Genomic DNA, 108,085 nt, shown 5'->3' with positions numbered 1-108,085 from the left:
GCCTCTGCACTCAGGAATAACCCCTAGCAGTGCTTGGAGGACCATATGGGATGCTGGGGACGAACTCAGGTCAGCTGTGTGCAAGGCAAACGCCCTCCCCACTGGACTAGCGCTCTGGCCCCCAATCTGGGTTTTAATCGCTGCTAGTCATGCTCTTTTCTCTCTATAATACACAGGAAAAGAATAATACCTTTTGAATAATCCCTACTCAAAACAGTTAAAATGAGAACATTTGGTACTTTATTGGGCACTCTTCAGTCATCTAGCAAAATATTCCCAGTGGAACTATGTGAATTTGTCACATCACAACAATAAAAATAAAATAGTGAACAGAATTGGAATTATGTTCTCCCACTACAGACTATGGTCTGTGAATCTGTGGAGCACAGTTTTTTCTTTTTGTTTGTTTTTGGGCTATACTCGATGGTACTCAGAATTCACTCCTGCCTCTGTGCTCAGGAATCACTCCTGGTGGTGCTCTTGGGGATCCTGAGGATGCTGGGAATCAAACCAGGGTCTGCGATGTGCAAGGCAAGAACCTTATCCTTTGGGCTGTTGCTCTAGCCTGGGAGAGAGTTTTCCAGTTTTCCATGTTCTCAGTTCAAAAGAGAAAGTTCAGGATAATTTGTTTGAACTAGTGCAGCAAGACTACAGCCTGGCAAATAAAGGAGTTTACAACTCTGGGCTGGAGCGATAGCACAGCGGTAGGGCGTTTGCCTTGCACGTGGCTGACACGGCCAACCTGAGTTCAATTCCTCTGCCCCTCTCGGAGAGCCCGGCAAGCTACCAAGAGTATCTCACCCTCACAGCAAAGCCTGGCAAGCTACCCATGACGTATTCGATATGCCAAACACAGTAACAAGTCTCACAACATTACTGAGCCTGCTCTAGCAAATCGATGAACAACGGGAGGACAGTGACAGTGACATCTCTGGTATATTTCTCTCTTCCCCAGCTCACTACTTGCCATGCCCTAGGACCAAGGAGGACTGGGAATGCAGAGCTAAAAGACAAAGTTCTTCTCTTTAGACCTAATGGCAAATGCCAATGGTAAAAATCCCTGTGAAAATTCCAAATGGAGATTAGTCACTAAGCAATTGTTTAAAAGCATTTAGCTCTCAGATGAAACTCCTGATTGAATACCCAGGTTTGGGGCAGCAGCACAGCTCTTGGAATAGATTATTTTGACCAAAGAAAATGTATACAGTAAAAAGACAAGAGTGAGAGCATGACCCTGCATGACACCAACATTTAAGGAGACCTCAGGGACGGAGAGACGGGACAGCTGAGGGGGCTTCTGTCGGGGTTCAACCCATGACTCCCCAAAGGGTCCCTCAAGCCCTTTCAGAAGTGATCCCTGAGCTCAGAGCCAGAAATAATCCCTGAGCATTTCTGGGTGTAGCCCCACAACAAACTAAAGAAAACCATTCGTTATAAACCACATTAAGGGACTGGAGAGATAGCACAGCGGGTAGGGCGTTTGCCTTGCACACGGCCGACCCGGGTTCGATTCTCAGCATCCCATATGGTCCCCTGAGCACCGCCAGGAGAAACTCCTGAGTGCAGAGCCAGGAGTAACCCCCTGTGCATCGCCAGGTGTGACCCAAAAAGCAAAAAATAAATAAATAAATAAAAATAAAAATAAAAAAACACATTAAGCCCCAAGTCTTTGTCTAAAGAAAGAAGGAGCCCGAGAGCATTTCAAGGGCCCATGTGGTCCAGTGCCCTAAAGGGCAAAAGGGTGAACACTGGGAACCTGCCCACTAAATAGGACAGGAGGACAAAGGACTTGGGCAAGACTCAAGGGACACAGGGGGAAAAAAAACTGAAATGGGTAAGAAATGAATGTGAATGAAAAATAGCTGGTTCGGGGCTGGAGCGATAGCACAGCGGGTAGGGCGTCTGCCAGGTTCGATTCCCAGCATCCCATATGGTCACCTGAGCACCACCAGGGGTAATTCCTGAGTGCAGAGCCAGGAGTAACCCCTGTGCATTGCTGGGTGTGACCCACGGTCACGGTCATGGTCACGGTCCTCCCGTTATTCATCGATTTGCTCGAGCAGGCCCAGTAACGTCTCCATTGTGACACTTGTTACTGTGTTCGGCATATTGAATATGTCATGGGTAGCTTGCCAGGCTCTGCTGTGCGGGCGAGATACTCTCGGTAGCTTGCCGGGCTCTCTGAGAGGGGCAGAGGAATTGAACTTGGCTCAGCCGGGCTGGCTGTGTGCAAGGCAAATGCCCTACCGCTGTGCTATCGCTCCAGCCTAGGGTGTGACCCAAAGAGGAAAAAAAAAATAGCTGGATGGGTCCAGAAACAACGGGTTGCCTAGAAGCTTAACCAATGGTAGGAGAAATTTTGAGACCGTTAATTCTGACAGGGAGCAGCAACAGTTTTATCTTTTTCTTTTTAATCACGGGAGATACTTGAGAGCATGCGTGTGTATGTGCTAAAATGAGATTATGAATAGAAAAGGAATGCCTTAAGGCTGGAGAGACAGCACAGCAGGGAGGCCTTAGACGTGGCCAAGCTGGGCTGCATCCCTAGACCACGTCCAGTCTCCAGAGCATCCCAGGTAGGATCTCTGAGCACAGTCAGGAGTAAGCACTGAGCACCGCTAGGTGTGGCCCCCACACCAAAAGGCCTCTAAACCCCGATTTCTTCTCTTTTCTAAAATGCATGTGGAGTTTCCAACATGAACAAGGAAGTCGTGCAGGGAAAGTACTTGAGGAAAGAGGCAACGTTTGAAATAGCTGCTGTCTATACCGATGAGTCGGATCTGCTCATCGAATTGGGGCCGGAAAGATGTAATAGTGCGTAGGGCATTTGCCTTGCACACAATGGAACAGGGTTCGATCCCCAGAACCCCATATGTTCCCTAAGCCTCGCCAGGAGTAATCACCGAGTGCAGACCCAGGAATAACCCCTGAGCACTGCTGGGTATAGTCCCCAAACAAAAACCGACAAAAAAAGAACGAAAAATGACATCTTTTTCAATTTATTTCAATTTATCTTGGCTTTCTAGATCTTCCATAATTTAACTTCCTCTTTAACTTTCCTCCGGTTTTGTTGTTGGGGCCACACCCGTGGTGCTGGGGGGCTCCTCCCAGCTCTGAGACGGGCTTGAACCCGGCCCTCCTTGCGAAACATGCAGCTTTTCACTCCATCTCTCCAGCCTTCCTCTGTTCTGCCTGTTTCGTTTTGGGGTCACACCTGGCAGTGCTCAGGGATGACTCCTGGCTCAGTGCTCAGGGATCATTCCTGGTGGGCCACACGTACCCATCTTGTGGGTCACATGTGCACATCTTACCCACCGTAGTAGTATTGCTCCAGCCCCTCCTCTGCCCTCATTCTTACTATTTTGGTTTGGTTTTGTTTTTTGGTGTCACACCTGAGGTGCTCAGAGGCTATTCCTGGCTCTGTGCTCAGGAGTGACCTCTGACTGTTTGTATATGTGGTACAGGGGACTCAGACCTGGGTCAGCCGCATGCAAAACAAACGCCCTGTCTCATGTTCTATCTGTCCAGAAGCTCTCCTCTGTTTTTTTTTTTCTCTCTCTCTCTTTTTTAATTTAGATTACACCCGATGAAGCTCAGGGTCGAGTCTGCACTCAGGAATCACTCCTGGACGGGCGGGCGTGGGGGGAACAGACCATATGGGATGCTGAGGTTGGAACCCAGTCATATACAGGTGAGTTTACCTGTTGGATGTCTGTACGCTCTCTCCCATCTATCTTTCTCACATTTTGACCCCCTCACAACAGTTGCTGCCCATTCCCGAATCCATGCTCAGGGTAGCTTTCACTTAAGCCGGACTGCTCTTTGCAACATTGTGTCTTTTCTTTTGTACCAACTCCCACTCAAATTCTTCTGACTTCCAAGATAAAATGTATCCAATGTATTTTGTTCCTTTTTGGGTCAGACCCTGCAACACTCACAGGCTACTCCTGGCTCTGCACTCAGAAATTACTCCTGACTGTGTGTTTGTGGGGGGGAGGGGGGCACACACCACAACAACATGGGATGCTGGGGATCGAACCCGGGTTGGCCGCATGCAAGGCAAACATCCTCGCCACTGTACTATCGCTCCTGCCCCCCCCCCATGTATTTTCTTAGTCATCATGAATATTTATTGTATTTTCTTTCATTTAGGAATGATCATTCAATGTAACTTTTGTACTTTATTTTTGCAGGGAAGACTCTAGAGGTGGTGTCCAGGGCTTACTCCTAGCTCTGCATTCCGAGATCACTTCTGGGGGGCTTGGGGGACCAAATGATGTTCTGGAGATCAAAGCCAGGTTGACTGATTGCAAGGAAAGCCCTACCTGCTGTACTAGCTCTGGCTCTCGGTTGTTGTTTTTGAGACTTGGTATTCCTTTGAATTTATAATAGTCCTTTGAAATTATTTGGTACTTGTCTTTGTTTTGGTTTTGGGGTGCATTGGGGGACCGTACCCAGTGGTTCGCTGGGTCTACTCCTGGCTCTGTGCTATTAGTGGGCCTGAGGGACCATATAGAGTGCAGGGGATCAAACCCAGGTCAGCCACGTGCAAAGCAAGGGGCTGACCTCCCCACTGTCTTATCACTCCAGCTAACCAGATGGTTCATATTTATAACAATCAGAACTATATGCCACTGTGGATTGTATCTGAGCGCTTAATCTATCCTGGACCAAATTGAAATTCCAGATTGAATTGGATTCTAAAACATAAAAGAATTATAATCAGAATTCATGTTCATTAATCTATTCAATGGGTAATTATTGGAGCATTGAAACTCTGTGCTAAACGGGAGTTTTTTGTCTTTATTTTTAAAATCACTATCACCTCTGTATTTGGAGGTATCTTTTTCACAAAACTTCTTTGTAACATCGAAAAGCAAACGAGCCTGGCCAGAGACATAGCACAGTGGGCCGGCTGCTTGTCTTAGGATGCTGTCAACCCTTCCTGGCACAGCAGATGGTCCCTCTGAACTGGCCAGGAATGATCCCTGAGTAACAGGGAGTAAGCCCTGAGCACTTCATGTGTGACCCCCAAACCAAAAAACAAATACATATGAAAAAATTAAGCAACACCAATTGACCATTGTGTTGCCTTGGTTGTTTGTTTGGGGGGCCACACCCTGTGATGCTTGGGGCTTATTCCTGGTTCTGGTCAGGGTACCTATAGCAGGGATCAGTGAAGGATTGTTTCACTATCCACCTCTGAGGCTGTGTGTGTGTGTGTGTGTGTGTGTGTGTGTGTGTGCATGTGTGTGCGCACATACACGGTTCTGTCTCACAGCTTTTTGCTGTGAGGCTTAGCTCAGCGGGTGAGATTCCCCATCCTGACCTCAGTCCAGTAAGTCTGGCCAGAAGGAGCAAACCCTGCCCCACTTCCCTCTAGCCCAGGAGCGGGGAGGCGCCCACTCAGATTAAACTATCAGAGAATGCCAGTGTCTCCGGGCCACCCACCACGGCAGGAATTCTGAGAACTTTCGTGCCCGCCCCCACGCGGGGAAGACTCAAAGCAAACAGCAGCAAGGTGTGGGTCCATCCAGCCTGAGGCCTCATTCTTCCTCCCCCATACTCCGGGTCACAGGGTCTTTCCGGAGGTGGGGATGGAAAAGGGGCATTTTTGTTGTCTGCCTGCCGCCCCCCCACCCCGTTGAGCTATACCCCTCCCTCACCACCACCACCACCACCACCGTGCTCAGGGCTTACTTCTAGTTCTGAGCTCAGGGATCACTCCTGGAGAGGTGGACGGCACTTGCCCTGCCCGCACGGGTCCCATAGCAGCTTTGCTATCTGGAGGGAATGCCCAGGACCTGGTGAAAGAACTGGGGTGTCTGGGGCTGGAGCGATAGCACGCGGGTAGGGCGTTTGCCTTGCACGCGGCCGACCCGGGATAGATTCCCAGCATCCCTTAGGGTCCCCTGAGCACCGCCAGGAGTGGTTCCCCAGTGCAGAGCCAGGAGTAATCCCTGAGCATCACCAGGTGTGACCCAAAAAGCAAAAAAGAAAAAAAAAGAAAAAAGAAATGGGGTGTCTGCGGGTCCCAGGCGTGGGATGGGGCCAGGGAGCACTTCTGAGCCAGTCTGCCTCTCTACCTCTCCCTTGGCTTCCCCCCACCCCCCACCTGTCCTTTTCCCTCGACCCACAGCCCGACCAGCCTCCCAGGCTCCCGGCTCCTCCGTGCAGCCCCAGCCCAAGCCCGGACAGCAGGGCAGGACGGGGAGGAGCCGGCTCTGCATCTGCCTCCCCTCCCCAGGCCCCAGGCCCCAGGCCCGGCTGCGTGCTAGGCCCTCCCGAGCCGGGGTCAGAACACACCAACCGACACACCTGGGGAGAGAGGGAGGGCAGAGATTAGGCGAGGAGGAAGGAGGACCGAGGGTGGCGGCCGAGCGGGGGAGAGGCCGGGACTCCCCCGGGAGCGGCGCGGCCGGGGCTGGAGGGGAGAGCGGGCGGGTCGCGCCGGCTGACTGCCAGCCCAGCGCGGGCTCCCGGGCTCCCCGTCCGTCTCCCCCGCGGCTTCTCCCCCATCCTTTCTTCGGCGGGCTCTCCGGGGGGCTCCCGTGCTGGAACGTGCACGCTCCGCTCCGTCCGGGTCTCGGCGACCGCGCGCGGCTCTCGGCGTCCCGTGCCCGCGTCGCTCTCCGGCTCGCCCGCCCCGCCGGGCCCCCGGTCGGAGATGCTCTCGGGGCCCCGCCCCCGCGGCACCCTATTGGCGAAGAGGCGTCCGGGGGCGTGGCCTGGCCGGCTCCCGCGCGTCGGATTGGGCGCGGCGGGCCGGGGGCGGGCCGGGGGCGGGCCGGCGGGCGGCGGGCGGGGTGGCCGAGGCCCGGCCCCGAGCTCCGGGCGGTCGCATTGTTTTCCTCCGAGGAGGCGCGGCGCGAGTGGGGGATGCGACCCGGACTCCCGCCTCGCCCACCGCCGCCGCGACCTGGCGCCCCGACCCCCGCGCCGGCCGGTCCCGACGCCCCTCGCGTCTGCTCGGAACCTCCGCCACGGAGCGCGAGTCCGGCGCGGTGCGGGGCCGCTGCCCGCGCGCTGCGCGCTCCGGCCCGCTGACCCGGATCTCGGAGCAAGTAGCGGGAGCCGGGACGGGGCTGCGGGCGGCGCGGGGCGGGGGGCGCGCGGGGGGCGCCGGAGTTGGGGCGCGCCGGGAGGAGGGGCCGGCGGCCGTGCCCGTCACTGCGCCAGGGGCGCCGCCTCCCCGCGGGCTCCGGGGCGCGAGGACGGGGATCCGGGGTGCCGCGTGCCGAGAGCGCACAGCGGGCGGGGAAACTGAGGCTGCGCTCGCCGCGGGGCCGCGGGCTCGCGGCGCCCCTGCAGGGCTGCGGGGGGCCGCGGCGTCCTGGATGTGGGCGTCTCGGCGGCGCCCCTGTCCTTGAGCCCGCGGCGTCCGAGCACCTCGCGGGGCGGCCCGGGACCCGGGGGTCCCCCCGCGGGCAGCCCCGCGCCCGCTCTCCGGGGCGGTGCGGGACGCGGTCTCGACGGCGGGGACCACGCAGGGCCGGGCTGGAGCCGCCCGTGCCGCCGCCGGCCCGCGCGCGTCCTCCCCGGGGCCGGAGACCCGCCTCCGCGCCCAGCCCCCCGCGCTCGCCGCCCGCGCCCGCAGGCCCCTCCGGCCCCTCCTCCCGCTAACGTGGCTGTGGGACCCGGGCCCGGCCCGGACTCCGCCGCCCGCCCCTGGCCGGATCCAGTGAGGGGGAGACACGTCGAGCCCCTGGCCCCGCGCCACGGCGCGCGGGACTCGCGACACCCGGACGCCCGCCCGCCCGCCCGCCCGGGGTCGGCGTGGGGGAGGGGGTCGCGCCTGCTCCGCGGGGCTCGCGCCCGCCCCCCCGGAGCCGGGGACCGGCCTTCCTGCTATTGTCCCCCGGCCGGGCTCCCCCGCTCCCTCCGTGCCCAGGCCCCGCGGGCTCCGCCGGGGACAGAGCCGCGCCCGGGCGCGCTGATGCAGGCGCGGGAGAGCGGGGGTCGCCTCTCTCCAGCCGGGGCACCCCGAGGGCACCGGAGCGGAGCGGGCCGGAGGGCTGGGGCTGCTGGGTCCCTCCGGGGCGCGGCACCCTTGGCCCGGGCTCGGGTGCGAGGGGGCCGCCCCTCCGCCGCTCCCCCGAGCTGCCCGGGCCGGAGTTGGGTCCAGGGTGTTTCCGAGGCGGAGCCCCGAGCGGGGCGGGGCGGGGCCGGGCCGGGCCTGCGGGGACCGGGCCGGTACCCGGTGCTGCCACCCCGCTCGCGCGCGAAACGGAGAGCATGTAAATGAGATGCAAATGAGCCTCTATTGTCCCCGGAGCTGCGGGATTCGGGGGTGCCACCCCGGGGTGCTCTGCGCCCCCCAACTGCCCTGGCCGCGCGCGGGCTCGAGCATCCGAGCAGGGCCCGGCCCAGCCTGCAGGCTCACGGCGTTGGGCGCCCCAAGGTACCACGCTGGTACCTTGGTAACCAGCTCGGGGTCACCCCGGCTGCCTCCCGTGACCCCCCCGCCCGCTGCTCCCCTGGACCCGGCCCCACTTTCCCGACTTGGCGCCTGTACTTGTGAGGGCAGTGGCAGGGCGGTGTCACCCCGCTGCTTTCCTCTCCAGCACCTTCCTCCATCAGGTCCCCGGGTCGGTCGTGGGTCCCTCCAGGGTCGTCACCCCGGGAACCGCCCGGTGGGTGCAGCAGACAGGGCTCCGGAGCACCCAGAGGGTCTCAGTGCTCTTCCCCTTGCCAAAGACCGGAGCGGTTTCCTGGGTGAAGAAAGAAGTTGCCCTGGGCAACTTGGTGGGGGCAGGTGGAGGGGGCGCCGGCGTGTCCCTTCTGCCTCTCCAGGGACTCCCAGCATCCTGGAGGGGGCAGGGAGGAAGCCTCTGCCCCTGGGGACGGGTCATCATTAGGTGTTCCTACCCTTTTCCCTTCTCCACCTGCTTCTCTGGGGACCCTGTCTGACGTCAGCCTCCCCACCACTGACGCTGGATGGGGGTGGGGTGCACTTGGGCCCAGGTTCTCTGTGTGTGACACATTGGGGAGATAAGCCTGCATGCGTGGGGTCTCTCCTGGGGACAGCGTGTGGGGGCTGCGGGCGGGATTCTCACGGTCCCTGACCTGGTTTCCCTCTCTCGCAGGAGTGGGGCCCCACTGCTGTGCCAGCGGCAAGCTGGAGGCTGGTGGCCACTGTGCCCCGCTCTGTCCCCGCCACCGGCTCCATCTTTTCCGGGACTTTGGGCTACGGTGGCTTGCCTGGCTTTGGGTTATTAATCTCTGCTGTTTCGAGGCAGCCCCGAGAGCGCTGGGTTGGGCCATTGCTCCCCGACGCGCAGCCCCTGCCTGTCTGCGGCCCTCCGAGGCGGGATGGAGTCCCAGTCACCTCCCGGCCTGCGCTGGGCTGAGGCCTGGGGGGGAACAGAGGCTCCAGAGGCTGGGAGGGGGCACAGTGGTCGGGCAGACAGCTGCAACCAGAGCTAAATTTAGTCTCTGCTCTGGCTTTGATGCCGTTTTGTTTTTGGCTAAGATAGTCCGCTCCCCCAAACCCCACAAACACCTCACTACTCCCTGGCAAGTAAAAGGTGGGGACCCCTGGGCTGTCCCCACACACCCCGTTCCTTCCCCGCCCTGAGAGTCCACGGTGGCCTTGCAGCTGCCTGGGGCTGGGCATGGTGCCTGCAGGCTGCCGGGGGTCTGTGCGGGAGGGTGGCACCGTGGTGCCCTCTTCCTCCTCCGGTGCCAAGGAGTCACTATTTATAATTTTAAGGCTTCAGCATCTAATTATAGCTGAGAAGGGGTTCACAAGAGGGGGGCCGAGAGGTGTCACCTAGCCAGTGGCAGGAGAGGAGACTGGGGAGAGGCGGGGAGAGGGCCGGGTGGGGTCCTGTCCTCACCTGGGGTCAGGCGGTGGCCACGGGAGCCAGCGCAGGCCAGTTGGAGCAGGAAGGGCCTGAGTGATGTGACAGCTGGCCGGGACCCGCTGTGCCAGAAAGAGATTCTGGTCGCCAGCCCCCGGTGTCTTCCGGGGATAGGACGGGAGGAGCCTGGCCGCACTGGGGTGGACGGGCCCCCTCACCCTCTTTTCTGTCTCCTCTTTCAGGGCCAGCATATGGGTGAGGGGGCACCCCCGGGGGCCTGAGCCGCCCCTACAGGATGCCCCGTGCCTCCTGCTTCCTGCCCTTGCTACTGCTGCTGTTCTCACTGCCGCATCCCCAGGCTGCATTTCCCCAGGACCCCCTTCCGCTGCTGACCTCTGACCTGCAAGGTGAGTGGCCACCTGCACCCCTGGGTACTGTACCCCCTGCCCAAGGCCTGAGCTCGGCAACTGGACCGCGAGGTCCTGTGGGGAAGTGAGGTGCAGAGCACTTGATCTGAAGAGAACTGGAAGTGCGGGTCAGAGCCAGAGCACAGCTGGGAGTGTGTTTGCCTTGCACTCAGCCGATCTGGGTTTGATCCCCGCCACCACCCCGTAGAGTCCCCTGAGCCTGCTAGGAATGATCCCTGGTTGCAGAACCATGACTGAGTCCTGAGCATCATGGCAGGTGTGACCAAAAACATTTTTTTAGAAAGGCTGAATGTCGGGGCTGGAGAGATAGCACAGCGGGGAGGGCGTTTGTCTTGCACGCGGCCGACCCGGGTTCGATTCCCAGCATCCCATATGGTCCCCTGAGCACCGCCAGGAGTCATTCCTGAGTGCATGAGCCAGGAGTAACTCCTGTGCATCGCCAGGTGTGACCTGAAAAGCAAAAATAAATAAATAAATAAATAAATAAAAAGGCTGAATGTGACCCAAGCACCTCTGGGTGAATCCCCTGGAGGCCCCTTCTGGCCTGAGTCTGACCAGCGACTGACAGAACTCCCTGTCCTTGGTAAGTGGGTATCACCAAGAATGAGCCCTGGGACCCCTGAACTGGGTTTGGTAGACGGTCTCCCCAAGAAACCCCTGAGAGGGGCCGGAGATGGCATTTGCCTTGCATGTAGCTGACCCGGGTTCGATCCTTGGCACTGCATATGGTTCCCCGGCCCCGCCAGGAGTGATCCCTGAGTGCAGAACCCAGGAGTAAGCCTTGAGCACCACTGGGTATGGCCCCAAAGCCAAAATAAATTAAAAAAAAAAACCACCTGAAATCACAAGCACAAAGGGGCACAGGAGGGGGGGGCTGAGCAGGTGAGCAGCAGGCGAGGGGTTGTGCTCAGGGCGGCCTTTCACACCCAGGCAGCCAAGAACATGAACTTGGAGCCTACACGGCCATGCCTCAGTCTTTCTGCTGTCCTGAAAAATGAAGATGAGAGGGCTGGAGCGATAGTACAGCGGGAAGGCCACATGCCTTGCCTGCGGCCGAGCCAGGTTCGATTCCCAATACCCATATGGTCCCCTGAGCACCACCAGGAGTAATTCCTGAGTGCAGAGCCAGGAGTGACCCCTGGCAATCACTGGGTGTGATCCAAAAAGCAAAAATAAAATAAAATGGAATTGTCTTCTACCATACAGCCTGGGATGGATGAAGCAGAAACAGGTCCCCCTGCACGGCCGAGTCTGCTGGCCGCCTCGTGTGTGTCTGCTCTCATCATCAGCACTGAGAAGCTCCGACTGAGCTCAGTGGCGCCTGGAGACCGGGAGCCACACCTCACAGTGCTCAGTGCTTACTCCTGGCTCTGCGGAGTTGCTCTTGGCAGTGTCAGGGGACCTGACATATGGGGTACGGGAGATTGAGCGAGGGTACGCCAAGCCAAAGGCAGGCACCCTCCCCGCTGTACCACCGCTCTGACTCCTCGATTTAGTTTAGAGTTACTTTATTTGTGGACTGCAGAGAAGGGTTCAGGTGCTTATTTGGCCAACCCTGGTTCAATCCGGTATGGTCCCCTGAGCACAGAGTCAGGAGTAGGTGGCCACCAAAGTATGTCTGACTGTGGCTCCGACTGCCCCCAGAATAGAGAGAATTTTTAGTTCCTTTTTGTTGAGTTGTAGAGCAATTCCTTTAGGTGCTTGGCTTGGCCCAAAGGTTCCCAAACTGTCAGAAAAAAAAAATCACTAATGTCTCCCCCACCCGAAATCCATCCCTCCTTCCTTTGGCCTGTCTTCCTTCCCTCCCTCCCTCCCTCCGTCACACCCAGCGGTCCCGGTGGAACATGGAGGAACATACAATGCTGGGGATCAAACCTGGACTTCCTCCTGCTTGGTCCTTGGCCAGCTCCCTTCTTTCTTTAAGTGTGCAGAAATCACCCCTCAGTTGCACCCAAGGCTACCGGCGCCCTCCCCCATCGCCCCCTCCCCCACAGCGGGGACACAGTGTTGAACACTTTGGGAAACATTGTCTAGCTCTTATTTTTTCCTTCCAGATTTTGGTTCACACCCAGCAGTGCTCAGGCTTACTCCTGGCTCTGTGCTCGGGGATTACTCCTGGCAGGGCTCAGGGGATCATACCGGGCATCAGGGATTAAACCTGGGTCTGTTTGCTGTGTGTCAGGCCAGCGCCCTCCCTGCCCCTGGCCTAGCTCCTTGAGTGGCCCCAGCCCTAGGGTTATTTTGAGGAAGGAACTGCAGGTGGGGCCTAGAGGTGACTGTTGGGGGTAGTGAGAGAGCAAACACTTCCGGTCCTGAGGGGGCAACCCCCACCCCCGCCCCCGTCCCTCCTGATACCCTTATGGGCCCAGTCCTGGGAGCTGTGGCTGGAACCTGGGCAGGCCCAAGTATCCTGGGAAGAGCCTTTGGGGGGAATAGGTGACGAGAGGGCTGGACAAAGGGGGGTGACTGAGACAGCGTAGAATGCGGGAGCCCAAGGGCGTGTCTTGGCAGAAGGGATGGGCCTCAGCTCAGGGCCCTCACAGACCTGGGCCTGAATCTGGGTGCATGTGACTCTTCGTGGTGCTCAGTGGGCCAGGGTCTCAAGTCTCAGTCCTGGGGTCTATAGCATGGGGTCAGTTTTCGTACTTAGCCTGCTCAAAAAAGATGCATTATCTCAGGGTTCAGAGTGAAAATTTCTTTTCTTTTTGTTTCTTTTCTTTTTTCTTTTCTTTCCCTTTGGTCTTTTTGGGTCACACCCAATGATGCTCACCCAATCCCTGGCTGTACACTCTGGGATTACTCCTGGCAGTGCCCGGGGAACCGTCTGGGGTGCCGGGGATAGACAGAACCTGGGCCGGCTGCGTGCAAGCCCTTCCTGCTGTACTATCGCTCGCTCCGGCCTCTGGTTCCTTCCTCCTGAGTCTCTTCACGCCTTCCAGTTCAGCTCCAGCCGCAGTGGCCAGGCCACATTTCAGGTGCTCGGAGCTGGCCTGGAGGGAGCAGGTGGTCTCCCGGCGGCCCCCAGCACCCACCACCCCCTGTCCCCTCCAGGAACCTCGCCCTTAGCCTGGTTCCGGGGCTTGGAGGAGGATGATGTGGTCGCAGATCTTGGGCTGGACTTCCAGAGATTCCTGACCTTGAACCGGACCCTGCTGGTGGCTGCCCGGTAACTGGCCGTGGCACAGCTGTAGGGCTTTCATGCATGTTCCCGCATGGCCGCTGCCGTCCCTAGCAGGCGCCCCGTGAGGGTGGAGACGCCGAGGGCCGTGGATGTGCTCGGAGCCTGAGCACAAGTGAAAGGCGTGGGGGAGGGGAGGGGGGCCCCCAGGGGGCCACCGTTTGTCCCAAGCAGTTGCACAGGGGCCAGCCTGCCCGGGCTCTCTCTCATCCTCCCTCACCCCTCCCCAGGGACCATGTTTTCTCCTTCGATCTTCAGGCCCAAGAAGGGGAGGGGCTGGTGCCCAGCAAGGTGAGGCGCTGCAGGAGGAGGAGGGGGTGCGGGCGCAGGGGGAGGCGGGGGAGGGCCAGGCGAGGGGAGGTGAGGCGGGGCTGGGGGCGTTGATTTTCCCTCTTCTGCTTGCTTCTCCCCCAGTATCTGACGTGGCGGAGCCAGGATGTGGAGAACTGTGCCGTCCGGGGGAAGCTGACGGTGAGAGCCAGAGACTCACCCCCTCCAGATGTGGCCCCCCCAGGACCCCCACTTTCCCCAGTTTCCAGCCACAGAGGAAAAGGAACTAAAGATCTTCAGCTTCCTCAGCGCTGGAGTGATAGCACAGTGGGGAGGGTGTTTGCCTTGCATGCGGCTGACCTGGGTTCAATCCCCCGCATCCCATTTGGTTCTTGAAGAGGCCCAAGAACTTGCCTGAGGCTCTGGGCTGCCTGAGGAGAGTTTAGTCAGGACTCTGCAGCCTAGCCCTGATTGACTTGGTGGGAGGGTAGACCGCCCACCTTAGGCCAGACCCCCCCAACCCTCTCCCGCCCCCCACCTGGGATCTTGCATCCTCTAGGATGAGTGCTACAACTACATCCGGGTCCTTGTTCCCTGGAACTCTCGCACACTCCTGGCCTGCGGCACCAACTCCTTCAGCCCTGTGTGCCGCAGCTACGGGGTACGGCTTGGGGTGAGGGTGGCAGGGAGGAGGGGCTGATGCAGTGGGCGGGAACAGTCTCCAGGGCGCCGGCGGCATGGGTGGGAGGCAGAGGGACACGAGGACCACGAAGTTCCCTCTGCCCCCAGATCACGTCTCTGCAGCAGGAGGGCGAGGAGCTGAGTGGCCAGGCCCGGTGCCCCTTCGATGCCACCCAGTCCAATGTGGCTGTCTTTGCCGGTGAGCACGTGGGCATGTGGGAGGACGCCCTCACACCTCCCTCCCGGCCTTTCCCCACATCGCCTGTCCTGGGGAGGCCCTGGGGGTGCCGGCAGCGCTCGGGGCCAGGTTCCGGGGTCCTCCCTGATTGTGCCTCCCCCCCTGCAGAGGGCAGCCTCTACTCAGCCACGGCGGCCGATTTCCAGGCCAGCGACGCGGTGGTGTACAGAAGCCTTGGGCCTCAGCCGCCTCTCCGCTCCGCCAAGTACGACTCCAAGTGGCTCCGAGGTCAGGGCGGCCCAGGGTCTCAGGCAGTTGTGGGGGGGGCGTGACTGGTGGGCGCTGGGGGTGGTGAAGGCAGGGCAGGGCCAGACGCTCGCCTGTGCTCTCCCCTGCCAGAGCCTCACTTTGTCCACGCCTTGGAGCACGGAGACCATGTGTACTTCTTCTTCCGAGAGGTGTCTGTGGAGGACGCCCGGCTGGGGCGGGTAAGGCGTGGGCACAGGGGCGCTGGGTGCTGTGTGTGTGAGCCTGCGTGTGCGTGAATGTGTGTGTGTGTGCGTTGCGCATGTGACTGTGTGCTGGAGCCTTTAGTGTGTGCGCGCTGGATTTTTTCGTGTCTTTGTGTAAGCATGAGTGTGTGCTGGATCCGTGTGTGCACACTTCTGTGTGTGTGCGTGATCCTGTGTGTATGTACATGTCTGTGCACGTGAGTGTGAGTCTGTGTGCACGCGTGCATGAGTGTGTGCTGGATCATGTGGAACCAGAGTCAAGATCTCTGTCCACAGCCCCCACCTTGGGGTCCCCCCAGCCCTGCTCTCGCGGACCCCCGGCCCGCCCTTCCCTGCGTGGGCCGTCGTCTGCCTGCCGCTGCTCCAGGGCCCGGCCCTCACTACCCCCCCGCAGGTGCAGTTCTCCCGGGTGGCTCGTGTCTGCAAGCGCGACATGGGCGGCTCCCCTCGGGCCCTGGACCGCCACTGGACATCCTTCCTGAAGCTTCGGCTCAACTGCTCGGTCCCTGGGGACTCCACCTTCTATTTCGACGTTCTACAGGCCTTGACGGGGCCTGGGAACTTGCATGGCCACCCTGCCTTCTTTGGGGTCTTCACCACGCAGACCAATAGGTAGGTGCCGGGCTGACCAGTGCCACCTGTCCAACGTCCCTGCCCGGTCTGGCCCTGTGGCAAGGCAGGGTGGGAAGCGCCTCTGTGGCCCGTGTGCTGTCCTGCTGGCCTTGTCCCCCCCAGCATGGCACCCCAGCCCAGTGCACCCTGGTCTCCCGGGTTGCCCTGCTCCCGGACTCCCCCTCCCACACACGTCGCCCGTCAGCTCCCACACCCGGCCCTCCACACCTTGCCCACCTTCTTTTCTGGCTCCCTCAGCATCCCCGGCTCCGCTGTCTGCGCCTTTTACCTGGCTGATGTTGAACGTGGGTTTGAGGGCCGGTTCAAGGAGCAAAGGAGCGTGGATGGGGCCTGGACTACCGTGTCTGAAGACAGGGTCCCCTCCCCCAGGTACCCTGGCACGGTGGCGTTTGTGGGGGCAGAAGCAAGCGTCATCTGCTCCCCGAGGGGATTCTGTTGTGAGGTCAGGGGGATGGTGTGTCTGCTGGGGGCTGCGGCCCCATCAAGGCCCTGACGCTCTTCTGGTGTGCCCTAGGCCTGGCTCCTGTGCAGGGCTTGGCCGGGCGGCCTCGTTCTCTTCTTCCCGAGACCTCCCTGATGACGTCCTGACTTTCATCAAGGCCCACCCGCTGCTAGACCCTGCCGTGCCCCCTGCCACCCAACAGCCTCTGCTGACTCTTACCAGCAGGTATGGCCGGAGCGCCAGGATCTGTCCGTGGCCCGGCATGGTCCCTGGAGTACCACTGGAGTGACTCCTGAGCACAGAGCCAGGAGTAGCCCAAATACCACAGGGTATGGCCCAGGAACCGAACCCGCAAACAGAAGGTTCATGGGCCAGAGGCTGGAAGAATAGGACAGTGGGGAGGGCACTTGGCTTGTATGTGGCCGACTTGGGTTTGATCCCTGGCGCCCCACGGTCCCCCGAGCAATGCCAGGAATAATTCCCGAGTGCAGAGCCAGGAGTGAGCCCTGATCATTGCTGGCTGTGGCCCCCAGACCACAAAAAACAACCAACAAACGCAGCATAGGCCAGAGCTGGTACAGGAGTTAATGTGCTTGCCTTGCATGTGGCCAACCTCAGTTTCCTCATAGGCAGGCCACAGAGTTCCCTGAGCATTGCCAGGGCGACCACTGAACACAGAGCCAGGAGTAAGCCAGGAGCACAGCCCGGGGGCGCAGCCTCCCCGCCCCACAGAAGCTTAACCCCTACCCCCCATAGCTGCGCTCCGCCACCCTGCTGGGCGTGGAAGGGAGGGCTCGGAGGCACCGGGACACGGGCGCGCCATAAACTCTCGTGCTCTCCCCAGGGCTGTGGCCCTGACCTCAGGCCTGTTCCTCGCAGGGCCCTGCTGACCCAGGTGGCTGTGGATGGCACTGCAGGGCCCTATGGGAACACCACGGTCCTGTTCCTTGGCTCCAACGACGGGACGGTGCTGAAGGTGCTGCCTCCTGGGGGCCCCCAGGGGAGACACCAGCCAGTCCTGCTGGAAGAGATCAACGCCTACAGCCCCTCCCGGTGAGACTTTGCGGGGGGCCTTCCCGAGGTGCCTGGAGGGCTGCACCTGGGGCTTGGTGAGATGCTGCCCCGTTTGGACTCAGTGTCCCCGGCCCAAGAAAACAGGAGCCCTGTCGGGGCCTGATTCCTCTTGGCCTGCCCCTAGGTGCGGTGGCAAGAGAGCTGCCCAGCTAGCACGGCGGGTCATAGGGCTGGAGCTGGACACGGAGGGTCACAGGCTCTTCGTGGCCTTCTCGGGCTGCATCATCTACCTACCACTCAGCCGCTGTTCCCAGCACGGGGCCTGCAGGAGGTAAGCGGGGCGGGAACTGGCAGCCGCGGGAATGGCAGGGTGGCCCGGCTGGCTCACCCCTTCTGCAGGTGGGAGGAGGAGGCAGGGCCTGGGACTGAGATGCCGGGGAGCCGCCTGGGAATGTTGGGCGAGGCGGCCCCCAGGGAGGATCCCAGCCTGGCGACTCTCCCCCAGGAGCTGCCTGGCTTCTCAGGACCCCTACTGCGCGTGGCAGAGCGCCCACGGCTGCGTGGACATCAGGGGGCCTGCTGGGTAAGTGAGCCCCCCTGCTGGACCTCACGGGGAGAGGGGGTGTAGAACTCTTCTGAGCCCCCCTTTCCTCGCAGAACCCAGGCGGCTCTAGCCGGGAGCCAGGAACCCGTGGAGCTTGGGGACTGTCAAGGTAAACAGAAGGGGGGCTGAGGCGACCCCGGCAGCTGCTGGCTCATACTTCCTGGCCTTCAATCTCCCCTTCTGCACAGATGGAGCGACCGGGAGTCAGTCGGGTGCCGGGGACTCTGCATACGGTGAGTCCGCCGTCGCACCGTCCGAGAGGGCTGAGCAGGGGGCCTAGTCCACCCTTTCGAGTGGATCACCAGAGAATGTCCCACCCGCAGGGCCCTCCCCCACACCCAACCAAAGTACAGGCTGCAGTTCTGAACTTCTGGCTTCCGAAGTGGGGGTGTGTGTGTGGGGGGGGACCCTTGAATGGGTGTCAGCGGGGTGGAGGCGACGTGGAGCCTCACTGGCTCTGACCTGGTCTCTGTCACCAGTGCTTCTGGGTCCTGGCCCTCCCCCCGAGACCCCCAGCCCCCCCAGTGATGCCCATCCCTGGCCCCAGTCTTCCACTCTCGGCGCTCACACTCAGGGTAAGGGGGCCGCTGGGGAGGGCACGAGTGAGGCGCGGGGCTGCGATTCCCGAGGAACGCCAGGCGGCTCACTGACCCGTGTGGGGTGCGCACTAACACGCGTGTGTCCGCCGCCGGGACCGCGGCCTTCTGCATGAATGACCACAGCTGGGCAGCGGCTGGTCCAGGCACGGGCGCCCCGTCGGGGCCAGAGCCAGTCGGAGCCGGGTCCGCTGCGCCGCGCCGCGCCGCGCCGGGAGGCTGCGAGGCCCCTCGCCGGGACGGGACGTGGCACCGAGTGGCCGCGCCCCCCGCCCCCCGCTAAGCCCCCTTCTCCTGCAGGCGTGCGCCGGGACGTCCCCGCAGCCCCCGCCGCCAGTGCTGTTCCCGTCCCGCTGCTCCTGGCCTCCGTGGCCGCCGCCTTCGCCCTGGGCGCCTCGGTCTCCGGCCTGCTGGTGTCCTGCGTGTGCCGCCGCACCCACCGACGCCGGAGCAAGGACGTCGAGACCCCCGGCCTGCCGCGCGCCCTGTCCCTCCGCAGCCTGGCGCGCCTGCACGGCCCGGAGCCGCCGCCGCCGCCCAAGGACGCGGACGGCGCGCAGACGCCGCAGCTCTACACCACCTTCCTGCCGCCCCCCGACGCCGCGCCCCCTCCCGAGCTGGCCTGCCTGCCCACGCCCGAGTCCACGCCCGAGCTGCCCGCCAGGCACCTGCAGCCCGCGGGCGGCGCCTGGGAGTGGAACCAGAACGGGAACAACGCCAAGGAGGGCCCGGGCCGCGCGCGGGGCGCGCACGCGGCGGGCGGGCCCGCGCCACGCGTGCTCGTGCGGCCGCCGCCCCCCGGCTGCCCCGGGCAGGCGGTGGAGGTGACCACGCTGGAGGAGCTGCTGCGCTACCTGCACGGCCCGCAGTCCCCGGGCCCCTGCGCGCCCGCGCCCGCGCCCGCCGCGCCCGGCCCCGGCCTCCTCCCGCGCGACCGCGCCCCGCCCGTGCGGCTGGACGTGCCCCCCGACGGCCAGTGCGCGGCCCCCAGCGGCCGCCCGGCGCCCGCGCCCCGGCTGGGGGTCGCGGGGGGCCGCCGGCCGCCCTTCCCCGCGCACCGCACCCCCCCGGCCCTGCTCACGCGTGTCCCCTCGGGGGCGCCCTCCAGGTGCTCGGGGGCCACGGACCGGCCCCTGCTGTACCTGGGCCGGCCCGAGAGCTACCGGGGCCGCGCCCTAAAGCGCGTGGACCTGGAGAAGCCCCCGCTGCCCCCCAAGTCCTCCTTGGGCGGGTCCCCGCCCCAGGCGGCCGTGGCCGGCGGCGGCCACTTGGACTTCTGAAGGACGTGGCCCCGCCGACGCGCGGCCCCCGGCCTCGCCCTCCGCGGGTTAATTTATTGACTGTGCCCCCCAGTCCTCGGGAGAGGAGTGGGGGGCGAGCAGCGCGCCCTCCGCGAGCCAGCTTTCGGGGGTCGGGCACCCTCCTGCCCCCTTCCCCAGCCGAGCTGCCTTATTCGCGCCTCGGGGCCCCGCGGCGAGGGTCCGGCGGGCCGGGGGGCGCACCGCGGGCGGGGTCCCGGCGCCGCCTCCTACCGTGTAGGAGCCCCGCGCCCCGCTCCCGGCGCGGCCGCGTCCCGCAGGGGCTAATCAGAAGCGGCTTCCAGGAGGCGGCGGCGCGGACCGCGGGCGCGGGGCCCCGGGGACAGCGGCGGGGCGGGCCGGGCCGGGCCTCGGGGCGCGAGGGACCCTCCGCGGCGCTTCTCCGGAGCGGGGCGCGAGCGCGTTTGGGGAGGAATAAATTGAAGCCGCGGTGGAAGCCACTGAATGTTCGGGAAAATTCGTCGGAGGAGCACCTGGCGGGGAGTCAGGGTCGCGCCCGCTCGGCTGCGATGAGCCCACCGGGGGCTGGCGAGCACCTGGGAGCATCCGCGCTCCGAGGACCGTCCGGCGCCGCGCCCGGCGCGCGCTGCGAGTCTCCAACCTCGGGGGAGCCCCGGGCCGCGCTCCGGCCCCGCGTGCAGGGGCTCGGCCGGCCGGACGCCGTCGGGACTCTCCCTTTGCCCCGGTTGGTGCAGACGTCCGTCCGTCACGCCGGGACCCAGTGGGAGGGACGCTAGGCCCCTGCGCCCAGCCCCCTGCCCTTGAGCGAAGGACACTTAAGACCTCCGCGCGGCGGCGATTGCTTTTGCAGATTCAGGAGTCAAGTTTAGTGACGGCACGTGGCCCGCAGTGTCCACCCCGCTAGGGCCCGAGGCTGCGTGGCCTCTGTTGCCGCCTGGAGGCCAAGCCTCGCCTTGCCTCTGGGCATTCGCCTCCCAGACCCTGGCGTTGCAGAACCCCGGCCTTTCTTCGTGCCTGTGATCTGGACTTTTCGGAGCGCTGCCCTAAGCGTTTGTTTCCTCCTCTAAAGATTTTTTTAGAATGGCTTGTTTGAGGGCCCTAAGTGCAATAATTATCCAATAATAACGTTCCATGGGCCAGGGGGGTAGCAGCAAAGGCTGAGAACCTGCTTCGGTGCTACAGGCCCCGTCTCACCCTGGCACCGCGTGATGCCCGGACAGCGCAGACACTGATCCCAAGCTGAGAGCAGCTCTTAAGCACTACTTCACCATGCCCCGTGTGCTTCAAAAGGGAAAGAAAGCAGCATGGAGCCCCGAGATGGGTCCCCCCAAACTCAGAATCCTTACTTTGCAGTATGTGCTTTGAAATCGAGGCCACTTCTGCCAGGGCACCCGGGCCACACATGGTGGTGCTAAGAGGCTGGCAGGCATGCAGTGCCAGGGAAGGAATCAGGCATGCGAGGCATGGACACGGGCACCTCGGCCCATACCTTTGTCGTCACCTGCTTGAAGCAGTCGCTTACCCTTTCCCTTCCTGCGGTTTTTCACAGGCGGGGGATTCTCCTGCTCTCTTGTCGAGGTTGCTCCTGGCAGTGCCAGGATCCAGCCAGGGTCAGAAAACATGACTCCTGCACTAGCTCACTGGCTGCTCAGCTTGGAGGTTTTTATTATTACTTTTGTTGTTGTTGTCGTTTGGGGGGGGGGGCACACCCAGAAGTGTTCAGGGCTTTCTCCTGGCTCTGCACTCAGGGATCACTCCTGGAAGGGACCGGGGGAGGGACCATATGGGATGCTGGGATCAAGTCTGGGCTGGTTGTGAGCAAGACAAATCCCTGACCCTCTTACTACTGCTCCAGCCCTTCAACTTGAAGACTTTTCAGTGCCCTCTGAACTTTCCTCACACTGGCTCTCCTCCCGTCATGCTCTTCCCCCTGCAGACGGGGTTTCATCAGGCTGGAGCGGCCCTTCCAGGTCTCTTGATTTTTTCCCTTTGTTGCGAAAGTATTATAAATCAGATGGAGCTGGAGTAATATTGCAATGGGCAGGGTGCTTGTGTTGCACATGGCCGATCTGGGGTTGATCCCCAACACTGCCTGTGGTCCCCAGAACCCTGCTAGGACTGACCCCAAAGCACAGAGCTGGGGGTAACCCCTGATCACCACTGGGTGTGGTCCAAAAACAAAAAGCCCCCCAAAAAAGTAGTTAAGGAGATTTCTCTTGCCTCTTAACAGGTCTCAGCTATACTCGGAGCCTTCCCAGGGCAGTCAAAGCAGCTGTATTGGCCTGCAAACTATAGGTCCAAGGTTCTGGGGTTCAGTAATCCCAGCAACCTTGCTAACCTCTCCGAGCCTTAGTTTTTCATACAGGATAAAAAGGACATTTGCCAAGAGGGTTTATAAAGCATCATATAAATAGCATAAACAGGCTACAACTGGTTTGTACTATTTATACACAGGGCTAGAGCAACAGTACCGTGGATAGGGCTCTTGCCTTGTATACAGCCAACCTGGGTTCAATCCCTGGCATCCCGTATGGTCTCCAGAGCCAGCCAGGAATGGTGCCTGAGTGCAGAGCCGGGAACAACACCCGTGGCCCCCAAACAAACAAAAGCATAGTATAAACAATTATTTGTCCAGATAGAGTACTACCAAGTAAGTAATTCATGAAAACTCATAAAATTCATTCTGATAGGGTAAAAAAATAATACACCAAGAGGGTGAATTAAAGTTATCACTGGCTGTTAAGAGATGGATAAATATGATCTCAGTTAAGGAGCCTGCTAATAGTCTTTTTTTTAAAAAAAAAAATGTTATATTTATTTCACTTTTTGGATCACACCCAGTGATGCTCAGGGGTTACTCCTGGCTCTGCACTCAGGAATTACTCCTGGCAGTGCTCAGGGGACCATATGGGATGCTGGGGATTGAACCCGGGTCGGCCGTGTGCAAGGCAAACGCCCTGCTTGCTGTGCTATCACTGCAGCCCCTCTTTTTCTTTTTTTAAACGAGGATGTTAACTCAAACTTTGTCTTCAGAAAAAAGCAGAAGGTGCCAACAGGAGATATAGTTGGCATCCTGAGGGATTTCTAAGCTGATTTCTCTGAGGCACCCTGGGAGGTTCTGCCGGAGCCAGAGCCCAGTGGGCATAGTGCATCAGCTCGTGCAAGGCTTTGGGGACCTGAGAAACAGAAGGTGCCACAGTCACAAACTGGAAAAGCTGTTCAGCATCTTGGATTTTCTGGGAGCAAAGTCACAAGGGCCTGAGCTATTCTTAGCTTTCAGATTTGTCTCCTTGATGCCACTTCCCTACTCGTGGAACCCCAAAGTGCTGACACTCTGCTATGCAACTCTTCTTGCTTAGAGTATCGTTGGTCAGCAACTTTTGAAGATGTCTCTTCAATTAATTTTGGAGCAAAATTTACTTTGAAATTTGTGGAAAACATTGCTTGGAGGAGTAATTTTCCCATCTGTCGTCTTCCCTTTTTTTTTTTTTTTTACTTTGATGCTTTATTTGGTCCTATTAAAGCCAGGTACCAGCATTATCACCCCTCAAAGTGCTAGAGGGTTGTAGCCCATAAAGCAACTGGCTCAAGACGTATCTCGTCGTCTTCCCCTTTCACACCTAATCCAGTGGGAGTGGCGGAGATAGCACAGCAGGGAGGGTGTTTGCCTTGCACGTGGCCGACCCGGGTTCAACCCCTGGCATCCCATATGGTTCCCCAAGCAACTGCACTCAGGAGTAATTCCTGAGTGCAGAGCCAGGAAAATAACACTTGAGCATTGCTGGGTGTGACCCAAAAAGCAAGGGAAAAAAAATCCAATGGCAGCTTTACTGACACAAGACCTTAAAAGGTGGGGCTGGAGCAACAGTACATCGGGGAGGGCATTTGCCCTGCAAGCAGCCAACCTGGGTTCGATCCCCAGCATCCCTGATAATGCTGGTACCTGGCTTTAATAGAACCAAATAAAGCATCAAAGTAAAAAAAAAAAAAAAAAAAAGGAAGACGACATATAGGAAAATTACTCCTCCAAGCAATTGTTTTCCACAAATTTCAAAGTAAATTTTGCTCCTAATTGAAGAGACATCTTCAAAAGTTGCTGACCAACAATACTCTAAGCAAGAAGAGTTGGTTCCCAGCACCACCAGGAGTAATTCCCGAGTGCAGAGCCAGGAGTAACTCTTGAGCATTGCTGTTGGAAAAAAAAATTTAAGGGCCTTAAAAGGAACAGCTCCAGTGACAAATTTCCATATTCAGATTTAGTATCAGATACTGCCAGAAAACCTGGGAGCAACCTGTAGGAAAAATGTGAAAAGCTGATGAACAGTAGGTCCAGTGCTCAGTCTACGTGGACCATGATGCTAACACCCAACTCAAGGGCCAAGGCTTCTGGCCCAGGACTTGAAGCTTTTTTTTTTTTTTTTGCCACACCTAGCAGTATTCAGGGCTTCTTCCTGCCTCTGCACTCAGGAATCATTCTTGGAAGGGCTTGGGGGACCCTGTGGAGTGCCAGGGAAGGAATCTCGGTTGGCCGTGTACAGGCCAAGCACCCTCTTCGCTGTACTACTGCTCCGGCTTCCAAGGCCCTGAGGTTGGCCAGTGACCTGCACCTGTTCCCGCATGCAGCTGGAGATTCCACGGCCACCGTCAGCCACAGTCCTTGGAAACACCTCACCCAAGATCCTTAACTGCAATTTAAAATGAACTAAGCCATTAAAAAATATCTGGGGATTGGGAAGAGGGATGGACACCCAGAGGTGCCCAGAGGTATTCTTGGCTCTGTGCTTAGGAGTGACCCCCTCAGATGTGAATGCTGGCGGAGCTTGGGGAACCATTTGTGGTGCTGAGGGTCACACCTCAAACCAGGGTCAGCTGCAAGTAAGGCAAGTGACCTTCCTTTTATACCTTTTATACGGTGGCCCCCAAGCCAAACTGAACAGGTAGTATTTTGCTAAGGAACGAACTATGAGACACAAGAGCACGACTGGGGATCCTGGCCTCAATTCCCAGCAGTGTGTGTGTGGTCCCCGAGCATCAGGAGGGGTGACCTCGCGTCCTCCGCCTCCGCCCCCAAAACTGTTGGGAATAGCACCTCAGAACTGTGTCGCCCCCCGAAACCCCAAAACTAAGAATGCCAGCTGATGGAACACATTTAAAGGAACCTGATTTGTTTTTCATGGATTTTTGGGCCACATTCGGCAGTGCTCAGGGGACCATACAAGATGCTGAGTGATGCTGAGTATGGAACCTGGGTCAAGCCACATGCAAAGCCTTCTCCACTGCACTACCTTCCTGGCCCAAGAGGACTCCAGTTGAAAGTTTTTTTCATTTCATTTCATCATCCTGTTATTCGTCGATTGCCTCGAGCAGGCCCCAGTAACGTCTCTTTCATCCTAGCCCTGAGATTCTATTCAAGGCTCTTTAGGAGAATGAGACCCGTCGTTGTTACTGGTATTTGGCATACTGGGTACGCCACGGGGAGTTTGCCAGACTCTGCCCTGTGGGCAGGCTACATTCGATAGCCTGCAAGTTTGTCCAAAGTAGGAATGAGACAATAAGATGTCATAAAAAGATGTCCCCAGTTGAAAGTGGTGTGACAAAAAAGTCTCTTAGTTGTGTTTCTTGAACTACAAATAGAACAAATGTTAGGCTTTTGTTTCTGGGCCACACCGGGCAATATTCAGGGAGTTACTCCTGGCTCTGCATCAGGAACACTCCTGCTGGTGCCAGGGATCAAACTCGGGTTAGCCATGTGCAAGGCAAATGCCCGATCTGCTGTACTATTGTTCCAGCCCATGTTAACAGTCTCGATGTATAAAATATCCAACTTTAATTAAAACAATCACTTCTGGGGGCCAGGATGATAGTACAGTGGTGGGGTACTTGCCTTATACACATCCAGATGTGCTCCCAGCACCCCACATGGTCTCCTGAGCACTGTCAGGTATGGCCCCAAAACCAAAACTAAACCAACAACAAAAAAATCATTTTGGGCCTGAGACATGGACTAGGGTCTGCATGTAGGCTCTGCACACAGGGGGGCCAGGCTCAGTCACGGACCCTAAGCAGAGCGAGGAGCAGCCCCCAAGCACTTCTGGGTCCAGCTCCCAAACCACAGACACCAAGAATGGGAAAAAGGACCCCAAATTCCATCGCCAGCATCTCATGCCTGGCCTCGGCCAGTACCACTGCTCGTCTGAGCACTTGGCTGGGCTATGGCACTGGGCCTCAGGCCCACACTGCTAGGACAGTTCCTGGGCCCCAAGCACCAATGGGGAGCCCCCCGGGAGAGCACACACACGCGGAGGAGCAGCCTGAGGAAAGACAGGAGTATGTTGCTTCAGGAGAGCCCTGGGAGGGGAAAGAAGAACCCAGGCCAGCCCCAGCCTTGCCTGCCCCGTCAGAGTCTGGGGGTGGGACACTCACTGCTGAGGGGTCTCTGTGATGAAGCAGGAAATACAATTTTGGCTAAGGAGACCGAAACAAAAGAAAAAAACCAAACCACGCGGAAATGGCTAAAACTCTGACAATTTATTAAGAAACCTCTTTAAGTGAAATAGTACAAAAATTGCATATATAATACAGATCTGTATAGGTACATACACACACACAGCGCCCACTCACACGTAACAGTTTTGCTCTTCGGAACCAAAGTTATTTAAATAAAATTCTAGACAAAAAGTGGAGCTTATTTAAGTTTTCCAAATACATACTATACATACAGCTGTCGGACAGTCTGACAAATGGGAGGACGTTTGAAGACCGATCACTGCGCCCGCCCTCATTCTCTCCCTGCTGAAACATCATGGCCTTGGCAGAAGGACGAGCACAGGACAGGCACAGGACAAAGCCCAAGCGGGCAGCTGATGTCTTCATTGTTAATAGAGCAAATTTTCCTGAGATGAGCAGGCAGTACAGGAGCGGGTGCCGCCAAAATGAATTCTCGGAAGAAAGAGAACATACGCAACAGGGCGGACAGGGGAGAGGAGAGAGGACAGGCAGGCCCGCAGGTGAAAATGACCTACGACTTAGGTCTGGCGCTGGTAGAGACTCACAGATAAGAAGAGTGGGTAAGAGAAGCAGAGAACCCAAGCGGGGAGAGGAGAGAACAGGATTTCCTGCCATTCACCAGCCAATCCGTTTCCGTGGAGTCTAGGAATGGCATCGGACCCCGAACCCTGAAGAGGCGCAAGTAGGGGTGGGGTGGGGAGAGGAACTAACAGGTGTAGATACTTCATCTGAATCACATCCTCTGGCTCCTGGTCTCCTTAGCCCAGCATAAAAACAAACCTGACCGACATTCCCATCGAAAGTTCTTCCTCCAGTCAGAGAAGTCTGCGAAAGAAGCAGCAAGTTGGGGGCAGAGACAGAGCAGGGGCCAAGCATGGAGCAGTCCCGGGTTTTACTCCCAGCACCCCAGAGGGTCCCCTACGTCCTGTCCAGAGTGATCCCTGAGCAGAGCCAAGGGTAAGCTCTGAAGCACTACTGGGTGCGTCCTCCTCCCAAAACTAGAAAATAGGAGGCCATTCTCCAATAGGCTCTTTGGTAAACTCATTTCTTTTTCTGTTTTGAGACCATACCGGATGCTGGGGATCAAACCGGGGTCAGGCGTGTGCAAGGCAAGTGACCACCTCCTTAGTTTCTCTTAAGCAATAAAAAAAGAAATTAAATAATTTTATTATAGATTGCTAACACTTTTAGTAGATATGAAAGCTTTAACAATATAAAGGCTGAAAATGGAGAAAATCAAAGGTACCTAAGAGCATCTTTTTTTTTTTCCTTTTTTGTTTTTTGGGTCACACTTTGGCAATGTCAGGGGTTACTCCTGGCTCTGTACTCTAGAATTACTCCTGACCATATAGGATGCTGGGGATCAAACAGGGGTAGGCCTCATGCAAGGCAAATGCTCTACTCGCTGTACTATTGCTCTGCCCCCTTAGAGAGCATCTTTAAGGCACTAACTCCAAAACATAAAAAACCTAAAGTCAAGATATCCCACATTTCAAGAAACCTCAACGCTGGCATTAAAGACCCCACAGAGGTAGTGACAGGAAGGCAATGTGCATTTCTGACATCCCTGAAGTCAGAAACAAGAATAGAAATATTAAGGTTTTTCCTCTGGGAGGGGGTGAGATTTGGAACAACAACAACAAAAAAAAGTGAAGTCTAAAATCCCTGTATTAATACTGATACCGTAAAAGCAGCGCTATCCATGGTTCTGGTTCTGGGGCCAGGCCCAGTGTTGTGCTGTGCTCAGAGTTGCCAGGAGACCCTCAGTGGCGCTGAGATCAGACCCGGGCTCAGCCTACTGTGCTCTCAGTCTCCACAGCAGCTTCAACTCTCTTTATTTTTGGTTTGGGGGCCACAGCTGGCTGTGCTCAGAGCTGACTCCTGGCTCGGTACTCAGGGGTCACTCTGAACGGGATCTGGGGGACCATACGGGATGTTGGGGACCGAACGAGGGTCGACCAGAGCACTCCACACTGTCCTATGGCCCTGGCCCCAACAGCTTTAAGAGGAGGCGATCATTCTAGGCTCTAGTTCCCCAGCTCAAGTGCGAACTTTAATTCAGGCCAACCCTGCTAGGAAGCCATTTGGAATGCCCTATCCCAGACCCAGAAGCATGTCCCCAGCTTCCCGAGCTGATCCAGAAGGCATGGAAACCATAAATAACATTGCCATGCATGTATTCCATATTCAGCTTCAATTACAAGTTATCTCTAGCTAGTGTTCTCTCCAAGGCAGTGCAACTGGAGATCGCGTTCCTTCTCTTTGGGACGCTAAAGGATCTAACCCAAGTTAATAAAAACGAATACCTTTTCGCCACCATTCCTTTTAATACATTCCCCTTTTCTTCTTTGTCTCCACCTGTCTTGATTTCCAATCTCGCAGAGGTTACTAAAAACGAATCGGGTTGCATTAGAGAGGGTCCATCTGTTGGGGGGCCACATCTGGCAGTGCTCAGGGCTTGCTCCTGGCTATGCGAGGCTCAGAGAACCCGAGAGTGCTGGGGACTGGACCCAGCTGCCTGTGTGAAGCCCCTTCCCTGCGGTTCTATGGTTCCAGCCTCTGGATACATTTTTTTTCTCCTGTCGTGGGGGCTCCTCCTCAGAGTGCCTAGGAGGCATTGGTGGCCCTGACTGACCTCCTGCTCCATCTCGCCCTCTCTCAGACAGACTGTTCAGGGTCCGAACGAGTCCTCTCCAGAAAGAACAGTTTCCCCAAACCACAGGAATTCTGGAAGCGCAGGAGGGAGCATGGGACAGGAACCCACCATCCTCAACCATTTCCCTACCCCAGAAAGGGAGTTGACCAGGCCTAGATCTCTTCTGCAGTTAACACCTCCAGGCCCTTAACGAGGAGAAAAGCTGAGGCTGGTGTGTGCACTAAGAACACACAAAGCACAGTCGAGAGCAAAGACAAAACCCATCCGCAATAACAGCTGGTCCCTCTGCAGCGCTGGCTCTGAGGTACACAAAGCAGTGGGTGTCGGCATCCGGGCCAGGAAGGGGCTCGGAATGGAAGAGCAGCATCACCTGGAGAAGCAAATGCCCTGATTTCCTCTGCACCATGACAGGGTCCTCCACTGCCTTTCCCCTTGTCCTCGACAGCCCAGAGTAATCGATCAATCAATCTCTGATGGTCTTGGGCACTCACTACTCAAGCCCATGGACAAAACCTAGCAAAGGTCGCAAGGAACACTGTAGCACTATCCCCTCCTTCATCAATTTGCTCGGGCACCAGTAACGTCTCCATTGTGACACTTGTTACTGTTTTTGGCATATTGCCACGGGGAGCTTGCCAGGCTCTGCCGTGGGGGCGGGATAGCCTTGGTAGCTTGCCAGGCTCTCCAAGAGGGATGGGGGAATCGAACCCAGGTCGGCCGCATGCAAGGCCAACGCCCTACCCGCTGTGCTACTGCTCCAGTCCAGGTGGCAAGTAACCAGGTTAATTTCAAAACTGGTATTTTGGCCATTAAGCCTCTAAGAGCTAATTCGGTTTGTGAAATCTGATTTCGAGAGCTGTCGCGCAGTCCATTTTGCACTCCAAAGGAGTCTGTGCTCTGGAAAACTGCCTCGCTAATCAAGGTAAACAGAATTATGTTAACTGTCAGGTTTTACTCCAAATTAAAAATGTATGTCTTCTTCGTAATTGCTAATTAAGAAAACTGTATTCCGGTCAGTCAAGTGTTTACTTGGCATGACTCCCCTAAGTTTCTTCTAGTTTATAACAAAGCAAGCAGCGAGCAGAGCTGGAATGATAAGGGACCAACTTCAAAGGCAGCATCCTCTGGGACTATGACCTTCTCACAACCTCCTGCCAGCCAGTCTTCTTTTGAAAAAAGAAAAAAAAAAGACAAGTTCACACACACACACACACACACACACACACACAGGTCCCTGATTTTAAGACTCTGATACTATGACCTTCTCACAACCTCTTGCCAGCCAGTCTTCTTTCGAAAAAAGAAAAAAAAAGACAAGTTAACACACACACGACAACACACACACACACACACACACACACACACACACAGGTCCCTGATTTTAAGACTCTGATACTATGACTTTCTCACAACCTCTTGCCAGCCAGTCTTCTTTTGAAAAAAGAAAAAAAAAGACAAGTTAACACACACACACACACACACACACACACACACACACACACACACACAGGTCCCTGATTTTAAGACTCTGATACTTCTCACTTCTTTGCCAAGACACAGTGAATACCTATAAGCTCTGTTTAAGGCTGACCCTGAGGGAAAGAGTAATTTACTCATCCCAAATGAATATAAAACGACACATCATGCTTAGCATTCAATTCCCACCCCTCCTTTCCTTTCCTTATAAAAATTCCACGTGCCGGGGGCAGAGATAGGACAGAGGGCAGGGCACCTGCCTTTCATGGGACAGACCTACGTTCGACCCCTGGCACCCTCTATGATCCCCAGAGTCTCCCCAGGAGTCATTTCTGAGTGCAGAGCCAGGAGTAAGTCCTGAGCAGGGCTGGATATGGCCCCAAAATAAAAAAATAATAACAATAAAACAAAACAACAAAAGAATGGTTAGAAAACCTCATTAAAAGGCTTAAAGAGGGGCTGGAGAGATATTTCAGTGGGTAGGGCTCATGTCTTGCATGCAGCCAACCTGGGTTTGATCCCTGGCGCCCCATATGGTCTCCTGAGCCCAGCCAGGAGTAGTTTCTGAGTGCAGAGCTAGGAGAAAGCCTTGAGGAGGCTGGAGCGATAGCACAGTGGGTAGGGCGTTTACCTTGCACGCGGCCAACCCGGGTTCGATTCCCAGCATCCCATATGGTCCCACGAGCACCGCCAGGAGTAAATCCTGAGTGCATGGCACTGCTCTGTCAGGCTCCCAAATCAAAACAAACAAGCCAGTGGGTCACAGAGCTTGTACGGTAGGGCACTTGTCTCGCATATGGTAGATCTGGCACTCCACATGGTCTCCAAGCCCTGCCAGAAACGATCCCTGAGCAGAGCCAGGAGTAAGCCCTTAGCAATGCTGGGCATGGCCCCAAAACCGAAAAAAGTGGAAAAACCAAAAAAAAACCCTGTAAGCTTACAGAAAGGCACAATCAGAAAAAGCCACAGAACCTTATGAAATTAAGAGCTGCTATTAAAGTATGACATTATCTAAATAAATGTTCGGAAGCAAGTTGCTCTACCAGCTGACTTACACTCCTTCCTCTCAGTTCTATAAAATCAAGCCAGAGCAAAGTGTGTCTCCAGAGACCAGACCGTTTGCTAAGCCCAGAGGCCCCCTCTTGGCCACTTGGAGCAAGAGGAAGCACAGCCCGGAGGAATTTTGAACTTATAGACGTTTCTCCCACATAAACAAGTTTTCCTTCTTTTCCAGTTTTCGAAATCTCTGTTTTGGTTTCTTAAAACGGCATCTGAGCTTAGGACACCATAGATGCAGACACAGTGAGGCGAGCAGAAAATCTGTTTTCAGTGGAATCAAGGCCGGTGGGAAGACCCGCTTATCTGGAAGCAGCCGCGAGTCCTTCTCTGCCCAGAGCTGGCGTCTAGCCGCCCAATTAGTTTTGTTTTGTTTAACAGGTGCACACGAAAAATATAAGGCACGTCTTCAGGTAACTTGCTGGTCTGCTGGTAAAAAGCTCTGGCTACGTTCGTCATCATCAAGCCTGGTGCTAGGAAGTCGGCTACTTAAAAAACAACCGATGCACACATGCAGCATTATTTGACCTCTAGTTTCAAAGCACTGACAGCTCGAGCAATTTGGTCCTTACTCGTCGGGCCCGTCAGAAGAGGCCCCTAACCTGGCCTTCTGGTTCACAGTGGAGCGGCACCAAGCCCCGACCAGCCGTCTCCTCGAGGCACTCTGGGTTCCCCTGCAGGAAGCGGGAGGGAGGCTGAGACGGCCGCGGCGGCCTGTTACGAGGAAACGGCTTCCACGGGCCCCGCCGCTGTCCCGGGCATCCCCGGCTTGCTCTCTTCCTCTTCCTTCTCCGTCACCACCACGGTGCTGACCTCAGTCCCCTCCTCGACCACAGCGAAGTCCGCGCCGTTGGGCTGCCGGCAGGCCATGGCCTCGAGCCGGAGCCGGTACTGCTCGGCTTCCTGCTCCTTCCTGAGCAGCTGGTGTCGGTACTCCTGGGCTCTCCGGTTGGCCTCCTGGAGCTGCCGCTGGAGCAGCTCCTTCTCGGCGCCCACCTGGAAAAGCGGGCCGGGTTACCGTCCGGGGCGGGGGGAGACGGACAAGGGTGAGGCTCATGCCTGGAAGGACGGCTTGGGGACCGGGAGCAGAGGCAGTAGCAGGGCACGTGCCTGCGCGCGCGAGACGCTCCCGCAGTGCGAGGGTTATTACCTTGCTCTCCACGCTGCTCGTGGGCACCTCCGTGAGCCGGGCTTTCTTGGTGGACGGCCACTTCTCCATCGCCGCCTCCTCTCCAGCGACAGTCGCCTCTGCAGCCTGACTGGCAGGCACCGTGAGAACTACAAGCCAAGGGATGCCCATCGGAAGAGGCGGATTAGGTAGGAAAACAGAGAGCTTTTGGGTTTGAATCGGGAAATGGACTGAAAAACGCTCTTTCTTTCTTTCTTTTTTGCCCCAGTTTCACACCTGGCAGGGTTCGGGGGACCCTTTGTGGTGCTGGGGATTCAACCCCAGTTAGACAAGTAAACAAGAGTCTGGCCTGCTGAAATCTCCAGCCCCTTCCTCCTTCTTTTTGGGGGCTACACCTATCAGTGCTTGGCGTTGCTTTTGGCTTGGTGCTGGGGGCTGACTGGACCCTCAGCATAAAAAGCATAGAACTAGGCCTTACTTCTTATTTTTCACATTCCTTTGTATTCTGAAATCAATAAGTCATGGCCTTGTAGAAAGAGACAGAGAAACACTAAAAACGGTCTCAAAAAGGAAGAACAAGGGCTGCTGAACAGTGAGCACTGCGGGTAGAGCATTTGCCTTGCACAGCTGACCTGGGTGTGATCCCTAGAACCTCTTATGGCCCCACAAGCCTCACCAGGAGAGATTCCTGAATGCAGAGCCAGGGGTGAGCCCTGAGCACTGCCAACCAAATGTGGCCCAAACACAAAAAAGGAGAGTGAACTTTTTTTTTTTGTCATCTTTTTGGGTCACACGTAGTGATGCTCAGGGATTACCCCTGGTTCTGCACTCAGGAATCATTCCTGGTGGTGCTCAGGGATCACATGGGATGCCGGGGATGGAACTTCCCAGGTTGGTCACGTTCAAGGCAAATGCCCTACTCACTGTACTATTTCTCTGGCCCCAAGAGTAAACATTTCTGTCTTAAAGCCACGCAGGTAGGCCCCAAGTTAAAGCTCCTGTGTAGAGATGTCTGACTGAGCATAGCTTATAAGACTCTGACCAATTTATGCCATGAATAACATATTTCTGCAGGAAGAACTCGACTAAAGATATCTAAAACATTTACATGAACTTCTTGGCAAGGACGAGAGATGGTCCAGAGGTTAACTGTACTATCTCTTGATTACGTACAGTCAATCCTAGTTTGATCTCCTGCCCTGCACACGGCCCACAAGCATCAGCATGAGTGACCTAACACAGAGCCACAAGCAGACAGATGTGAGCCACTCTCCAAAAAAAAAATTAAGGTTTTTTTTTTCTTGTTTTTTGCTTTTTTGGGCTGTGCTATCGCTCCAGCCCATGCCCTTTTAAAATAATAAACAGGGGCTGGAGTGATAGTACAGCGGGTAGGGCGTTTGCCTTGCACGCGGCTGACCTGGGTTCGATTCCCAGCATCCCATATGGTCCCCCGAGCATTGCCAGGAGTAATTCCTGAGCGCATGAGCCAGGAATAACCCCTGTGCATGGCAGGGTGTGACCCAAAATGCAAAAATAAATAAAATAAAAAACAGAGGCCAAACACCCATGAGCGCTCAGGCTCTGAAGGGTCTCACACTAGTGCTCCATGGACAGTGCTCCACCACTGAGCTAACTCCCCACATACACAACCTGCTCGGCTCTGAATCTGGAAGGGCTAGGTCTGATTTCCAGCTCTGTAGAAAAAGGAAAAGTAAAGGGACAGGCTGGCCACTTGCCTTGCACTCGGCTGACCCAGGTTTGATCCCCCCCAGCATCCCTCTGGTCCCCAGAGCTGCATTGGGAATGATCCCAGAGCGCAGAGCCAGCAAGCGACAAAGACCTCTGGGTGTGACCCAAAACCAACCAACCGAAAAAACAAAACAACCTCCACACACACACCAAAAAAAAAAAAAAAAATCCTGTTTCTTGATATAACAGCCATGATAAACATCTTGAGCTACATGCCGCTCCGCTGTACAACTGCCCTGGCCCCCCAAAATACGCTTTTGGTGTCTTGGTGGTATTGGGGAATGAACCCTGAGCCTCACATGCAAGACACCATCTACTACTGAGTTACACGCAGCCACGTGTCTCCTCAGACCTTCAACCTCCCAGAGATCGGGGGTGGGGGCAGGGTCTCCCCCAGCAGAGCTTGAGATCCTGGGGCCTTTCGCAGCGATACTAGGTCCGTTCTGTCATCCTCCAATGCCCTCAGACCTGCCGCCCCTGGTATCCTGAGGGGCTTGGAGCCCTCCCAGGCAGTGCTAGGGACCCAGGAGCCATCCTCAGCGACGCAAGGGCTGGGAGTTTGGGTCTCACGATGCCGCGCTGCTCAGACCCCGGGGTGCTGGGCGACTGTGATGGCAGGAATCAAACTCAGGGTCTGGAGACCTGAAGGCATGTGTTCCAGCCCTCGGAGTCACTTCCTGATCTGACCTCCAGCATTCACTGATTTTTGTGGGGGTCGGGGGAGGAGACCCCCAAAGGGTGCTGGGGCTGTCTCTCCCAGTTACCCTCAGCCAGCCAGGCGGTCTGCTCCAGGCTCACGCCACGGAGAGTGCTACTGGGGCTCCATGGCACTGGGGCTGCCAGGGTCATTCCCGGTGGTAACTGGGGGCTGCCAGGGACATGCCTAGTGATGCCTGGGAGACCGTACGCTGCTGGAAATAAGGGCCTTAGCCCCTATACTATTGCTGCAAGCCACAGTCGCAACGTTCTTGCTGTCCCGAGGACTCAGTAGACGGGCCTCACACACGCAAGGTAAGCACTCATCCAGAGTCGCGTGCTCAGAGCGCCAACTTCCGATACTCAGGAGTTAAACTGGAATAATTGGTTTCCTTCCTTTTTAGGGGGCGGGGGTGGTGGGTGGGGGGAATACATCTGGCAGTGCTCAGGGCAGCTCCTGGCTCTGTGCTCGGTAATCACTCCTGGAGGTGTCTGGGGGAGGATATAAGATCTGGGTTGGCTGCATGCAGGTGCCTTTCCTGCTATTTTATCTCTTCAGCGGCTCCTTCTCTTTTCTTAGAAAAACAACTTCTTATTTAGTTTCTGGCCAACCCCAGTGTAATTCAGGGCTTGTTCCTGGCTCCGTACTCAAGAGTGACCCTGGCAGTGCTCAGGGAACCAAATGTGGCACCAGGGATCTAACCAGAGTCGGCCAAAGTGGCTGCATGAGATGCCAGTGCCCTACCTCCTCGACTACTTCACTGACCCCCACTTACATATTTTTGAAGAAGTAATATATTCATGAGGCAAAAATTAAAAGCCGAGCCAGAGAAAGTACAGGGGTCACAGCGCTTGCTGTGCCCGTCGATCCTCGGCACGGCATCTGGTTCCCTGAGCACCACCAGGAGCGACCACGGGGCCAGGAGTAATGCCAGGACACCGCTGGGGGTGCACCTCCAAATTAAAAGTACATAAAGACACACACAGTGAAAAATCTCTCATCCATCTCCAACCACGAAGTCGCCCTTCCAGGAAGTAACTAATGTCATCAAAGTTATTCCTGTGCGTTCTTTCAGAGACAGTCCCCGATACAGCAGCTGTGTATCCTGTATTGCTGAGGACAGCGATATTCATGTGCCCACCTGTTTTTCAGCTTTGGGGCCGCCCTGAGGTGCTCACAGGGGGCGAGTCGACCCTGGGCTGCCTCCGTGCTAAGCTACATGTAAGGCAAGAGCCCCCCCCGCTCTGGCCCCCCAAAATACATTTTTGGTGTCTTGGTGGTACTGAATCCTGAACTTCACACATACAAGATACGCATCTACTACTGAGTTACACGCAGCCACGTGTCTCCTCAGACCTTCAACCTCCCACAGATCGGGGGGTGGGGGCAGGGTCTCCCCCAGCAGAGCTTGAGATCCTGGGGCCACTGGCTCGCGCCTGAGTTCTCTGCATCCTCTGGTCGCCTTTTGTTGTCTCTGTGTCACACCCAGCGGCGCCCACGTCCTACCCTTGGCTCTGTGCTCAGAGATCATTCCTAATGGTGCTCGGGGGATGCTACGGGGTCCCAGGGATGAAACCCGGGTCTGGCCATGTGCAAGGCAGACACCCTGCCTGCTGAGCCATCTCTCCAAGCTCCGTGCTGCCTGTCTGATGGGCAGGGCCTGTGCTGACCCCCTCGCCTCGCTGCTTCCATGTACTCGCTGTGCTGTGAACAAGACTCCTGGGCACAGGCCTTTTCAGGGGTGGACTGGCACACGCCCTGCTGTGCCCTGGGGATGGCCTGCCCTGCTGTCTGTCACGGTGCTGACGCCAGGCTGACCACCTGCGGCTGGCACCAGGGACTGAAGTGGTCTTGGGCTTGCAGGGCAGGTCGTTTTCACTAAGCAGTTCCTGGAGCCCCTGAAATAGCTTCTGATAGATGGTTTGCGGGCCCAGGATAGAAACTAAAGGGCTAGAGCACATGGTCTGCCAGGCTGGAGGGCCAGAGCTGGTTCCCAACACCACACAGTCCCCTGAATACCGCTGGCAGGGATCCCAACTGAACCAGAAGATGCCCTGGAGCACAGCTGGGTGCACCCCTCCCCCATAAATAAGTAAGCAGGCAGCTCACCTTGCTGTCCATCTTGCATGGTCACAATGAACGGTTGGCCGATGCCTCCCGTCGGGACTGCTGTCTGAATGTTACCCAGGGGAACTCCATCGGTCACTATAGTGATGACTCTCTGGCCGACACCTCCTACCACATGCTGGACTGATGAATTGACAGAATAGCCATCTGTGACTTCCTCCGAATTGACTAGAAAGAACAAAAGAAAAATTTAAATTTCCATTTTAAAACATAAATCCAATTTTGAACTGGAGAGAGAAGGCAGCAGGTAAGACACCTGTCCGGCACGCAGCAGGGGAGGCTTGATCCCAGCACTGCACAGGGTTGCCCCACCAGGAGTGCCCCCAAGAAAACAGCCTGAGCACAGCTGAGTGTGGCCGCAAATGAACAAGTGAACAGATGAACAAGGGAAGGAGCAGAAAGGTGTCCGAGCAGGGGCAGACAGACGGCTCAAGGGTTTGGGGTTCCTGCTCTCCACACAGGTGACCCGGACCCCACCTGCGAGGCACTGCTGGGCGCTGAACACTGCCGTGGAGTGACCCCCAAGAACAGGCTGTGGAGAGCATGCAAGCAAGACCAGATGTGACACCCAGATCAAAAATAAAAATTTAACATGTAGAGGCCAGAAAGATCGTACAGCAGGGAGGATGCTTGCTTTGTAGGCAGCCAACCATGCAGGTTTGATTCCCAGCTACCCCTAGGTCCCCCGAAACTCCACCAGGAGTGATCCAGGTGTGGCCCAAAAACAAAATGTTTGATTCCAGACAGAGGAAAAATATAGAAAGCAAACTGATTGTTTCAAGGGTAAAGAGACTTGAAAAAAATTTAGGTTAAGCTCTTTGCAAAAACAAGCTTTTAGAAGCAATCATGAATTAGAGTAAAAAAGAAAATAGAGTCCACTGGAACAATATTTTATTTTGGGCAGTGCTCAGGGGTCTCTCCCAGTGGGGTTCAGGGAGCCGTGCTTCCAGGAATATGCTCTGCCCTCCAAGTATCCCTCTGCCCAAGAACAGTACTTTCTAAAACGTCTTCACTGAGATACTAATACTTTTCACTACAGATTAGTTATGGGTTGGAGCAATAGCACAGCGGGTAGGGTGTTTGCCTTGCATGGGGCCATCCCAGGTTCGATTCCTCCGCCCCTCCCGGAGAGCCTGGCAAACTACCGAGAGGATCTCGCCCGCACGGCAAAGCCTGGCAAGCTCCCCGGGACGTATTCGATAAGCCAAACACAGTAACAACAAGTCTCACAGTTTGTTGTGAGACGTTACTGGTGCCCGCTCAAGCAAACCAATGAACAATGGGAGGACAGTGCTACAGTGCTACAGGTTAGTTTTAAGTATAAAAGTATGGGAAAAAAAAGGCTGATTTCAATATGAATGAACTTTTTTTTTTTTTTGGCCATGCCAGGTAGTACTCAGGACTTACTCCTGGCTCTGCACTCAGGGAACACTACTGGCAGGGTTTGCGGGGCCACATGGGATGCCAAGAATCAAACCTCAGGCCCAGGGGACCAACAGTAATGCTGGGGACGAAACCTGGTTCAGCTTTGCGCAAGACCAGCGCCCGAGCACTGTGCCTTCACTCCGGCCCTCCCCACCGCCATGAGGATTCAGCCAATGACTGGGGTCTGTTCAATGAGAACACTGAGGTCTTCTTTGCTTCTAAGAAACGGGAGCACTCCACTACCACTGAGCAATTTCAGTACGTCTCATATATACAGTCTCACTTTTTGCAAGACTCTCCTTGTGCCTCTTCAGAGAAACCCACCGTGGTAGTAGGCACTGCTTCCCTTAATGGGACCGAGTGACAGTACACATCAAATCAACACAGCCGAGATGAGGACGCTTGCGTTTGGAGAAGTGATTTACCTAAGAGCAAAAAGCAACGGAGCAGAGCGACGGTACAGCAGGGCGGATGCTTGCTTTCTGCGCAGCTGACCTGGGTTCCATCCCTGGCACTACAATCGGTTCCCTGAGCCTACCAGGAACGATCCCTGAGCGCAGAGTCAGGAGGAAGCACTGAGCACTGACAGGCGTGGCCAAAAACTAAAAATCAATAAATATTTTAAGAGGCAATCAGGGGGTCGATGCGATGGCGTGGAAATGAAGGCACTTGCCCTGCATCTGCTCACCCCAGGGCGATCCACAGCACCACAAACGGTCCACTGAGAACGGCCGGAAGCATCTCCGGAACAGAGTCAGGAGCAGTCCCTGAGCACGACTGGGGGTGGGTGCGGCCCAGCACTCCCCCACAGCGCAAACAGAAAAACCAGCACAAATACAGGTTTCCTAGGGTGCTTTCCTTCTGCCACGCTGCCCACTCATACGCGGCCAAGGATGGATCTTTATTGCTTCTGGCAGTGGGGCCTCATCTGGCGGTGCTCAGGGATCACTCCTGACGGGGCTCAGGGGACCATGCTGGGGACCGAACCTGGGTCAGCCGCATGCAAGGCAAGTGCCTTACCTGCTGTACCACTGCTCCAGCTTCTGAGTAGAGAATTTCGTGATTACTGTCAGTTGGAAAAACATCACTGAGGCTGGAGAGAGAGTAAAAAAAGAAAGAAAAATAGGATTGAATAGGACTGAAGGAATGTTTTCACCCACCGCCCAAATGTTGATGACAGAAAAAAAATCAAAATGATCTCTTTTCATTTGTGGCAGAGCAGATTGCCGGAGGATTCTAGGAGATTCCCTAATGAATGAATACTGAGCCCACTTGTGACCCTCCCCCATTTATATGACGTCCTAACCTTTTAATTATCTGAATAAAAGATCTGAAGCTTGTTTGGGTTTCTTTTTTTTTTCTTTTTGGGTCACACCCGGCGATGCACAGGGGTTACTCCTGGCTTTGTACTCCTGGCAGTGCTCGGGGGACCATATGGGATGCTGAGAATCAAATCTGGGTTGGCTGCGTGCAAGGCAAACGCCCTACCCGCTGTACTGTTGCTCCAGCCCTGATTTGAAACTTGTTTAAATACCAGAAGGTCACTCTTATGTAGAATGTTCTCTGCCACACTCCACTGGAAATGCCAGAACCGTTATCTCCAGAGACGATGAAAGCACACTGACCGCAGTGCCCCGGCCGGGTAGAGGCATGCGTGTCCCTTACTGGGATGCCCAATTCTAGTGGTGCAGGCTGCCATTCTGACTCATTCTACCTCAGCATCAGTCAAAGACACCTGCAGTCCCCCAAATCTGCCAACCTAAGACTAAACATTTCAATCTGAAGTATCTGGAGTCAGGCAAACAAACTAGAAACTACGAGAGACACAAAGGGGCAACTTCATCACTCTCTGGTCTTATCCAGCTAATGAACCAATTATTCTAGTGCTGACTAAATCTATGTTCCTCTTCCTAATGGTTCAAACGAAGCAAATCTGCCAGAGATTTAAAAACCGAAGAAGAGAGGGGAGTTCATCCAGCAAGCATCCTTCCCCGAGCTCTGGATGAACGCGGGGTGGGACTGCGAGCAGCCAAGGCATCACTGCGGCGATGTGGACCAGCTATTTCGTAAGAGGCAGAGGCGGCTCCGTGCAGAACCCAAGCTAACGAAAAATGGCTTAGTAAAGCAAAACCTTAGATCTCCGCTGTCCTCCACTTAATCTTGCTCTTTTTTTTTTTTGCTTTTTGGGTCACATCCAGCGATGCTCAGAGGTTACTCCTGGCTCTGCACTCAGGAATTAATCCTGGCGGTGCTCGGGATGCTGGGAATCGAACCCGGGTTGGCCGAGTGCAAGGCAAACGCCCTACCCGCTGTGCTATTGCTCCAGCCCCTAATCTGGCTCTTTAATTCAAACTGGCATAAACCAATTGCCAGGGGGTTAAATCTGCTTTAAGACTGAACAGTTTGGGGGCTGGAGTGATAGCACAGTGGGAAGAGCGCTTGCCTTGTTTGCCTTTGATTGCCCAGCATCTCATATGGCCAACCGGGGTTCGATTCCCAGCATCCCATATGGTCCCCCGAGCACCGCCAGGAGTAATTCCTGAGGGCATGAGCCAGGAGTAACCCCTATGCAACGCCGGGTGTGAGCCAAAAAGAAAGAAAGAAAGAAAAAAAAAGACTGAACGGTTTTCCCTTTAAGGTGGATTAAAGGGGGCCAGAGGAAAGTACAGCGAGTAGGGTACGTGCCTTGCATGTGGTCAACATGCCCGGGTTTGATCCCAGGCATCCCATTCGGTTGCCGAGCACTGCCAGGAGTGATCCCTGAGTGCAGAGAAAGCTGCTGGGTGTGGCCCCCAAACAAAATAAAACAATTGAAGTAGATTAAAAAAAAAATTCTATGCTCTGTACAGGCTACACGGCGCCCTCACTGATCACTCTGGAGACATACGCATGCTGAGCATTCCGGCCTCCACTCTCTAGGCTGGCCCTGCAGAGCATGAAACATATGAAGCTTATCTCATACCAAGCTAAGCGGTGGTAAGGGAGTATGACCCTTGAGGCTTTATTTAACCCCAGGACCTCGATTTCTCAGAAAGGTAAAGGTAAAAGGTACAAATCTGAAGTTTCATGCCAGGAATATTGCTAGCAGGAGCTACCCTGGGGTCCTCCCTGGCAACACACCACCCTCAGAGCACTGCCAGGTGTGGTCCTGATGGCTACTGAGTGCCACTGCATGTGCTCCCTGCCCACGGGAAAAACAAAAACCACAACAAGGGGCTGGGGTGACGAAACTGAGGGGAGAGTCCTTGCCCTGCATGCAGCTGACTTGGGTTCGATCCTTGCTGAACGTCGTATGATTTTCTGAGCCACGCCAGGAGTTACTCCTGAGAGCAGAGCCAGGAGTAAGCTCTAAACGCCACTGGGTGTAGCCCAAGAAAACAAATCAGCAGTGAAAGCTGAATTCTTGAAAATTCACTTATTGCCTATCAAAGGGCGATACTGAATGACCCATCAGCACTAAATGCCAACAATCACTGGGGCAAGAGATAGTACAGTGGGTAGGGTGCCTGTCTTGCATGTGGAAGATCTGGGTTCAATTCCTGGCACCCGCAGATGGCCCCCCAAGCCCTGCAAGGAGTTATCTCTGTGCACAGTATTAGGAGTAAGCCGTGGCACTGCCAAGTGGCCCAGAAACCAGAAAAAGAAAAAAGAAAGACACTGGGGTCCCAAAAGATAGTAGAGCAGGCAGGGAACGTGCCTTACACTCAGTCAACCTGGGTTCAATCTGGGTAGGTCTGGGTTCATCCCTGGCATCCTATAGGGTCCCAAGTCCCACCAGGACTGATCCCTGAGAACAGCCTGGTGTGGCCGAACCCCCCCGCCACAATCCTCCAATCCCCCAAAAACCTGGAAATCTATTTTCTACATGATAAGGTTCTGGTTCTAAGCTCAGTGCTTCCACACTGAGGCCTGCGCCCCATCACTGCCACAGACACAGCACAGTGTAGGTCTCCAGCCTTCTTACAGCTCTTCTCATTTCTGAGTGCAGAGCCAGAAACCCCTGAACATCACTGGGTGTGGCCCCAAAACCAAACAAAAATTTTTTAAAAGGGGGTGTCAGAGCAATAGCACAGCGGGTAGGGAGCCTACTTTGCTTGCAGACGGCCTAGGTTCGATCGTTGACTTCCATGTGGTCCCCAAGCACCACCAGGAATCATTCCTGAGTGCAGAGGCAGGCGGGAGCTCTGAGCACTGATGTGGTGTCACCAATACCAAACAAAACTGTCCTGGGCTGGGGACAAAGCTGAAGATGTGACGGGCATGCCTGGCATACGTGAGCGGCTCTGGGCGGGGCCCTGGACCAGATGTCCCCTCCCCAGCACTGTTCAGTTTAAATCCTGTATTAATGGATGCCCTTGCCCAGCACTGCTCGGTAGGGACCCCGCACTGACGGATGTCTCCTTCCTGGTACTGCTCGGTGTGGAACCTTTCCTGTAGTGGCATGAGCTGAACTGCTCTCTTCCGGCAGATGTGGGATGCTGGGAATCGAACCCAGGTCGGCTGCGGGCAAGGCAGACGCCCTACCCACTGTGCTATCGCTCCGGCCCCCACACATACATTTAACTTTCATTAGAAATTGTACATAATGACAGGAACAGTACAAGGGTCAGGAATTTATCTTCCAAGTAGCCAATCCCAGTTTGATCCTTGGCACTTCCTAGGGTACCCTGAGCACCCCTAGGAGTAAGCCTGGGCACCATAATTATGAAGTGCCAAATACTGCACCAAAATTATATAAACCACATTAGACTGGTCTCCCAACAAACCCTGATACATTTATCTTCTTTCTCCCATTTTTCAATGCAAGCCTGGTCTCTGCACCAGGCTGTGGGGCGGGTGAGAGCCTTTCCCACCCCAAGGGACCCAGCCCCGTCAGCCGACCTCCACTGCCCAACCACTGCCACACTCCAGGCCGCTTTCCGGATGCTCAGGCCGAACTTCACGCATGAATGAAGCCCCACAGAACCCAGATAATGTGGAACTTTGTGACCTTGGACCCTGGACTCAACAGGACCAGAACAAAGATCCTCTGCCTGCTTCCCCCAGTCTCTGGTGATTCAGGGATCACACCCATAAGCCACACACTGCCGGCACCAGATAATCTCATCGGCCGACCTCCAGAACTCAAGGATGCTTCTCCCAGACAGTATAAAAGGAGGCTCCCAGAACCATGCCACTGGACTCTGCACCAGGCTGTGGGGTGGGTGAGAGCCCTCCCCACCCCAAGGATCCAGCCCCGGCAGCCGACCTCCACTGCCACACTCCAGGCCACTTTCTGGACCTCGCGGACGCGACACACTATAAGACACTTCCTACCCATTTATGCCTCTTGGAGAGCCCAGCAAGCTACCCAGAGTATCCTGCCCACACATGCAGAGCCTGGCAAGCTCCCCATGGCGTATTCAATATGCCAAATACAGTAACGACTATAGGTCTCACTCCCCTGACCCCGAAAGAGCCTCCAATCGTTGGGAAATGACGAGTAAGAAAAGGCTGCTAAAATCTCAGGGCTGGGGGGGCTGGAGTGATAGCACAACGAGTAGGGCATTTGCCTTGCACGCGGCCGACCCGGGTTTGATTCCCAGCATCCCATATGGTCCCCCGAGCACCGCCAGGAGTGATTCCTGAGTTCACGAGCCAGGAGTAATCCCTGAGCATCGCTGGATGTGACCCAAAAAGCAAAAGAAAGAAAAACAACAACAAAAAAATCAAATCAAATCAAATCTCAGGGCTGGGAGGAATAGAGACGTTACTGGCGCCCGCTCGAGTAATTCTACAATCAATGGGATGACAGTGATACAGTGATACTATTTTTATTATTATTTTGGGGGAACCTCCTAATAGAAGCTCAACGGGCTGCGGGGACTCCCCGGAAACGAAGCAGTTCCGTGGAAGGTGCCCAGCAATGCTTGGAAACCAGGTAGTGCAGGCAGCACCCCAGGGCTGGCTGCGAGCAGGACAAGCCCCTGTCTCGATATCTCTCTGGCTCCTTTATCTTGTTTGGCTGGTTTTGGTTTGGGGCCGCGCGCAGCAGCGCTTTCTCCGGGCTCTGCACTCGTGGGTCGCTCCTGGCAGGGCTGTGGAAGCCAAACGGGCGTCAGGGAGCCAACGTGGGTTGGCCACGTGCAAGGCAAGGGCGCCCTCCGCTGTACTATCTGTTGTCCCCTTGTCTTCTTTTTTAGGTACTATTATTTGGGGGGGTTGGGACCACTCCTGAAAGTGTTTAGAGGCTGGACTCTGCTTGGGGCCACCTGAGTTGGCCACATGCAAGGCCAGCACCTTCACCCTGTATTCTCTCCAGTCCAGGCCCAATTCTTGCATAACTGGAGAGGGAAGGAAGAGCAGAGACAGATAATATTAATCTACCAGAAGATGCTCAGGGAGGTGGGTAGCTGGAGTCTGGAAAGGAGCAGCAGCCCCGTCTGAGGGCTCCAAGCAGTCGCCCTTGCCTGCCATGCTGAGTTCACGCTTTTTTTTTTCCCCTTTATTTTATTTTATTTTATTTTATTTATTTTTTAAAGTTGTAGATTTACAATGTTTTGTGCTTTGGTTTCAATTATACAATGATCAGATACCCATCCCTCCACCAGTGCCCATTTTCCACCACCATGGATAATATCCCTCCCACCCCCATCCCCCCATCCCCCCGTCTCTGTGGCAGGGCAATCCCCTGTGTTCTCTCTCTCCTTTTGGGTGTTGTGGTCTGCAAAAGAGGCATTGAGGAGTTCACGCTTTCTTACGATCGCCTCTGTCCCATCACATGCTGACATTAAGAACTCTCACAAAGAAAAGGAACATGCACGTTTCAGAGATGCACACCCACACGTGGCCGTAAGTCACTAGCAGTAGGCAGAGGGAGCACCCAGGGCTAAAGGGGCTGGCTTTGAAGGTGACAGACCCCACCTGGATCTTTGAGCACCGGCAGGGGGGCCTCCCTGGACCCCCACTGTGAAGCAGGACCCGAGCGGAAATGAGTCCATCGGCCCCGTGGAGCGCAGAATCAATGGAGGAGCTCCGGGCTCCTGACACGTGGGAAGCTAGAGAAAGGGTCACCACAGCGCGACACCCCCACCCAAGACGGTGTGCACTCCCGAGGCGGGGCTGGTTGCAGCCCGGCCTGCCAGACACCAGCCAGACCATGAGGGAGGACTTCAGATTGGAAGCTGGAGGACAAAAGCATTCTGTGTTTCAGTAATGATGACGGGACTCGGACAGTTCTCACGCTCAATCAACCGGAATGGCTCACCCAACTTCCTGCAGCAGGAGAAAATAGGGCCAGAGCATAGGGCAGAGGGTTGGGCGCTGGCCTTACACTCAGCTGACCTGGGTTCGATCCCTGGCATTCACCTGAGCACCACCAGGAGTGATCCCTGAGCATCACCAGGTATGGCTCGCCTTTCAAAACAAAAACAAAGCAAAATGAAGTGCGAATACTTGTGAAAAACCAGGTTGAGTTTTCTGATTTACACAACTACAACTGAAGAGACCATGCAAGTGACCTCTTTTTTTTTTTAAATGCTTTTTGGGTCACACCCAGCAATGTTCAGGGGTTACTCCTGGCTCTGCACTCAGGAATTACTCCTGGCAGTGCTTGGGGGACCGTATGGGATGCCAGGGATCGAACCCAGGTCAGCTGCATGCAAGGCAAACGCCCTACCCGCCGTGCTATCGCTCCAGCCCCGCAAATGACCGCTTTAGCCTATGCGGTAAAGGGAATTCTAGGCAAGTCAAGCACTTCATTGTCCAATTTTGTTTCTTTCTCAATGTAAGACCCAACATCATATAAAATAAAATGTGCATGAATGAATATTGTGTTTTGGGGAAAGTTGCATTTGCAGAGATAACTTTTGTTACCTATTCAATTATGGCTTATATAAATTCCTCAGGCTAGAATTGAGGGGCATATGCTACTGTGGTCTAGAATATCTCAATCAGGGAAAACTAGATCAAGAAAAATGACATAACTTGTCCCAAATCATAGAGCTACTAAATGTCAGAGCCCAGTTTGAATGAAGTAAGATTTCAAAGTCTGTTCTTTTCATGACCGACAAAGCTATTTACACTTGGCTGTGGAATGCATCTAGCAGTTTGACAGAAACAGAATCCTCATATTCATCATGCTTAGCCCTGATTAATGCTAAAATTAGCGAATTAGTGTGCCTACCCCAACAGCTGCATTTGATGGTGGCTTTGAATGACTGATTAGTTACACATGGAAAACTGTAAGACCTTTGTATGATGGATTTTTTTTTTTTTGCTTTTTTTGGAGTCTCACCCGGCGATGCTCAGGGGTCACTCCTGGCTCATGCACTCAGGAATTACCCCTGGCGGTGCTCGGGGGACCACACGGGATGCTGGGAATCGAACCTGGGTTGGCCATGTTGGCTGCGTGCAAGGCAAACGCCCTACCTGCTGTGCTGTTGCTCCAGCCCCTGCACGATGGATTTTGAGATTAAAAAAAAAATCCACAAAATGACAATCCCAGTAGCACATGCTGTCACCTCAGCTTACATCCCGGGCACCCCAAGCTTCCCAGAACACACAGGGAGTGACCTGAGCTCCATGCCTCAGACGAGCCTCAAGCACCGTAGGTTTGGCCTCAAAATAAATGCTAACCCACGAGCTTCTCAGCTAAAGTCTGAAGAAATATTCCAGTGAGCCGGAGAGAGAAAACAGGGCTTAAGGCCCTTGCCTTGCACATGGCTGACCCAGGTCGAATTCCCAGCACCATCCACGGTGTCTGAGCCCACCACGAGTGAGCCCTGAGCACCACCAGCTCTGGCCCCTAAACAAAATTAAGTAAATAAATATAGTTCCAGGGATAGAACCCAGGGACTCGTATACCAGGAATCTGCTCTGCCACTGAGTTGCATCTCGGCTCCTTTCTTTCCTCTGAAATTTGGAAATGTCTGGGAGGCAGGAGTAGACCTGCTTCCTAAGGAGAAACTGAGGACAGGCCTGCACGCAGGAGGCCCTGCTTCAACCTGACTGAACACAGAGCTGGGAGAACCACCAGGTGTGACACCCTCCCACCCACCCTGCAAGAGAACAAAACACAAAATGCTAACACCAGGAGCAAGGTGACAATGGAGAGATCAACTCTGTTAAGTGCTGGTCTAGGATTTTCAATTTGCAGCTGCTGACAGAGAACAGAGAGCAGATTTGCGGAAAACAACAGGATATAAATGACACCAAGGTGAAGAATCCACCCTGTGGGGTGCTAGGGAGACAAAAGGGGGGTGAGTTGCCTGCCTCGCATGCAGCCAACTTCCTGGCACCCATGTGGTCTTTTCAGTACTGCCAGGTACGGCCCAAATGACCCTTCCTCAAAAACAGAGAAAGTACTTGTTTGGCCCAGAACACTAAGAATCCAAAGGCTGTGAAAGTCCTGATTATGCTTAGAAGCATATTTAAGCTAAAGCTTTTAAAATCATCCAGCGAACATGATTGCCACCCATGGCCTCTTTTGCAAACCACAACACCCAAAAGGAGAAAGAGAACAAAAGGGAATGCCCTGCCACAGAGGCAGGGTGGGATGGGAGGGATGGGGGGTGGGAGGGATACTGGGATCCGTGGTGGTGGGAAATGGGCACTGGTGGAGGGATGGGTACTTGATCATTGTATAATTGAAATCCAAGCACAAAAATTTATAAGTCTGCAACTGTACCTCATGACGTCTCACTAATTAAAAAAAAACACTCTTACTTTTAAAATTAAAAAAAAAAAATCATCCAGCTACCAGCAAAGCACAAAGCAGACTTTAAACGCCAGTTGGAATATAAAATTAAGGTCCCTACTGCCCGCTTATGGGCATTACAGAGTTACCCCCTACTGAGAAGCGTCCCTTCAACAGTGGTTTTGGTAAGGCCCTGCTATAAATGGGCCTGAAACCTTCGAGCCTCATAGCCACCGTGTAAAGGATGTGTGAGCTAGTCCAGTTTCGTCTTATTTATGTATGGTGGAGGTCAGCATCTGGCCTTGCCTGGCAGGGCAGGGCTGGAACCAGTCACACAGGATGGGATCCTCTATCTGTTTCTTCTGCCCTGGTGTCACAATGGACAGCGAGGTCAATATGAACCATAGAAGTAGCTTTCCTAAGACTGAGTGTTCCGGAGTCAATATTTGAACGCTGTCCTGAAGGCAAAATGCTATGTATACTATGTGTATTCTTTTTTTTTCTTCCAAAGTCAGATGTGACCAAAAAAACAAAAACAAAGACAAAAAAAATTTTTCCTTGTAAAATATTATTTGTGGGGTTGGAGTGATAGCACAGCGGGTAGGGCATTTGCCCTGCATGCGACCAACCCACGTTCGATCCCCCGAGCACCACCTGGAGTAATTCCTGAGTGCAGAGCCAGGAGTAACCCCTGAGCACAGCTGGGTGTGACCCAAAAAGACAAAAAAAAAAATGTTGTAAGAAGATGTAGAAAATAAGTTTACTGGGGCCGGTGCAATAGTACAAGAAGGCAGGGCACTTGCCTTGTACACAGTTAATCCAGATTCCATCCCTGGCACCCAGAAAGTTCCCCAAGCTCTCCAGCAGTGATCCCTGAGCAAAGAGGGAGGAGTAATCCTTAAGCACCACCAGGTGTGACCCCAAACCAAAAAAATAAAATGAGCTTCTTTGCTCCTTTTTAAAAAGAAACATATTTGGTTAAAAACAACAGCTTTCGGGGCTGGAGTAATAATAGCACAGTGGGTAGGGTGTTTGCCTTGCACGCGGCCAACCCCGTTTCGATTCCCAGCATCCCATATGGTCCCCTGAGCACCGCCAGGAGTAATTCCTGAGTGCAGAGCCAGGAGGAACTGTTGAGCATCGCCGGGTGTGACCCAAAAAGCAAAAAAAAAAAAAAAAAAACTTTCAAAAAATACGGACTTAATGCAGAACCCAGCAGCTTGGAGCAGAAAAGTGAACGGACTATGCATTGATCCAGGCCATCAAGTCTGCCGGAGGGGAAAGGGTGTTGCCCCATTCGCCCTCTCCTCTCTGGAAAGAACGATGGCGGCCACATGGGAGCCTTGTGGACAGCAGGTATGAGCCGGGAGTGTGGGGGCGACTAAAACCTCATGGGAAGGGGGGCGTTCCGGTCCGTCCTTCACGCCCTACCGAGGTCACCAGTTGCCCCCCACGAGCGGCTCTCCAGCACGGCCACAGCCCCAGAAGCACAAGGGCTTAATGCAGAACCCAGCAGTTTGGAGCAGAAAAGTGAACGGACTATGCATTGATCCAGGCCATCAAGTCTGCCGGAGGGGAAAGGGTGTTGCCCCATTCGCCCTCTCCTCTCTGGAAAGAAAGATGGCGGCCACATGGGAGCCTTGTGGACAGCAGGTATGAGCCGGGAGTGTGGGGGCGACTAAAACCTCATGGGAAGGGGGGCGTTTCGGTCCGCCCTTCACGCCCTACCGAGGCCACCAGTTGCCCCCACGAGCGGCTCTCCAGCACGGCCACAGCCCCAGAAGCACAACGACCTAATGCAGAACCCAGCAGCTTGGAGCAGAAAAGTGAAAGGACTATGCGTTAATCCAGGCAATCATTTCTGCCCAGAGGGGAAAGGGTGTTGCTCCCTTCCGCCCTCCTCCCTCTGGAAAGAAAGATGGCGGCCACATGGGAGCCTTGTGGACAGCAGGTATGAGCCGGGGGTGTGGGGGCGACTAAAACCTCATGGGAAGGGGGGGCGTTCTGGTCCGTCCTTCACGCCCTACCGAGGTCACCAGTTGCCCCCCACGAGCGGCTCTCCAGCACGGCCACGGCCCCAGAAGCACAAGGACTTAATGCAGAACCCAGCAGCTTGGAGCAGAAAAGTGAACGGACTATGCATTGATCCAGGCCATCAAGTCTGCCGGAGGGGAAAGGGTGTTGCCCCATTCGCCCTCTCCTCTCTGGAAAGAAAGATGGCGGCCACATGGGAGCCTTGTGGACAGCAGGTATGAGCTGGGAGTGTGGGGGCGACTAAAACCTCATGGGAAGGGGGGCGTTTCGGTCCGCCCTTCACGCCCTACCGAGGCCACTGGTTGCCCCCCGCGAGCGGCTCTCCAGCACGGCCAGGACTCCAGAACACAGAAACCAATTTCTTAACTATCTGACTTTCAGTAGAAATACTTCCAGGGTCAATAGGTAAAAGAGCAGAAATCCAAAACCAACATTTAATTCTTGAACCCAGCCGTAGAAAGCAAATCACTTCACAATGCTTTTTCAGCATGTCTGATTTGGGGGGGGGGGGTTAAACTCTAAATAATAGTGGTGAATCTTTTATTGAAACAATGAATCTAATCAAAGCAGATAGAGTGTTAACTAGAATTCATCTGCTTCACAGGGACGGGGAGGGGTGGGGGGTGGGGTTTTATTGGGGTTCTTCATGGTAAAAAATAAGTATTGGTAAAGGGAAATGTGTTTGATATTTGCATGACTGATACATAAACCTGAAAGCTTTGTAACCTTTCCCACAGTGATTCAATAAATAAATTTAAAATAAAATAAAATAAAAAAAAAAAAAAATACTTGTCTGCGTGTGTGTGTGTGTGTGTGTGTGTGTGTGTGTGTGTTGTGTGTGTGTCTGGTCCATACCAACAGAAATGGGGGTTGTTCCTGGCAGTGTTTGGGGGATCATACAGTGCTGGGAGTGGAGGATGGAACCCAGGGCTTTTGCATGCAAAGTCTGGGTTCAGTCTAGTGAGAGATCTCTCTGGCCCCCGCTCTTGTGTTATATATGTTTGCAAGAGCAGAGGGCTGAAGAGACAGCACAGGGGTAAAGCATCTGTCTGTCCTGCATCCCACATCCCTGAGCAGAGTCACAGATCATGCCTGAACACAGAGCCAGGAAAAGTCCCAGAGCACCACCATGTGTAGTTCCCCAAAACCAAAAGCAATAAACTGAGGCTGACGGGGTAGCTCAGCACGCAGCAGAGGTCTGCTCCCTCCCACCGCGTGGCCTCGGCACCACCAGGTGCAGCAGAAAACGAAATGAAGACTTTTACCCGCAAATTTTACATGTCAATCATAATCACATGTGCCTCTTTCGTTCTGGTGGTGCTGAGAGCATACTTCTGGCTCTGTGCTGAGGAGTGACAACTGCCTGTGATCAAGAGGTCTTGGGGTCAAGAGGTAGCACAGTACCACCAGGTGTGGCCCCAAACCGTCTGACATCCTGTGGCATTTCTCTGGCTCCACATACCCTTTTCTCATTGGTGCTCTAAGCAGTGGGCTGGAGCGATAGCACAGCGGTAGGGCGTTTGCCTTGCACGCAGCCAACACGGCCGACCCGAGTTCGATTCCTCCGCCCCTCTCGGAGAGCCCCGCATGCTACGGAGAGGATCTCGCCCGCACGGCAGAGCCTGGCAAGCTACCTGTGATGTATTCGATGTGCCAAATACAGTAACAACAAGTCTCATGATGGCGACGTTACTGGGCCTGCTCGAGCAAATCGATGAACGACGGGAGGACAGTGACAGCTCTAACAGCTCTAAGCTGCACTCATGCCAATTCTGCTTTGTTACTCCTGCTTTAGACTCAGGCTGCTGCTGTTTTCCTTAGCAATGCTGTTGTAGGTTCCTTTGGACTTCCATTTGGGGATACGTATAATCCTCCAACAGTCATCTATAGAATATTTTACATCAGTTTTATGTTTTTGGGTCACACCCAGCAATTCTCAGAGCTCACCCCTGGCAGGGCTCTGGGGACTCTATGGGGTGCCAGGAATCAGAGCCTTGTTGGCTCTTGTAAGACAAGCACCCTCCCCGTTGTACCATCACTCCAGCCGCAGAATATGCTACTTTTATTTTTATTTTATTGTATTTTTGCTTTTTGGGTCACACCCGGCGATGCACAGGGGTTACTCCTGGTTCGTGCACTCAGGAATTACTCCTGGCTGTGCTCGGGGGACCATATGGGATGCTGGGAGTCGAACCCGGGTCGGGCCGCGTGCAAGGCAATGTCCTACCCGCTGTGGTATCGCTCCAGCCCCAGAATATTCTACTTTTAACACAAAAAACTCACTAATAATCCCTTTAGATGATCTTCCCTCTTCCCGGAAAGAATAAATGCATTTGCTTTTGTTTTAAATCTCCTATTTGGGAAATATTCTGATGAAAGAGTGGGTGTCAGGGGACAGAGAGACAGTGTAGCAGAGAGGACATTTGCCTTGCACACAGTCGGCCTAGCTGTGATCCCCAGCATCCCATATGGTCCCCCGAGCCCACCATAAGTGATTTTTGAGTGCAAAGCCTGGACATGGACAGGAGCAATGCCAGACATGGCCAAAAGACAAAACACGTGAGTCAGGAGGAGAGGAACAGATATAGCATGACCGCACTCATTTGTGGAATATAAAAAAATAAATAAAAATAGTATGAGACGAATATCAAAGGCCAGGAAAAACAGGGCCAGAAGGACTGACCAATGGTTGGAAGCTTGCCACAAGCGTGGGGGGCGGAGGGCAGTCAGGATACGGAAGGGACCAGGATGACAGGAACAGTTAGAAATGGTCACTCTGCACAAGAACTGAGGATTGAAAGCAGGCAAAGGGATATACGTGATGACCTTTCAGTATCTGCAATGCGAACCATGATGCCCAAAAAGAAAAGAGGAGAGAAAGTGTGTGCCGAAGAGGCAGGCAGCGGAGGGGCGCAAGGGAGGCTGGGGGGTGGGGGGGAGAGTGGGTGTTAGGGTACAGATATCCGTCTCGGGAAATGCTGTTTAAGCCGCTACGTCAGCAGAGTGGTACCTGGCGTGGCTTTGGTACTGGCTGAGGAGACGATGCCAGCCAGGCTGACAACTTCTCCTGAGGTGATGATGAATGGGGTGGCCACAGGTCCAGGGGTGCCTCTCTTGGGGAGAGCACTCAGTTGACTCTGCATTGCTTCCTAGAAAACAAGGCAGACTCTTTCAGACTCACAACACTTAACTTGCTTACTTTTTTTGTGGGAGGCATCCTAAGTGGTGGTTCAGGTCCCAAGAGTGGGGTCCAGGAACCTCTCCCAGTTACCTCAGCGTGGCTTTGGTCAGCCTGACGTTTGATCGGGGGTGGGGTGGGGGGGGCCTGTGATGCAGAGCAGAACATCCCAGCCGCACTCAGGGATGGAATTCTGGGCCCAGCATATGCAGAGCGTCAGAGTCAGAATGTTCATTAATGTTAGTTAAATAGTTACTGAAAAGCCACCCCCACACCCCAGTGCCCCGTCAAGAGGAACTGGTCCTGGCACAAAATGTCCTAGCTCAGAGTTTTCATTCAGGCTCCGGGTTTGGTTTATTTCTTCCGTGTTTATTTTCAGAATAGACCACCAGATATGTTAGGCGACTTTCCCAAGGTGCTAATTTCATTTCACAAAAGCAAAAAGGTGTATAATTTGTAATAACTTCTGGAAAATTCACCTACCCTGTATGAATCTTGTTCTCTGAAAAACAAACCAACCAACCAACCAACCAAAAAACCACCAAAACCTGAGGTGGGTGTCGTGACCAGCCCAGCCCTGCCAATCTCTGCTGGGCGACCTGCACTCAGCACCCCTGCCAAGACCTGCAGAGCGTGGAGCTCCCCAGAGCGCTCCAGTGTTCCATTCTGCCACTGAAGATATCCCTAAGAGAATATATTACCAGCAAATAAATGAGTGCCAGCTTTCAAAGTCGAGTTCCATATGCTACGCTTTTGCATCCAGGGACGTCTGTACAATTTCAGCACAAACATCTATTTATTATTTTACTTTCAGAAGCACTTTTCTACAAACTCATCACTAGTTAAAAACCAATTCCAGGGTAGGAGACAGCGTGGTCGCCAGGGCGCCGCCTAGCACTGCCCGCGTCAGCTCTGACCCCAGCACCGTGAGTCCCCGGCACGCGGCGAGGTGCAGCCCTGGAGGCCCCAGCACTACCCTGGGTCTGGGCAGCGCCAGCGCCGTGGGCCCCGGCATTCGGTCACCGGCCCGCTCGGCTGAGAACCCACAGTGGTTCCTGCCCGCAGACAAGCCAGTTACGATGTGACCTAAGCAGGGGAGGAAGAGTGGAGACGCCGCAGACCTGCCAGGGTCACCTGTGAGGACAGCTCGAGTGGAGTTCTGCCGTTTTTGAGAGGAGGAGGCTGTCGGTTGGGCCAGACCCTACGGTGCTTACACCTGGCTCTGCTCGGGCATCACTCCTGGCTGGGCTCAGAGGACCACATCAACCCAGGTTGGCTGTGTGCGAGACAAGTGCACTATCCTAGGTTCTGGACCACGGGCAATGTCCCTGGAGGAATCTTTGCATTCCCCATCTTAGAAATACTAGTTCAAGAAATAAATGGAGGCGAGCCTGACTGAGAGTACCACAGTAGGGTGCTTGCCGTGCATACAGCAGACCTGAGTTTGATGCCCTGGTACCCCCAAAATCCCATGAACTCTGCCAGGAATAAGGTCTGAGTACTACTGGGTATGGCCCCCTGCCACTCAAACAAGAAAGAAATGGAGGACTGGAGAGATGGTACAGTGGGTACAGTACTTGCCTTACACGTGGCAGACGCAGGTTCAATTCCCAAAGATAGTCACTGGAGCCCCAGCAGGAGTGATCCCTGAGTAAGCCGAGAGTAAGCCTTGAGCACTGCCAGGTGTGCCCCCAAAGTTAATAGATACGGACGTGTGGGAGAGAGCTCAAAGGGCTAGAGTGTCTCCTGGCATGCCGAGACCCTAGATCTGACCCCTGACATCACATGGGCCTCGGGACACTGCTAGACGTGGCCACCACACACCCCGCCTATGAACACTTCTGGATCTAGCCCAAGAGCTAAAAGAAAATTAATGGATGAAATGGTATCAATTAGCTTTTTATTCTAAAGTGGTTTCCATTTTTCTTTTTGGCCACTCCTGGCTCTGCACTCAGGGAAGGAATGACTCCTGGCAGGGCTGGGGAGACCATCTGGGATGCCAAGGATGGGTCGGCCGCGTGCAAGGTGGTTAACAGGCCCTGAGCTGGTTTTCTTATGACTCAGTATGACTCGATCAATAATAAATATAAATTAAGAGGTTTCTATTTTTATTTCGGGGGCGGGGAATTGGCCACAACCAATGATGTCCAGGGGTTACTCCTGGCAGTGCTCAGGGGACCATATGGGATGTCAGGGACCACACCCGGGTCAGCCGCATACCAGGCAAATGCCCTACCTCCTGTACTATCGCTCAAGACCCGAACAAGAAGATTTTTCATACTGTCCCAAATCCAGTTTAACTAGAAATAAAAGATTATCATGGATGGAAAAAAATTCTGAGGTCAAATAAATGTTACTTAAGAGTTACTAGCCAGGGGCTGGATCGATAGCATAGCGGGCAGGGCAGTTGCCTTGCCCGCAGACGACCCGGGTTCGATTCCCAGCATCCCATATGGTCCCCCGAGCACCGCCAGGAGTGATTCCCAAGTGCAGAGCCAGGAGTAACTCCTGAGCATTGCCGGGTGTGACCCAAAAAGAAAAAAAAAGAAAAAAGAAAAAAGAAAAAAGAGTTACTGGCCAGACCATTGTTCTTCAATCACCATGAATAACTGAATAATTCTGGGCTTTAAAAATATATATGTATTATCATTTTGTTTGCTCAGGGGTCATACCCAGCAATGCTGGAATAACTCTTGGTTTTCACTCCCTGCGGTGCTCAGGAGACCAAGGCACAAGTATTTCCTCAGCCCCCTCAGTATTAATGGGAGCAGTGAGTATCTCTTTGCCCCCAGTGGTATTAACAGGGACCAGTGAGTATTTCCTTGGTTTCATCAGCATTAACAGGGAGCGGTGAATATCTTCTCGGCCCCAGTAGTATTGACGGGGAGCAGTGAGTATCTCCTTGGTATCATTAGTATTCTTTTTGTTTTTTTTTTTTTTTTGGGGGGGTGAGACATGTTTGGGCCATACCCAGCAGTGCTCATGGATCAGTCCTGGTGGTGATCAGGACACACATGTGGCGCCAGGATCAGACTGGAGTCAGCTGCAGGTAAGGCGAATGCCCTGCCCGGTACCATCTCTCCAGCCCTAATAGGATTCTATTACAGGCACCTCACTCAGTGGTACTCGATGTACTGAGGGCCACACCTGGAGTCCTGGGGGTGGGGGCAGTTCCTGCAGTGCCAGGGACAGAACTCAGGGCCTGGCATGTGTTTGCACACATGGCATGTGCTCTACCCTTGAGTTTACCTGTGTCCTGAAATCTGATTTTTTAAAAAAAAAAAAAGACACTAATGGGACCAGAGAGGGTTCACTCCTGAGCACAGAGGCAGCAACAGTGCCCAGGCACTGCTGAACGAAAACAACAGCAACAAGAATGAATGCCATGAACCAGCAGGCTGAGACCTAATAGCAGTGCTACTTCGATAAGACAGGGGAGGTTCGGTTTTGACCCAGCTCCTGTAAAAACCACTTAAATTCAACTGAAGTACACTCTGGGGTATTAAAAAGAACCAGACCTGCAGGATGACCAGAATCTCGGCATTGTTCTTCTCCAGGGCTATGTCAAAGGCGGATTTGTCGAACTTGCTGGAAGCATTCACGTCAGCTCCGTACTTGATGAGCAGCTCGACAACATCTCGGTGGTGGTGTTCCGTGGCCCAGTGCAAAGCTGTCATCTTCAGCATGTCCTTGGCATTCACATCCGCACCATTCTGTCATGGAAAAAAAAAAGCCATTTTTTCAGACACTGCTTCAAGTAGCACAGACGCAAAAGCACATCACCAAGTACAGACTTCCACCGAGATTCTGCATATTCAATTTTACGTTACAGTCAAGAAATATCCAGGGGAAAAACATTTCTCAGGTTCTGTGAATGCTGACTGACATCACACCTTTGATAAATGGGTCTACCCTGGACAACACTGGGAAATGACAGCAGATGGGAGAGGAAGGGGAGAAAAATAAGATTTTTGTTGCATTTATTAATGCAACAACAACAACAAGATTAAAAACCAATACTCTCGTAGCAACAATGAGTCCTGGGAGATGCAACTTGGTGCCCCAAACTGTCAGAACCTGCATCTTTCCCGGGCAGTTTCCTTGCCCATGTGAGGAAGGAAGCAGAAGGCAGACGCCACTCTCGAATTACCCTGACAAGCAGCTCCACAATGTGCACGTGTCCATCGGCTGCGGCCATGTGCAAAGGGGTCCTGTCCACTTTGGTCCGGGCATCTCTGCTGACGCCTGCTCGCAGAAGCACTTCCGCCGTGGAATAATGACCATACTGGGCTGCAAGGTGCAGAGGTGATGTTCCAAGCTATGGGAAAATAATTATCATTGAATATCTTAAATTATTACTGGAGAAAGAGCCACGAACAGAGGTAAGTTCTAGGGCCCCTGTCTTCAATAATCCTGTTGGAGAGCGAGAACTGAAAAAATTACATAATACAAAAATTACATGAGAGACTGGAAAGAGTACAGGAAGTAAGGCACTTGCTTTGCATGTGGCCAACTCCAGTTTGGCCAACTATCACTGCTTATAGTCACCCAAGCACTGCCAGGGGTCACTCATGAGCAGAGCCAGAAACAGCCTGCGAGCACTAAAGGACGTGGCCCCACACAAAATGAAACAAAAAATATATGCAGTGCATCGAGGAGACAGTCAAAGGTCTGGTGCGCTTTGCACGTGGGTTCAGTCTCTGCCACTTCATGGTACCCACACATGACCAGGAGTGGCCCCTGGCACAGAGTTGGAGCAGCTCATAAGAACCATTGTGTGGCAAAAAAAGTCATAATAATAGCAGTGATATTCTAATGAGTGAATAACACGATCGACAATTAACTAAGTATAATGGGTTTAAGTCTTATGGATTTATCAAGCAAGAATTTCTTTTTTGGGGGGGAGGGGAATTAACACCCAGCAGTTCAGGGTTTTCTCCTGGTTCTGTGTTTGGGGATCACTGCTGGCAACAACAATGATCATATGGAGGGGGCCGTATGGGATGCCAGGGATCGAACCCAGGTCGGCAGGGTGCAAAGCAAATGTCTTAGCTGCTGTACTATCACTTCCGCCCCTAGCAAGGAAGATTTTTCTAATGTAAATTATTTGGGCCCTGAGATAGTACAGCAGATAAGGCACTTATTTGCCTTGCATGTGGCAAACCAGATTTGATACCCAGCACCCCATACAGTTTCCTACGCCTGGCCAGGAGTGATTTCTGAGCACAGAGCCAAGAGTAAGCCCTGAGCACTGCCAGGTGTGTTTCAAAAACAAGATTAATAAGTAAAAGTACGTGATTTTAAGCAGGGCTTGGAGGAAAGTGGAAAAATGGGTCAGATAAGAAAGAGCCCGAGCGAACTCAATGGGCTAAGTATACGCTTCTCATGCCACGTGCCCAGGACCACTGGGAGTGACTACAAACACAGATCTGGGAGAAGGACCCAAGTTCCACTAGATGTAGTCCCCAAACTAATAAGCTAGAATACAACAGAGACGCATTCTGAGTCACGTGTAAAGGGAAAGGCCAAGTATGTTCCAAATGACTTAGAAGGCCAGAGCCAAGGGCAGGAGCAGTGGGAAAGTGGGAAGGCGTTTGCCTTGTATGTGACCAACTAGGTTTAACAGCATCCTCTAAGGTCCCCTGAGCACCGCCAGGAGTAATTCCTGAGTACAGAGTCAGGAGTAACCCTTGACCATTACCCGGGATGGCCCTAAAACAAAACAAAAAAGGTCAGAGATGTGGGACGCTTGCCTTGCACGTGTCCAGCCTGGGTCTGATTTGACCCAGTTTCACTCCAACCCGAATGTGATCTCTAGAATCCCGTATGTCCCCACCCCCCCAAGCACCACCAAGAGGAACTCCTTAGTGCAGAGCCAGGAGTAGCCCTTGAGCACTGCTGGTTGTGTCCCAGAAAACAAAACCAAAAAAAAGACCAGAGACGTGACGTAGCTAAACACAGACCCTGCAGAGTGTTGGCATAACAAGACAACATAAACTTGCTACTGCCAACATGGTGTCCACGGCCCCAGTCAGCATGTGTGACATCAGAGTAAGTGAAGCAGGGAGCGTTACCTGGAGCCCTCATGCTGGCCAGAAGCCATTCTTCTCCTTGCATCATGATCCTGGTTTTAAGCCTATACAGATTTCATTTATTCTCTGCTTCATCTGTGCAGCTCTCTGCCTGACTGGATTTAATTCACATCGCTCTTTTCAGATCTATTTATAGAAATGCAAATCTCATGGGTTTCCTTTTCCTCCTTCATTCTGAAGTGCTAAGAACCTGCTGGCCTCTAAAGTTGTGAATTAATCATGCTAGAATAAAGGACAATTACTGACTGGTATAATTAGGCAACACTTACAAAATGTGTAAATTGTAAGCAAGCCTACTTCAGATCCTCAACAAAGAGCTTCTGAAGCTATGCGCTAAGATGGTCATCGGGCATCACTAAATGACACTTTCCTCTTTCATTTTTCAACAGAGGCAAAGGTACGAAGTAGCTACTCTATTCTTTATAAATCAAGACATTTTATTTGTTTTAGTTTTGGGGCCACACCTGGCTGTGCTCAGGGCTTACTCCTGGTTCTGCATTCAGCGATCACAACTAGAGACATTGCGGGGAGCATCTGGGGTGCCAGGGACTGAACACAGATTAGCAGCACGCAAGGCAAGCACCCCACCCACCGTACTATCTCTCCGGCCCCATAGCCAGGCCATTTTGGAGAAAAGGAAATAAAAAGTTGATAGTGTATTTATTTATTTTTGGTCTTTGGCCCACACCTGGCTGTGCTCAGGGCTTATCCCCGGTACTCAGGGATCACTCCTGGAGGTTCTGGGGGGACCATGTGGGGTGCCAGGGATTGATCCAGGGTGGCTATGTGCGAGGCAAGCACCCTGATTGCTGTCCGACTGCTTCAGTCCCAAAGAGTTAATAGTTTAGAAACATCCTTCTCTTACACTGATTCTTGTTTAATTTCTAGCTAATTATAGACGTCCAAGCCAGTGAGAAGTAGACCTCCAGAAAATGCTCTAAAATTTATTACAGAAAGTCACAAGTAGGGGCTGGAGTGATAGTACAGCAGGGAGGGCGTTTGCCTTGAGTGTGGCTGACCCGGGTTCGATCCCGAGCATCCCATATGGTCCTCTGAGCTACCGCCAGAAGTGATTTCCCAGTGCAGAGCCAGGAGAACGCCCTGGGCATTGCCAGATGTGACCCAAAAAGCCAAAAAAAGAAAGTCACATGAATATTACACCTAACAATTACACCCTATGAGTACGCAGGAGACTCTTACTTGGATCGCTGAAAGAAAAAAAAAAAATCAGATGAGACAAAGAAAATAAAGCCTGTATGGTGCTGAAGTGAGAGGGCACTGGCCTCGCACAGACCAACCCAGGTTCAATCTCTGGCCCCCCAGACTGTCTGGAGCACCTCTATGAGTGGCCCTGAGCACAGTCTGGGTTGAGTCCTAAGTACTGTTAGGTATGGCCCAAAAACAAAAAAAGAAAACTTGTAGAGATGAGCCTGAGTGATAGTACAGCCGGTATAGGGCGTTTGCCTTGACTGCGGCTGACACAGGTTGGATCCCTGGCATGCCATATGGTCCCCCGGGCACCACGAGGAGTAATTCCTGAGTGCAGAGCCAGGAATAACCCCCGATTATCACCAGATGTGATGAAAGAAAGAAAGAGAGCAAGCAAGCAAGCAAGCATTTAGGGAGAATGGGGCTGAAGGGAACGAGGAACAATCAAGAGGATGGGTTGGGGGCTGAAGCAAGAGCACAGCTGGCTTGCACGTGGCTGACACGGGTTCAATCTCCAGCATCCCATGCGGTCCCTCGAGCACCGCCAGGAGTAATTCCTGTAGGTGTTGATCCAAGAAACAACAAGCAAAAAAGAACAGTACAGAAGGGAGGTCACTTGCTTTGCATGCACTGATCTAGGACCGATCCCCGGCCCCCTATATGGTCCCCCCGTGCACCACCAGGAGTAATTCCTGAGTGCAGAACCAGGTGTAAGCCCCGAGTATCGCTGGGTATGGGCCAAGGAAAAGGAGGGTGCAGGGGGAGAAAGGAAAAAGAAAATCCCGCTTAGCCCTAAAGAAAATGTTTGCATCAGACCAGAGTGATAGTACAGTGAACAGGGCATCTGCCTTGCACACAGTGAACAGGGCATCTGCCTTGCACACAGTGAACAGGGCATCTGCCTTGCACACAGTCCACCCAGGTTCAAACTCCAGCACCCCATCTGGTTCCCAAGTCCCACCAGAAGTGAACCCTGAGCGCAGAGCCTGGAATAAGCCAGAGCACTGCTGATGTGGCGCAAATCTCACACACACACACACACACACACACACACACACACACACACACACACAAAGAAAACAGCTGGAGGAAGACGTGATTGCTTAGCAGGCTGAGTGCAGGAAGCCTGGATTCCTCGCAGCACTGATTCTCTCCCCAGTCCCTCTGAGAACCCCCGGGAGAAGCTGAGGGATCCCTGAGCACTAAGCAGGGAGTCATCCTGAGTACCACTGATCGTGGTACAAAAACAGAGCAAAGAAAAGTTGTAACAAAACAAGCTGGCAGTAACGGAAGACAGCTTACCCAGTCTGTGGTAAAAGGGGCACCATTCGCCATCAATGTTCTTACTTCATCGTCTTGGCCTTTTCTCGCCGCTTCTAGCAACCTCTTCCCCAAGTCCACCAGAGACATCTTTATGCATAGGAACACAAGTTTGCAGGAAGCTAGAATTCAAATCGAGGAAAACTACCTGTAACAAGGGTTCAGAGGACCTCTTGTACTTGAACATGTGTCAGATATTTTTTCTTTTTTGCTTGTGGGGCCGACCCAAGTTCGATTCCTCCGCCCCTCTCGGAGAGCCCGGCAAGCTACCGAGAGTATCTCGCCCACACCGCAGAGCCTGGCAAGCTCCCCGTGACGTATTCGATATGCCAGACACAGTAACAACAAAGTCTCCAATGGAGACGTTACTGGGCCCGCTCGAGCAAATCGATGAACAACGGGAGGACCGTGACCGTGACCATGCTTGTGGGGCCACACCAGGCCATGTTCAGGGGCTCTGTAGTCAAGGAACCATACGCGGCCCCGGATTTGAACCAGGGTTGCAACTGCTAGAGACACATGTGGGACAAGTGCCTTGGCCCCTGTGTCACCTCCCGTCCTGCGAGGTAGGCCCTCACCGGACGGCCTTGGTTACTGCCTTTCTATTCATCTGTAGTAACCCAGCATCTGGGAACGCTGCGGGTGCCTTCACAGTTGTGGAACGCTTCCTTCCCCCCTCTGAAACGGAGTTTAAGAAGCAATCAGGCTGGCAGTGCAGGTCCAAGGCTGCAGTGCTGCTCGGGCCACTGACGCCCTGCCCAAGGCCTCCGTGCTCAGCCCGGTGATGCTCAGGAGGACACGTGGCGGAGACCAAACCTGGGTTAGGAGGTGCCAGGCCAGCTCCCTCACTTTACTGCTTCAAAACGCCCAACTTTAGGGATGTGTGTCACAGGTTCCCGCCTTTCGAGGCTTAGAAATTGGCCTGTGCATGAAACAAGTTCAATGCCAGAGCGACAGTCCAGGAGTCGAGGCCCTACTCACAGCCGAGCCTGGCTCAATCTCCACCACTCATGTGACCCCCGAGTGCAGAACCAGGAGTAAGCCTGAGCACCACTGGGCGTGGCCCCCCAAACCAAAGCCATGAAGACCCTTAGTTCAACCATGAGCGATGCTGCAGAGCCTCAAGCATGCCCAGGCGTGGCCCTGCTGACCCCAGCCCAGGCCCAAGAATGAAACACGGGGCCCCGTGTTTAAGGAGTGGCCCCGAGCCCGAGTACTGCTTGGGAGGCAAAAACCCCAAGCAAACAAAAAACCAAGAATGTCCCCCAAACAGCATTTCATCCCTTTGAAAGGAACGTGGGTAGAAATACTGTTACACGAGGATATGAATACTCAGGTCTACAGTACTTCTAAAACATACACAAGGTGAGGGGGCCAGAGCAAGTTTGGCTTGGAAACGACTGACCCAGGCTGGGGTTGATCCCAACATCACATACGCACGGTGCACTGGCAGGAGAGATAGAGCCCAGGGCCAGGAGCTGGGTGTGACGGAAAAACAGGACAATTTGTAAGCCGCTGCAGTCGGCTGGTATCTCTGGCACCAAAATCCAAAATATTTTGTTGTTCCTCCTTCTGAATTTTCTCGGGCCACACAGGTGATGCTCAGGGGTTACTCCTGGCTCTGCACTCAGGAATTACTCCTGGCAGTGCCCTGGGATCATACGGGACCCTGGGTTGGCCGCATGCAAGGCAAATGCCCTACCAGCCATCCTACAGCTCCAGCCCCTAAATCCAAACTAATTTTGGCAAAATATTCCCTTTTTTTTCTTGGCTCACATTTTTTAATAACATGGCACAGTTGACATTACACAAGAAAGCGCCGCCGATGAGAACATGGGGAAGATTCAGTTGCTTCTCCTCTTTCCACATAGGATCTCGAAAGGACTTTATTACGTACAGGATAAACAGCAAAAAGGTTTGTTAGAACAATCTCTTTCTAATATTGAGAGCTACCAACTACAGCTCCAATGTACATATTCCTTGGATTTTTTTTAGTTGCCTTTTTTTTTTTTTTTTTTTTGCTTTTTGGGTCACACCCAGCGACACACAGGGGTTACTCCTGGCTCTGCACTCAGGAATTACTCCTGGCGGTGCTCGGGGGACCATGTGGGATGCTGGGAATCGAACCCGGGTCGGCCGCTTGCAAGGCAAACGCCCTACCCACTGTGCTATCTCTCCAGCCCCTTTTTTTTAGTTGTCTCTAAAAAAAAAATAAACACTGCACAACATCTGGAGTTCACAAAATCTGAAGCTCACAACTAAACCTTCGTTTACTACTAAAATAGATCTCTCTGCTTATTAGAAACAATGGTCTGTAGTTAACCTTTTTTTCTTTTCCTTGCAAAAACAGGTCAAAAACAACATCAGCTAGCACTTTAATATACTAGAAGACCAAATGGAACTAATTTTTTTCATACATATATCTTATGGTCGTGATCGTGATATCTTACAGTCCAGTAGACAAGATATATTGTATTTCTCTGCTAGTAAAGTCATAGTCTCTCCAAATATGTAGACAAGAGGCTTAATGTACTATAAAAGTATTATGAAGAGACATTAAGAGATTGATGCAAACTCAAAAGCACGCACAAGACTTGGTCTCTGCCCCCTCTCATCCTCTGTAATTCTCCCTGGCTCCACCATGGCCATCCCCAGCCCTGATCACTGACAGGAAGCCACGAGTCACATCAGGAAATGTTCGTCAGCTAAGAAACACAGTGAAAACATAATCTATCATCTTAGAAAACGTGAAGCTTAAAAAAAAAGGAAAGAGAACGTGAAGCTTTCTTTCAGGATACGTTTGGGGTGGAATGAAATCGCGTCACGAAACAAGGAGGCGTGAACAGACAGGGGCCGGGATGCATGACACAAGGCATGGGTCCCACATGGGGTTGGGGGTAGCATGTGTGAGATCACGTGACTGGTGACGGTGGTGACATGCTGGCGACCTGCCTGTGTCCCCTGATTCTGGCATCTGACAACTGCCATCCTCCCCGGCACTGGTCGCTCACGACCTCGGCTACCTTTCAGGATGGGGCTCTGTCCCCCGGCCCCCCACCTGCCCCCAGAGCCCATAAGCGGGTCTTCAGATGCAAACTTTCAGCCTCGGGTCCAAACTGCAAAATTAGGATATTTCTCCATTTGAAAAAACAAGCAAGGAAAACAGAGTTGTATCACATAAGCGCTTGTTCAGGGAAAATAGGACCTTAAGTATGTTGTAAATGGATTCGAAAAGGCTTCTCTGAGTTAGAAGGGCTTTTGTGCAAAGCCCTGATATTCAGTGCGTAGTCGAAGGGTTTAGCTGTCTCTAACAATCTATGGGAACACAGCCATGGCAGGCTGTACTCACTGATATTAGGTCTGCAAACAGCACATTTTTTTTTTTTGCTTTTTGGGTCACACCCGGCGATGCACAGGGGTTACTCCTGGCTTTGCACTCAGGAATCACTCCTGGCGGAGCTCGGGGGACCATATGGGATGCTGGGAATCGAGGCCGGGTCGGCCGCGTGCAAGGCAAACGCCCTACCCGCTGTGCTATCGCTCCAACCCCGAAACAGCACATTTTAAAGAAGAGTTAATGTATTATGTGACTTAATCTTTATCTATTTACATCTGTACAAAGCTCTCATCTTACCCTTTTGCATATAGGAACCATTAGCTCACGAAGCAATCTCTTTTCACACAGCTATGTACATGGCCTTCCCTTGTCATCTGAGAGCTTTTGCAGGATGGAGTGTGTGGATACTGAGCAAACCCTCCCTCCCCCCATGACCACCCCCTCCCTGGAGTGGGGGGGGGGGAACAAACCAAAAAACCAAAAATCACCAAAATCAGTATGGGAAGTCATCTTCACTGTTTTGGTTCTGACTGCAAACGTTGGACACGAGAAACCAAAAGAGCAGGAGATAATGAGGACGTAGGACTTGGCTGAAAGACCTGAAAAAATTCCAACATCTAATTGGCAAAATATTCTTAAACATTTTTTGCACTGTAGCCTCCACGGGGGCTGGAGCGATAGCACAGCGGGCAGGGCGTTTGCCTTGCACGCAGATTCAATTCCTCCGTCCCTCTCCGAGAGGCCGGCAAGCCACTGGAGTATCCTGCCCACATGGCAGAGCCTGGCAAGCTCCCAGCCGCGTGCGTATCCGATATGCCAAAAGCGGTAACAAGAAGTCTCACAATGGAGACGTTACCGATGCAAGAGGAAAGTGCAGTGCTACGGTCTTCACCTATATGTCAATTTTACATTTCCTTCTTCATATTCATCAGTACCACTGTAATGGCAAGCCACCCAACTTGATCATTCCATTCTGCTTCAGGTGGGGGTGCACTCCTGGTGACGCCAGGAAGCTATGAAGAGCCAGGGATTCAACCCAAGGCTCCCTCATGCGATGCTGGTACCCCCAGCCCTCTGGGACGGCTCTGCTGGGGCTGTCACCCCATTCTTCAATTCGTCCCGAAAAGCTTCATTTCTTACCATCAAAAGAGGCAGTTACACTTTTGGATGAGATTGTAAATATAGGGGCCAGCACCTCACACTGTCCCCTGAGCACTGCCAGGAATGATCTTTGAGTGCAGAACCAGAAATAAGCCCTGAGCACCCCCTGGTGTGACCCTCCCCCCCCCAAAAAAAAACAAAGCCCGAGAATAAGCGTGTTCATTATTTGAAATACTCCTGCAGGGCCTAGGGTTGTGGCTCTACGCTCAAGCAGTTACTTTTGGATGTGAGGCTCTGGGCTCAACCGCCGCGCCCCCAGCCCCACCTTCAAGTCTCCTAGCAGGCTCCTGGAGGTTTCATTCTCCCCTTATCCTTTTATATTATTTTTTGGGGGGTGAAATCTTGGGGTTTCTGTGTGCAGTGTGTGTGTGTGGTCCAAGCTCTATGAGCATCTCGCAGATCCAGTTACTTGGGTGTGGTTTCTGACAGTTCTGGGGTCGTATTCAGTGGTAGACTCGGGCTCCCGTATCCAAAACATGGGGCCCTGCCCTTCAGACCTGCATATGTTCTTAAAATAACAGCATGGGGGGCTGGAGAGATAGCACAGCGGGTAGGGCGTTTGCCTTGCACGCAGCCGACCCGGGTTCGATTCCCAGCGTCCCATATGGTCCCCTGAGCACCGCAAGGGGTGATTCCTGAGTGCAGAACCAGGAGTAACCCCTGTGCATCACCAGCTGTGACCCAAAAAGAAAAGAAAATAAATAAAAATTCATCCTGAGGGCTGGAGCGATAGCACGGCGGGTAGGGCGTCTGCCTTGCACGCAGCCAACCCGGGTTCGATTCCCAGCATCCCATAGGGTCCCCTGAGCACCGCCGGGAGTAACTCCTGAGTGCAGAGCCAGGAGCAACCCGAGCGTTGCCAAGTGTGACCCAAAAAGCAAAAAATAAATAAATAAATAAAAAATAACAGCATGGGGGGGCTGGAGAGATAGCCCAGCGGGTAGGGCGTTTGCCTTGCACGCGGCCGACCCGGGTTCGATTCCCAGCATCCCATAGGGTCCCCTGAGCACCGCCAGGAGTTAATTCCTGAGTGCAGAGCCAGGAGTAACCCCCTGAGCACCGCCGGGTGTGACCCCAAAAACCAAAATAAATAAATAAATAAAATTAAAAAAAAAAATAACAGCATGGGGGAGAGGGGCAGCGCAATCCAGCCGAGAGGGCACTTGCCCTGGACGCAGGGGTCCCACCTTGCGCGGAGTCCATCCATCTCAGGTCCCCAGAGCCCTGCCACGAGGGACCCCCCCCCCCACGCACCCAGCGAGCGCAGAGACAGGAGCAACCCCTGAGCACCTCCCAACTCTTGCGGGTGTGCCCTCCCAGAACAAAAAAAAAATAATAATAAATAAATAAGCATCCTGGGGTGCAGGTGCTGCTCCCCAAGTGCAAGGTACCTAGCAGACCACGGTCCGATTGGACCGGGCCCCAGAGTCTGGAAGGATCGGGGGCAAAGCACGAGCCCCCCCACCCGGCTTCCCCAAACGCTGGTGCAAGAACCTTTCCACAAACGGGCTTGCACCGCGCTGCAACGCAGCACCCTATGCACTGCCGGGGCGTGGTGACAGCGGAATCTGGGTGCTAAACACAGGATGCCCCGAACCCTCGCAGGAGGGCAGGGTGGGGCAAAACGGTCCCGCGAAAATACGGTCCCAGCTGGTCCACGGCGGTGTCGTTCTGCTGCAGCGGAACCAACCACGGGATGATCTCTGTTTTTTGCATTTTGCATTTTGCATTTTGCTTTTGGGGTCGCACCCCGCGATGCTCGGGGGCCACCCCTGGCGGGGGGGATGGGGGGGACGCACGGGATGCAAAGCAAACGCCCTCCCGCTCGGGGCCCCGCAGCCGTTTTCCGGGGGCCCCCCGAGGAGGGAGACCACGTGCTCCCGGCCGAGCGGGGGGCTGCGGGGGGCTGCGGGGGGCTGCGGGTCCGGCTCCGCCCCCCGCGCGCGGCCCCGAACACGCCCCGGAGCGCGCAGGGCCCGGCCCGGCCCCGGCGCCGCGCTGCCCCCTGGCGGCCACCCCGCGCCCAGCGCCGGCCCTCGCCCCCCGCAGCCCCCTCCCCTGCCCCTCCGGCCCCCCGCGCCCCCTCACCTCGTCCGCGACGCCGCCGGCCGCGCCCTGCGGGGACGGGGGGCGCGGGCCGCGCATAGACGCGGGCCGGGGCCTCCCCCGCGCGGGGCTACGGGGGCGGCAAGATGGCGGACCGGAAGTGCCCGCGGCCGAGCGCGGCCGGCGGAGGAATCCGCGGGGCGGGGGTACCGGGAGGCCGGTTCGACCCAGCCGATCGCGCGGGGACGCGCCGCCGGGCCTCGCTGCCTCCCCGCCGAGTGGCTTTTGGGGAGAAACGGCGCGTATCGGAGGCGTCCCGGGCAGGACTACTTGGCCTGGCGGAGGGCGGCGGTGACGCGGCCCGCCGCGCGTGTAGTTCCGGCCGGGACTCTCCGCGCGCGTCGGCTCGGCGCGGGGGAGGCTCGCTCGGTCCTCGGGCCGGCGCCCGGTGCTCCCGCCCGGGTCCGAGCCGGCGCTCGATGCTCCCGCCCGGGTCCGAGCCGGCTCACGATGCTCCCGCCCGGGTCCGAGCCGGCTCACGATGCTCTCGCCCGGGTCCGAGCCGGCTCCCGGTGCTCCCGCCCGGGTCCGAGCCGGCTCCCGGTGCTCCCGCCCGGGTCCGAGCTAGTTCACGGTGCTCCCGCCCAGGTCCGAGCCTGCTCCCGGTGCTCCCGCCCGGGTCCGAGCCGGCTCACGATGCTCTCGCCCGGGTCCGAGCCGGCTCCCGGTGCTCCCGCCTGGGTCCGAGCCGGCTCCCGGTGCTCCCGCCCGGGTCCGAGCCAGCTCACGATGCTCCCGCCCGGGTCCGAGCTAGTTCACGGTGCTCCCGCCCAGGTCCGAGCCTGCTCCCGGTGCTCCCGCCCGGGTCCGAGCCAGTTCACGATGCTCCCGCCCGGGTCCGAGCCGGCTCACAGTGCTCCCGCCCGGGTCCGAGCCAGCTCCCGGTGCTCCCGCCCGGGTCCGAGCTAGTTCACGGTGCTCCCGCCCGGGTCCGAGCCAGCGCCCGGTGCTCCCGCCCGGGTCCGAGCCGGCTCACGATGCTCCCGCCCGGGTCCGAGCCAGCTCCCGGTGCTCCCGCCCGGGTCCGAGCTAGTTCACGGTGCTCCCGCCCGGGTCCGAGCCAGCGCCCGGTGCTCCCGCCCGGGTCCGAGCCGGCTCACGATGCTCCCGCCCAGGTCCGAGCCGGCTCACAGTGCTCCCGCCCGGGTCCGAGCCAGCGCCCGGTGCTCCCGCCCGGGTCCGAGCCTGCTCCCGGTGCTCCCGCCCGGGTCCGAGCCAGCTCACGATGCTCCCGCCCGGGTCCGAGCCAGCTCACAGTGCTCCCGCCCGGGTCCGAGCCAGCTCCCGGTGCTCCCGCCCGGGTCCGAGCTAGTTCACGGTGCTCCCGCCCGGGTCCGAGCCTGCTCCCGGTGCTCCCGCCCGGGTCGAGCGGGGGGCCACGTGCTTACCAGGGGTCCCCGCAGTCGGTCAAGCGGACCCGCTGCCCGGGACTCGCGCTGGTGTCCCCTTTCGGGCTCTGGGCCACACCCAGCAGTGCTCGGGCCTTTGCAACCGAGAATTCTTACCTCGAATAGTGTTGGTGAAGCCAAAGAGGAGTTGATCACTATTTCCTTCCTAAATCATTTCGATTTTTTTTTTTTTAAAAAAACCCTTTTCCTCATTCCCTATAGGTGCAACCAGAAGGTTTACTTAAACGTGCAAAGATGACTCAATGCTTCCTCAAAGTCGAGTCTCGGGGAAAAACATCTAAGTGGAAGGTGAAACCCAGGGTGACTTGGAGGTCCTTAACCACTGGCCTGTGGCGGGAAGAAGACAAACAGATTCATTTCTGGGATTGAGTGTCTTTATTAAATAAAAGTGAATGGCACAAGTTGGCAGCAGTCGTCCTGGGGAGGAGGGAGACAAGGTGTCCGATCAGGAAAACTGCATCTCAAGGTCTCCAGTGAGCTCAAGACCTGTGCTGACATGTTACACAACTGACAGGTCCAATTGTCAACTGGGCTTTGTAAATTATCAAAGGCAATCAAATACTAGTCACCCAACGCTCTGCTGCTCGGAACTTTTATAACAGCACGACTGCGTCTTGAGACCTGAAATTAGTAGTTTTCTCTCTTTTTGATCTTAACTTTCTTTTTAATATATGCTGGGAATCAAATCCAGAGGCTCATAGCCAGGAAGAACCGCATATCCCTAGCCCCGAAAATCAATTCTTTTTCTCGGCATTTTTCAGCGCACAGGAGCAAAGTTGTAAAGTGGACAGGCTCAATCTAGCAATATGGCAATTTCAGAAATAGTTTCGTGCCTTTCCCTCCCCATTTCACATGATGTACAATCTCATTTTATACCACCTCCTGTACTTTCTCTGCAAGCGTCTAACAAGCAGGATCGATAAGCAATCTTAGAAATCCACCGTTCTCGCAGCAAATATCAAATTAAAACTGCAAATGTTTTCATCGACCCTTAAAGAACTCTTAGTGTTTACTCCCAGTTGCAAGACATTAGGAGATCTGAGCAATCTGAAGCTGATTAAAATGGGGGAAAAATTAGCCCTCCATTTTAAACTCCTGCATTACTCTTGGGTGCCCCCATCAGGCCTCTTTCCTGGAATTAATATCTGGGAACAAAGACTTGGCTTGAACCCTTTTGTGCCTTGAAGGTTTTGAGAGAAATCAGTAAGACAAATCCATAAATAAATAAATACATGAATAAATAAATAAATACAACACAACTCTGGCACCACCTCCACGCGAGAGAGGGGAGTAGCAAGATTAAAATGGGGGAAGGGTGGGAAGGGGCTTGGGAGGGAAAACAGGACAGGTGGAGGGAGAGAAGTCTTGGCCTCAGAGTAATTCCGATTCAAAGGAGTGGATGCTGGCTATGGGCGCCCTCCAGAAGTTGAAGGTGCTGTACTCCAGGAGGACGTCACCTTCGGGTGTCTTCTGCTCTGCTCCGGTGGCTTGCCCGGTCATTTTCCCAGTGGTGCTATTTTTGCTCTGGTAGGTAGATGCATCGGACAGACCCAGATCCTCCAGCTCTGACAGATCCAATTCCGGAATGGGCATCCTCCAGAAAAGAAACGAGTTGTACTGGCTACTCACTGGGTCCCTCATAACTTCCTAGGAAGAAACCACTTGTCAGTCCATAAGTCAGCACCCTCTGGGGCACCGTGGGTAGGGGGTTTGCCTTGCATGCGGTCAACTGAGGTTTGATCCCCAGCAGTCTGGATGGTCCCCTGAGCCCCTCCAACAGTGATTCCTGAGTGCAGAGCCAGGAGTAAGCCCCAGGCACCACTGGGTGTGGCCCAAAAACCAACCCCCGCAAAACAGTCACCGTCTGTGGACTGTGGCCTTTCCTTACTGAGAAATTTGGCATCCCAATTTGTCCATTCATAATCTAAGTTCCTAGGCCTAGCTTCAGGAACCCTTCTCAACCATTTTCTGTGGTTTTCTAACTTCAGTGTGTTGTTCTGTACACTGCCTTTCTCACACACACACACACACACACACACACACACACACACTTGGATTAACTCCCGCCTTTTCTTCCCCCTTGGAAAACTCAGGGCCCGGCACGAAAGGTTCATGCGCACTGTTGGAACTGGCTTCACAGCCACCTGGCCTGACTTCACTGCCTGCCTGCTGCCTCTGAGCCATTTTAGGGCCGGATTCTGGGCTTTCTAGAATCTGGCTCCATGTTTTACACCAGCAGGACATTCTCCACTAGCTAGACTCCTTGCTCTTTGGCTTAAATCCCTCCACTCTCCACCTTAAAACATTATCAAGGTCCTTAAAGAATCTTTCCCCTGAGCACTTTTCATTCCTGCTAAGACTTGACTTTTTCCTCCCTTTGGTTGACTGGGTTCATGGTATCAGTGAAAAGTCCTTCCATTACAATTCAGTTCTTATTTTCCTCCTTCAAAAGTGCTGGCTTTCCCACCACAGAGGCAGGGTGGGATGGGGGTTGGGGGGTGGGAGGGATACTGGAACCCGTGGTGGTGGGAAATGGGCACTGGTGGAGGGATGGGTACTTGATCATTGTATGACTGAAACCCAAGCACAAAAATTTCTAAGTCTACAACTGTACCTCATGGTGTTTCATTAATAAAAACTAAAATAAAAAAATTTTTTTAAATAGTGCTGGCTTTTACACACATAAAGACATCCAAACCCCCACCCCCCCTCCCACCCTGGACCTTTTGTTTTGTTTTGGGGTCATACCTGGAGATGTTCAGGGATGACTCCTGGCTCTGCACTCAGGAATCGCTCTTGGATGTGCTCATTCCTCACCCCCAATCCCCATCCTCAAACCCTTTAATACAATGAACACTTGTGGCTCCCATCCAGCTAAGGCTTCTGGGTCTGTTTCTCCTTATCCTACAAAACCCAGGTTTAAAAAGAACCATCCTAGGGCGTGACAGGAGCCCTTTCTCTCAGGTCAGTATTATGGGATACCTGATAAGGAGACCAAATGATCTTTACATTTCCAGCAAGGAAAATGAGATTGGAAGGAGGGTATATTTTGTTTTTGTTTTTGGAGGGAAGGTTTGAAGCCACAACTGACTAAGCTCGAGCCTTCCTCCTGGCACTGTGCTCAGGAATCATTTCAGGCAGGATTGAAGTGGTGCTGGAATTGAACCGGTTCAGCTGCCAAGGCAAGTTCCTTAACCCCTGTATTCTCTCTCCAGCCCAAAGAAGTTTGTTTGTTTAAACAGAAATTGATAATTTTCCATACTTAGGCTGGAGTGAGAGCACAGCAGGTAGGGCATTTGCCTTGCATGTGGCTGACCCGGGTTCGATTCCTTCATCCCTCTCGGAAAACCTGGAAGCTACCAAGAGTATCCTGCCCACATGGCAGAGCCTGGCAAGCTCCCCGTGGCGTATTCGATATGCCAAAGACAGTAACAACAAGTCTCACGATGGAGACGTTACTGGTGCCCGCTCGAGCAAATCGATGAACATTGGGAGGACAGTACTACAATGCTACTTTAGTGATCACTTCTGTGATGGTTCCCGCTTGAACATCCCAGCTACACCCTAACGGTTCCAGGACATCTCCAACAGTCTCCACCCTTTGCTGCCAACCAGTCAAGGAAGAGGCAAGAAGTATTAGCTGAAATGTTCCCAAAGGAGAACATTCCAGTGGCTGCAAAAATAGAACCTCCATTTCAAAGGTTTTCCTCCAACACGTTCTCTTGGCTCACACCAGGTCTTAAGAACTCTAAATAGCATCTTAAAGGCAACCCCAAATGCCTCCATTAATATGTCAGACAGACATGACCAGTGCTGTGGAGACATTATATAATGGCCCTGAATGTGAAATGTCTGTGAGGCCAGAGAAACGACAGTACCTTAGAGCACTGTTATGTGGGGTGGGGAGAGGATGGGCAGGGGATGAGCCTTAGGAATAGTGAGTGGGCAGCCAAGGAAGTTTTTCATGTCCAAAAAGAAATTCTGGTCTTTTCCCTCTCGGGTTCCCATTTCAAAAGAAGCCTTGGGAACTGATCATTACTCAGCAGAGAAACTGCTTCGGAAAATGATGTGAGGACTAGAACAGGGCAGGGAAGCGTGGTAATAAGGTGAGGTCATCGTTCAGGGATACTCAGCCTCACCAGCCCCAGGCTAACCGGCAGGGACAGGTGCACAGAAAGAGAAAAGAGACCACAGAAAGTGTCCATCTGCCAGCCCCTACGAATGTGAGATCTTGGACTGAAAAATCCTAAAGGGTCAGAGAAATGGGTCGGATGCCCGCCTAGCATTCCATACTCTCTGAGGCTGCCAGCCGTGACTTTTGAGTGCGGAGCCAGGAGTGGCCCCCCCCAAAGCAAAAACAAAAACTGACAAAAATCCTGAATAAATTGTTACAGAATTCCACACACACATATATATATATAATATGTGTTATATATTACAGATCTAATTACTATTTATAAATTGTTACAGAATTCTGCATTCTGCATTTATATCACATATATATGCATATATGTAATTACCGTTTGACTATCTGCCTGGTTTTTATATCTCATCCTTTCCAACCCCCTCCTGATCAAATGCTGGGCACATAATAGGGTTCTTTAAAAAACAGAATTATGTTGGTGGTGGGATGATGCAATTGTTTTATTTTAAAGTATCAGACACTTTAGAAATTATCTGGTACATTGTGAAGCCCTACAGCCGGTTTGAGTAGAGCCCAGTCTGATCCATCTGTGAGGTGCTACCCATTGACAGTTGCACAGAGCTTTATGTAACCCTGTATCAATAGTCTCAAGACATAAAGGAATTCTTAGTTCCCGTGATCACATGGGTTAGGATCCTTGATTCTGATCTGAGCGGTGGAAATGTCAAAGGTGGTGGAGAGCTAGTTTGAATCTAAGAACGGGAAACTGCTCTTTGATAAACTGACTTCTTATAAAAGAGCAGAGAAACGCACAGAAACTGCCCAAACTTACTGAGTATCGGGCAACCTTACCTTGCAATCAAAGGAACAACAAGAAATATCGCGGAAATGCTCATTTAAAGAGCCCCAAACCTCTGGCTATCCCACTGACTTAAGAGAACTGAACTAAAGGCAGGATTCCATCCCTGTCTTTGCATGGCCCACCTCACCCGACATCTCTGACCCCCGAGCAAGAGATGGAATAGCTCAGAACACTCTGGGGTGTGGCCCTTCCTCCTGCACTTCCTCCCAAACGAGGCACAAATTGAGAGCACCAAGTCCAGTTTAGAAAGACATGCATACAAGCAAGCACTTGCTGGCATTCAAAAATCAAATCAACATACTGGCTTTGCAGAAAACCGAAGCTAAATGGTCATTAGGAATGAACATTTTATTTCCTTATTGTTGTGTTGGGGCCACACCCAGTGGTGCTCAGGGTCTAGTCCCAGCTCTGTGTTTGGGGTTTCCTCCAGACCAAGCTCAGAGGACCACAAGGCAGAAGAGATCAAAGCTGATCCTCCCACACGTGAAGCATGCCTCCAGTCCCAATAAGGACAAAAAAATGTTTAATTGAGAACAGAATGGATTTACTTTTCAGGCTTCCCCAGTCCAGTAAGCTTGTGTTCCTCGTCCATCTTTTGGTACCTTATATCTAAAAGGGCTTGGACAGTGCCTTGAACCACAACGGGATGCTTCATAACAACAGGTCCTGTCAGCTTTTCTTTTAAATAAAGATGTCTCTAAACATCATTCTCACCCTTTCAGCAAACATATGTATAAAAAACCACACCAGACCCTCCCAAACACCCTTTGAGTGGACCCCGGGTGGGAGTCCAGGGCCTACCCAGACATACCCAGGCCTACCCAGGGTCTTGCTGTGTCATGGTGCCCCTGGGGGAGGGGACGGCAGAGCTCTGCAGGCTCATTCCAGGGACCTCCTGGCCTTGGACTTTCCCAGCAACCAGGTCTCCCCCCCACCCTTCCACACCAGTCTTTCTTCCCCCAAAGCTACCTCTGGGCTTGGTGATTTCAGAATAGGATCAGGCAGCTTCTCAGGAGCCCTCGCCACCCACCCCCAGGCTGCCTTTCTTTCTTTGAGCTGGGGTTACCCAAAAAGAGGCCCGAGATGCTTATTGATTCAATCCTTTCCCATCCAAGTCACTCCTCCAGAGGCCAGTAAGTTTGGGGGTGAAGGTAGGCAGCGGTGGGGGGGGGAGGCCAATACACTTATGCATGCAGAGGGGAGTCGAGGCTGATCGGCCAACACCGACTCGTGCAAAAAGGCAGTGAACCGATTCCGGGGTTGAATCGGGCTGAATAGGGCACAGGCATATTCAGCCTCGGACCTAGGAGGACACGCCGGGAAGTCGTGTCCCTGCACCTGCAGGCTGGCGGCGAAGGTCTGCGAGCAGCACTGGACACGGCTGGGGAGGCCGCCTGCCCGGCTGTCCTTGTCCACGGCGCTGCCTCCCCTCCCCGGGGACCGTCCCCCACCTCCTGCCCATCCCCGTTGGAGCGGCAGCCCCCGGCCCCCCGCCCGGGTCGCTCTACCTGTGCTCAGGGAGTGAGCGGCGCGTTCCGGGGGCGGCGGGAGCGCTCGGGGTGCGCCGGGGTGCTCGGGGCTGCAGGTGGGCGAGCGGCGGGGCTGGCGGCTTTGTCTCTGCTCTCCCGCCGCAGAGGCTCGGCTCGGGCTACCCCTGCAATGCGGCCCCTCCCGGCCGGCTCGGCTCATTCAAGCGATAGGCTCGGAGCGCGGGCGGGGGCGCGGGCTGCGGAGCGGAGGGGCCCAGTGGGCGGCGCGCGCGCGTCCCGGCCCCGCACCCGGCCCGGCTGCGGGGAAGGGGCGAGTCACTGCGCCGGTGCGCGGGTGGGGGTGCGGGTGGGTGCGGGGGGAGGACCGTCTCGGGATGCCGGGGAGGGAGAGCGCCCCTGCTCCCCCGGGGGAGGGGTCTCGGCTTCGCGAGGGTCCGGGCAGGGCGTGGAGAGCCGCACCCGTCCTCCCCCGCGGCCGCCCCCCTGCCGCTCGCCCCTCCGCCCCCCGGATCGCGAAAACCGGGGGGATCGGGGCGGAGAGACGCATCGCATCCCCGTCCTCCCAGCTGGTCCCCGCGTCCCGCCGAGCGCAGGCCCAGGGGTGAGCCCCCAGCACCTGCTTTGGGCGGCTGCGACCCCAAAACGAGGAAAGGGGGGGCGCGCACCGGCCAGCCCGACCCTCGCGGGGCAGAGCGGGCAGGGGGGGACGCGATGCTTGTGCGAACCTGGGCACGGGGCGGGCACGGGCAGGGGAGGACCCCCCGGCCGCCGCTCCGCTGTCCCCGGCGGCTGCGGGCGGGGGTCGCGGCGGGTGCCCGGGCCGTGCGCCCAGGGCGCAGGGCCCGCTCCCCTCCCCGCCGTGTCGTCAGCGCGTCGCCGCCGCTTCCGTCCGCGGCGGCCCCACCCCTGCCGGCCGCCCTGGGCTCCCGCAGCGCCGACGCCCGCCCGGGATCCCCTCCGCGCTGCCCACCCGAGCGGAGCCCCCGGCCGCCGCGCCGCGCCCCGATGCCCGCGCCCTGCAGGTGAGCGGCCGCCCGGCTGCGGCGGGGGCGCCGGCGGGGAGGGGGGCGGCGGCCCCGCACCCTGCGGGCCCTGGGGTGCCGCGGGCCGGGCCTGCGGGTTCCGAGCGGGCCCCCGGGGCGGCCGGGCGCGCGATCGGGGGTCGGGCCGGGCGCCCCCCGCTCCCTCCGGCGCCCCCGGGAGCCGCGCGCAGGGGCCGCCCGCGCCCCTGGCCGCCCCCGGGAGCCGCCGCTCGGCCCTTTCTCTTTCTCTTTCTCCCTCCCGGCTGCCCCCCGCGAGGGCTGCGGGGCCCCGGGCCGCAGGCGGCGGGACCGGGCGAACCGGTTTGCGGCCCGGACCGGGCCGGGGAGCCGCCGCCTCTGCGCACGCTTCCTCCCCGGACCCGCGCCCACCCCTGCTGGGCCTGGCCGGGGCCCCCCCGCGACCTTGGCGGCCTGTCCCCGCCCCGACTGCTGGGCCCGGGCCGGTGGCGGGGCTCAGGGCCCCGGCCCCGCCGCCTTCCGCTCCTGGGCGCGAGGAAGTGGCCGGCGCGTCCTGCTGGCCCGCCCGCCCGGCCAGCAGCCCGCGGGGCTTCGCTCCCCTCGCTGTCCCCTCGCTGTCCCCTCGCTGTCCCCTCGCTGTCCGAGGTTTGTTTCGAAGGCCGCTGCCAGCCGATCGCTCTCACTTCCTTCCTGGCCCCCTCCCCACCTCTGCACCCCCACCCCCAAGTCCCTCTGCCCCCACCCGCCCCCCACCCGCAGGCTGCTGAGACCCTGGTGTTTTCTGTCCCGGGCATGGAATTTCCTGGTCATTTCTCATCATCGTGGGTCCTTGATGCCAAGAGTCCCGCTCACACACGCCCTCCACCCAGCCCGGAGAGGGAACAGAACCCTTCTTGTTCCCTCCAGTCTCCTTCCCATCTGCCCTCCCTCCAACCCCCTCCGCCGGACTCTGGTGTGTGTGTGGGGGGCGGCGGCCAGTCCCAGCCTCGCCTTTCTGGTGGTGTTGAGGGTTTCCTCTGATTCTCCATTGTTCCGCCATCCCCACCCTCCCCTCGGCTCTCAGCAGCCACCACCAGCCGTGGTGGCCGGCCGCTGCTCCATTCCCCGCTGGGCACCACTGCCCGTTCTGGCCAGCCCTGTGCTCCCTTCCTCAGGCCCTCACTTGCCCCCCTGGACCCTGACTCAAGACAGTGCGCCAAGACACAGCCCAGTTCTCACTTCCTGGGGTCTGGGGTGTCAGAGCACCAAGGTTCCGGCCAGAGCCTCGCTCATGAAATGCCTTGCCCCTAGTCGTCGTAGATTCTTTGGGGTTACCCGTATTTCAGTTGTGGTTTGTTCTGGTTTAGGGTGGAGGCTGGTGCTCAGGGCTGATTCCTGGGGGTACTCGGGGTACTGGAGATGGAACCAGGGTCTGCCGTGTGCAGGTGCTCTGCTCAGGGTCGCATTGCTCCAGCCCTGTCTACCCGTATTTTGAGACCAGGGGCGGGAAGCAAGGCAGAGGACATTCAAGTTGTCCTCCACTCTGGCCGTGATGAAAGGGGAAGTTCCTTCTCGGTTCTGTCTGGCTGTCTGCTGCAGCTTGGCTGGCGGGAGGACGGGGAGGACAGGTCCCAGCATGACGCGGGCTGGGGATCTGGCCCTTGGGGGCGGGAGGCAGAGAGGAGCAGCACACAGGATAGGACATGTGGAGAGGGTGGGGAGACAGGGAAAAGATTGCTCACGGAACACCAGGTTCGCACGGGGGCCTGCAGCCGGTACACAGGTGACCTGTGCGGTCAGATCCTCGCAAAGACACGCTTCGCCACCTGGGTGTTGGAGCTGCGTGCGTACAAGGCAGGGTCCTGACCAGGCCCGGTCACCAGCAGACCGAGAAGCAGAGGAGAGCATCGGGAAGGCCTGAAGGTCATGTCCTCAGAGGTGCTGTTAATGGGTTCTGGGAGAGTCTCTTCTGGGGGAAATGACACTGTGGTGGCAGCAGGAAAGTGAAAACTTTTCCCCCTGGAGTCTCTCCAGCTTCTCCAGGCTTCCGGGCCTCTCCGGGTCTTAAAAGATAGGTGTTCGCCATGGTTTGGAAGCCGGCCCCACGTGCTGGGGGTACAGGCAGTTGGGATGGAGAAGGAACCACTAAGTAAATGATGATTGGGGGGGATCGCCCGGGATGGGAGATGTGCGCTGAAAGTAGACCGAGGACCAAACACGATGGCCTCTCAGTGTCTGTATTGCAAATCATAATGCCCAAGATTAGAGAGTAAGAAGGATTGTACCTGCCACAGAGGCAGGGAGTGGGGTGGGGTGGGGTTGGCGGGAGGGACACTGGGAACATCGGTGGTGGAAATGTGCACCGGTGGAGGGATGGGTGCTCGAACATCATTTGACTGAAATGCAGTTATGCAAGTTTGTAACTGTGTCTCACGGTGATCCGATCAAACTTCTTAAGAAATTTTTTTAAGTGAAAAAGAAATGAAATGTAAGCTCATCACAAAAAAAAAATATGTATATATATATATAGGTGTTCAGGGGAAGGTGAGGCAAGAGGAGGGGCAGGGCAGGGACCTTGTTTTGAGAACAAAAAACCACTATTTCCTCCTCTCCTGTTCTGGGTGGAGGAGGTGGGGCTCGAGCGGGCCCTGCTCTGCTCACTTCTTTTTTTGTTTCTTTGTTGTTTGGGGGGCCACACCTGGTGATGTGCGGGGGGTTACTCCTGGCTCTGCACTCAGGAATCTCTTCTGATGGTGCTCGGGGGACCAGGGGATGCTGGGGATTGACCTGGGTTGGGATTGACGTGGGTGGGCTGCGTGCAAGGCGAGTGCCCTGAGCACTGTCCTGTCTCTGCAGCCCTGACTGCTCATTTCTGCCGCTCTCCTCTGCTTCCTCACTGCCTGCAGACCTTCCCCCTTCCTGGCCCCAGACCAACTGCTCCTTCCTTCGGAAGAGTCCGACCGGGAGTTTCTCACGTTTGGGGGAGATGAGTGGTACGGTGTGGGACTGAATCCACTAAAGGAGACCGAGGTGTGGCTGCAAGGGAGGGGCTTCTGCTGACCTCCCCCTCTTCTCCCCTGTGCTCCCGCAGGGCTGCCGGCTGAGGAAGACCCTCTGCGCACCCTCCTGCCCCCCTCGGGCTCTGACCAGCTTACGCTGACTCTGAGGCTCGGCACCGCTCTGCACAGACTTCACTTTCTCTCCATCGGGGTCTCTCATCCCCCCGCCCCCACCCAGGGAGCTGAAGAGTGGGTGTCCCGAGAACCAGAGCTAAAGCCCTCTGGGGCTTTCTAGCACAAGAGTGAAACTGGAACCGTCAGGGAACATGAGTGACTTCTGGCACAAACTGGGCTGCTGTGTGGTAGAGAAACCCCAGCCGGTGAGTCTCCCTGCGCCCGCCCCACCCCAGCACCCAGAAATCAGTTACCAGATCCTGTGACCTTCTGGGGCCTGTTCTCCCAGAAGGCCCTTCTCGGCCCCTGCTCTCCAGAGTGTGTCGGTGTTCGGAGTGTCCGAGGAGCGAGGGAAGGTGGAAGGTGAAAGGCATGTCCAGCCCTGGCTGTCACTGCCTCGTCGTTGCCTTTCTGAGCTGGACAGGGGCAGCGGGCGGAGCTTCATGCCTGTCCACTGCCCCATTGTTTCCTCACAGGCACAGGGGACTTTGCGTGGCCTTTGTCCCCTCTCTCCCTGCAGGCCGCTGCGCTCCCTCCCTGGCTGGCCTCGGCGTTCCCTGGGGTCCCCTCCCCAAATGCGATGTTTCCCCGTGGGACCCTTCGCTCCCGCCTTCATGGCCCTGCAGTCTCTGTGCTTTTTCTCTGGGCCCAGCCGAGGGGGCTTCCGCCCTAACAGCCCTGTCTTGTCCAAGCAGAAGAAGAAGAGGAGACGGATCGATCGGACCATGATCGGGGAACCAATGAATTTTGTCCACCTGACCCACATTGGCTCTGGGGAGATGGGGGCCGGAGACGGCCTTGCCATGGTAACTGGGGATGGAGAGAGGTTGATGTGGGCTGCGGTCTAGCGTTGTTCCCCTTTCTGAGAACCGAAGCAGGGAGCATACCAGAGCACACCGCAAGGAAGTAAGAATGGAGGATTCGAACCAGAGAGCAGTGCGGCGGGCAGGACTAACCCCGGTTCCATCCAGTGATGGTCCCTTGCACAGAGCTAGGAGTGATCCTTGAGAACTGCCAGGCGTGGCCCAAAAGCCCAAAAAGGAAAAAGAAGCTAGGCTCCAAAGCTGTCTAGGGGTGCTCAAGTGGAACCCTCAAAGCCCTGGACTTGGTCCCTGCTACTTCAGTGTCCTCCGAGTGACCTGGAGTTGCACAGCACCCAAAACCGAAAATAATCTAGAGGGGCTGGAGTGATAGCACAGCGGGTAGGGCGTTTGCCTTGCACAAGGCTGACCCAGATTCGATTCCTAGCATCCCATATCGTCCCCTGAGCACCGTCAGGAGTGATTCCTGAATGCAGAGCCAGGAGTAACCCCTGTGCATTGCCAGGTGTGACTCAAATTTTTTTTTTCCTGTGAAACAAGATGCTTTTTATAACAATTCTTGCTTAGCAAGATGTGACAGAGGGCCAGAGAGGTAGTAAGTACGGTGAATAAGCTGCCTGCCTTACATGTGGCCAACCCGGGAACCCGGGTTCGATCCCTAGTATCCCATACAATCCCCGAGCACCACCAGGAGTGATTCCTGAGTGCAGAGCCAGGAGTAACCCCTGTGCATTGCCAGGTGTGACCCAAATTTTTTTTTTCCTGTGAAACAAGATGCTTTTTATAACAATTCTTGCTTAGCAAGATGTGACAGAGGGCCAGAGAGGTAGTAAGTACGGTGAATAAGCTGCCTGCCTTACATGTGGCCAACCCGGGAACCCGGGTTCGATCCCTAGTATCCCATACAATCCCCGAGCACCACCAGGAGTGATTCCTGAGTGCAGAGCCAGGAGTAACCCCTGTGCATTGCCAGGTGTGACCCAAATTTTTTTTTTCCTGTGAAACAAGATGCTTTTTATAACAATTCTTGCTTAGCAAGATGTGACAGAGGGCCAGAGAGGTAGTAAGTACGGTGAATAAGCTGCCTGCCTTACATGTGGCCAACCTGGGAACCCGGGTTCGATCCCTGGTATCCCATACAGTCCCCGAGCACCACCAGGAGTGATTCCTGAGTGCAGAGCCAGGAGTAACCCCTGAGCACCACCAGGTGTGACCCAAAAAAAGGAGAAAGAAGAAATACATCGAGACAAGCAGGTGAAATACATATTCAAGGCAGAAATTTAGGGCAGAACAGGCATTTAGAAAGCAAGCCAGATCCTAGGATTTTAGGGACTGGAGCAATAATATCCCAGGGAAGATGCTTGCCTTTCAAGCGGCCAACCCAGGTTCTATCCCCAGCACCTCACAGGGTACCCCAAGCACCAGCAGAAGGAATTCTCAAGTGCAGAGCTAGGAGTAACCCCTGAGCATCAATGAGTGTAGCCCCAAACCCCGAAACAAAAACAAGCAGAACCTAGGGTTTTATATAGACAAATTTATTGGTTTGTTTGTTTGTTTTTGCTTTTTGGGTCACACCAGGCGATGCACAGGGGTTATTCCTGGTTCATGCACTCAGGAATTACTCCTGGCCGTGCTCGGGGGGCCATATGGTAGGAATCGAACCCGGCCATATGGGAGGAACGCCCTACGCTCTGTGCTATCACCCCAGCCCCGAGACAAATTTATTCTGATCCCAGGGATGGGACCCAGCACCTCGCTCATGTGAGGGCATGTGTTCTCCTGCTGGGCTATGTCTCCAGCCCAGAATTGAGGGTTCTAGTCCTTGTCAGCACCAGAGACCCAGCATTTCCGAGCTACAGCTGCGGCTGGGGCGCCGTGTTTGACCACATGCCTTGTATGTGGGAGGCACTGGGTTCTGCCCCCAACACTGCCCAGAAGGAACGGTCAGTGTTACGACCAGCACCGCTGCTGGACGTGTCAGGGCAGGAAGGAGCAGACGCCTCTGTCCTCCTCAATCATGGCTGATGTGATTTCTGCTTAGTTCGGAATGTGGGCCTGGAGGTAGCGCAGGGGTCTCCACTTGGGACAGCGCTCAGTTCCTAAGAGCGTCTCTGCGAGTGTCCGCCCAGACCCACTGGCTCTCTTCCTCCTCGCGGGTCTGTGTGAAGGACGCAGCGGTGCCTCCCTGGGAGGGAGGTTTGCAGCTTGTGGACTGGATTTCTCTCTGAAGAAAGGGGTTCGACCTCTTCCAGGGCTCACTGTGCTCTCCCAGACAGGTGCTGTTCAGGAGCAGATGAGATCCAAGGGGAACCGAGACAGGCCATGGAGCAATTCTAGGGGCTTGTAACGCCCCCAGGGACGGTGAGTGTCCAGCAGCCCTGCCTCAGGAAGCCCAGGCCTGTGGTGGAAGATGCAGAAGAGGAGAGGGATGGTCCGCATGAGGGGAGTTTCTTCCAAAGCCTCAGTTTCTGCTCCAGCGCGAGAGCACAGTGGGGAAGGCACTGCCTTGCAGCTAGCCACCCCGGTTTGATCCCAGCATCCCACATGATCCCCCAAGCCCTGGTAGGAGTGATCCCTGGGTACTGGGTGTGGCCCCCAAACCAAAGCGAACCAACCAAAGCCCCGATTGCTTCGAGACTGTAATCTGCCTTTCTTCCTCTCCTTCTGCAGATCAGGCTCTGCTGTCCGGAAGTCTCCACTCTGTCTAGCCCAGAAAAGATGCCTCCTCCCACCAGATTGCTCTTAGTCCCTGTGACCCCTGACCCCACCTTTCTCTGCCTGACAGTGCCTCGGAAGGCTGGGGGGGCTGGACTCCCTCCGTCCCTCTAGCTGGAGCCCCTCCTGGAGATGGGGTCCAGGCAGTAGGACTGGCTGGCCAGAGAGCCTAGCAGAAGCCCTGGACACTCGGATCTGATATGGGAATGTGGGGAGACTGTTCCCTCCTCCTGAATGATGGTCAGGGTGCCGTCTGCTCTGAATCCCTGGACTCCTCACCTGGGGTCGGTGGGTGGGGTCGGCCTTGCTGAGACGCTCCCTCCCCTCGTCCTCCCCTCCTGGAAAGACTGCGGCAAGTCGGGCGGGGCTGGGAGGGCGTTCTCGTTCACTGTCTCTCATCTGGAGCGATGGCTTCCCCTGCGTCTTTCTCCCTTCGTCTCTCCAGCCAGGCCTCTGCTCAGTGTCTCTGTGGCATTCTGAGCTCCTAGCAGCTTTCCTTTTTTTTTTTTTTCTTTTTTTAAACATTTAATTTGAATTCTGTTAGTCACCCCCATCCTGTTCACACCGCCCCCATGAAAAACGCCCGTTTCCCACTGAGGGAGCATTCAGAGGTAGATCTCAACCCAACGACATTCCGTTGACCTTTTTGAGGACCTGCGGACCTTCTGCCAACCTCCCTGCTGGCTCAGGTGAGCAGACAGAGGGGAGCTGCAGAGAAGCCCAGGAAGCGGCGGCGCCAGGGGAGGAGGTGTGAGGGGCTTCCAGACCCCTGAGAATAGGAAGGCTGGTAGGAAAATAGGCTGAAAGTCCTCAGCGATGAATTGAGGCGCCCTGAGACTCTCCGAGCATCAGACCACTGGGGATTTCTCAGCCGACGTCCATATAGCCCCCTCTAGGCCCTGGGATTTTCCACGGAGGCCACAGGTGAAAACTGTTAGGGAACCAACTGACCAAAAGACCACCAGTGGGAAGCTGTTGAAAGGGGGGCATGGTCAGGAAAAGGCTGAGAAATTCTGACCTAGTGCAAGACTTGTAGACCATGCTTCTCTGACGTTCAGGCTCGATAATTCTTTGCAGTGGGGACTGTCATGTGCATTTTAGGACGTTTAGCAGTATCTCTGGTCCATCCTTTAATGTCAACCCCAAAATGTCCCCAGACATTGCCAAATGTCTACGAGGGAGCAAAATACTCCCCACCCCTCCCCATCCCGCCACACTCTAACAGCCAAGATCCTTAAAGTGGTTTTCACACACACACACACACCATCCCATTCCCTTCCCCTTACTCACCCTGCGCCTCAGCCTTGGATGAACTGGGCCCCTGGTGACAAGCCCAACACAATCTCCAAACCGTTCTTTCGGGCTCGCCTGGGTCCCCATCTCTGATGGGTACGACACAGGATCCTTCAGGGGAAGGGCCTCCCCATCTCCGTCTCTGCGCCCTGTCCTAGAAGCAGGCGCGGCTGAGGCTCAGGGAGTTCTGTCTGCGGACCAGCAACCGTGGCCACTGCCCGCCCCGCTCAAAAGTCCGGTGGGAAGTGGCGGGGGGACGGGGTCTAAAGGCATTTTCGGTTTTCTCAGGTGTCCTTTGTTCTGGCCCCTGCCCGGCAGAACAGATGGGACAAGTTCCTGCTGACTCCATCCCGGGGACTCTTGTCCGACGGGAACAGGGCTGGGAGACGCGGAAAGCCAGGCCCGCTCTGCCCGGCCCACCGCCCCTCGGCTGTGCCACTGTCTACAGTGTTCCAGCTGGAGTGCGTTTACTACGAGTTTTTCCCCCCAGTTTCACTTCTGATGGGTCCTTTTCGCTTCTCACTTACTCAGACCCAGCCCAGCAGGCTGCCCTGAAAGTACCTCACCAGCCTGGAGACGCTGGTGCTGGGGGGGGGGGTCGCTCAGCCGTAGTGCTCCGGCCTCGCCTTTGAGCCCCCGAGTGGGGCCTCCCGAACCCCAAAGGGTAAAAAAAACCTGAGGCTACAGAGCAGGTTAGAAAGATGAGGCGATGGGGAGGGGAGACAACACCCCTGGGACCTCAGGTCGCCCAGATCTTCAGCCTTACTCCGCCGTCTCCTCTGGACACAGCCTTCTCTCCGGTGCTCTCTCTTCACTTTTCTCCAAGTATATTAAGCGTGTGCCACCATCACCAGAGTGATGGGAATGAGAGGTATAATTTATATTAAAAACTTATTGGACTTTTAAATACTTTTTTTTTTTTCAAATAAAAATGTAAGCAAAAGAGTCCCAGAGTAATCTCTTAGGCGTGTGTTGGCTGGATGTGGTTGGGGCAGGGATTTCCCGGAAGGTGGCTAATGGATTTTGTCAACAACAATTTGCCTTCCTGAGGCAAGTGTGTACTAGTGAAGGCTGGGAGGCCACCATCAGCCTCTATCCTTGGCTTTTATCCGTGATTTTTGTCTGAGAAAAATGTTATTGTTTGGGCTGAAGCCGTAGAACAATAGGTTGGGCATTTTCTCTGAAGCAACCCACCTGGGTTTAGCCTCCAGTACCCCATGTTGTCCCCTGTGGATGGTCACTGGGGGTGATTCTTGAATGCAGACCCAGAAGTAGCCGTTGAACGTTACTGGGGACTCCCCCTCACACACACACATACAAAAATACTTGTTGGGCCAGGGTTGAAATGGTAGCCCCACCAGGTGTGGCCCCACATTACTAAAACCCTCCAAAAGTGCTTGTCGGGCCAGAGCTTGCCTTGCAATAGCCAACCTGGTTCAATCCAGAGAGCACTCCATCTAGTTCCCCGAGCCTGCCAGGAACGACCTTGAGCAGCACAGAGCCAGGACTAAGCCCTGAGCAGAACTGGGTGTGGCCCAAAACCAAAAAATCGTCCCCACGCCCCCCCCCCCCCCCCCCCCGCCAAATTGATTAATGACAACTCTGAAAGTGAAGATCACAAGCACCAGTAACATCAGCATTTTATCCAGGGAATTGGGGTAAGGGACCAGCCAGATGCTAGCGCCAAGATTTCAGAGAGTGACGTCTTCCTCAGTGAAGTATAGAGAGACACAAGATCAATGTATTTTTCTAGAACCATGTTTTCTGTACTAAAAATATCCAGTGGGAGCAGGGATTGAAAGGAGAGAGGCTGGGATGCTGGCGCCTTCTCTTGCTGAAGTGGCCATTACTTCTGGTTTCTGTCTATCTGGGTAAGGAAAACAAAATACAAGTGAAAATAAATATTGATTACTACATCTATATCCTTGCTTCATCTCCCTCCTCCCACAGACCTTCAAGTCCTCAGCACCACTGGGGCCCTGTTGCTGCTTTTTCGTATTGAATGATGGCAGCTGGGCCCACAAGGGGAAGACAAAGACGAGAACGATCAAAATGGCCAAGTTCACACTTTATTGTGTCGCCTTCCTCAAAGGTCCTGTCATTCTATCAATGCTTCAGGAGGTCAGTCAGACCTTTGGTAGCTCCATGGGTAAAGCAGGGGACTGTCCTGCCTTGAGAATTCTTAGGGGATGGGCCCTAAGCACAGAGGGATAGTGTTAGGGGACTGTGGGAATTAACGAGGATGAGCGAGATTGTCCAGTCAACCTGGTTAAGTCCTCTGACTGCCAGATATCAGCTCCGTAAACCCTGTTTTCTTCACCTGCACAGTGGGCTAACAGGCTTGGAGTGAGGTTTGGTTCACTAAACTGCTCCCACTAAATCTTCACACGGACTGGAGCGATAGCACAGCAGGTAGGGCATTTGCCTTGCACATGGTCAACTCAGGTTCAATCCCTGGAATCCCATAGTGTCCTCCACGCACCGCCAGGAGCAATTCCTTTGTACAGAGCCAGGAATAACCCGAGCACCTCTGGGTATGACGCAAAAACTTAAAAAAAAAAAAAGTCCTCACACGGCTGTGACTTCACTGCGTTAATATGCTGAAAGCACCTGGTTATTATCTTCCCTGCCTTTTAATTTGTGCACGGAGAATTTGGGGGAGTGGACTGAGTGGCAGGGTGCTTATCTTGCACACAGCTGAGCCGGGTTCGGTCCCTGGCACTACATATGGTCTCCTGAGCACTGCCAGGAGTGATGCCTGAGCAGAGTCAGGAGTAAGCCCTGAGTACAACCAAGTGTGCCCCACTCCCCCATCCCCCAAAAAAGAAGAATTTGGTAAGTTGAGCCACGTGTGGCAGCCCTCAGGGATCCATCCTGACAACACTGGGGGTTGTCTAACCAGGGTCAGCTGTGCACAAGACAGGTGCTTTAACTGTCTCTTCGACCCCGGCATCAATAATTTTTTTTTTTTGCGGGGGCGGCACACCTAGCTGTGCTCAGGGCTTACTCCAGGCTCTGTATCCAGGGAACATTCCAAGAAGTGCTCAGGAAAAGTCATAGGGTGCCAGGGATTGAGCCAGGGTCAGCTGAATGCAAGGTAAACACCTACCCTCCGTACTGTCTCTCTGACTTTATTTATTTATTTATTTATTTTTGCTGTTTGGGTCACACCCAGCAATGCTCAGGGGTTATTCCTGGCTCATGCACTCAGGAATCGCTCCTGGCGGTGCTCGGGGGACCATATGGGATGCTGGGAATCGAACCTGTGTCGGCCAGGCCATGTTGGCTGCGTGCAAGGCAAACGCCCTACCCGCTGTGCTGTCGCTCCAGCCCCGTCTCTCTGACTTTAATAGCAGTTTTTTTTGTTTTGTTTTGAGGCCACACCCAGCGGTGCTCAGGGCTTACTCCTGGCTCTGTGCTCACAGATCACTCCTGATAGGTTTGGGGGGGACGACCTGGGGTGCTCAGGATTGAATCCAGGTCGACTGTGTGCGAGGCAAGCACTGTACCTGCTGTACGATCGCTCTGGTTCCACAACAAGAATTGTTCCTATACTAGTACTAACCAATATGTTCACCTAATAACCGGCAGTGGCTCAAGGAATAATAGGTGTGATGGGGCTGGCGCGATAGCACAGCGGGTAGGGCGTTTGCCTTGCACGTGGCCGAGCCGGGTTCGATTCCCAGCATCCCATATGGTCCCCGAGCACCGCCAGGAGTGATTCCTGAGTGCAGAGCCGGAAGCGACCCCTGGGCATCGCTGGGTGTGACCCAAACCGAAACAAAAAATAGGTGTGATCCATGACTAATCGATGTCATGTGTCAGTACCAATCAATCACAAAGGTTGCCGTTGGCTCCATGGCTGCCTTAGCTGTGGGGCTGGGGCCTTTACAGGTCCCCAAGTGGCACCAACCGAGTGGTGGTCCAACACTTACTGGTTGCATCTGTGTGAACACGGAGGAGAGGCTGTTCCAGATGTCCTCCAGCCCGGCCCTGACCTTCTTCCAGAACTCCAGGGCGGAGTCCGGGCAGGCGGTGGAGAGGGTCCTGGTGCTGGGCGCGGCGGTGGGCTTGGCGGCGGGCGCAGAGGTGCAGCCGGGCCCCGGGCACTCGCTGTTGTCCAGGGGACACTCCTCGCGCAGCCGGTCGCACTGGCACTGCGCGTAGGTGCAGGGCCTGTGCTCGGTGCGCAGCTGGCTGAGCGCCCCGACCCGGAGGCGCCCGGACAGGCCGTGCAGCTTCCCGGCGCGCGAGCGGCTCATGGTGCCCGCCTTGCAGTGGCAGTGCCAGGGGCCCCAGGGCAGCAGCATCAGCTGCAGGTCCTCGGGCGCCGGCATGCTGCTGGCCGGGGCCGAGCGCCAGGGGCTCGGGACGGAGCCGTGCGAGGTCCAGCGGCTCAGGGTGGTCAGCGTGCTCTCGGTGCCCTCCGTGTTCTCCGAGTACGCCTCGTCCACCGCGGCGCTGGAGCCCGGCGCGCCGGGGGTGGTCGTGGGCAGGTCGGACGTGAGCCGGAGCTCGGGCTCCTGCACGTTGGCGGGGAAGCGGGGGCTGGGCGGCCCCGGGGTGCTGGCCGTGGTGGTCTCCGCCGCGGGCTTCGCCGCCTGGTCCTTCCTGGCGTTGGCGCTGATGACCACGCCGCCCTCCTCCAGGCTCTCGTCCTCCCCGGGCAGCGTCCGCACCAGGCCGGTCACCGTGGACGCCAGGAGCTCGGCGGCGGCGGGGCTGGCCTGGCGGTCGGCGTCCACCAGCAGGTCGTCCTCGTCCTCCGCCGTCACCCTGCGGGCCGGGCTGGTCCTGCGGGGCGGCGCGGGGCGCAGGGAGGTGCGGGCCGGGCCGCGGGAGCTGGGCCGCAGCGTGGAGGTGTCCGTGCGGTCCTGGGCCCCCGCCGCCGGGGCGCCCAGAGGCAGCAGCAGGGCCCAGAGCAGCGCGCCGGCGGCGGGGCCCATGGGGCTGCGGGCTCGGCTGCGGGCCGCTACCGGCTCGGATCCCGCGCGGGCGTTGGCAGGCGGCTCGGGCCGGCCCGCGCGCCCCGCGCCCCGGGCCGCGGGGCGGGCGCGCAGGGTCCGGGGTGCGGGAGGGCGGGAGCGGGGGTCCGGGGTGCGGGAGGGCGGCAGGCGCAGGCGGCAGGAGCGGGGGAGTCGGGTGGCTCCCGCAGAGGTTGGGGACCCCCTCGGGACCCCCTCGGGGCTGGAGCGGTGGCACAGCGCGGGGGGGGGGGCGCGTTTGCCTTGCACGGGTTCGGTTCCCAGCACCGCATAGGGTCCCCCGAGCACCGCCGGGAGTGATCCCTGAGCATCGCGGGGTGTGCCCAAGAAGCAAAAAAAAACATTGGGGAGCCCTGGGGGTCCAAGCGGTAGGACACTGGGGACCCTGCCGGGAGTGATCCCTGAGCATCGCGGGGTGTGCCCCAAAAAGCAAAAAAAAAATTGGGGAGCCCTGGGAGTCCAAGCAATAGGACACTGGGGACCCTGCCAGGAGTGATCCCCTGGGGGTCCAAGCGATAGGACACTGGGGACCCTGCCAGGAGTGATCCCCTGGGGGTCCAAGCGATAGGACACTGGGGACCCTGCCGGGAGTGATCCCTGAGCATCGCGGGGTGTGCCCCAAGAAGCAAAAAAAAATTGGGGAGCCCTGGCGGTCCAAGCGATAGGACACTGGGGACCCTGCTGGGAGTGATCCCTGAGCATCGCGGGGTGTGCCCCAAGAAGCAAAAAAAAATTGGGGGAGCCCTGGGGGTCCAAGCGGTAGGACACTGGGGACCCTGCTGGGAGTGATCCCTGAGCATCGCGGGGTGTGCCCCAAGAAGCAAAAAAAAAAAATTGGGGAGCCCTGGGGGTCCAAGCGGTAGGACACTGGGGACCCTGCCGGGAGTGATCTCCTGGGGGTCCAAGCGATAGGACACTGGGGACCCTGCCGGGAGTGATCCCTGAGCATCGCGGGGTGTGCCCCAAAAAGCAAAAAAAATTGGGGAGCCCTGGGGTCCAAGCGATAGGACACTGGGGACCCTGCCGGGAGTGATCCCTGAGCATCGCGGGGTGTGCCCCAAAAAGCAAAAAAAATTGGGGAGCCCTGGCGGTCCAAGCGATAGGACACTGGGGACCCTGCCGGGAGTGATCCCTGAGCATCGCGGGGTGTGCCCCAAAAAGCAAAAAAAAATTTGGGGAGCCCTGGGGGTCCAAGCGATAGGACACTGGGGACCCTGCCGGGAGTGATCCCTGAGCATCGCGGGGTGTGCCCCGAAAAGCAAAAAAAAATTGGGGAGCCCTGGGGGTCCAAGCGATAGGACACTGGGGACCCTGCCAGGAGTGATCCCCTGGGGGTCCAAGCGATAGGACACTGGGGACCCTGCCGGGAGTGATCCCCTGGGGGTCCAAGCGATAGGACACTGGGGACCCTGCCGGGAGTGATCCCTGAGCATCGCGGGGTGTGCCCCCAAAAGAAAAAAAAATTGGGGAGCCCTGGCGGTCCAAGCGATAGGACACTGGGGACCCTGCCGGGAGTGATCCCTGAGCATCGCGGGGTGTGCCCCAAGAAGCAAAAAAAAACATTGGGGAGCCCTGGGGGTCCAAGCGGTAGGACACTGGGGACCCTGCCGGGAGTGATCCCTGAGCATCACGGGGTGTGCCCCAAAAAGCAAAAAAAATTGGGGAGCCCTGGGGGTCCAAGCGATAGGACACTGGGGACCCTGCCGGGAGTGATCCCTGAGCATCGCGGGGTGCACCCCAAAATGAAAAAAATTGGGGAGCCCTGGGGGTCCAAGTGATAGGACACTGGGGACCCTGCCGGGAGTGATCCCTGAGCATCGCGGGGTGCGCCCCAAAATGAAAAAAGAATTGGGGAGCCCTGGGGGTCCAAGCGATAGGACACTGGGGACCCTGCCAGGAGTGATCCCTGAGCATCGCGGGGTGTGCCCCAAGAAGCAAAAAAAAAATTGGGGAGCCCTGGGGGTCCAAGCGATAGGACACTGGGGACCCTGCCAGGAGTGATCCCCTGGGGGTCCAAGCGATAGGACACTGGGGACCCTGCCGGGAGTGATCCCTGAGCATCGCGGGGTGCGCCCCAAAATCCAAAAAAAATTGGGGAACCCTGGGGGTCCAAGCGATAGGACACTGGAGACCCTGCCAGGAGTGATCCCTGAGCATCGCGGGGTGTGCCCCAAAAAGCAAAAAAAAATTGGGGAGCCCTGGGGGTCCAAGCGATAGGACACTGGGGACCCTGCCGGGAGTGATCCCTGAGCATCGCGGGGTGTGCCCCAAAAAGCAAAAAAAAAATTGGGGAGTCCTGGGGGTCCAAGCGATAGGACACTGGGGAGCGCCGCCAGGCCTGCACGCAGCCCATCCGGTTCAAGCGCCAGCACTCCGTGTGGCACCCTGGACCCTGCCAGGAGTGATCCCTGAGCACGGAGCCAGGAGTGCTACTGAGCACCGCACCACACCACACCCCGAGGCTCCGCAGAGGTTGAGGCTCTGGCCTTGCATGCAGCCAACCACGTTCGATCGCTTGGCACCTCATGTGGCCTCTCTCTGACCCCACCTACAGAGCCCCGTGGTCACTCTGGGAACAGAGCCAGGAGTCGCTCAAGCACTCCAGGGTGCAACCCCACCCCGTCACCCTGCTCCCCCCCACCACCACCCCTATTTTTTTTCTTTCTTTGTTCGCGTGTTCATTTTATTTATTTTTCCAAAAGTTACCATGAATTTTTTTTTCTTTTTGGGTCAGCGATGCTCAGGGGTTATTCCTGGCTCTGCACTCAGGAATTACTCCTGGCGGTGCTCGGGGGATCATATGGGACGCCGGGGATTGAACCCAGGTCGGCTGCGTGCAAGGCAAACGCTCTACCCGCTGTGCTATCGCTCAGGCCCCACCATGAATTTTTTAATACCTTATAATGGCCAGTGTCACAATTTTTATTCCTATACATGAGACAAACCCTTGGATATGCATTTTAAATGTTCATCATGTTTATTAAAGATATGCACTCACCATTACATATGCACATATATTTCTTTTTTTGGGGGGTCACACCCAGTGATGCACAGGGGTTCCTCCTTGCTCTGCACTCAGGAATTACTCCTGGCGGTGCTCAGGGGACCATATGGGATGCTGGGAACGAACCAAACCCGGGTTGGCCGCATGCAAGGCAAACGTCCTGCTCGCTGTGCTATTACTCCAGGCCCTCACATATATTTCTGTCTCTAAAGCCCCATTCCTATTTCCGCCCCCTAAATTTTAAAAGTGAGGGAGCTAAGTCCTGGTCTTCCCCACCCTGCCCTTGGTGTTGTCCCCACCCACTGGTCCTGTGGAGAACTCTGAAGCTCCTTTATTTGCAGAAAAGAGATGGAAACTTTTGCCCAAGGCTCTACAGCTAAAAGCACAACTCACACCCATAGCTACAAAACATTCCCTGCACCCGGGGGAAAAAAAAGTCAGCGAGAGGGGTCCCAGATCCTATGGGCCCAGAGCAAGTCCAGTGACCCCAGGATGAACCAGAAGTCAGCAGGCACTGACGAGATGATCTGCAGAACAGCTCTGGGAGGTTTGGGTTGAGAGTGGGAGCAGTATCTTGGCTGGGTTCTAAGGTCCTTGATCCAGTCCCATGCTAGGTCCCTCCAGAGCCATGGAGATCCTGGTCCAGCCTGGAGAGAGAAGGAAAATGGGTAGGTGGGTGGGTGGGTGGGTGGGTGGGACCTGTGTTTTAGTCACTGGTTTACTTTGATGTTCTTTTTTTTTTTCTACGGGGGCGTGGTTTGGTTTTGGAGTTACACCCAGCACTGCTCAAGACTTACTTTTAGCTCTGTGGTTCACACCTGTTTTGGGTCACACTTGGTGATGCACAGGGGTTACTCCTGGCTCTGCACTCGGGGATTTACTCCTGGCAAAGCTTGGGAGGACCACATGGGGTGATAGACATCAAACCTGGGTTGGCCACTTGCCAGGAAAGCACTCTGACCCTGTTCTGGTATTTTGCTGTATTTGTTTCTGTTTTGTTTTTTTTTTTTTGGTTTTGTTGGCAGGCACATTCGGTGGTGTTCAGGAGTTCCAGGCTCTGCACTCAGGAATGACTCCTGGCAGTGCTCGGGGGATGATATGGGTTGCTGGGAATAGAACCTGGGTTGGCTGTGTGTAAGGCAAATGCCCTACTCGCTGTACTACTGCTTCAGCCCCTGTTCTTTTTTTTTTTTTTCCCTTTTGGGTCACACCTGGCGATGCACAGGGGTTACTCCTGGCTCTGCACTCAGGAATGACTCCTGGCGGTGCTCGGGGGATCATATGGGATGCTGGGAATCGAACCTAGGCCGGCTGCATGCAAGGTCAATGCCCTACCGCTGTGCTATGGCTCCAGTGTCCCTGTTCTGCTTTTGGTTTTGCTTCAGAGCCAGGCCTGGCAGTGCTCAGGGACTCTTCCTGGCTCTGCTCGGGGATCACTTCTGGTCATGCTTGGGAACCATATGGGGCTCCAGGGATAGAACCAGGGTCAGTGGTGTACAGGCTAAGCACCCTAACCCCTGTGCTTTCTCTGTGGTCCTTTGCTCACTGGTTTGGGAGTGAAACCAGGAGACATGGAAAAGCGAGAAGGTAGAACACCTGTGTGAGGCATCACTTGGGGCCTTTTGCCCCAGCACCCTTACACTGGCTCTTCTCTCATGTTTCCTGTTGACAATCCCTTCCTGATTCCAAGGCTGTTCTGAATCGCCTCTAAACTCCAGGCTATTGACTCCTTGATTCTTTGAGGCCTCTTCACTTTCATGCATTGATTTTTTTCCCCCTTCCTGTTGCATACGATTTCTTCCTGGTTTTCCCAGATATGCAGAAGCAGCTGAGAACAGAAGGTTTTGGTTTTTTTCCCCTCTCTCTTGGTTTCTTTTATCACCACCCGCCCCCTGCCTCCCCAGGCTTTAAGAAGTGGGACCTAGTTTTCCATGCCCCAGACGTTTAGCCTTCAGCTCAGGACTCACTGTCTGACAGCTTCGGGGATGTGGACCTGATCCAAGGAGACGATCTGGGCCAACTCTCTCAGGCTGTTCAGAAAACGAATCTTGCGTGTGAACTTGGAGCTGAAGAGAGAGGATAGTGCCACGCACGTTACACACTAGCAGGGGGACTGGAGAGAGACAGAAGGAAGCAAGCAGAGAATGGGTGAGGCAAAAGCTTCTTTTTTTATTTGTTTTTTTTTTTTCTTTTTGGGTCACACCCAGTGATGCACAGGGGTTACTCCTGGCTCTGCGCTCAGGAATTACCCCTGGCGGTGCTCAGGGGACCAGATGGGATGCTGGGAATCGAACCCAGGTCGGGCGCGTGCAAGGCAAACGCCCTACCTGCTGTGCTATTGCTCCAGCCCCAAAAGCTTCTTTTTTTAAAAAAATGTTTTTCTCCAGGCTTTCACAAGTCAAGGATGGGCTACCTCCCCACATCTCCCTGTCCTTCTGGAAGCCACAGCAATCAATGCCTCCAGACCACCTCTGACACCATGTAAGCTCTCTCACTGACCATGATCCAGAGACTCATAAATAAATCTTGGAAGAGATCAACAAGTTGCCGAGATTCTTCCGGAACTCGCACAAGGCTGAGTCATCCTGGGCACCCCGGAGCAGGAGCAGATGAGCCCAGCACCCGCCCAAACAGAGCCCTGACAGCTGAAAACCTTCACGCTCTATAATTACCACCATGCTCCTGGCTAGACTCCACCGCTCAGGATGAACCTCAACCAGAAATTAACCTGTTGAAAAACTCAGGTATGCAGGTTTTGTGACTGAAATCTCCAGGCCTTCATGGAGTTGGGGCTGGGCTCTCCCATCTCCCTGTACTCTGGAAGCCCTGGCAGTCACGCATACACCCCTAAATGACACCCAGCTAAAAATTTAACTCCTGGGGGCCGGAGAGATAGCACAGCAGGTAGGGCGTTTGCCTTGCACACAGCCAACACGGCCGACACAGGTTCGATTCCCAGCACCCCATATGGTCCCCTGAGCACCGCCAGGAGCAATTCCTGAGTGCATGAGCCAGGAGTAACCCCTGAGCATCGCCGGGTGTGACCCAAAAAGCAAAAATAAATAAATAAATAAATAAAAATAAAAATTTAACTGCAGCTGTATCACCTCAAATTCTATAACACTGACAACCAGGAGTAGCACGCCAGATTGGATTGGATGTAGTGCAGAAGACAGCCAATCTCAATTAAGAAAATATCAACACGGAAGGCTTAACCTGTAACAACATTTTAGTAATCTCTAATATGAGGGCTTAAGAACTCCACAGTGAGATACACAATCTTCACTAACTCTCTTCTGAAGAAACATTTTTATCATTCTTTTAGCAAATTATAACAAGCAATATAAAATAAATTATTAAGGGCCTGCTATAGGGGCAGGCTTTAGGGGTGGTTGGAAAAATTGGAGATTATGGTGATGGAAAGGTGCAGTGGTGTTGGGGTTTCTGTTGGTATACTGAATGTCTGTAACAAATCATCATGAATAACTTTGTAAACCACAGTGTTTGTATAAGGTGTAATGTCACTGTCACTGTCGCTGTCCTCCCGTGGTTCATCGACTTTCTCGAGCAGGCCCAGTAACGTCTCCATCGTGAGAGTTGTTGTTACTGTGTTTGGCATATTGAATACGTCATGGGTAGCTTGCCAGGCTTTGCCGTGCGGGCGAGATACTCTCAGTAGCTTGCTGGGCTCTCCGAGAGGGGCAGAGGAATTGAACTTGGGTCGGCCATGTTGGCCGCTTGCAAGGCAAACGCCCTAACCACTATGCTATCGCTCCAGCCCCTGTGCTATTGCTCCAGCCCAAGGTATAATGAGAAAATAAAATTAAATTTTTTTTAATTAATTTTTTTTCTTTTTGGGTCACACCTGGCATTGCACAGGGGTTTCTCCTGGCTCATGCATTCAGGAATTACTCCTAGCAGTGCTCAGGGGACCATATAGATGCTGGGACTCGAACCCGAGTGAGCTGCATACAAGGCAAACGCCCTACCCGCTGTGCTATCACTCCAGCCCCTAAATTTAATTTAAAAAAATAAAAATTTTAAAATCTTTTGGTTTGGGGGGGCACATATGGCAGTGATCAGTGCTTGCTTGTGACTCTGCACTCAGGAGTCACTCCTGGCGGGGCTCAGGGCTGGGTAAATGCCCTACCTGGTGTACTATTAGCCCCAGTTCCTGGGTTTTTGCTCAGGGATCACTCTTGTTTAGAAGCTAAGGATCAAATCCAGGTTGGCCATGTGCAAAGCAAGTGTCTTACCCGCTGCACCATTGCTCCAACCGCAAGAGCTTTTTTATTTGATTGCGAGCACAGAGAGGAGAAAGAGCCTTTTCATTTCTGGTCAGTACCTGATGAACGGCCGCAGCAGAGCCAGGAATGCCTTCACGTACCACGTGGCGTGGATGACCACCAGTGCCTGCAGGTTCTTCCGGAGCCTGGAGAACACGAGATCATCCAAGCACTCCTGCAAGCTTCACGCCCTCGTTCAGGAGAGCTTCTCCTGCACCCGAACTCCCTCCACCTCCCTAACTTTCATTGTGAGCTTGGTGGGTCTAATCTCCATTCCTGTAACCATCTTTCCTCAGGGTTTGGGGTTTTGTTTTGTAGTGAAGTAGTTTCAGAGAGAGCAGCTGGGAAGGGAGAAGGTCACGGGGAGCATCTCCTGCAGAGGCAGGAGTGACAACACAGGGAAAGGGACTTGCCTTGCCTACAGCTGAGCCCACTTCAATTCCCTGCACACACAGGGACCCCCAAGCACTGCCAGGAGTGAGCCCTGATCAGAGCCAGGAGTAACCCCGGAGCACTGCCAGGTGTGGCTCAAATTCCCACCCCAAAGTGAAGAGAAACGGTGCGCTTCAGGCCAGGACATGTGTTTTGCTGGGGACGAGATGTGGCTTAATTGTACAGTGCGGTGTGTCTGTGGGACTCTGGGTTTAGAGCAAACAAACAAAACAAAACAGAACCAGAACGGAGTGTCCTGTGTTCCTTACTTTTGGGGAATTCTCAGGAAATCTCACATCTGGTGGTTTCTAGTCTCTCCTCAATTACATGTGCCCATTTTTCCATGACCAAAACTATGTTGGTCATCCCCAAGTTGAGGATGGCAGTAGGGGAAAAAGGAAAGCAAAAAAGGCACGAGAAGAAATAGCAAAATAAACCAAGGGAAGGTGAGGTAGGAAGGGAGCACACCGGCATCAGAGAGGGAAATATCTGAGTTGGACAGGAAGGGAAAGTGACGTCATGGAAGGACAGACAAGGAGGCTGACGGGCTCCACTGAGTTCCTTGATTATCACAATATATATAGTGGCTAAGGGATCACTTTTTACTGTCTGTCACTGTCTTCCTGTTGTTCATCAATTTGCTCGAGCGGGCCCAGTAACATTGTGAGACTTGTAACTGTATTTGGCATACCGAATACATCACGGGGAGCTTGCCAGGCTCTGCCATGCGGGCGAGATACTCTCGGTAGCTTGACGGGCTCTCTGAGAGGGGCGGAGGAATCGAACTTGGGTTGGCCAAGTTGGCCGCATGCAAGCCCTACCCGCTGTGCTATCGCTCCAGTAAATATTTTTTACAGTTAAAGAAAATACTTTTTCTTGGGAACCAAGTTCCAGAAAGGCTAAGTGCCTTGTTCTGAGCCTCAAGGCAAGATCTGAAACTAGATTCCAAGGGCAGGTAGAACCCAGAGAGCTTGTGTGGGAACCAGAAAAGTGGGAAGGAAAAGACATATGCACCTCCGGTCCAGGGTGCAGTAACACTGGCGTATCCAGCTCAGGGGGGGCACCTGTGCCCGACTCGTGCCTCCGCTCAAGTGAACCAGCAGGTAATTCTCGGCCACCAGCAGCTCCAGCGTTCCCACCATGTACCTGCGGGCGAGGGTTTCGGGGAAGGGGCTGCCACTGCCCACTCTCCCGTCAGCCGCTTGGCCTGAGGGGGGCTGGCGGGCCTTCCTCCTCACCTGAACAAATGCTCCATGACGTAGGCATAGTTGGGGATACTGCTTCTGGGGAGGTAACAGGAAGTGAAGAAAATGACAGCATTGAGGCCGTCACCATGGTAACCTGGAAGGTAAAGGAGGAAACTCTGGTGGACTGATGAGAGGACTCTGAAGATCTCTGGAAGTTCCAAGGAGGGTCCTGACCACAACAGCTGGAATCGGTTACTTAAGCCTTTGATTCAAGACGTCATGGTGGGGTTGGAGCCTGCACGCCGTCCACCTGGGTTCGATCCCCAGCACCCCATATGGTCCCAAGCTGGGCCAGGAGTGATTCCTGAGCACAGTCAGGAGTCAGCCGTGGGCACCGCGGAGTATGGCCCCGAAACCAAAAAGAAAAAAAGAAAAGCAAAAAACCAAAAATGAGCTGTCTGGGGCTGGAGCGATAGCACAGTGGGTAGGGCGTTTGCCTTGCATGCAGCCGACCCAGGTTCGAATCCCAGCATCCCATATGGTCCCCTGAGCACCGCCAGGAGTGGCCCCTGAGCATCGCCGGGTGTGACCCAAAAAGAAAAATAAAAAGAACACCAAAAATGAGCTGTCAAGTTATCAGGGCGGTGGGTGGGCCTGGGCCCCCTGTGTCAGGCAAACGCTCTCCCGGAGCTGCACTGGACCCAAACATTGTTAGGGTTTCTTTTGTTGTTGTTTCTGGCCTGTCAGGGCTTGGCGCTGGGTTTTACTCCTGTGCTTAGAGCACGCAGGGCCAGGCACTGAGTCAGGGTCCCCCTCCAGCCCCTGGACTCCCGGTTTTAGCTCGTCTCCCGACTGGCCCTTACCTCCATGGCAAAGAACTTTCTTGTAGGGTTCGATGACGCTCATGTCCACCCGCTGCTCCCGCTGGCCTGTTTGGAACACCCTCCAGCGATGACCATCAGCACCCGCCATGTCCCAGACGCAGCTCTGGCCCAGCCTTTCCACCGCGGTGTTGGCCCCCAAGCCCGCATCCCAGGTCGTCAGCTCATCTGGAGAGGGAAGGGGGCTTCACCTTCACCTTCAGGGTCTCTAACGTCTCCAGTCCTAGTTTTCTGGGGTTCCCAGGACAGTGGCGATTCCTCTGGCTTCCCAAACCTCCTGGTTTTCTGCTTTGTCCAACCCCACTTCTGGGTCTCTTTCCTGTAACTTATTACCCTCAGGCTGCACTGGTTAGAGACCCAAGGCAGTCTGCAAGCAGGGGTAGGAGGTGGCCATGTCCGGCCAATTCTTTAACTCTTGCCTCTTTCCGGCCTCCTGGGACTGAGCAGATCTGTCTGCCCAGTGACTCTGAATTTTTATTTATTTTTGTCAGGGGTTAGCGGTGTTCAGGGGATGGTTAGTGGTGCTGGGGATTGAATCAGGGTCAGCTGCGTATAAGGCAAATACCAAACAACCTATTGAGCCCAAGTGCTGCTCAAAAAAGAATTGCCGTGGGTCTGGAGAGTGCTGAATAGGTCGGAGCCCGTATTTGCATGCTGGAGGACGGGGTTTGTCCCTGGCACTGCTGGATCCCCACTGCCAGGTTCACAACCTCTACATAGAAGAAGCCTGTGAACACCACAGATATGGCCCCATAACAAAAGAAAAAATACAGCACCAAAAAATATATATATAGTGTTTCATATTCTACCTGCTGGATAGACCGTAATAGAATGGTCCTGTACATGGGCCTTGGACAGTGTCCTTTCTCTTCAGAGCCGCTGATTATCCATCTCTGTCTCCCTCGGCCACATCTCACAGTCCTCTTGGGGCTACTTCTGGTCTGTGCTTGTGGGTCACTGACAGCAGGGCTGGGGGAGCCCTACAGAGGCAGGGACTCAGCCTGGACCAGCCACACACGAAGCCCGCACACTAGCCTGTCTCCCCAGAGCTCAGGCTAGTCTCCTTGCACTAGTGAATGGATGCCCATTGCCTACAGGATAAAATGGGAACTTGGGGCCGGAGAGCCCAACGGGCTGAGCAGACTCTGACGCAGGAAGTCCTAGTTTGATCCCCTCCACTTTGTGGATCCCCGAGGGTGAGTACTGAGTCCCACCAGGTGGGCCCAGCATACAATCTGTCCACGTAGATATATATGCTCTCAGCATGCTAAGAAGGATCTTCATGGGGCCAGAGCAATAGTATAGCGGGTAGGGCATTGGCCTTGCACGTGGCTGACCCAGGTTCGATCCCCGGCATCCCATATGGTCCCCTGAGCACCGCCAGGAGTGATTCCTGAGTGCAGAGCCAGGAGTAACCCCTGAGCATCGCCAGGTGTGACTCAAAAAGAAAGGAAAAAAAGGATCTCCTGCAGATTGGTATCTTTCACCATTCCCTCCTTACCTGCCAACTCTTCTTATCTGGGATGTTTTGATTTTGATATATATTTTGGTTTTCATCCTTGCTCTAGAAGATAGATATTTCCTCTCTATAACCAGCAGTTTGTTATGGAGTACTAAGTCTCCATGACAACAGAGGCCGTAGTCTCCATTCCAAGATACTCAGGATGGCTGTTCAGAGGGGAAGGGACCCTGTGACCTTCAGAGCTCTGGAATTTCCACCCTCTGATCCTTGGGGGAGGGAGAGACACTAGACATGGTGCTAATCACTAATGACCAGGACACTAATCAGTTTTGGCTACACATGGACCGCCATAAAAACAAACCCTAAATAGTGTTTCCAGGCTGGTGATATGGGGTGTGCTGGTTGGGGGGGGGGGTGCGTGGGTGAGGTACTCCTCGCCTATCCTGTCCTATGAATGTTCTAGAAGTTTCTGAGCTGCAGCCCCTTATTATAACCTTCATCTATGAGGTGAGAATGTCCGAGTTCTGGGAGTTTGAGCAGATGATTAATCCTGAGGAGGGGGAATGAGGCCCACAGATTCACAGCCAGAGGACCAGAAGCAGAGGTGACCCTGGGCATGTACTGTGTCAGAATGGGGGGCACTTCTGTGGGTGTAGGGGTGTGCTCGCTCCAGGTGATGTCTGTTATGAATCGCAGAACACCCAGAGGGCTGAAGGACTGCTGTATGGGGAAACCCTCCTGTTGGAGTTAGAAGTGTTGGGGGCGGGTGTTTGCCTTGCACGCGGCCGACCCAGGTTCGATACCCGACATCCCATATGGTCCCCCGAGCACTGCCAGGTGTGATTCCTGAGTGTAGAGCAGGAATAACCCCTGAGCATTGCCAGGTGTGACCCCAAAAGAAAAAAAATGGAGTAGACGCTGCAGAAGGAAAGACGAGTCCAGGCACAGCCTCGTGCTGGAATCAAGACGTCAGGCTGTGGGGTCCTATCACCCGAGGCCCACGTTCCATCATCCAGGCAACCCCCAGCACCAAGCAGGAAGCAAGTCCTGAGCACAGCCCTCCCCATCCCTAAAGAAATCTTTTATTTATGGTTTCAGAGCCACACCCTGTGGTGCTCTGGGCTCACTCCTGGCTCTGCTCAGGGCTTACTATTGGGAATGTTGGGGACACCCTGAGGTTCCAGGGATTAAAACTTGGCTTGGTCTATGCAAGGCAAGTGTCTTCTACCCTTGTACTGTCTCTCTGGCCCCTAAGTAGATTTGACTTTTTTTTTTAAGATCTTTTTGTGTTGTTTTGGGGCCACACCCAGCGATGCTCAGGGCTTACTCCTGGCTCTACACTCAGGAATTACTCCTGGCTCTGGGCTTGGGGGAACCATTTGGGGGGCTGAGCTTAGAACCTGGGTTGGCCATGTGCAAGTGCCCTCCCTGCTGTCCGTTCCAGCTCCAAATGATTTTTTTAGGAAACAGAACTTGAGAATCACTCTCTGCTATGGCTACCTGTCTGGGAGTCCTCCGGAGGGTCTTCGGAAGTGCCATCTTCTTCCGGAAGCAATCTGGAGGGGAAGGGATTAAAAAGGGCAGAAAAATGGCTAAAGGCACCCTGCAAGGAGGCAGTTTGTCATTTCTGGCGGCAGTTTTATCTCCCAGTCCCCCGACTCTCCCCGGGGCTCCCCTTCAGCCCTCATTCCCCACGCCACCCCACCCCGCCCCAACAATCTTCCTCACCCAGGGAACTCTTCATCCTGCCATTCCTCCTCCAGTTCCAGTTCCCCAAGTCTCAGGGCTGCTCCCACTTCAACCGCATCTGTGTTCTCCCTGGACCCACAATCATGAGAACATCATCATGAGACCAACCAAGGCAGCACCTCAGAGAGTGGGATGGAGGTGAAGAGAGACACTAGGACGAAGAACAGTGAGCGGGATGGGGCGGAGGCATCGAAGGCCAGATGGTTTCCAGAGGAGCCTCGGACGGGGCCGGAGAGGGAGTACAGGGAGGAGGCACTGCTGTGCGTGCAGTCAACCCCAGTTCAGTCCCCAGCATCGCCTGCGGTCTGAGAGGTAAAGTCTGAGAGGTGTAATTCAGACCACGGCACGTGGTCCCCCAGGAGCACTGTCAGGAGCAGCCCCGGGTACTTCTGGCCTGGCCCAACAACCCCTGCCCAAATGAATCAATAAAGAGAGAAGAGCCCAACACTGGGCTGTGAGCTAGCCCTTGGGGCTGAGTGCGTGCTTTAGATGTTGGAAATTCGGTTCAGTCTCTACATGGTCCCCTGAGCACTGCTAGGAGTGACTCCAGAGCACAGAGTTGGAAGTAGCCTCTGGACACCCTGGGTGTGGCCCTAAAACCAAACCAACAACAACCAACCCAACCTTGATTTCTTCTAAGTTCTTCATAGATTTTTTTTTCCCCATGGGCTGGAAGTAGGTCGGCCTGACTGGGTTTAAGTGGAAATGAAGTTAATGGCATTTTGGTTTTTGGATTTTGGCCACACCTGTTGTGTTCAGGGATCACTCCAGGCAGGGCCCGGGGGACCATAAGTGGTGTCAGGGACAATCCGGTTGGCCACATGCCCTCCGCACTGGACTGTCGCTGCTGCCCCATGGCTTTGAGTGCTGCCACTCAGCCTGCAGATCGGGGGCGAGAGGATCCCACATGGTGGGCTTCAAACTACAGGCCCGCCCACTATCTGGGCAGAGATGGCACTGGACTGGCCACCTTCTTCCCTCCACTCTGGAGCAGTCAGGGAAACCAAGGCAGAGGAAGACGGACTGGGAAGGAGAACTCAGTAGGACGCTAGGGCAGCTTTCTTGAGTCTTGTTTACTCAGGATAAAGATTGATAAATAAAGATCAGGGCAGATTTAATAATCACAAATAAAGGAGCTTCCTTTAAAAACTAAAGAGAATGGGGGCTGGAGAGATAGCACAGAGATAGCACAGCGGGTAGGGCGTTTGCCTTGCACGCAGCCGACCCAGGTTCGATTCCCAGCATCCCATATGGTCCCCTGAGCACTGCCAGGAGTAACTCCTGAGTGCAGAGCCAGGAGTAACCCCTGTGCATTGCCGGGTGTGATCCAGAAAAAAACAAAAAAACGAACCAAAAAAAACTAAAGAGAATGGGGCTGGAGTGATAGCACAGCAGGTAGGGCATTTGCCTCGCACGTGGCTGACCCGGGTTCGATCCCCAACATCCCATATGGTCTCCTGAGCACCGCCAGGAGCGATTCCTGAGTGCAGAGCCAGGATTAACCCCTGTGCATCACCAGGTGTGACCCAAAAAGAAAAAAAAAATACCAAAGAGAAGAAAACAAAACCAAAGGGCGGGAGTGACAGCACAGCAGTGAGGGTGTTGGTCTTGCAAGTGGCCAACCTGGGTTCCATCTGTGGCACCCCGTTTGGTGCCAGAGCCCCTTCAGGAGTGACCTCTGAGCACATAGTCAGGAGTCAGTCCTGAGAACTGCAGGGTGTGGTGCCCCCAGGCAAAACATAATAAAATAAAGATGGGAAGTGAACCGGAGCTGAGGGATCGAGCAGCGCACGGATTCCCTGTGAGAGGTCCTTGCTTCTAGGTTCGGCATCAAAAGAAGACTTGCACTGTCCTGTAGTGCTGTCCTCCCGTTGTTCATCGATTTGCTCGAGCGGGCACCAGTAATGTCTCCCTTGTGAGACTTGTTACTGTTTTTGGCATATTGAATACACCATGGGGAGCTTGCCAGGCTCTGCCGTGTGCGAAAAGAAGAATTCATGCAATAAAAAGAAGGCACCCCGGAATCCTTTTTGCTGCCACACAGACATTTCCTGCCTGGCATCAGCCTTACTGCTGCTCTGCAAGTCAGTTCTCTTCCAGTCTCATCTCTTCTGGGTCCCTGAGGTCGGAGCTGCTGAGAACAGGGACCTGGTCCCCGGTTTCCACTCACCCGAGCGCTGGGGCCTTCTCCCCGGCCTCCTGCACCGCTGCCATCTCCGTCCTGTTCCCGTCTCTGTCCCCTGGGCCTCCAGGAGCTGCGTCCTGCTCCCTGGCTCTGTTTGGCCCCTTCTCCCAGCCTTGGTGGCTGCCTGGGTGGGAGGAACCTCACCTTCAAGCAGGTTTCGCCACCCGCCTTGCCCAGAAGCCGGTTTGCCCAGAGAAATGCTGTGCCCATGTGGGCGGGTCTGGGGAATCCGGGGCACCTCCTAGGAAGGCTGCGCTGGTGAATCATGTCCCCTGCAGACTTCTGACAGCCTGCAGGGAGCTGCTGTGACTTGACTTCTTTATTATCACATTATACGGTCACCGGGCTGGAGCTATGGCACAGCGGGCAGGGCGTTTGTCTTGCACGCGGCCGACCCGAGTTCGATTCCTCCATCCCTCTCGGAGAGCCTGGCAAGCTACTGAGAGTATCCCGCCCGCATGGCAGAGCCTGGCATGCTCCCCGTGGCGTATCCGATATGCCAAAAACAGTAACAACAAGTCTCACAATGGAGACGTTACTGGTGCCCGCTTGAGCAAATCGATGAACAACGGGAGGACAGTGCTTCACTGCTATATGGTCACCCAGCTCCAGTGAGGGTTTGATGTGGGGCTGGGGTCATACCTGGTAGAGTTTTGGGGGTCTCATGAGGTGCTGGAGATTCAGCTCAAGGTCTCACATGGGCTAAGCAGGTGCTGTCAGGGCGTGAGTACTCTGCTAGCTCCAGGGGGGTCCTCTTTGAAAATAATTTAGGGAGCAGAGCTATAGGACCGTAGGTAGGGCACTTGCTTTGCACAGGGTCAACTGGGTTCAATCTCTGGTGTCCCATATACTACCCTGAGCCTGCCAGGAGTAATTTCTGAGTGCAGAGCCAGAAGTCATCCCCGGGCACCTCTGGGTGTGGGCTTCCCTCCCCCCAAAAGGTGGTGAAAAACATTTTTTTTTTGCGTCACACCTGGCGATGCACAGGGGTTACTCCTGGCTCTGCATTCAGGAGTTACTCCTGGCAGTGCTCAGCGGACCATATAGGATGCTGGGAATCGAACCCGGGTCGGCCGTGTGCAAGGCAAACTCCCTACCCGCTGTGCTATTGCTCCAGCCCCGGTGAAAAACATTTTGATCGGTATAAAATACCTACGGTGCCAAAGACACCACCAGAACCTGCTCAAGCTTTGCATATGGGAGCCTGAGGCAGGATCCCAGCACCACGGTTTGTGGGCATTGCTGGGAACACCAGTGGAGCCACAACAGCCCCCGGGCACTGCCTCAGGTTTGGCCCCCAAACAACAAAACCCTCAATGGTGTAGAATTGTGACTTGTGACCACTGGGGAGAGAGAGAGAGAGAGAGAGAGAGAGAGAGAGAGAGAGAGAGAGAGAACGAGAACAAAGGTTCAGGCACTTGCCTAGTATGACTGTGAGGTCTTGGTTAAAATCCTGTTCCTTAGGGCCAGAGTGATAGCACAGCGGGTAGGGCGTTTGCCTTGCATGTGCTGATCGGAGTTCAATCCCTGGCATCTCATATGGTCCCCCAAGCACGGCCCATAAGGAGTAATTCCTGAGTAACCCCTGAGCATTGCTGGGTGTGACCCAAAAAGCAATAAATAAATAAATAAATAAATAAAATAAAACCGCATGGCAAAGCCTGGCAAGCTACCCGGGACGTATTCAATATGCCAACACAGTAACAACAAGTCTCACGATGGAGACGTTACTGGGCCTGCTCGAGCAAATCGATGAACAATGGGAGGACAGTGCTACAGTGCTAAAATCCTGTTCCCCTACAACTGCCAGGTGTGGCCCCGAAACCAGAAGAGAAAAAAAAATTGAGGCTGGAGAAATAGCACATAGGGGAGGGCACTTACCTTGTATTCAACTAACCCAGATTTGATTCCCAGCATCCCAGAGGGTCCCGAGTCAGGAGTAAGCCACCAGGTTCATTCATTCATTTCATTCATCATCCTGTTAATCGTCGATTGCCTCGAGCAGGCCCCAGTAACGTCTCTTTCATCCTAACCCTGAGATTATACTCAAGGATCTTTAGGAGAATGAGACCCATCATTGTTACTGGTATTTGGCAAATTGGGGACGCCACGGGGAGTTTGCCAGACTCTGCCCTGTGGGCAGGCTACATTCGATAGCCTGCCAGTTTGTCCAAAGTAGGAATGAGATAGTAAGATGTCATAAAAAGATGTCCTGATAAGATGTCGCGCGGCCGTGAATGCGGCCGAGCGGTTCCGGGAGCTGGATTTTATAGTCTCTGAGTCTTGGCCGCTGATGGGATTACACGGCGCCAGGGGGCCAGGTGGTGGGTGTGACCCCCGCCTACTGGAATTTGGAGGATCTGGGTGGAAGGTGCTCGACTCCAATTCGAGTAGGCTTGGAGGTCTCGGCCCCGGAACCCGCGTGGCTTTGTCCCTCTGCCAGTACCTTCATGTGTGCGGAGAGTGGTCTCAG

General features: G+C 54.8%; 6 protein-coding genes across 7 annotated transcripts; 2 read left to right on the top strand and 4 right to left on the bottom strand.

Annotated features, from left to right (window-relative positions):
- The first annotated feature begins 6,790 nt into the window (after window positions 1-6,790).
- SEMA6C (semaphorin 6C) lies at window positions 6,791-19,633 on the top strand. 2 transcript variants are annotated; one of them, XM_056124778.1, is made up of 19 exons: window positions 6,791-7,060; window positions 10,046-10,210; window positions 13,283-13,397; window positions 13,640-13,700; window positions 13,824-13,880; window positions 14,239-14,340; window positions 14,469-14,559; window positions 14,707-14,826; window positions 14,938-15,026; window positions 15,445-15,662; window positions 15,921-16,052; window positions 16,198-16,350; window positions 17,005-17,178; window positions 17,324-17,470; window positions 17,645-17,722; window positions 17,797-17,852; window positions 17,932-17,976; window positions 18,223-18,318; window positions 18,640-19,633. In XM_056124778.1, exons 2-19 carry the CDS (start codon window positions 10,099-10,101, stop codon window positions 19,617-19,619), a joined length of 2,826 nt encoding a protein of 941 aa, XP_055980753.1. In that variant the 5' UTR covers window positions 6,791-7,060; window positions 10,046-10,098; the 3' UTR covers window positions 19,620-19,633. The 2 variants fall into 2 exon arrangements, with proteins under 2 accessions (XP_055980753.1, XP_055980053.1); XM_056124078.1 differs by lacking the exon at window positions 18,223-18,318.
- A 12,398-nt stretch (window positions 19,634-32,031) lies between these two features.
- On the bottom strand, window positions 32,032-68,557 carry GABPB2 (GA binding protein transcription factor subunit beta 2). Its single transcript, XM_056113450.1, has 8 exons — window positions 68,537-68,557; window positions 61,933-62,072; window positions 57,480-57,647; window positions 56,848-57,042; window positions 53,162-53,300; window positions 36,999-37,184; window positions 32,465-32,592; window positions 32,032-32,310 (listed from the first exon to the last, which is right to left on the bottom strand). Exons 2-8 carry the CDS (start codon window positions 62,038-62,040, stop codon window positions 32,032-32,034), a joined length of 1,203 nt encoding a protein of 400 aa, XP_055969425.1. The 5' UTR covers window positions 62,041-62,072; window positions 68,537-68,557.
- A 1,790-nt stretch (window positions 68,558-70,347) lies between these two features.
- MLLT11 (MLLT11 transcription factor 7 cofactor) lies at window positions 70,348-71,610 on the bottom strand. Its single transcript, XM_056112361.1, has one exon. The coding sequence runs from the start codon at window positions 71,602-71,604 to the stop codon at window positions 71,335-71,337; it is 270 nt and encodes an 89-aa protein (XP_055968336.1). The 5' UTR covers window positions 71,605-71,610; the 3' UTR covers window positions 70,348-71,334.
- Window positions 71,611-77,376: 5,766 nt separating this feature from the next.
- CDC42SE1 (CDC42 small effector 1) lies at window positions 77,377-84,517 on the top strand. The gene is made up of 5 exons (XM_056112574.1): window positions 77,377-77,481; window positions 80,531-80,818; window positions 81,308-81,418; window positions 83,706-83,794; window positions 84,104-84,517. Exons 2-4 carry the CDS (start codon window positions 80,765-80,767, stop codon window positions 83,778-83,780), a joined length of 240 nt encoding a protein of 79 aa, XP_055968549.1. The 5' UTR covers window positions 77,377-77,481; window positions 80,531-80,764; the 3' UTR covers window positions 83,781-83,794; window positions 84,104-84,517.
- Window positions 84,518-87,152: 2,635 nt separating this feature from the next.
- CUNH1orf56 (chromosome unknown C1orf56 homolog) lies at window positions 87,153-90,387 on the bottom strand. Its single transcript, XM_056110573.1, has 2 exons — window positions 89,377-90,387; window positions 87,153-87,308 (listed from the first exon to the last, which is right to left on the bottom strand). Exons 1-2 carry the CDS (start codon window positions 90,385-90,387, stop codon window positions 87,288-87,290), a joined length of 1,032 nt encoding a protein of 343 aa, XP_055966548.1. The 3' UTR covers window positions 87,153-87,287.
- A 3,614-nt stretch (window positions 90,388-94,001) lies between these two features.
- Window positions 94,002-105,641, bottom strand: BNIPL (BCL2 interacting protein like). Its single transcript, XM_056113341.1, has 9 exons — window positions 105,598-105,641; window positions 103,407-103,496; window positions 103,179-103,234; window positions 100,199-100,384; window positions 99,387-99,489; window positions 99,163-99,294; window positions 97,776-97,862; window positions 95,398-95,496; window positions 94,002-94,077 (listed from the first exon to the last, which is right to left on the bottom strand). The coding sequence occupies exons 1-9, from the start codon at window positions 105,639-105,641 to the stop codon at window positions 94,041-94,043; spliced, it is 834 nt and encodes a 277-aa protein (XP_055969316.1). The 3' UTR covers window positions 94,002-94,040.
- Window positions 105,642-108,085: the final 2,444 nt, after the last annotated feature.

The sequence above is a fragment of the Sorex fumeus genome, unplaced genomic scaffold (assembly GCF_029834395.1).
Source record: "Sorex fumeus unplaced genomic scaffold, SorFum_2.1 ptg000001l, whole genome shotgun sequence".
Taxonomy (NCBI): Eukaryota; Metazoa; Chordata; class Mammalia; order Eulipotyphla; family Soricidae; genus Sorex; species Sorex fumeus.
Note: the sequence above shows the minus strand (reverse complement) of the source record. Positions and strands in the feature narration are given on the sequence as shown.

Bases quoted from the DNA above. Each gene is read 5' to 3' on its own strand.
- MLLT11 (XM_056112361.1), bottom strand. From the start codon at position 71,604: ATGAGGGACCCAGTGAGTAGCCAGTACAACTCGTTTCTTTTCTGGAGG.
- SEMA6C (XM_056124778.1), top strand. From the start codon at position 10,099: ATGCCCCGTGCCTCCTGCTTCCTGCCCTTGCTACTGCTGCTGTTCTCA. The intron at 14,341-14,468 runs GTACGGCTTGGG...CTCTGCCCCCAG, and splicing joins CTGTGTGCCGCAGCTACGGG to ATCACGTCTCTGCAGCAGGA. The intron at 17,977-18,222 runs GTGAGTCCGCCG...CTCTGTCACCAG, and splicing joins TGCCGGGGACTCTGCATACG to TGCTTCTGGGTCCTGGCCCT.
- CDC42SE1 (XM_056112574.1), top strand. From the start codon at position 80,765: ATGAGTGACTTCTGGCACAAACTGGGCTGCTGTGTGGTAGAGAAACCC. The intron at 80,819-81,307 runs GTGAGTCTCCCT...TTGTCCAAGCAG, and splicing joins TGGTAGAGAAACCCCAGCCG to AAGAAGAAGAGGAGACGGAT. The intron at 81,419-83,705 runs GTAACTGGGGAT...GTGCTCTCCCAG, and splicing joins CCGGAGACGGCCTTGCCATG to ACAGGTGCTGTTCAGGAGCA.
- CUNH1orf56 (XM_056110573.1), bottom strand. From the start codon at position 90,387: ATGGGCCCCGCCGCCGGCGCGCTGCTCTGGGCCCTGCTGCTGCCTCTG. The intron at 87,309-89,376 runs GTAAGTGTTGGA...TTCCTTACCCAG, and splicing joins TGTTCACACAGATGCAACCA to ATAGACAGAAACCAGAAGTA.
- GABPB2 (XM_056113450.1), bottom strand. From the start codon at position 62,040: ATGTCTCTGGTGGACTTGGGGAAGAGGTTGCTAGAAGCGGCGAGAAAA. The intron at 57,648-61,932 runs GTAAGCTGTCTT...ATTTTCCCATAG, and splicing joins CCCCTTTTACCACAGACTGG to CTTGGAACATCACCTCTGCA. The intron at 37,185-53,161 runs GTACCACTCTGC...TGTTCTTTCTAG, and splicing joins CAGTACCAAAGCCACGCCAG to TCAATTCGGAGGAAGTCACA.
- BNIPL (XM_056113341.1), bottom strand. From the start codon at position 105,641: ATGGCAGCGGTGCAGGAGGCCGGGGAGAAGGCCCCAGCGCTCGG. The intron at 97,863-99,162 runs GTGCATATGTCT...CGTGTTCTCCAG, and splicing joins TACTGCACCCTGGACCGGAG to GCTCCGGAAGAACCTGCAGG. The intron at 95,497-97,775 runs GTACTGACCAGA...CTCTCTCTTCAG, and splicing joins CTGCTGCGGCCGTTCATCAG to CTCCAAGTTCACACGCAAGA.